General features: G+C 35.7%; 3 protein-coding genes and 1 non-coding gene across 5 annotated transcripts; 3 read left to right on the top strand and 1 right to left on the bottom strand.

The window, feature by feature from the left end:
• Positions 1-2728: 2728 nt before the first annotated feature.
• On the bottom strand, positions 2729-24761 carry LOC129226419 (uncharacterized). Its single transcript, XM_054861022.1, has 4 exons — positions 24538-24761; positions 19625-19801; positions 8090-8194; positions 2729-2951 (listed from the first exon to the last, which is right to left on the bottom strand). Exons 1-4 carry the CDS (start codon positions 24604-24606, stop codon positions 2874-2876), a joined length of 429 nt encoding a protein of 142 aa, XP_054716997.1. The 5' UTR covers positions 24607-24761; the 3' UTR covers positions 2729-2873.
• A 2514-nt stretch (positions 24762-27275) lies between these two features.
• Positions 27276-64547, top strand: LOC129226408 (uncharacterized). The gene is made up of 4 exons (XM_054861011.1): positions 27276-27432; positions 41558-41821; positions 56074-56184; positions 64357-64547. Exons 1-4 carry the CDS (start codon positions 27379-27381, stop codon positions 64429-64431), a joined length of 504 nt encoding a protein of 167 aa, XP_054716986.1. The 5' UTR covers positions 27276-27378; the 3' UTR covers positions 64432-64547.
• A 1847-nt stretch (positions 64548-66394) lies between these two features.
• On the top strand, positions 66395-101404 carry LOC129234228 (acetylcholinesterase-1-like). 2 transcript variants are annotated; one of them, XM_054868162.1, is made up of 8 exons: positions 66408-66488; positions 78352-78876; positions 78907-79200; positions 87392-87809; positions 88222-88938; positions 91830-92062; positions 95794-96227; positions 100761-101404. In XM_054868162.1, the coding sequence occupies exons 1-8, from the start codon at positions 66468-66470 to the stop codon at positions 101026-101028; spliced, it is 2910 nt and encodes a 969-aa protein (XP_054724137.1). In that variant the 5' UTR covers positions 66408-66467; the 3' UTR covers positions 101029-101404. The 2 variants fall into 2 exon arrangements, with proteins under 2 accessions (XP_054724136.1, XP_054724137.1); XM_054868161.1 differs by having other exon boundaries at positions 66395-66488; positions 78352-79200.
• LOC129234691 (5S ribosomal RNA) lies at positions 92172-92290 on the top strand. Its single transcript, XR_008581563.1, has one exon. It is a non-coding gene; the product is annotated as a 5S ribosomal RNA (ribosomal RNA).
• Positions 101405-118980: the final 17576 nt, after the last annotated feature.

Here is a 118980-nt window from a genome sequence, read left to right as displayed (position 1 = left end):
GCCTTTGGCTCCGACTCCTTTTCCTCAAAATCAGTCCGATTCCGACTCCTTTTCCTCAAAATCAGTCCGATTCCGACTCCTTTTCCTCAAAATCAGTCCGATTCCGACTCCTTTTCCTCAAAATCAGTCCGATTCCGACTCCTTTTCCTCAAAATCAGTCCGACTCCGACTCCGCAAGCACTGGCAGAGTTGCGGACTTCGAGGGAAAATGACCGACTCCGACACTTAGAATTTCAAACCGATTCCCCACTCTTTTACCCCAAAATCAGCCTGACTCCGACTCCGCAGCCCTGACTAAAAAAATCAATTGTACTGAGCCTGTGTGCCGAGGAAGGCACTGAAAAACCACCATTTATTTAAGAATATTTTACCAAATTTAATAACATCGACAATTTTTGATTATAGAAGTTTTATGATGCTTTTTACAAATGCTTCAAAGACTTGTATACCTCTTTAACATGTCTGTTATTGTTTTTTCTAGATAAATATTTGGAATTTTCTTCTTTATAATTATTTATGCATTACGACTTCTTGTTAATTGCTTCGATGCATGGTTGCTTGTGGTTTTGTATTAATTCAGCAATGTGCGCGCAATGCATTACTGCAAATGGAGTGTTTTGATCGTGCATTTTTCCGTTAAAAACAACTACTAATCTTTATCTTTATCTTTACTAATAATAAAGCTGAAAGTCTCTCTGTCCGGAGGATGTCTGTAGGATGTCTGTGACGCGCATAGCGTCTAAACCGTTCGGCCGATTTTCATGAAATTTCGCACAAAGTTAGTATGTAGCATGGGGGTGTGCACCTCGAAGCGACTTTTCGAAAATTCGATTTTGTTCTTTTTATATTCTAATTTTAAGAAACTTTTTCCGAGCAAATGATCACAACGTGGAATAGCAAATTACGAAATCATCATAACGTGGAACCGTTATAAGCCATGGGCGAGCCATTTAACATAGCCAATTGGCGAGAAATTCATCCTCCATTATTTGTTAATATTCAGGCGAACCAATGACCTTTTAATTTTCTACTACGGGCAAAGCCGTGCGGGTGCCACTAGTTCAATAATAAATTTGTAAATGAATAAATAACATACACACAGGGTTCGACAAATCGACCTCCCGTTTTTGGAGAGGACCTGTGGAAGTTGTGAGGAAACTGGGGTGGAGGAGGTTTTAGTCTACAACAGTGTACTGCTGTGGTTTATATAACAACAGTATACTGCTGTGGTTTATACTGTGTTTAGTCCACAACAGTATACTGCTGATCTGCAGATAAATGGCAGTATCTGCAGAAATGAGATATTTGAAGAAACGCGTTTTGAACTCCACACTAACAATGGGAAAATATTGAAATTAGACCTCTTTTTCGCGCTCTTTTTTTTTCAGCTGAAACCAAATAAGCAAGCTTGTACAGTGAAGCAAACCTACTGTTTGATCACGGATTGTATGTAATTTGGCAATCTGCCAAATAAAACAGGGGAGAAGGGGAAATGACGATGGGATTTTGATGCACGCGTTTTATGATGTCATTAATGCCTTATTCATTTATATATATAGCGTATATATAGATATAGTGTATATATAGATGTACCGTATATATAGGGGCCTTAATTTATTGCATTTTCAAAAATAAAATAAGGGGAAACAAAAATAGTTACCATGGAAACAACAAAAAGAAAGAAAAATATTTTCATTTCGTTCAGGAGCGTAAAAACAAAATGGTAAACTCAAAACTTTGTTGTGAATGAATAAATCAATTATTTTTTGTTGTGAGGATATAGATCGAATATACTTTAGATTTAAAAAAAAATGTTGCTGTGAGTAAATTTCCATTTTTACAAAACTAAGGCTAAATACTAGGGAGGCAAAAGTGCACATCTGAAACAAATCAACTAACATCCCTATAAACTAATAGATACGTCCATTTCCGCCTATAAACCAGATATTAGCCTTTCCATGTAATCGATGATCAGACAATACAATAGATGACAAAAATGAAAAAAAAAAAAAAAAAGAAAAGAAAAGAAAAATGAAAATTTTGCAGTTACTGCACTTTACCTGCCCACGGCAGTATAAAGGGCAATAGCTGCAAACTTTTCATTTTTTCCTTTTGTTTTGTTGCATTTTTGTTATCTTTGTACGTTATCCTTATTGTACAAGCTTGCTTATTTGGTTTCCGATCCGGGGAAAAAAAAAAAAAACGCCTTTCTACCAATATATTGAAAACCTATTTCTGTAGATACTACCGTTTACCTGCCCACTGGAAAGTATAACGCGCCGTTTGCAGTAGTCGCAATGCCGTGGCACGGTGAGGTCCGACAAAGATTTAAATGTAAAATAATAATAATAATAATAATAATAAATTTTTAATGTGTTTTGGTCTCATCATTAATGTTTTTGTATTTGGAGAGTACGCCGGCTTGAAGAGATTTAAGTTTCAAATTGGCACATGAAACAATTAAAAAGGACTTGAAACTGTCTACAGTGAAGTCCCGATACAACAATGCCAATACAAAAAAATATCCACGTCAGAGAAAAACCGAATTGCCATTGTATTGTTTGAACTCCACTACAACGAAATTCCCGTTAAAACGAATAAAATTTCCAGTCCCCTGAAGTAAGTTCGCTGTAACAGGAATTCACTGTATATACTCTATTTAAAAAAATAACTTCATTTCCTGCTCATACCTCAGTAAAACGTTTCTATGCAAGACAACAGCAATCAGTGAGATAGACTTATTTTATGACGAGTTTCTTGTTATTCGAATGTACAAGTAGTTTACGAATGTGATGGGCCTTTTCGAATTATTTTAATCAGCAAAATAAAAGATTTTACACTGTATTGTCCACTTGAAAGTTATTTCTTGATCCTCAACTGCTTCTTTTCGTTTCGTAATTAGACGCCGCGCACCAAGCAAGGGATGTAAAGGCTGAAATGACTGCAATAGCCTGGAAAATAGAAAGCACAAACACAATGAGGGTTGAAATAAATTTTTATTTCAATGAGTTTTAGAGGGCTCAAGAGGTTAAGCCCTTTGAAACTCAATAGGAACCTTGTAAAACTCAAATTCTAAAGAGCTAACTTTTAAAAGTTTGAATTTTACATTTTTTTTTTATTTCATTGAACTTTAAAGGTCCTGTTTGCTCTTTGATTAGTATGGTTCGTTCCATGTCAAATCGACAAGGCATTTATCCAGAGAATCTCACATTTCACTTTCAGAAATCTTACTCTTTAACATTTCAAATTTATATATGACTTCAAAAAAAAAAAAAGAAAAAAATCTATCATTCATAATTGCTGAGTAATTAGTTTTTGAAATTCGTTAAAAAGGAATTTTTTGAATCCTACTATTGGTTCACAATCTCTATCTCTTTCAATATATATATATATACAGGGTAATTATAATTAAAGTTACCCTGTTTAGACCCCTCTATTGACCGTTGTACTCATTGGATTTCGATGAAACTTGGAATATAGGTTATATAGACCATGGGGAGTAGGATTATGCAATAAAAAATTAGTTCAAAAATCTACCACCAGGTTAGAAAAGGGCGCATGAATCAAATAAGACGGAGACTGTGTCACAAAATCGATTTTATTTACAGAATTTGTTCAACGTGCATTCTCTCTGCGTCAATCACGTGTTCAAAACGTGTTATAGCGTGAGCCACAGTTGATGCACGAAGGGTTTCCCTATCAATAGCATGAACATGGCGCCTTATACTGTCCTTCTTTAATTCAGGCACCGTCCGTATGCTTCCACCATAGACCCGATCTTTCAGGAAGCCCCACAACCAGAAGTCACACGGATTTAGGTCCGGCGATCGCGGGGGCCAAGCTGTAGGAAAATGCCTAGAAATTGTCCTGTCATCACCGAAATGCATACGAAGCAGTGCTTTTACTGGACGAGCAATGTGAGGGAGTGCACTATCTTGCATAAAGACAGTTGAGTCCAAACACGCTCGTTGTTGCAAAGCAGGAATGACTTGCTGCTCAAGAAGTGCGCAATATCGGGGACCTGTGACGGAACAACTTTTAAAACCTTGCGGCGTGGTCTCCTCGAAGAAATAGGGACCGAGGATGAAATCACCGTTGAAACCACACCATACGGTAATGTAATCGGGATGCAGTGACTGTTCATACACAACATTGTTGTTGCCGACTGTTTTACGTGTGTAGAGCGCCCCCTATCGTACATTTTTGAACTATTTTTTTTATTGCATAATCCTGCTCCCCATGGTCCATATAATGTATATTCCAAGTTTCATCGAAATCCGATGCGTAGAACGGTCACTAGAGGGGTCTAAACAGGGTAACTTTAATTATAACCACCCTGTATCTTGTTCAAACGTTACAACTCAATTTTCAGCCACTTCCCGTCATCGGATTCTTTTGAAATTTCGCGTGCGACCTCAGACCTCATGAAAATGCAATACTCTAAAATCAAATTAATTAATTATTAACTTATTCTAATTTTAATCTATATTTTTGCATGAGTCCTCTAATATAAGGACGAAAAAATGCTCGCACAAATTAGAGTTAAATGTATCAATCTTTTCAAAATATTTTTTGTACTTAAAAAATGATGATTTTTATCTGTTGCGGGTGTGACTGTGTGGTTATACCCACAACACGTGTAAGTCATCATTTTTGACTATAAAAATAATGTTGGGAAAGTTGACACTTTACATTGTGATATATATATATATATATATAATGGTTCTTTATAAAGTGAAACCCCGTTACAACGAAATATCCGTTTCATTGAAACACTTTTTCAATCCCAATTTACTTGCCATAACTTGAATTTCATTACAATGAAATTCCCGTGACAAAATTTGCTCTCCGTTCCCGAATAAAATTGCGGTTCTTTGAAGTTCGCTGTAACGAAATTTTACTGTATTTAAATATTCTAAAATTAAGATATAAAATTTAAAATTCCTGGCAACCAATGTGACAATCAATGTGACAACATTTCATTGTTACACATCATTGTTACATATCAATAATAACAGCAATCAATGTGAGATTTTGGCAAATTCAATTAAAATAGAAATCTGTCCTCGAAATAATAGTAACACTTTACATGAAACAACACAACCAGTGTAATGCACTGCCCTAAATCACATTTACGAATGTTTCCAAGATTTTTATGGTTAGCTCAATGCAAAACAATCAATCATATTTTGGTTTCCTGAAATATACCGATAATTAAAGAAAATTCATTTAAAACTATAATGCGTTCACGGGAAAGATAGACTAGATGTAAACAAATAAATGCGCTATTTGGCATCCTGAATCACAGGTTTGGCTGGAACAAGAACGAATTAGTGCCAAGCAGACGATGAATACGAATGACGTTGGTTAACTTCTTTTTGTTCCAGAGTAAAGTCCCAAAACTGGCATAGTGGCAAACCTTGTGGCAGTTCGTTCGTTTACTTTCGGTCCATCTTTTCCATGAACAGAGTATATATGTACATCCCAAGTTTAGTATGAGACATTAATCAATCGAGGTGCTCAAAATTTCGCTGTGCTCGGGTGTAACATTTGGATAGAGCATGAAAATAATTAAAGAACTTTACGGCCACTTTTTGTGAAATTGATATTTTTGACGTTATTGTTGCTCCAAACCATAGATATTATAAAAACTTTCTAAACGAGCTAATGTGTGCATCACATGACTTCCTTTTACTCCAATTTAATGTCATTTCCTCATTACTGGCACTTTTAATGTGATTCAATAGTTTACTCTCTAAATAGCACCAAACAGTGGCCAAACTGAAACCAGATTTAAAAATAAAATCCTCCAAATTTGTCGCCAAGTTGGTGAAAAAACCAAAAAACTGACAACATATCGCCAAGTGTCCGCCAAATTATAACACCACTTGAATTTGCATCGAAATTAAGAATGATTTCCCCCCCAAAAAGGGCAAAAAACCCCTTTAGAAAAATAAACAACAACACTCTATCAATAATAAACCTTTTGCTGATAAAATATATTGACTTGCGATTTTATAATATAAAATGTTCAATGCGAATTATAATGTGAATTTACATCGAAATTAAAAATGATTTCCTTCCCAAAAAAGGGGCAAAAGACCCCTTTAGAAACAACCGAATGCAACCAAAAGGAGAGGTGTACAACTAGACCCCACTAGGAGTCTACGTACCAAATTTCAACTTTCTAGGACATACCGTTCTTGAGTTATGATACATACGCAAATCCGCACATACAGACGTCACGAGAAAACTTGTTGTAATTAACTCAGGAATCGTAAAAATAGATATTTCGCGTGTCTATACGTTCTTAGGCACTTATCCAAATGTGGTCGAGTCGAAAAAAAATTTCAACATTCATTCGGGGGTTAGTAAAATAGAAATTAAGGTCGATTTTTGAGTGAAAATTTTTTCACGAATACAATACTTCCTTTTTACTTTCTTCTATATCTAATACATAGAAGAAGGTATTGGATTCGTGCAAATTTTCGAATTTCGAATTTTGACGGATTCGAACGTTTTGAGGTGTGCTGAGTCCATTTCGACTATTTTTGGAAAATGTCTGTCTGTCTGTGTGTGTGTATGTATGTGTGTGTGTATGTGTGGGTGTCACGTCTGTGTGTGACCAGTTTTTTGTGGCCGCTCTACAGCAAAAACTACCGCATGAAATCGAACGAAATTTTGTACACATATGTGCCCCTATGTGAACTTGTGCCCATTGGTTTTTGGCGCGAATTCCTCCAAGGGGGGTGGAGCAATGGGACGTTTTTTGAGTTACGCGTGCTTGCTATTCCTCAGGAAGTAACTGGCGGAATCAGACAAAATTTGGTCCATATGTTGCCATTAACAGGAACAGGTGCTGATTCAATTTTGGTGTCAATAACTCAAACGGCGGTTGAGCTATAGAACGTTTTTTGTCGTCAATTGTGACTGCTGTATCTCAAGAAATAATGAACAGAATGAAAGAAAAATTTATCGGCAAGTAGTCCTTAGTGGGTATAAGAGCTGATTTTATTTTGGTGTCAACAGCTAAAAAGGGGGTAGCGCAATCGCCCGTTCTTTTTTTCCATTGTGAGTGCCCTATCTCAAGAAGTAATGCTACGTTCTGGTTGAAATTTGGAATATATGTGAATCCATATGTAAACAGGCTTTGGTTCAATTTTGACGCCAATCGCTCCAAGAGGTGTTGATTTTTTTTTTTGAATAAAAATAGCTTTATTAATGCAACAATAAGAAAGATAAATCGTAATAGATTGTCGTCTGCGTATTTCTCGTGATTTTAATTGAATGGAAATGATCGGAAATATTATCTCAATGATTTAAAATTTTTATTTGTAATTAATTCAAGCAAGGCTTTTAAAATAACTTTCAATTTTCGCTCTTTGCTTTGCTTTTGCAATAATTCAGACATTGGGATGGTAGTCAAGTTTTTGCATGTGTAATTTTGTTTTTGTTGGGAATATTGCTTCCTCGTCAAGCATGGGGAGGGATCAGAAAAAAAAAGAAAAATATAGAAGAAAGTTTCGTGATGGCCACAACATACTAGTTTGTTAAGGGAAGTCAAAACAGTTCTTATTCTGCCTTAAGAAAGGCAATGATAAAGTCAGGTACATAATAGGTTCAGATATACATAGAAAAACCAGAAATTAAATTTGAAAAAATAATTACTTTAGCTCTGCCTGTTTAAAATTAAAAATTTAGGTTTAAATCTGAGTGGGAAATGTTTCGAGAATACAGTACTTTCTTTAAGTATTTCGTAGAAGAAGGTAAAAAGGTAGTTGGGAATAAATAAAAAAAAAAAAAAAACATTAATTCGAAGATTATTCTTTATCGAATTAGTAATTTTTATACAGGAAAATTTGAGATATTTAGGTTCTGGTTTGCCAAAAATATTGCTCATTAATGGTCAATGCCATTCCGTAAATTCAAGGAAACAACTGATTATGAACTATTTTCTTTGTTTTTACAATGTTCAATGGCATGATCAATAACAATTAGTGGTCACTGATAAAAAAAAGGTAGGGAATAAATAAATAACTCAATTTTAAAAGTATAATGACGTTTTTTTTTCTTCATAAATTGTACTTACACCAGCTGCAGTAAGTTTCTTCTCCGTATAATCTCCACCCTTGACCAAACCGGCGACCCCAGTTGCAAATAGAAGACAGAAAAACACTGCACCATGCACATAAACCTGTGAAAAAATACGTATTTCATATACATGTCTATTTCTCGACCGTAAAAGTTGATTGCTTTTGATCAGTGCTGTAATCGTAAAAATAGCAGAAGTCATATTGTACATAAATTTAAAAAAAAAAAAAAAAATTGAATTTTGACCTCTTGAATTCAAATTATGTTTTTCGCAATCACGAGTATGTGTGTGTGTGTGTATGTAGGCATGAGTGTTTATGTGTGTGTGGGGGTATGTGTGTTTGTGTGTAGGGGGTATGTGTATGTGTGTGTAGGCATGTGTGTTTGTGTCTGTGTGCAGGTATGAGTGTGTGGGTAGTTGTGTGTATGAGTGTTTGTGTGTGGTGGGGAATGTGTATGTGTGTGTAGGCATATGTGTTTGTCTCTGTGTGCAGGCATGAATGTGATTAGTGTGTGGGTAGTTGGGTGCAGGCATGATTGTGATGAGTGTGTGGGTAGTTGTGTATGTGCAGGTGTCTGTATGTATGCGTGAGTATGTATGTGTTTGAATGTGTGTGTGTATGTGTTTGTGTATGTGGGTGTATGTATTTGTGTGTGTGTGTAATTGTGTATGTATGCGTGTAGTAAGTGTAGGATATTGATGCAACCTGGAGACGGCTTTCGCTAGAGGAGCAGCATCGTGAGGATCCGGTCGACGGTGATGCTGCAAAGGGTGCTGGCGGGAAAATAAAATGATAGCATATCGAAACAGTCAAGTGAGAACAATAAACAATCGTGATTACTCAGAAATAAATAAATAAATAAATAAGAGGGTATACGTTGAAACCTTAAAAGGAGGGCGATGGATAACATGAAAATGAAGGGAAAATGTAAAATGTGAGGAACTTACTGAAAGTATACACCCATATTTTACGCACAAACCCTCCTGTGGATTCTCCGTGAAATGCCTTAATTCTTGGATGGCTCGGTTTTCATCAACAGAAAACCAATATACCAACAGCTCGGTTATCACGTCCAGAGACTGCAGTTTCGTCCTTTTTAATAGGTTACAGTACCTCAAAAATGATGACACGATCAACAGAAAACCACCTACATGCAATATACCAACAGCTCGGTTATCACGTCCAGAGACTGCAGTTTCGTCCTTTTTAATAGGTTACAGTACCTCAAAAATGATGACACGATCAACAGAAAACCACCTACATGCAATATACCAACAGCTCGGTTATCACGTCCAGAGACTGCAGTTTCGTCCTTTTTAATAGGTTACAGTACCTCAAAAATGATGACACGATCAACAGAAAACCACCTACATGCAATATACCAACAGCTCGGTTATCACGTCCAGAGACTGCAGTTTCGTCCTTTTTAATAGGTTACAGTACCTCAAAAATGATGACACGATCAACAGAAAACCACCTACATGCAATATACCAACAGCTCGGTTATCACGTCCAGAGACTGCAGTTTCGTCCTTTTTAATAGGTTACAGTACCTCAAAAATGATGACACACGATCAAATATACAGAACGTCCACCACCTACATGCAATATACCAACAGCTCGGTTATCACGTCCAGAGACTGCAGTTTCGTCCTTTTTAATAGGTTACAGTACCTCAAAAATGATGACACGATCAACAGAAAACCACCTACATGCAATATACCAACAGCTCGGTTATCACGTCCAGAGACTGCAGTTTCGTCCTTTTTAATAGGTTACAGTACCTCAAAAATGATGACACGATCAACAGAAAACCACCTACATGCAATATACCAACAGCTCGGTTATCACGTCCAGAGACTGCAGTTTCGTCCTTTTTAATAGGTTACAGTACCTCAAAAATGATGACACGATCAACAGAAAACCACCTACATGCAATATACCAACAGCTCGGTTATCACGTCCAGAGACTGCAGTTTCGTCCTTTTTAATAGGTTACAGTACCTCAAAAATGATGACACGATCAACAGAAAACCACCTACATGCAATATACCAACAGCTCGGTTATCACGTCCAGAGACTGCAGTTTCGTCCTTTTTAATAGGTTACAGTACCTCAAAAATGATGACACGATCAACAGAAAACCACCTACATGCAATATACCAACAGCTCGGTTATCACGTCCAGAGACTGCAGTTTCGTCCTTTTTAATAGGTTACAGTACCTCAAAAATGATGACACGATCAACAGAAAACCACCTACATGCAATATACCAACAGCTCGGTTATCACGTCCAGAGACTGCAGTTTCGTCCTTTTTAATAGGTTACAGTACCTCAAAAATGATGACACGATCAACAGAAAACCACCTACATGCAATATACCAACAGCTCGGTTATCACGTCCAGAGACTGCAGTTTCGTCCTTTTTAATAGGTTACAGTACCCTCAAAAATGATGACACGATCAACAGAAAAACCACCTACATGCAATATACCAACAGCTCGGTTATCACGTCCAGAGACTGCAGTTTCGTCCTTTTTAATAGGTTACAGTACCTCAAAAATGATGACACGATCAACAGAAAACCACCTACATGCAATATACCAACAGCTCGGTTATCACGTCCAGAGACTGCAGTTTCGTCCTTTTTAATAGGTTACAGTACCTCAAAAATGATGACACGATCAACAGAAAACCACCTACATGCAATATACCAACAGCTCGGTTATCACGTCCAGAGACTGCAGTTTCGTCCTTTTTAATAGGTTACAGTACCTCAAAAATGATGACACGATCAACAGAAAACCACCTACATGCAATATACCAACAGCTCGGTTATCACGTCCAGAGACTGCAGTTTCGTCCTTTTTAATAGGTTACAGTACCTCAAAAATGATGACACGATCAACAGAAAACCACCTACATGCAATATACCAACAGCTCGGTTATCACGTCCAGAGACTGCAGTTTCGTCCTTTTTAATAGGTTACAGTACCTCAAAAATGATGACACGATCAACAGAAAACCACCTACATGCAATATACCAACAGCTCGGTTATCACGTCCAGAGACTGCAGTTTCGTCCTTTTTAATAGGTTACAGTACCTCAAAAATGATGACACGATCAACAGAAAACCACCTACATGCAATATACCAACAGCTCGGTTATCACGTCCAGAGACTGCAGTTTCGTCCTTTTTAATAGGTTACAGTACCTCAAAAATGATGACACGATCAACAGAAAACCACCTACATGCAATATACCAACAGCTCGGTTATCACGTCCAGAGACTGCAGTTTCGTCCTTTTTAATAGGTTACAGTACCTCAAAAATGATGACACGATCAACAGAAAACCACCTACATGCAATATACCAACAGCTCGGTTATCACGTCCAGAGACTGCAGTTTCGTCCTTTTTAATAGGTTACAGTACCTCAAAAATGATGACACGATCAACAGAAAACCACCTACATGCAATATACCAACAGCTCGGTTATCACGTCCAGAGACTGCAGTTTCGTCCTTTTTAATAGGTTACAGTACCTCAAAAATGATGACACGATCAACAGAAAACCACCTACATGCAATATACCAACAGCTCGGTTATCACGTCCAGAGACTGCAGTTTCGTCCTTTTTAATAGGTTACAGTACCTCAAAAATGATGACACGATCAACAGAAAACCACCTACATGCAATATACCAACAGCTCGGTTATCACGTCCAGAGACTGCAGTTTCGTCCTTTTTAATAGGTTACAGTACCTCAAAAATGATGACACGATCAACAGAAAACCACCTACATGCAATATACCAACAGCTCGGTTATCACGTCCAGAGACTGCAGTTTCGTCCTTTTTAATAGGTTACAGTACCTCAAAAATGATGACACGATCAACAGAAAACCACCTACATGCAATATACCAACAGCTCGGTTATCACGTCCAGAGACTGCAGTTTCGTCCTTTTTAATAGGTTACAGTACCTCACGTCCAAAAGTACCTCAAAAATGATGACACGATCAACAGAAAACCACCTACATGCAATATACCAACAGCTCGGTTATCACGTCCAGAGACTGCAGTTTCGTCCTTTTTAATAGGTTACAGTACCTCAAAAATGATGACACGATCAACAGAAAACCACCTACATGCAATATACCAACAGCTCGGTTATCACGTCCAGAGACTGCAGTTTCGTCCTTTTTAATAGGTTACAGTACCTCAAAAATGATGACACGATCAACAGAAAACCACCTACATGCAATATACCAACAGCTCGGTTATCACGTCCAGAGACTGCAGTTTCGTCCTTTTTAATAGGTTACAGTACCTCAAAAATGATGACACGATCAACAGAAAACCACCTACATGCAATATACCAACAGCTCGGTTATCACGTCCAGAGACTGCAGTTTCGTCCTTTTTAATAGGTTACAGTACCTCAAAAATGATGACACGATCAACAGAAAACCACCTACATGCAATATACCAACAGCTCGGTTATCACGTCCAGAGACTGCAGTTTCGTCCTTTTTAATAGGTTACAGTACCTCAAAAATGATGACACGAAAAATGATGACACGATCAACAGAAAACCACCTACATGCAATATACCAACAGCTCGGTTATCACGTCCAGAGACTGCAGTTTCGTCCTTTTTAATAGGTTACAGTACCTCAAAAATGATGACACGATCAACAGAAAACCACCTACATGCAATATACCAACAGCTCGGTTATCACGTCCAGAGACTGCAGTTTCGTCCTTTTTAATAGGTTACAGTTTTTAATAGGTTACAGTACCTCAAAAATGATGACACGATCAACAGAAAACCACCTACATGCAATATACCAACAGCTCGGTTATCACGTCCAGAGACTGCAGTTTCGTCCTTTTTAATAGGTTACAGTACCTCAAAAATGATGACACGATCAACAGAAAACCACCTACATGCAATATACCAACAGCTCGGTTATCACGTCCAGAGACTGCAGTTTCGTCCTTTTTAATAGGTTACAGTACCTCAAAAATGATGACACGATCAACAGAAAACCACCTACATGCAATATACCAACAGCTCGGTTATCACGTCCAGAGACTGCAGTTTCGTCCTTTTTAATAGGTTACAGTACCTCAAAAATGATGACACGATCAACAGAAAACCACCTACATGCAATATACCAACAGCTCGGTTATCACGTCCAGAGACTGCAGTTTCGTCCTTTTTAATAGGTTACAGTACCTCAAAAATGATGACACGATCAACAGAAAACCACCTACATGCAATATACCAACAGCTCGGTTATCACGTCCAGAGACTGCAGTTTCGTCCTTTTTAATAGGTTACAGTACCTCAAAAATGATGACACGATCAACAGAAAACCACCTACATGCAATATACCAACAGCTCGGTTATCACGTCCAGAGACTGCAGTTTCGTCCTTTTTAATAGGTTACAGTACCTCAAAAATGATGACACGATCAACAGAAAACCACCTACATGCAATATACCAACAGCTCGGTTATCACGTCCAGAGACTGCAGTTTCGTCCTTTTTAATAGGTTACAGTACCTCAAAAATGATGACACGATCAACAGAAAACCACCTACATGCAATATACCAACAGCTCGGTTATCACGTCCAGAGACTGCAGTTTCGTCCTTTTTAATAGGTTACAGTACCTCAAAAATGATGACACGATCAACAGAAAACCACCTACATGCAATATACCAACAGCTCGGTTATCACGTCCAGAGACTGCAGTTTCGTCCTTTTTAATAGGTTACAGTACCTCAAAAATGATGACACGATCAACAGAAAACCACCTACATGCAATATACCAACAGCTCGGTTATCACGTCCAGAGACTGCAGTTTCGTCCTTTTTAATAGGTTACAGTACCTCAAAAATGATGACACGATCAACAGAAAACCACCTACATGCAATATACCAACAGCTCGGTTATCACGTCCAGAGACTGCAGTTTCGTCCTTTTTAATAGGTTACAGTACCTCAAAAATGATGACACGATCAACAGAAAACCACCTACATGCAATATACCAACAGCTCGGTTATCACGTCCAGAGACTGCAGTTTCGTCCTTTTTAATAGGTTACAGTACCTCAAAAATGATGACACGATCAACAGAAAACCACCTACATGCAATATACCAACAGCTCGGTTATCACGTCCAGAGACTGCAGTTTCGTCCTTTTTAATAGGTTACAGTACCTCAAAAATGATGACACGATCAACAGAAAACCACCTACATGCAATATACCAACAGCTCGGTTATCACGTCCAGAGACTGCAGTTTCGTCCTTTTTAATAGGTTACAGTACCTCAAAAATGATGACACGATCAACAGAAAACCACCTACATGCAATATACCAACAGCTCGGTTATCACGTCCAGAGACTGCAGTTTCGTCCTTTTTAATAGGTTACAGTACCTCAAAAATGATGACACGATCAACAGAAAACCACCTACATGCAATATACCAACAGCTCGGTTATCACGTCCAGAGACTGCAGTTTCGTCCTTTTTAATAGGTTACAGTACCTCAAAAATGATGACACGATCAACAGAAAACCACCTACATGCAATATACCAACAGCTCGGTTATCACGTCCAGAGACTGCAGTTTCGTCCTTTTTAATAGGTTACAGTACCTCAAAAATGATGACACGATCAACAGAAAACCACCTACATGCAATATACCAACAGCTCGGTTATCACGTCCAGAGACTGCAGTTTCGTCCTTTTTAATAGGTTACAGTACCTCAAAAATGATGACACGATCAACAGAAAACCACCTACATGCAATATACCAACAGCTCGGTTATCACGTCCAGAGACTGCAGTTTCGTCCTTTTTAATAGGTTACAGTACCTCAAAAATGATGACACGATCAACAGAAAACCACCTACATGCAATATACCAACAGCTCGGTTATCACGTCCAGAGACTGCAGTTTCGTCCTTTTTAATAGGTTACAGTACCTCAAAAATGATGACACGATCAACAGAAAACCACCTACATGCAATATACCAACAGCTCGGTTATCACGTCCAGAGACTGCAGTTTCGTCCTTTTTAATAGGTTACAGTACCTCAAAAATGATGACACGATCAACAGAAAACCACCTACATGCAATATACCAACAGCTCGGTTATCACGTCCAGAGACTGCAGTTTCGTCCTTTTTAATAGGTTACAGTACCTCAAAAATGATGACACGATCAACAGAAAACCACCTACATGCAATATACCAACAGCTCGGTTATCACGTCCAGAGACTGCAGTTTCGTCCTTTTTAATAGGTTACAGTACCTCAAAAATGATGACACGATCAACAGAAAACCACCTACATGCAATATACCAACAGCTCGGTTATCACGTCCAGAGACTGCAGTTTCGTCCTTTTTAATAGGTTACAGTACCTCAAAAATGATGACACGATCAACAGAAAACCACCTACATGCAATATACCAACAGCTCGGTTATCACGTCCAGAGACTGCAGTTTCGTCCTTTTTAATAGGTTACAGTACCTCAAAAATGATGACACGATCAACAGAAAACCACCTACATGCAATATACCAACAGCTCGGTTATCACGTCCAGAGACTGCAGTTTCGTCCTTTTTAATAGGTTACAGTACCTCAAAAATGATGACACGATCAAAGCAATTTTTATTGCTTATTTCAAAACTAAAAATTATTCTGAACACAGGGGGAAAAATTCATTGCTTTAGTTCAAATATTTAAAACGTTATGAGTGGTTTTCGACCATGCTCGCTATGTGTTCTTATGCAAAAAAACTTTAAACTGCTTTTTCTCGATCATGGTTTTTTTGTGTTTTCATGTCATAAGAATCTCTAAGGATTTTTTTCTATTAAAGATACAGCTTTAAAGTAACACTTTTTGCAATTGGGATAACATGCTTGACAAAACTGTGCATTGGATAAGCATTTTATAAATTACTCAAATGTTTAGAGCATGTTAAACCTTTAAAAGCCATTTGAAAAAGAAAAAGAACTTTGATTTTTTACATAATTAATCACAGAAAATGTTCTAATAAACTCATAAGTAAATGAATGCACAGATTTTTAGAGATGATTATAGTGATCGTTTAGCAAAAAAATATTTTTAAATTAGTGCAAAAATAGAAAAACCTTAAGAATTTTAAAAAATTGAAATTTTCCTCAATTTTTTGAATTTTTAAAAAAATAGGCAATATTTTTAAATTTTGAAAATAAATTATTGATTACAAAATAAGTATGCATGTTATGGTTTCAAAGAAATATAACATTTACTTAAATTTAAAAAATTTTTTTTGAAGGTACTGTGACCCCTTAAGGACTCATCAGCCTGGAATAGTGAATAACCGAGCTGGAGGAAGATCTCACCTCATTGAAGCTGAGAGTGCCAACAAACCGATAGATGAAGTAAACTTTTCTCATTGGCATGGTGCGGTTTAACTCGTAAATTGAAGGTAAAGCTTGGGTATTCAGCAGTAAGTTACAGCTATTAGGCCAGCCCTAAGGCAGAACTACAGTGTCTCCCAAAAGTGTTCGTACACCTACGATTTTCAATGAAATAGGCCATTATCCATTGGTTAGAATTAATATTTCGCAATAGGTATTTTATTATAAGATTTATGATCTATATTTAACAAAACTACATGAAAATTTTTAATAAAACATCAAAACATAATTTTTAAAAAATCAAAAACCAAAAATTGTCGGAAATTTTATCTCACAAAAGTCTTCGTACACTTTGAAAAAATGTCATAAAATTAGCAAATAATCTAACTTTTTACAAAGTTATTTAGTAGAACATCATGCAGTATCAACAAGAGATTTTAAACGTCTGGGAATAGATTTCATTGTTTTTTCTTTCTTTTTTTGCGTAATTTCTGAGTAAGTGTTCAACCACAGTTTGAGTCTTACTGTTTCTAGCTCTATTTTCGTTTCAAAGCTGTATTTTCGTAATCTAGTCCCCAGATATCTCTAAATATGTTCCATTAAGTTCAAATCTGGAGATTGAGGGAGTATTTCTAAGCTTAAGGACAATTTTTGAGGCACCAAACGCAAACGTGTGCTTCTTATCGTTATCTCGATAAAAAACAAAGTTGTTTCCGATTACCAAATTTTGGGCTAATAGTTTAAAATTGCTTTTTAAAATATTTAAATGAACATCATGATTCATTATTTAATCAAAAAATTCCAAATTTCCAAGTCCTGTTGCTGTAATGCACCCTCACACTAAAACACTTTCACCGTCCTGATTAACTGATCCAACTAAGTTCTTCAGATTAAATTCCTCATTTTTTCTTCTATTTACAATTATACAACAATTTAACCCAAAATGTTGAATTTATTTTCATCTATAAGTAAGACGTTGTTCCAAAACGTTTTGAGCTTATTTATCATGGATTTTGCGACGGAAAGCGTAAGCTTACTGTTATTCGCACGAACAAGAAAATTTCTGCAGGAAGAGGTCCCATTTAATCCAGCTAAGCAGAGAACTTGGCGAACAATTTTAGGTGAAAATTAAACGTAAAATGTTTCATTAAAGTCTGCAGAAATTTTTGCAGCACTCAAATGTGTATTTTTCATAATTTTTTTAACTGTAAACCTCCGATCACGCATTGTTAACTTTGCCAGTTGACCTTTTCTTACCGTGTTTTCGATCTGATTCTTGTCTTTAAAGCATTTTATCAAGCACTTCACTATAGAATGGTATAAATTACCTAATTTAGCTACATTTCAAACCAATTTACCGCTACTGTGAGGAAACAATTCAAATTTCGAATGGTGTTTCAAATACCAGTCATTTTAAAGTAATACGCACAATATTAAGGAATAAATAAACAAAAAATTAAAGCCAAATGACTTTAAAGGGTCAACACAATGCAAAAATAATAAAAAAATGACATATGATAGTTTTAATCATGAATTTATTCGAAAAACATTGAGTGTACGATGACTTTTGTGGCGTATTATTTCTCCGTCTCTTCATTTTTTGACAAATTTCAAAAATAAAATCTGGCAATATTTTGAAAAAAACTACTGGGTTTTATTCAGATTGGCATAAGAATGGTGTGAAAAAAAATTGGACTTCATATTCAAATTCAGTTTTGCGTTATTTTGGTTTTACTACAAAATTTCAAGGTGTACGAACACTTTTGGGAGCCACTGTACATGCAATACATTGATGGTAAAAAAAAATTGCATCACCCGCGTCGCAAAGGATAGGAATATCATCCCGACTGCATTCAACACACAGTCAAGCATCCCGTATCCCAGATGATGTGGGGATGTATTTCTGATCAAGGAGTTGGTGGGCTTCACTTTGTGCAAGGAACAGTTAACGCTCAGGTGTGTATTGGCATTTTGGAGGAGAAATTGCTTCCTAATATCCGGGATCACTTTACTACAGTTCCAAACGTCATTTTCCAGGTTGATACTGCTCCGTGCCATAGGGCAAGACTGGTAAGTAACAACTCGAAAACCTTTATCCTGCCATTAGACTTAAATTGACATGGAGTTAAGTAATGTTTTTTCCCTAAACTCACACGCAGGATCAGAAATGGAAAAATGAGCATGGGATCAGCAGTTTGCCTTGGCCCGGAAACAGCCCCGATCTACGTAAACAATTATCGGATTCCTGCCGTTAAATGTTTATTTCCTAAGTTTTGCAGAATTTCACATACATTCACCGTTAATCGGTCGACCAAAACTTCTCACATAATCCCATTGTTGTGAAGATGTGAGGCTTTTGCAATTCTTTTTACCAGCACTGTATACCGACAGTCTAACTATCGAAGGAACAAAAGTCAAAAGAACCTGATGTTCTTTGGACTTTCGTTTCTCCATTACGAGCGTTATTTGACTTTATACTGCTTGAATCTAGCAAAGACCGATCCTCAAGAAGTTGAATGTCATTACTATTGGAATCGGAACAAAGTCTTGCTGTCTTTTATCCACCAATTTTTGAATGCTAGTCGTTAGTTCATAGTTGCATCCAATGAAGGTAAAAATGAAAATATAAAAAATATGTATTTTGAAACAGCTATAAAAGCTTTGTCCGAGCACCGTAACATGAACTAGCCAATTTCTCGCCAATTGGCTAGTTCATGTTACGGTTCCACGTTATGATAACTTGCCCATCTTATGATAATTTTGCTCGGGAAAATGTTTCTAAAATTGGAATAGAAAAAGAACAGAATCGAATTTTCGAAAAATCGCTTCAAGGTGCCCACCCCCATGCTACAAACTAATTCTGTGCCAAATTTCATAAAAATCGGCCGAAAGGCCTAGGCGCTTTTGCGCCTCACAGAGATCCTGACAGAGAGAGATCCAGACAGACAGAGATCCAGACTTTCAGTTTTATTGATAGTAAAGAAAAGATAAAGAAGTTGATGACAATGTTAATAAAAGCTAAACCTTTAAAAACCAGTCAATCGGCAAAAAATAATTTTCTCACAAAATAATTAGGGAGTGAAAACAAAACAGATACTTACTAGATTTGAATCGTAAATTTTATTGGTTGTGCAGGCTGTAGTTAAAATAAAGAAGCTGAGGAAGAAATGGGCGCAGCCAACCAGTAAGAGGCACAAGGTAGCTGGAATCTCGCTGTAAACCTTATTGTCAACATTCCCGAGGTGAGCTGTAATCCCAATGACGATTAAGGCACCTATCTAAAGGAATACAAGAGATATTACGGTTCCTCTTCGATGTAAGAAAGCCTGACATCATCACAGAAAGTAATACACGTTTTGGCAATGGCGGATTTACTAGGGGGGCTGTGGGGCGACCACCCCCCCCGTAACCGTCATTTTCTGAAAGCAATAACATGAAATTGAAGAAATTACTAGCAATAGCTACTATTATAATCAAGTAAATTCTATAAATTTGCTCTTAATTAGTTTAAGACTTTAGTGTAGTCGAGGGTAGACAGCTTTACCCACTTTTTAATTTTTACCCAAGCTCGCCCCCCCCCCTTTGGAATGGCTTTATTGGTAAAAAGTTGGTGCACCCACCTTAAAAATTGCCGCCCGCCCTGTCTAGTGGTCAGAAAAGTCTGGCTGTGATGGGGAGGTTCCGGGTTCGAATCCCGGCTCGGGCATGGGGATGTACTTTCTCTCTCTTTTCTTTCCATTGGGTGAATACGTTGTTGTTCTGTGAATGGTTGCCTACCCTATAAACGGGTTCTTATGGCATGTGTGTACTGTGAAAGTCGGACTTCACACCAAATTACGGTACAGTTAGAAAAGTGAAGCAGCGCACCCCAAATTGCCAGTTTAGCTGGCACACAGCAACAACCTTATACTGACATGATTTTTTATCTTTCACAATTAGTCAAAAAAAAAAAATTAATTTGAATTTTGACATCTTGAATTCAAATTATGTTTTTCGCAATCACGAGTGTGTGTATGTAGGCGTGTGTGTTTGTGTGTGGGGGTATGTGTTTGTGTGTAGGGGTTATGTGTATGTGTATGTAGGTATGTGTGTTTGTGTCTGTGTGCTGGCATAAGTGTGTGGGTAGTTGTGTGTATGAATGTGTGTGTGCGTGGGTGGGTGCGGGGTATGTGTGTGTAGGCATATGTGTTTGTGTCTGTGTGCAGGCATGAATGTGTATGTAATTGTGTGTATGTGTGTGTGTATGTGTGGGTGTCTGTATGTATGTGTGTGTGTATGTGTTTGTGTATGTGTGTGTTTGTGTGTGTGTGTGTGTGCGTGTGTGTGCGTGTGTAGTTGTGTATGTATGCGCGTGTGTGTAGGACATGGATGCAACCTGGAGTCGGCTTTCGCTATAAGAGCAGCATCTTGAGGAGCCCGTCGACGGTGATGGTGCGGAGGGTGGCGGTGGGAAAAATCAAAAGACGCCAAAAACAGTCAAGTGAGAACAATAAGCAATCGTGATTGCTCAAAAAAAATTAAAAAAAAAATGCCCTCAACAATGTGGGGCAAAATGAATTCAAAATTACAAAAAGTGCAAAACAATTTTTGTTTTTAGTCATATGTCCTCCGATATGAAATTGGAACCCAAGCTGTAGAATCGACAGAAACTATCTGTATACCAAATTATGTTTCTATGCCCTGGAGATGTGTTGAAATCGCTTGTGGTCCGCTGCTCCGGAGCCGTTAAAAAAGATTCGGAACTCCACTAAATAAAACTCAGTAGTTTTTGAGACCAGAAGTCAGTCGTTATCACTCTAGTCTTTTCAACTAATTGTTAGTTTTAATTATTTTACTTGTATCTTTGTAATTTTCCTACTTTACATTTAAAGAACTTTTTCTTAGGTGCAAGATCAGTTCAATGCCTTAAATATTAAAATTAAGATGATTAGACACATTATAAAAAATTTTAAATTCGTAAACAACATAAGATTCAAAATGCTTATATGATTCAGCAGAAACGAAGTTGATGAACAATTTTAACTGAACAATTACACAGGGTGTCCGAAAAGACCTTGACACATTTAAAAAGGTAACAGAGAAGCTACAAATTGTCGTATGAATATGCGATTTTCACGAGAATACTTCACAGGTTACATTTTTACTTCCTTTTACGAAACGAGCTGATGTGTGCATCACATGACTTCCTTTTACTCCAATTTAATGTCATTTTCTCATTATTGGCAGTTTTAATATGATTCAATAGTTTACTCTCTAAATATCACCAACAGTGGCCAAATTGAAACCAGATTAAAATTAAAAAAAAAAAAAATCGTCGCCAAGTTGGCGAAAAAACTTGGCGACCAAAAGCTTGGCGATACGTCACCAAGTGTTTACCAAATTATAACACCACTTAAGTTTGCATTGATATTAACAATGATTTCCCCCCAAAAAGGTGCAAAAGACCCCCTTAGGAACATCCGAAAGCAACCAAAAGGGGAGGTGCACAACTAGACCCCACTACGAGTCTATGTACCAAATTTCAACTTTCTAGGACATACCATTTTTGAGTTATGCGAGATACATACGCACTGTGACGTGTTATGGCACAAACCGCACATGTTTTTTTAAAATGTGCCAAGAATTTTTCGGACACACCAAGTACATTATCCTCATCTATAACGAATTAACTGATTGAGTAACTCTTCGACATCATCAATTATGAAACTCATGCCATAGCATGATAATTTGATAATATTTTTTGGTAATGTTTGACCCAGGGCTCGAAAATATCATATTTACGAAAATGCCCGATATTTTGATATATATCGGATATTTTGATATCTATCCGATATTTTCAATCAGCACAAACTCAAGTCTTCAAAATAGTAAATGAATCCTCAAATCACTCTTGATATTCTTAAACATTGTTATTACAATATGTAGACTTAAAATTAACGCTTCTTTCATTATTTATACCTAATATTTCATTTAAATTTTTTTACCAATGTCAATGTAGTTCGATTAGTATTAGCTGTTGTATTCATTTTTCTTCAGTTAACCGCTTTTACATAGTTATATGATTCAGAAATAAAAAATATGCTTTAGTCTGTGCACAGTTACAAGACAATTTCTCTTTTTTTTTTGACCAACATGTAATATTTAATGAAGCACTTTTAATATGAATTAAAATTGTTATTACTAATCATTTTATGAATATAAAATAAACGAGCTGATGTGTACATCACATGACTTCCTTTTACTCCAATTTAATGTCATTTTTTCATTACTGACAGTTTTAATATGATTCAATAGTTTACTCTCTAAATATCACCAACAGTGGCCAAATTGAAACGAGATTTGAAAAAAAAAATTAAAAAAAATAAAAAAATCGCCAAATTTTTCGCCAAGTTGGTGATCAAACTTGGCGATCAGGAGACTGGCGATATATCGCCAAGTGTCCGCCAAATTATAACACCACTTGAGTTTACATCGAAATTAACAATGATTTCCCCCAAAAAAGGGGCAAAAGACCTCCTTTGGAGCATACGAATGCAACCAAAAAAGAAGTTGCACAACTAGACCCCACTGGGAGTTAATGTACCAAATTTCAACTTTCTAGGATATACCGTTCTTGAGTTATGCGACATACATACACACATACGCACATACATACGTACATACAGACGTCACGAGAAAACTCGTTGTAATTAACTCCGGGATCGTCAAAATGGATATTTCGGGTGTCTGTACGTTCCTAGGCACATATCCACGTGTGGTCGGGTTGAAAAAATAAACTCAACATTCATTTGGGGTTGAGCAAAATGGAAATTAAGGCCGATTTTTGCGTGAAATTTTTTTCGCGAATACAATACTTCCTTTTTTGCAAAAGGAAGTAAAAAGGAATATTTTATTACTTTGCTGTATTAATGATGTATTATAAATATTAACTAACATTAATACAGTGTGTAAATAAACAGTGATTATAAATACATCATAAAAATATAATGCATAACTTCTTGGTTATGTTTAATAATAAATGAACAATATTACACTATGAACAATATGATTTTTATATTGAAAATACCGTAGTTGAGAAAATAAATATCGAAAATATCAAAATAATATGATATTTTCAAGATAAATATCGGATATATATCGACGAACCCTGGTTTGACCTGCAGGGAAATGCTTTTTTTTGACAAGGCTGAACTGGATCCGGTAACTTAACTGTTTTACTGGTAAAACTCATTTTAGAAGAATGAAGAAACGAAAAGTGGTCAACAATGAAAGTTATCTGCTGGAGTTGAGGGTTAATTTACTGGACTTCGAGTTAAAATTTCAAGTATCAAAATATCAGCAAACAGGCAATTGCTTCGTTCAAATGTAGAAGCAATTTTCACGCGTCATACAATGACGGGCGATTTTCTAGTAATATTTCTAGTAATAATTCTAGTAATATTAAAAAAGAAAAAAGCAAAAATTATATTAATTTGAAATTTTGGCATCTTGAATTCAAATTATGTTTTTCGCAATCACGAGCGTGTGTGTGTATGAATGCGCGTGTGTGTTTGCGTAGGCGCATGTGTGTGGGTGCGGTGTGTGTGTATGTATGCATCTGTGTGCGTATAGTGTATGCAGTGCTGTGCGTGTACGCGCGTGTGTGTAGGCGTTCGTGTGTGTGTGTGTGTGTGTGTGTATGTAGAGATATGTGTTTGTGTCTATGTGCAGGCATGAGTGTGTGTGTGTAGGAGTGTGTGTTTATGTCTGTGCGCAGGCATGAGTGTGTGTAGGCGTGTGTGTGTATGCGTGTGTGTGTAGGATATGGACGCAACCGTTTTCGCTAGAGGAGCAGCATCGTGAGGCCGGTCGACGCGACGGTAGTGCTGGCAGAGGGTGCTGGCGGGAAAATAAAATGATAGGAATTCAAAACAGTCAAATGAGAACAATAAGCAATCGTGATTTCTCAAAAAAAAAAAAAAAATAATAATAATAATAATAATAATGATGAGATAAAGAAGGGGGAAAAACTTACCAGTTGAAAGGTCAAAATAGATTTACTTGCGATGTGCTTTTGTGTAGCTGTCGTTTGTCCCCTGTTCATTTTTGATGAATATTAAAGTCAAAATCGTCTAAAGTTCTAAAAGTCAAAAATGTCAATTTTCTTCGGAATCAAAATACCTATTATTTAGGCTGATTGTGAAGGTAAATGTGACAAAAATATGAATTCATATTTTCATCGCATAAAGAGAGATACGGTTGAAGGAAGCACACAAATCCATAATCAGTTACCATGGCGTTTACTCCGTGATAAGGTTATCGGAATGACGCTTCCAGCGCATCGATATGGAAAACTGACAATACCTCCTCCGTTGATTTGTAATTTTAATGATTCGTATAATATTATTATTCATTTTATTGAAGGCCAAAGCTCTTGTATTTTCCGGATAGGCGGTAACGTTAACACGTGGTTTTCGAATTGCTATTGCTTGCCTAAAATGGATGAAATGTTTTTCTTTTTTGTAAAATACATTAGTTTATATATACAAGGTGTTCCATTTTAACGTACAAGACCTTTATTTTCTTAAGCGTTTTTTCCTGTGATTTAATAGCCCTTGAAAAGTAGATTGTAACACAAAAAGGCCATGATTGGCATTATTATGACTCCGATGTCCTTATTATGACACCGAAGTGTCGAGTGGAGGATGTGAACCTGTGCTGCATACGCTGCACATATGTGCATGAACTGTTCGCAGGAGAGAAAAAAAATAAAAAGATAATTAATTTGAATTCTGAAATTTTGAGTTCAAATTATGTTTTTCACAATCAGGAGTTGCGACAGGACTCTACTCATTGGGGGATTTTGTTTCTAGAAACAGATCCTGTCCCCCCAAGCCTACCCCTCCTCCTGGGCAGTTATGTGTGTATAGTTGTGTGTGCGTGCATGTGTGTATGTGTGTGTAGGCGAGCATGTGTGCATGTGTAGGCTAGGCTTGTGTGTGTGCGTAGACCTGCGTATATTCACGTAGGCGTGAGTTTATGTGTGTAAAGGTGTGTGTGTTAGCGTGTATGTGTGTCAGTGTGTATGTGTGTATAGAGAGCGCGTGTGTGTAGGATATGCACGCCACCAGATTCCGGGGGACATTGGTCAGGACCAGAGCAGCCGCGCCTGCAGAGGACGGTGGGCGTGGTGCTGCAGAGGCCCCTGGTCCAAGCTGAAAAAGGAACTGGACCTCAAAGACGGTCAAGTGAGAACAATAAGCAATCGTTATTGCTCAAAAAAAAAAAAAAAAAAAAAAAAAAAAAAAAAAAAACCCGACTTATTTGTGCCACGAATGTGATGATTGATTTGGGGCACAAATTGTTTGTTAAAAATGTTTTTAATAGAAAGTCTTATTTATGTAGTTGACGAGTTCAAAAAGAACAATGTCGCAGCGTACCGACATTTTTTCCTGTGATTTAATAACCCTTGAAAAGTAGATTGTAACACAATATAATAAGGACATGATTGGCATTATTATGACTCCACTGTCCTTATTATGACACCGACGAGTCGAGTGGAGGATACGAACCCGTGCTGCATATGCTGCACATGTGTGCATGAACTGTTCGCAGGAGTGACCAAAAAACGAAAATAACAACCTATTTGTGCCCCGAATGTGATGATTGATTTTTTTCGCTTTCCCAGTGAACTAAATACGGAATTTTTTGTAATGTTTTTGAGTTTATCAAATGTAGTTAATTATCCTCATATAAATAATAGCCGATGAACGAGTAACCCGCGTGTTTCAACAATGAAACTTGCGTTACGGCATAATTATTTGATAATGTGTGTTTGTAACGTTTAACATGCAGGGAAAGGCTTTATCGTGACAAGGCTGAACTCGATCCAGTAACTTAGCTGTTTTACTGGTAAGACTGGGTTATTTCAGGGGAATGAAGAAACGAAAAAATGGTCAACAATAAACGCTACCTACTGGAGCTAGGGTTACAATTTCAATTATCAAAATATGGCCAAACAGGCAATGGCTTCGTTCAAATGGAGAAGCAATTTTTACCCGTCATACCTTGACGGGCGACTTTCCAGTGTTTTTATATTCAAAACAAAGAATTTTCTCATGTTTTTTCCTTTTTCTTTTTTTTTTTGCTTGATAGGTTTTTTTTTTTTTTGGCGTTTTACCAGAGCTGGTCTTGTTAGGACCTCCTGTTCCTAACAAAGCAAATTCAATATTTTTTGTTAAACTGTTGACGAACATAACATAAACTTTCATACGGAATGATTTTTTTTCTCATTTTCTGAAATAATTTTTTTATGATCCCATGTACAAAAGAGGAGCCAATTGAGTTAAAAATGAGCGAGACATTAGGCCCTGAATCTTAGGTAGGCCTTATCTGGCGTACTTAATTTCAACAAATTTCCTTCTCCCCAAAAAATGTCAAAAAGAAAAAAAAAAAAAAAAAATTCACGCCTTGGAAAAAAAAAAAAAAAAAAAAAAAAAAAAAAAAAAAAAAAAAAAAAAAACCTCAATATCTCCAACTTTTGTCACGTGCAAAAAATGACACAAGAAACTGTTTTCGCCCCATTATCATTTATGGGTTCGGCTATCAGAAGGAATTTTTACATAAATGTCCTTCTATGAACGCAAATATAAAGCGAGTATTATTTCTCTCTGTGCTTATCAATCGAAGGAAATAAGTTCTACCACTACTCAATAAATTTGATAACTTTATTTATCGACCGTCATTTTTCGTCCTGTCCCACCGATTTCTTATTATCGCGAAAAGCCACTCTAACGCTTAGATAAAGAACGATAAAATTTCCGTTTGCGAAGAAAGGTTTACTCATAGTTTACTTGTCAATCGTCAAAAATCCAAAATGGGCGACCCAAATATCAAGAGACCTCCCCATGAGCTTCTTTTGGCGCAACTCGTAAGTATACTCTCTAATGTTAGGAACACAATTATTTGCCACTATTTTCCCTTTATTTGAGCATTGAAAATTTTGATTATCGTTACATTAAAACTTGAACATTGATTCCACACTTTTTTAGAAGTAATTATAAGAGGTGGGAAATAAAATTCATATTATTCGAATTGTTTTTTCAGCTGATATACACAAAAAGTAAATTTTTGAAATTTGATTTTTGCTCCTTTTTGTCAGCCTACTCCATAATAAATAAATAAATAAATAAAAGAGAAAGAAAGGAAAAGAATTAAAAAAGATAAAGGCATGAAAGGCGGCTGAATGCATCGTAAAAATATCGCTAAGAAAAAAAAATAATTAAAAAATAAATAAATAAATAAAAATTAATAATAAATAAAAATAAATAAATAAATAAAAATAATAAATGAAAAATTAAAACTTAGAAAATAGGGTTTTAAGATGAGGAAAATGCGTGTCTGTCTGTCTGTTAGCACCATCCTACTCCAATAACTTTAGAGAGAATAGTCCAATTTGAACAAAAATTTTCTCACGTTCGAAAGCTTTCGGCGAAGACACCTCATACTCATATTTTACTTTTGATTTAAGCAATTTTTTGCTCAGTTGTCATCCGTTTCATTTTCATTTATCTTATTTGATGTAAATGAATGAGTTTAAACAAACTTTAATGCGAAACATACAGCACGGCATTGTATTTAGAAAATTAATTATTTCAGTAATTACGAAAGAGTTCTGCATTCTTGATGTCTTCGAAACGTTTGTTTTGTACTAGCTGCGCCGCTCGACTTTGCACGGTCCACTTCGAAAATAAAAGTTATGTCAAGTGACGCGTGTTCAACAATCAGAAAAAAAAAATCAGATATTGCCGCAGATTGCGGAAAAATAACCGGAGAGGAAACATTTTAAATTCCCCGATTACAGGAAAAGAATCAAAACAAAAGACAGAATTTTATTTCTTCATATTCGAGAAAAACAAATGGCAACAGATCTTTCTTCTCAATGATTTTCTTCAAGCTGCAAATTTTAATAAAAGCAATGTTGCGGAAAGTTGAAATGAAGCACTGAATAATAATTTGAAAGGAGGAAAGCCTTTGCAAAATAGAGGTTTTATGTCAAAATCTAAGTATCATAATAGTTTTAAATTGATGTCTCCTCTAATTATTATCGGCGGAGAAAATTAAATAGACAAACGTAAAGATGGGAAAGTGGCAAATCTATCGATACCTGGTTCGATGGATAGTTCACTGGCGTTCGCGAAAAGTAATTCGGGCATACACACATAGATACATACGCTCAGCTTTTAATTATATAAGATTATTTTTTAAATTGCAACCAGTTAGGATAATGCAACACATGCAATACATTTTTTATCACTTTTTTCTACATCTCTTTTTAAAAATATCACCCACAGCGAAAACAGAAATGTAAAGATCCGATTCAAACCTAGAATTTCTTGGGAAAGAGAATTTTGTAAAATCTCTCTTTAAAATAAACTTTTCCCCTTATTTCTTAAATCACCGCAAAGTGACGTATTCAAGCTCTAGATTTGTGAATTTAATTATTTGACGAATCATTTTTAATTTTAATGGAACTTCAAAAGTCTCGGTTAAACGCTTGTTTTGTTTAAAAAATATTCATTTAATTTAAAAATTCAACAACCTAGTTTCGGTAGCGTTTGACAAGTAGTTTTGTTTTGATTTGTTTGGCGAAACATTTTGGAATCGCGCCGTGAAGTGCCATGCCCATAAAAAATAACATAAGCTGTTACATTAATGTAGTTTTTGTGACTTTTTGGATTTTTTCCTTATACTGTGCGCGAAATCCTTGGATGAAGACGTCCAAAGTAGTGTTACGAGTACAGCCACTTCAAGAAATTCTTTAATTGACGACACAGTTCTTGAGAAAACACAGGAGACTTATTTACAACTATGTACAAGAAATATCGTTAGCAACTGCTAAATGAACCATAGCAATTAAGCAAATATCAATTAACACCGTAAATTCAACGGTCACACACGTATTTACATCAAAATACGCAAAAACACAGCGCCAAAGACTAATACACTTTACAGAGCAACGACGAAAACGAGACCAACTTTCTATTCCGCGGAGGCTATTTATAAATCCGTGAAAAGTTTCCACAATATTCCATTGAGAAATTTCGATTACATTCTACCAATTTCTCGTATTTTCTTTTTATTCCATTCACAAAACTTATCTTTCAGAAATGGAAGGACCATATACTTCATACGAATGTAAGGGGGCTGTATATTCATTACAAGAAACTATTTACAGGTCACGTTACTAAGACAATTTTAGATGAAAGATAATGGAATAAACGCCAAATTTAGCCAGAGTACAACAAATTAATCATAAAAATAATTACTGTTTACAGAATTTGTAACAGTAGCTTGAAACGGTTCGTGTAAGTTTGACACTGGCAGATACGTCTTCCGTTTATTTCCTGATTTCCGAACTTGACTGACACACTTCCGAGTGTCTAAATAAACTTAAAAATAAGCCCTAACGGTATTTTTTAGCAACGTCACCATGTAAATTTGCAACAAAGTCAGTATAACAAAAACATTTATTTCTTGTTTTGAACAAGAAATATGTTTTGATTTCCTAGTGAAGAAAATTCAAGGAACTATAAGTATTTGGTTAGAAACAGTAAGAAAATGTATCAACATTTGAAACAATTAGTCTAAATAGATACGGGCTTCTCGAACCTTCCGTAAAGCAAGAAGTTTAGCATTATGAGCAACAGAAAGAATAACCACAGGTTTTACAGTCATTGAAGTAATTTGAGTTAACGTAACTGTTGAAGTAATACACCTTAGTTCCTTATCACTGCAATGTTTATTAATTGTCGAATAAATACTATTAAAAATCAAGTCATTTTTTTCATCAAAGATGATTTCGTTTGAAAAACAATAAATTATCATTTGGTAATAACAAGTTTAGTTAGAATACAAGTATTAGAACTTGTATGATTAAAGTGAAAACAACGTAAATAAAGCACAAATATTGGAGAAGATACAGCATATAGCTATTTCAAGGCTACAATGGAGCCTCTTCATCAGTGCAGAAAGCTCGCCAACACAACCAAAAGTTGCGAGAGAACAGTTCAGTTCTCTCGCAACTTTTGGTTGTGTTGGCGAGCTATCTGCACTGATGAAGAGGCTCCATTGTAGCCTTGAAATAGCTATATGCTGTATCTTCTCCAATATTTGTGCTTTATTTACGTTGTTTTTCACTTTAATCATATTGTAGCACAAAGCTTATATGATATTTTTTCATATTAGAACTTGTATTCTAAACGCAACGGCTGAGTATACAAAACCTGCTTTCGAAAATTCGAAATCGAAATCAACATTAGAAGCAATAAAATGTCGAAATGACTTTTTTCGTGCAAAAAAGTTAAGGAACAATAATTTAAACATTTTTTTTAGAAGAAATAACTTTAGAAAGGGATTTTTTACTCAACACAGCTACATTGTTACTGTATACCAATACTTTAATGTAATTACTATTTGATGAACATTAAAAAAGCCATGTTAAGAACGTGGCCAACTACTGGGTATATCAACCAAACAGCATAGAACCAGTGTCGGGCCTGCCATGGCCGAATATTGGAAATGCAAAGGTATTCTATAACTAGTGGTCGGTCATCCTTTTAAAAACAATTGAGTTTAAGAAGGAGTTTGGTTTTTCATTGAAACATTATGTTATATATTCCATTCCAACAAAAGTTATACAAATTTACTGTAGTGTGAAAAAAAGAAGGGTACATATCATTTAAAGAAAATTCCTACTTAACTGAAAAATAAGCAAGATGACAAACTAGGATGACGGGCACATCATTTGAAATAAAATGACTCTTCAAGAAAAAGTACCCACAACTTAACTGTTATTAAATGATATGGGAATCGGTAAATGAACGTGGGGACAGGGATGGATACAGATTAGCATTTCAGAGAAGGGGGGGGGGGTATGCAGAATATAATTAGTTTTGGATATGAAAAATTTCTGGAACTGTGTTTGAGTGAATAAAACGCACCTAATAGGCCAGGATTAAGGCGCTTAAGAGGGCATAAACTTTATTAATAGACGCACGGCTTTGCCCGTTGTAGAAAATTAAAGGGTCTTCGGTTCCACGTTATGATAATTTGGTAATTTACTAGTCCATCTTATGATAATTTTGCTCGGGAAAATGTTCTTAAAATTGAAATAGAAAAAAAAAAAAACCAAAATCGAATTTTCGAAAAATCGCTTCGAGGTGCATACCCCCATGCTTCAAACTAATTATGTGCCAAATTTCATAAAAATCGGCGGAACGGTCTAGGCGCTATGCGCGTCACAGAGATCCTGACAGACAGAGAGAGATCCGGACAGAGAGACGTTCGGATTTATTATCAGTAAAGAATTTCAAGCAATGAAAGCATTATTTCAAATATTTACTTAAACAAATGATGAATAAATTTAAAAGATTTCAACAAACACTTATTCATAAAATATTTGAACACAAAATGTAGTAATATACTTACACGATCTTCTACATCCATTCATCGCGTAACACAATTATTAAATTATGATCACATACAATAATGATGGATGGATGGATAGACCCCTGTAATGGATCGATGATGGATCATGACCCCTCTCTGCGTGAGAATGTGTCATATCCTGTTTGAGCTAAACATATACTATTTTTACGCGGTTTTATGTCGTAGTGGCCGACTTCTGGAGACTGTCCAACTACTGGTGCCCTTATTCTATGAACTAAACTAAATTCAGTGACACGATAGTTCATGGGAGCCGAGGCCTATTTACTCCATCTCAGTTTTCGTCACCAAGGGCTCTGGGGTACAAAGGCAGATTTTCGGTTTTTCGGTTAGCTGAATGCAGAGCCCTGGTGTTTGACTCTACTATGCCCAACCCGGGAACCGAATCGGATCTACCACTAAACCACTGCAAGTATAAATTATAATTATTACAAGTAAAAACTATTACTTTTTCCCCCCTAGATACTCAGTGTCATTGGCCTGGTTGCTGAAGCTACGCTCCAGAAGTCACTGCCACTCATGTTGCACTGAATGATTGTGACTTCCTGCGTCACGGTAGAGTGAAACCGACACTGAAGTCACGTTTCACTCTACCGTGCCCAACCCTAGAAACGAACCCGGATCTACCACTAAACCACTACAAGTATAAATTATAAACATTGCTAGTAAAAACTATACTTTTTCCTCCCTAAGATACTCAGTGTCATTGGCCTGGTTGCTCAGGCTACGCTCCAGAAGTCACTGCCACTCATGTTGCACTGAATGATTGTGACTTCCTACGTCACGGTAGAGTGAAACCGACACTGAAGTCACGTTTCACTCTACCGTGCCCAACCCTAGAAACGAACCCGGATCTACCACTAAACCACTACAAGTATAAATTATAAACATTGCTAGCAAAAACTATACTTTTTCCTCCCTAAGATACTCAGTGTCATTGGCCTGGTTGCTCATGCTACGCTCCAGATATCACTGCCACTCATGTTGCACTGAATGATTGTGACTTCCTACGTCACGGTAGAGTGAAACCGACACTGAAGTCACGTTTCACTCTACCGTGCCCAACCCTAGAAACGAACCCGGATCTACCACTAAACCACTACAAGTATAAATTATAAACATTGCTAGTAAAAACTATACTTTTTCCTCCCTAAGATACTCAGTGTCATTGGCCTGGTTGCTCATGCTACGCTCCAGAAGTCACTGCCACTCATGTTGCACTGAATGATTGTGACTTCCTACGTCACGGTAGAGTGAAACCGACACTGAAGTCACGTTTCACTCTACCGTGCCCAACCCTAGAAACGAACCCGGATCTACCACTAAACCACTACAAGTATAAAATATAAACATTGCTAGTAAAAACTATACTTTTTCCTCCCTAAGATACTCAGTGTCATTGGCCTGGTTGCTCATGCTACGCTCCAGATGTCACTGCCACTCATGTTGCACTGAATGATTGTGACTTCCTGCGTCACGGTAGAGTGAAACCGACACTGAAGTCACGTTTCACTCTACCGTGCCCAACCCTAGAAACGAACCCGGATCTACCACTACACCACTACAAGTATAAATTATAAACATTGCTAGTAAAAACTATACTTTTTCCTCCCTAAGATACTCAGTGTCATTGGCCTGGTTGCTCATGCTACGCTCCAGAAGTCACTGCCACTCATGTTGCACTGAATGACTGTGACTTCCTGTGTCACGGTAGAGTGAAACAGACACTGAAGTCACGTTTCACTCTACCGTGCCCAACCCTAGAAACGAACCCGGATCTACCACTTAACCACTACAAGTATAAATTATAAACATTGCTAGTAAAAACTATACTTTTTCCTCCCCAAGATACTCAGTGTCATTGGCTTGGTTGCTCATGCTACGCTCCAGAAGTCACTGCCACTCATGTTGCACTGAATGATTGTGACTTCCTACGTCACGGTAGAGTGAAACCGACACTGAAGTCACGTTTCACTCTACCATGCCCAACCCTAGAAACGAACCCGGATCTACCACTAAACCACTACAAGTATAAATTATAAACATTGCTAGTAAAAACTATACTTTTTCCTCCCTAAGATACTCAGTGTCATTGGCCTGGTTGCTCATGCTACGCTCCAGAAGTCACTGCCACTCATGTTGCACTGAATGATTGTGACTTCCTACGTCACGGTAGAGTGAAACAGACACTGAAGTCACGTTTCACTCTACCGTGCCCAACCCTAGAAACGAACCCGGATCTACCACTAAACCACTACAAGTATAAATTATAAACATTGCTAGCAAAAACTATACTTTTTCCTCCCTAAGATACTCAGTGTCATTGGCCTGGTTGCTCATGCTACGCTCCAGATATCACTGCCACTCATGTTGCACTGAATGATTGTGACTTCCTGCGTCACGGTAGAGTGAAACCGACACTGAAGTCACGTTTCACTCTACCGAGCTCAACCCTAGAAACGAACCCGGATCTACCACTAGACCACTACAAGTATAAATTATAAACATTGCTAGTAAAAACTATACTTTTTCCTCCCTAAGATACTCAGTGTCATTGGCCTGGTTGCTCATGCTACGCTCCAGAAGTCACTGCCACTCATGTTGCACTGAATGATTGTGACTTCCTACGTCACGGTAGAGTGAAACAGACACTGAAGTCACGTTTCACTCTACCGTGCCCAACCCTAGAAACGAACCCGGATCTACCACTAAACCACTACAAGTATAAATTATAAACATTGCTATTCAGTGACACGATAGTTCATGGGAGCGCCACTGATTCAAATTCAGTGACACGATAGTTCATGGGAGCCGAGGCCTATTTACTCCATCTCAGTTTTCGTCACCAAGGGCTCTGGGGTACAAAGGCAGATTTTCGGTTTTTCGGTTAGCTGAATGCAGAGCCCTGGTGTTTGACTCTACTATGCCCAACCCGGGAACCGAATCGGATCTACCACTAAACCACTGCAAGTATAAATTATAATTATTACAAGTAAAAACTATTACTTTTTCCCCCCTAGATACTCAGTGTCATTGGCCTGGTTGCTGAAGCTACGCTCCAGAAGTCACTGCCACTCATGTTGCACTGAATGATTGTGACTTCCTGCGTCACGGTAGAGTGAAACCGACACTGAAGTCACGTTTCACTCTACCGTGCCCAACCCTAGAAACGAACCCGGATCTACCACTAAACCACTACAAGTATAAATTATAAACATTGCTAGTAAAAACTATACTTTTTCCTCCCTAAGATACTCAGTGTCATTGGCCTGGTTGCTCAGGCTACGCTCCAGAAGTCACTGCCACTCATGTTGCACTGAATGATTGTGACTTCCTACGTCACGGTAGAGTGAAACCGACACTGAAGTCATCGGATCTACCACTAAACCACTGCAAGTATAAATTATAATTATTACAAGTAAAAACTATTACTTTTTCCCCCCTAGATACTCAGTGTCATTGGCCTGGTTGCTGAAGCTACGCTCCAGAAGTCACTGCCACTCATGTTGCACTGAATGATTGTGACTTCCTGCGTCACGGTAGAGTGAAACCGACACTGAAGTCACGTTTCACTCTACCGTGCCCAACCCTAGAAACGAACCCGGATCTACCACTAAACCACTACAAGTATGTTGCACTGAATGATTGTGACTTCCTACGTCACGGTAGAGTGAAACCGACACTGAAGTCATCGGATCTACCACTAAACCACTGCAAGTATAAATATGAAGTCACTGCCACTCATGTTGCACTGAATGATTGTGACTTCCTGCGTCACGGTAGAGTGAAACCGACACTGAAGTCACGTTTCACTCTACCGTGCCCAACCCTAGAAACGAACCCGGATCTACCACTAAACCACTACAAGTATGTTGCACTGAATGATTGTGACTTCCTACGTCACGGTAGAGTGAAACCGACACTGAAGTCATCGGATCTACCACTAAACCACTGCAAGTATAAATATGAAGTCACTGCCACTCATGTTGCACTGAATGATTGTGACTTCCTGCGTCACGGTAGAGTGAAACCGACACTGAAGTCACGTTTCACTCTACCGTGCCCAACCCTAGAAACGAACCCGGATCTACCACTAAACCACTACAAGTATGTTGCACTGAATGATTGTGACTTCCTACGTCACGGTAGAGTGAAACCGACACTGAAGTCATCGGATCTACCACTAAACCACTGCAAGTATAAATTATAATTATTACAAGTAAAAACTATTACTTTTTCCCCCCTAGATACTCAGTGTCATTGGCCTGGTTGCTGAAGCTACGCTCCAGAAGTCACTGCCACTCATGTTGCACTGAATGATTGTGACTTCCTGCGTCACGGTAGAGTGAAACCGACACTGAAGTCACGTTTCACTCTACCGTGCCCAACCCTAGAAACGAACCCGGATCTACCACTAAACCACTACAAGTATAAATTATAAACATTGCTAGTAAAAACTATACTTTTTCCTCCCTAAGATACTCAGTGTCATTGGCCTGGTTGCTCATGCTACGCTCCAGAAGTCACTGCCACTCATGTTGCACTGAATGATTGTGACTTCCTGCGTCACGGTAGAGTGAAACCGACACTGAAGTCACGTTTCACTCTACCGAGCTCAACCCTAGAAACGAACCCGGATCTACCACTAAACCACTACAAGTATAAATTATAAACATTGCTAGCAAAAACTATACTTTTTCCTCCCTAAGATACTCAGTGTCATTGGCCTGGTTGCTCATGCTACGCTCCAGATATCACTGCCACTCATGTTGCACTGAATGATTGTGACTTCCTGCGTCACGGTAGAGTGAAACCGACACTGAAGTCACGTTTCACTCTACCGAGCTCAACCCTAGAAACGAACCCGGATCTACCACTAGACCACTACAAGTATAAATTATAAACATTGCTAGTAAAAACTATACTTTTTCCTCCCTAAGATACTCAGTGTCATTGGCCTGGTTGCTCATGCTACGCTCCAGAAGTCACTGCCACTCATGTTGCACTGAATGATTGTGACTTCCTACGTCACGGTAGAGTGAAACCGACACTGAAGTCACGTTTCACTCTACCGTGCCCAACCCTAGAAACGAACCCGGATCTACCACTAAACCACTACAAGTATAAATTATAAACATTGCTAGTAAAAACTATACTTTTTCCTCCCTAAGATACTCAGTGTCATTGGCCTGGTTGCTCATGCTACGCTCCAGAAGTCACTGCCACTCATGTTGCACTGAATGATTGTGACTTCCTGCGTCACGGTAGAGTGAAACCGACACTGAAGTCACGTTTCACTCTACCGAGCTCAACCCTAGAAACGAACCCGGATCTACCACTAGACCACTGCAAGTATAAATTGTAAACATTTCAAGTAGAAACTATACTTTTTCCTCCCTAGATACTGAGTGTCATGAGCCTAGTTGCTCATGCTACGCTCCAGATATCACTGCCACTCATGTTGCACTGAATGATTGTGACTTCCTGCGTCACGGTAGAGTGAAACCGACACTGAAGTCACGTTTCACTCTACCGAGCTCAACCCTAGAAACGAACCCGGATCTACCACTAGACCACTACAAGTATAAATTATAAACATTGCTAGTAAAAACTATACTTTTTCCTCCCTAAGATACTCAGTGTCATTGGCCTGGTTGCTCATGCTACGCTCCAGAAGTCACTGCCACTCATGTTGCACTGAATGATTGTGACTTCCTACGTCACGGTAGAGTGAAACCGACACTGAAGTCACGTTTCACTCTACCGTGCCCAACCCTAGAAACGAACCCGGATCTACCACTAAACAACTACAAGTATAAATTATAAACATTGCTAGTAAAAACTATACTTTTTCCTCCCTAAGATACTCAGTGTCATTGGCCTGGTTGCTCATGCTACGCTCCAGAAGTCACTGCCACTCATGCTGCACTGAATGATTGTGACTTCCTACGTCACGGTAGAGTGAAACCGACACTGAAGTCACGTTTCACTCTACCGTGCCCAACCCTAGAAACGAACCCGGATCTACCACTAAACCACTACAAGTATAAAATATAAACATTGCTAGTAAAATCTATACTTTTTCCTCCCTAAGATACTCAGTGTCATTGGCCTGGTTGCTCATGCTACGCTCCAGAAGTCACTGCCACTCATGTTGCACTGAATGATTGTGACTTCCTGCGTCACGGTAGAGTGAAACCGACACTGAAGTCACGTTTCACTCTACCGTGCCCAACCCTAGAAACGAACCCGGATCTACCACTAAACCACTACAAGTATAAATTATAAACATTGCTAGTAAAAACTATACTTTTTCCTCCCTAAGATACTCAGTGTCATTGGCCTGGTTGCTCATGCTACGCTCCAGAAGTCACTGCCACTCATGTTGCACTGAATGACTGTGACTTCCTGTGTCACGGTAGAGTGAAACAGACACTGAAGTCACGTTTCACTCTACCGTACCCAACCCTAGAAACGAACCCGGATCTACCACTAAACCACTACAAGTATAAATTATAAACATTGCTAGTAAAAACTATACTTTTTCCTCCCTAAGATACTCAGTGTCATTGGCTTGGTTGCTCATGCTACGCTCCAGAAGTCACTGCCACTCATGTTGCACTGAATGATTGTGACTTCCTACGTCACGGTAGAGTGAAACCGACAATGAAGTCACGTTTCACTCTACCGTGCCTAACCCTAGAAACGAACCCGGATCTACCACTAAACCACTACAAGTATAACATTGCTAGTAAAAACTATACTTTTTCCTCCCTAAGATACTCAGTGTCATTGGCCTGGTTGCTCATGCTACGCTCCAGAAGTCACTGCCACTCATGTTGCACTGAATGACTGTGACTTCCTGTGTCACGGTAGAGTGAAACAGACACTGAAGTCACGTTTCACTCTACCGTGCCCAACCCTAGAAACGAACCCGGATCTACCACTAAACCACTACAAGTATAAATTATAAACATTGCTAGTAAAAACTATACTTTTTCCTCCCTCAGATACTCAGTGTCATTGGCTTGGTTGCTCATGCTACGCTCCAGAAGTCACTGCCACTCATGTTGCACTGAATGATTGTGACTTCCTACGTCACGGTAGAGTGAAACCGACACTGAAGTCACGTTTCACTCTACCGTGCCCAACACTAGAAACGAACCCGGATCTACCACTAAACCACTACAAGTATAAATTATAAACATTGCTAGTAAAAACTATACTTTTTCCTCCCTAAGATACTCAGTGTCATTGGCCTGGTTGCTCATGCTACGCTCCAGAAGTCACTGCCACTCATGTTGCACTGAATGATTGTGACTTCCTGCGTCACGGTAGAGTGAATCCGACACTGAAGTCACGTTTCACTCTACCGTGCCCAACCCTAGAAACGAACCCGGATCTACCACTAAACCACTACAAGTATAAATTATAAACATTGCTAGCAAAAACTATACTTTTTCCTCCCTAAGATACTCAGTGTCATTGGCCTGGTTGCTCATGCTACGCTCCAGAAGTCACTGCCACTCATGTTGCACTGAATGATTGTGACTTCCTGCGTCACGGTAGAGTGAAACCGACACTGAAGTCACGTTTCACTCTACCGAGCTCAACCCTAGAAACGAACCCGGATCTACCACTAGACCACTGCAAGTATAAATTGTAAACATTTCAAGTAGAAACTATACTTTTTCCTCCCTAGATACTGAGTGTCATGAGCCTAGTTGCTCATGCTACGCTCCAGATATCACTGCCACTCATGTTGCACTGAATGATTGTGACTTCCTGCGTCACGATAGAGTGAAACCGACACTGAAGTCACGTTTCACTCTACCGAGCTCAACCCTAGAAACGAACCCGGATCTACCACTAGACCACTACAAGTATAAATTATAAACATTGCTAGTAAAAACTATACTTTTTCCTCCCTAAGATACTCAGTGTCATTGGCCTGGTTGCTCATGCTACGCTCCAGAAGTCACTGCCACTCATGTTGCACTGAATGATTGTGACTTCCTACGTCACGGTAGAGTGAAACCGACACTGAAGTCACGTTTCACTCTACCGTGCCCAACCCTAGAAACGAACCCGGATCTACCACTAAACCACTACAAGTATAAAATATAAACATTGCTAGTAAAAACTATACTTTTTCCTCCCTAAGATACTCAGTGTCATTGGCCTGGTTGCTCATGCTACGCTCCAGAAGTCACTTCCACTCATGTTGCACTGAATGATTGTGACTTCCTGCGTCACGGTAGAGTGAAACCGACACTGAAGTCACGTTTCACTCTACCGTGCCCAACCCTAGAAACGAACCCGGATCTACCACTAAACCACTACAAGTATAAATTATAAACATTGCTAGTAAAAACTATACTTTTTCCTCCCTAAGATACTCAGTGTCATTGGCCTGGTTGCTCATGCTACGCTCCAGAAGTCACTGCCACTCATGTTGCACTGAATGACTGTGACTTCCTGTGTCACGGTAGAGTGAAACAGACACTGAAGTCACGTTTCACTCTACCGTGCCCAACCCTAGAAACGAACCCGGATCTACCACTAAACCACTACAAGTATAAATTATAAACATTGCTAGTAAAAACTATACCTTTTCCTCCCTAAGATACTCAGTGTCATTGGCCTGGTTGCTCATGCTACGCTCCAGAAGTCACTGCCACTCATGTTGCACTGAATGATTGTGACTTCCTACGTCACGGTAGAGTGAAACCGACACTGAAGTCACGTTTCACTCTACCGTGCCCAACCTTAGAAACGAACCCGGATCTACCACTAAACCACTACAAGTATAAATTATAAACATTGCTAGTAAAAACTATACTTTTTCCTCCCTAAGATACTCAAGGTCATTGGCCTGGTTGCTCATGCTACGCTCCAGAAGTCACTGCCACTCATGTTGCACTGAATGATTGTGACTTCCTACGTCACGGTAGAGTGAAACCGACACTGAAGTCACGTTTCACTCTACCGTGCCCAACCCTAGAAACGAACCCGGATCTACCACTAAACCACTACAAGTATAAATTATAAACATTGCTAGTAAAAACTATACTTTTTCCTCCCTAAGATACTCAGTGTCATTGGCCTGGTTGCTCATGCTACGCTCCAGAAGTCACTGCCACTCATGTTGCACTGAATGATTGTGACTTCCTGCGTCACGGTAGAGTGAAACCGACACTGAAGTCACGTTTCACTCTACCGAGTTCAACCCTAGAAAGGAACCCGGATCTACCACTAGACCACTGCAAGTATAAATTGTAAACATTTCAAGTAGAAACTATACTTTTTCCTCCCTAGATACTGAGTGTCATGAGTCTAGTTGCTCATGCTACGCTCCAGATATCACTGCCACTCATGTTGCACTGAATGACTGTGACTTCCTGTGTCACGGTAGAGTGAAACAGACACTGAAGTCACGTTTCACTCTACCGTGCCCAACCCTCGAAACGAACCCGGATCTACCACTAGACCACTGCAAGTATAAATTATAAACACTGCAAGTAAAAGCTTTTCTTTTTCCTCTCTAGATACTCAGTGGCGTCATCATTGGCCTGGTTGTTCATGCTACGTACCAGAAGTCCTTCACAATGAAAATTCCGAATTTCGACTTCACTAATGGACAAATCACAGTGAACGGGTACAAGGAAATCACCTTGGACATAAATGCCTTCTCAATGGCGCATACCGTTCTACTTCTTTTGAGCGTCAGTGTATCTTATTTTGTCTCAAACGCAATGCTTTACGGAGTAAATAAACTTTCCATAGAACCGATTCTCAATCACACAATACTGGTAAGTAAATACTGTCGCATTTACTGTACCCCACAGATGACTGAATTGTTTTAGTATATTTTAATTATTATTATTACCATCATCATCCTTATCATCATTCTTCTCCACCTCCACATCATTCTCATCCTCCTCCTCTTTATTATTATTATCATTATCATCATCATCTTCCTTATCATTATTGTTCTCCATCTCCTCATCTTCCTCCTCATTATCAATTATCATCATCACATCATCCTCGTTATCATCATTCTTCTCCACCTCCTCACGATCCTCATCCTCCTCCACATCAGCATTATTATTATACCCCTCTTCCTCCTCATCATTAATATAATTAATATACTTTTCTTCCCCCTCTTCATGATTTATATTATTTTCATTAGCATTATCATCATCATTCTTCTAGTCCTCCTGCTCCCCATCATCATCATCATCGTTATTATTACTGGTATATTTTCCCTTAAGGGCTCTCCTGAATGATGTTGCACTAATTTTGACCCTTCTCCACTTTAGCAAAAAGCGTCACTTTACACCTTTCTCTCCCCTTGTCACATATCACTGTGTCATAAGAATATTGATATTAAAAAATGTGTGATGTTACACTTTTTGTTATCTTCTATCTCTCTTTTGATACAAACTCATATTTTCACGAGCTCCCTCTGCCTTTTAAAGCGTGACATGATTTGTGGAAGACCCCTTATGTTTCGAATTAACATAAAGCGTGATATCCGTCTATGATTTTGAGAGCTTGATTTAGCAGAAGCCGTGAGACCTTTGATTAAAGGCTCTCCAGCCTAAGAGGTCACAGAAAATTATGGACTATGCAGAAAATTATAATAAAATATGATTGTCTTGTCTATTATGATGATTAAAATCAAAAACGCTGCCTAGAATGTATAGAATTTGGAGGTGGGCAATGTGGTTCTTTTTATTGATCCGCTCATCAGAGATTCCTTTGACCCGTTCCCTGAACTCGTTCATTTGAAGGACTTCGTTCATGTTGCGGGCCGCAAGACGTACTCACGTACATTCGAAATGCTTCATTAGATCAGTAATAATCTTTAACGAAAAAAACAACTAAAATTACCTAAAAGTAATAAAATAAGCCTATAAAAAAATCAATCACAAAATATTTTACTTAGGTTTAGCTGTCGAAAGTTCATATGTATATACACCAATAGATCATAACTACATAACGAAAATAATACAACAATAAAAATATCAGTACCTCAGCCGGGGTACCGAACAATTTAATTCCCAAAACAAGATTCAGCTGAACATTAGGAAGCTCCAGATTTTCCCATAGTACCCATGGATAACACCGAAATTTTGCTATTTGCAAAGGCGGGAACAATTCGATAATTGGGAAATTGGCGATCTTAATTCATTGCCTCTAAATGTTTGGCATCAGTGCCCGCACGAGGAGTGTGTTTCGTTTGGATACAGAAATAAAGAAATCTTTCATTTCCGCCCATTCCAAATCAACAAAAGACTCAAATTGATCGGCCACTTTAGCTTCGTTATCGTTGCTGTTTATTAAACTTCAAGCCCTTAAAGCAGTTTGTAACTAGTGTTTTTGTCCAAGTCCAATAATCTTTTTTCTTGACTTCAGTTCGCATTACTCTTAAGGGGTCTAAGGACCTTTAACCTTCAAAACTTTCAACTTTCTGGAAGAAATAAATGTTATGCATAATTTAATTCTGAACTATTTGATACCTTATTTATAACCATACGCAAAAAACTTTTCAAGTTATCGTAAAAATGCGTAACGTTTCCCCATAGAGATTTATGTTAACAGCAGCTGTTTAAGCTTCTTTTTCTCAGGTGCCAGTTTCTCCTTTTGCGTGCGTGATAGCTCAGAAAGGTTCTTATATATTTCCGTAAAACTTATCATGCATGTTTGCCTAGTATATTTTTATGATCTGAACCTGAATTTATTTTTTAATTTATTTATTTTATTTTATTTTATTTATTTATTTATTTATTTTTTTGAAAGTTTAAAAGTTAATAGCTAAATTTTCCAAAATTTTTTGGGCAAAAATATATATATTTTTTAATATTAACTTTCATTTTTGGTTAAAATTTAGATTCAGATCATAAAAATAAACCAGACAAACATACATGCAAAGTTTTACGGAAACATATAAGACACTTTCTGAGATATCACGTACGCAAAACAAGAAACCGAAACCTGAGAAAAAGAGGCTTAAACAGCTGCTGTTAACATAAATCTCTATGGAGAAAGGTTACGCATTTTTACGATAACTTGAAATTTGTTTTGCGTACGGTAATGAATAAGGTATCATACTGTTCAAAATTAATTTATGCGTAACATATATTTTTTCCAGAAATTGAAAAATTTTGAAGGTTAAAGGTCCTTAGACCCCTTAAACTGCTTCTTTTCCTAAAAGAACGATTACATGATTCAGCCAGGTAACACAGGTTACTTTTTTCAATTTTTGCCAAAATTTTAAGTCTCTAAAAGACTAGTCAAATGCTTTTCAATTAAGAGCCATTTTTTATAAGAGTCAGGCAGGTCAGATACATGCCATTTTTGATTTCGCTAAAAATTTTGCAGTGGTTTCTTCGAATGATTTTAGTCGACACATATTTTTTTTTATTCCAAAAAAAATTTTGTGACCCACAAAAATTCCGAAAGTTGGTCCCGACTTAGGATATTTCTCAAATCAACATTTTTTAATATTCAATTACGTCTGGTAATTGAGCATCAGCAAAAGTAATCTTTGTGATTACAACATATTTTGTGCCTCAAATGAAATATATCGTAAATTTAATGGCTGACCTTCAGTGGACCCTGGGAAGGGTGGCTAAACTGTGCCGAAAAACATGAAAATATGTCATGTTTGAGGCCTCCTAATTCCATGCACTGAGGTTCAACCATAGTTTTTTTCAAGCCATTTCTATAATAACCTGCACAAATTATTAAATAGGTTCATTAACTGTATGAGTAATGCTCACTGCTGCGAAAAAACTTCAGTTTTGTCATCGAAATATGATAAAAAGTGTACTTTTTAGGGGCTTGTATCTCAGTGTACTGAGAGTCAGTACAGAACTTGATGCCAGCATTTCAAACTAGAGTGTATGTCGTTTCCCAAACAAGTGACAAAACTATGAGCAATGGTTCTGCAGGCTCATAAAATGCACACGAGTACAAAATTGCATACGAGTTAACGACGCATCCAGTTAGTTGTATTCAAGTTATATGCTTTGTCTTGCATTTTGTTTTTACTGTCCTACTAGTCAGTTAGGCAACCATACCCTTGTTTTATAATGTCATAATGCTGCTTTTATCATAAGTAATTGAAATATGACTCAGTAATTGTTTGCTATCTCGGTAGTTTAGTGAAGAGAAAATAATTTTTGTCACTATAATGTACAACCTAAAATGGAAGAAAATAAGTCATTGTCAAACGAAAAACGCTATCTTAATTACAATATTTAAAACTATACCTAAAACACCTTCAAATAAGTGTTACAAATAACTTACGTTTTTACCGCAATAAAAAAATTTTTTTTTTTCACTTTGTTTCCTGTTTTAATAGTATCAAGGGCGGATACAGAAGAATCTTTTGGAGGGAGCACGGGAAATTGAATACCCCTCCCCCCCCCCGCCATCGATGTTTCATAAAGTTTTGACGACTTTATTTTTAAATGTGCGTGTTTTTTTATTTATTTATTATTATTATTATTTTTTTTAAAGGATTCCTTAAGGTCAATGAATTTACTTCTAAGTACATGAATATTTTGCACTAATATACTTTGAATGTGGACGGAATACATTTTTAACGTTTCAAGCCATTTAAATACTAAACCCAATATAATGTCACCAAGATGATAGACAATGAGCGGCTTTACCTAGGAACACTGTCATAATGATTATAACACCAAGGCAAGGTTATTAAATAAACCCATACCTCTGTTGAGTTTTTTAAAATTAATTTAATCATAACTTCATAACATATATAAGTTTCACTGAAGAATTCAGAAACTATTTCTGAGTGAATTTCAAAACAATTGTTGATTTGTTCTTAAAGCCATGATACAGTTGAGATAACATATTGATACTAAATGCCGTTTCTATTAAAAATCATGGTTTTTCTCAGAAACCATCACATGATTTCTTTTATTTTGCATCTTTTATTAGCTAAAAAAATCTATTATTTCGCAAATAGGTTCCCAGATCAAAAGGACTCTTTTAGGTGCGCCTACACATTTAAAAAAAATGTTAATCATTGATTCCATCAAAGAAGAATTAATGGACGAATCGCGATAATGCGGTCTCTTGAATTTGAAGCCAATGAGTTAAATGTATTCTGCAACTCTGGGCTCTGACTCCAGTAATACTTCTTTAGCAAACAAAAATGCTTTTATTCAAAATATGCTGTGTGTGTGTGTTTTGTGTTTAGCTACGTAAAAAAAGTGCAAAGGAAAGGTCAGTTAAAAAGATATAAATAAAATAGTGAAATTAATTAATCCTTTTTTGGGGGTGGGCACGTGCCCCCTGTGCCCCCCCTAAAATCCGCTACTGAATAGTATAAAGTATGCGAATAAGCATAATCACTCTTTTTGCAAGTCTATAACTCTTTTATGGCAAGTTTTTTACCATACTAGTTTTTTAAATGGTATCTGGAACATTTTATGTGATGATATACTACATGGAACAAAGCAATATTGTAATGATAAAATAATGGTTTAAAGGAAAATGTGTGAAAAATAAATACATTTTTTACATTTTTTTTAAAAAGAAGTTTGGAGGAACACTCTTTTTTTTTTTATGAAAAAGGTGATTGTGAGGTGAGAGCATAACCATCAAGAAAGTGTGAATTATATCAACTTAGTAATCTTGAGTTATGTGTAAATAAAATAAGGAATTGGAAAAAAAATGGATTTCATCCAAAACAGATTGTTTCTGAAGTTCAACTTAGAGAAAGTAGTCGAAGTCAAAAAAATATTTCTGCTGTTAAAGGCAAGGCCCTACTAACTAAAAGTGAGGCCCACGGCCCACAATGCTTTGGAGGTCCCCTCTAGCACTTTGAGACAACGCAAAATGATGTTAAAATAATGTTTACCATTTACTTAAAAGAGGATTTTTTATTATTTTCACAAAAACACATGACTATTTAATGCTATGCATAAGTTTTTTTAAAAAAAATTCGGAGCCCTCAGAAAGATGGGGCCCCAGGACCAAGCCTAGTTGGCCTGTGCCTTAATCAGTTCCTGGTTAAAGGTAAAATATGTTCATTCCATCGAATAAAATACAGTAAAATTATGACTGATATTCGAAACGATGAGAGATTTACAGTACGAATTGCTTAAAATAAGCCTATAATCAACTACTTGTACAACTACTTCTGAAATTAAATGCAGTGTAAAGTAAAAAATGCAAATTTGCATGAACTTTGTGTATTTTATTGTACCCCTCTCAAATTAAATCTCAATATTCACCATAGTGCCAACCCTGGGGGAAAGTTTAAATCCGGATACGTTGATTGAATTGAAAACTGAATAGTTCATTTTACTGTTTTGAAATACGCATTGTGTTCTTGAAAAGAACTGCCCAAGTTTTGTCACTTGTTTGTGAAAATACGCATACTCTACTTTGAAAAGCAGGTATCCATTTCTACACCGACCCTCAGTGCACTGAGATAAAGACATATGAGAACTGCACTTTTTAGCATTTTTCTGTACCAAAACTGCCATTTTTCTTGGTGCCATTTTTTTTTTTTTTTTTTACAAATCTGCGATGTAACTAATGAGGGTATTGAATAATTTTTACATATTTTTACACAAATTACGTATAAAAACCATGCTGGGGCCTCAGTGCATGGAACCGGGAAGCCTCAAACATGACACATTTTCACTTTCTTCGGTCCAGTTTAGCCACACCTGCCAGTGTCTACTGAAAGTCAGCCAGAAAATTTACAATGTATTTAAATTTAGGTACTAAATGTCATATTGTCAACACAAGAATTTTTTTGGCGGATGTTCAGTACACAGAAATAATCGAATTAAAAAAAACTCTGATTTGGAAAAACCTCTACGTCGGGCTCCACTTGATGAATTTTTACAGGTCACCAAAATTTTTTTGGATTAAAAGAAAAAATACGAGTTTTCTAAAATCTTTAAAAGAATCCACCATAAAAATTTGAGCAAAAAAGGTGTATATCCGAACACCCATTTCTGCCCGTTCTTATAAAAACTCACTCTTAAATTGTATCTCGTCAGCCACGGAAAAAGTAGTCCGATCGGCTATTTTTCACACAATCTTGCAACACTTTGAATTAAGGAGTATTCCTATAAAAACAAAATTGCACTCCTCATACAAGTTGATAAGGAAAGCAATGTGTTAAAGGAAAAGTAAACTTTTCTTTCTTTCTTTTTCTGCATTTTGGTGCATAAAATTCAACTCGTAAACTCACTCGAACACTCGAAACACTTGTACTCTAAACTTACTGGAAACACTCGTAAAAACTTCGACTTTAAAGCAGTACATTTGAGATATGGAGACAACTTTGCGTTCAAAACATTGGGACCGAATGAAAATTTCGAGATAAAGGAATATTCGAGTTGTAAGGGTGCAACATAATTTTAAGAACAAAGGATTTTTTTGCGAAGTCACAGCGACCTACTTCCCTTCGGGTCGCTCCTGGGCATTACTAATCATGCGTTAGCTCCAAGGCCCGACTAACTAAAAGTGAGGCCCGAGGCCCACAATAATTTGGAGGCCTCCTGAAGGCTATTATTTAAAAAATATGTGAATTTTTTGTATAGTTGTAAAGCAATGCATAATTCTTTAAGTAATTTGGGGCCCCTTAGGAGTTGTAAAGCAATGCATAATTCTTTAAGTAATTTGGGGCCCCTTAGGAAAAGGGTGCCCCAGGTCCAGGCCTAGTAGGCCTGTGAGGTAATCAGGCCCTGGTTAACTCTCCTGTATTTAAAATTTTTCATGAAGCTGACTACATTTTTTAATTTCTTCTCATTCGTATAGATGGCAGCAGCAGGAAAATATCGTTAAATTATTTTGTATTGAGATGCTTAGCATATGCAGTGGCGTAGCTAGGGAGGGGCGGAGGGGGCGGTCCGCCCCGGGCGGCACTTCTTAGGGGGCGGCAATTTAAGACTTTGGATGCGAAAAAATATAACGCGTTTTCCCAATAATTGAATCATGCTTTTGATCTACTACAGGAGGCAAAAAAAAAAGTCTTCGAATTGTAAGGTTTTTCTTGTAGACAGCTCAGCAGTATTGTTTGTTTTTTTCTCTTTCTTCGTCTGAAGCTACAGACTGAGGGAGGTGGTAGTGTGAAGTCAAGGGACCATGTTTTTTAGCCTACTTTCCCAGTAAAAGTCAGAAAAAGAAGAAAAAAGCACGAAAGAAGGCTTAATGCATCTTAAAAATGTCAAAAAAAAAAAAAAAAAAAAAAGTAAAAAAAGTTAATTTGAATTTTGACATCTTGAATTCAAATTGTTTTTCGCAATCACGAGTGTGTGTATGTAGGCATGTGTGTTTGTGTGTGTGTGTGGGGGGGGGGTGTTTGTGTGTACGGGGTATGTGTGTTTGTGTCTGTGTGCTGGCATAAGTATGGGGGGGGGGGGTATGTGTATGTGTGTGTAGGCATGTGTGTTTGTGTCTGTGTGCAGGCAGGAATGTGTGGGTAGTTGTGTGTATGTGTGTGTATGCATGCGTATGTGTATGTCGGCATATGTGTTTGTGTGTGGGGGGGGGTGTTTGTGTGTACGGGGTATGTGTGTTTATGTCTGTGTGCTGGCATAAGTGGGGGGGGGGGTATTGTGTGTGGGGGGGTATTTGTATGTGTGTGTAGGCATATGTGTTTGTGTCTGTGTGCAGGCATAAATGTGTGGGTAGTTGTGTGTATGTGTGTGTATGTATGCGTGTGTGTTTGTGTGTGTATGTGTTTGTGTGTGTAGTTGTATGTGTGTGTAGGTGTATGTGTGTATAGGTGTATGTGTGTATGTTTGTGTGTGTGTATGTGTGCGTGTGTGTGTGTAGTTGTGTATGTATGCGCGTGTGTGTAGGACATGGATGCAACCTGGAGACGGCTTTCGCTATAGGTGCAGCATCGTGAGGAGCCCGCCTGTCCACGGTGATGGTGCAGAGGGTGGCGGTGGGAAAATAAAATGATAGGACATCAAAAACAGTCAAATGAAAGCAATAAGCAATCGTGATTGCCCAAAAAAAAAAAAAAAAAAGAAAAAAAATCAAAAATAAATAAAATAATTAAATAAATACTGAAAAATTAAAATTGGAAAGTAGGGTATTGAGATGGGGAAAAATGTCTGTCTGTCTGTCGGTCCGTCGGTCTGTCTGTCTGTCCCCCCCCCCTAATAACTTTTGAATGAATTGTCCGGTTCGAACAGACTTTTTTTTGTTCGAAAGATCTCGGCGAGGACAACTCATTCCCATATTCCACTTTTTGATTTGAACTATTTTTTGTTCAATTTTGAACAGTTCAAAAAAACTTAACATTAGCGCCTACGGGGAAACTGAAAGTCAATGTAGATTCCGTAGTTGAAGGCTGATTTATTTCAAACAAATTTTGTTGGAAATAGCCCTTGACGCCAGACTCCGAGAATCTGGAGGCACCTGACTCCGACTCCGACTACTGTGCCCGACAATTAATCGGACTCCGACTTCGTAGCTTTGGCAAAAATTTATACACGGAGGACAAATTACTGACTCCGATTCTTGGATATTCGTCTCCGACTCCTTTATCCCAAAATGAGATTGACTCCGACTCCGCAGCTTTGGTTTTCACTCTGAAATAATTATTGTTGATATGATTTGTTTTTATTTTCACGCTAAAGTTTTAATTTAGGTATTCAGTTTTCGGCGAATAAACTCGAAGTCCTTTATGTTTCTACATAACGATATGCGCAGACGATTTTTTTTTTTTTGAAAATGAAAAGTATTTCTTTAAGTTGACATTTTATTGTTTTTATTTATTTTGGTAAGTGCATTAATTCATTTAAAAAATTATTTTTGGCAACAGGGGAAAAAGAAACGATTTTTTTTTTGTTGATATGATGTATTTATTTTAACAAGCTTATGAATTTTAATTATTATTCTTTCGTTTTGAAAGCTCTTAAAGAATTTTTTTTAAAGGGAAAAAAGTGTATTAGCTTCTTTGTTTAAAAAGTGCTGCTTTTTTTTTTACGCATCTAATTTTTTTTTAGATGTGTGAGGAATACTTTATTCCTAGAAATTAGCAAAGATATGTTTGAAACAATTTGCGATTTTAGCTATTTTTTGAGAATATTGATCAGGTACTAGAAAGTAGTATGGATATACGGGAAAGTAGGCTCGTATAGTTCTAGACAGAACTTCTTGCTTCTTTTCTTTTTCCTATTAAAGTAAACTATTACGGAGGAAACAATCAATTTCATAACCTTTCGTTACATGATGAAGCTACCACTTGATTTTAAGTAAGTTCCTAGGAAACCACCCTTTATTTATTTCAAAAAACAACACTTTTTTGAAAGGAAAATGCAACGAGAGTAAAAGGAGAGAGGTCTCAAATGGTGACCGATTTCTTGCTCATTTTCAGGATAGCATTATCTGTTTCAACAATTGCTTTGATTGGTCATTGACTACAAAATTTTCACTAACACAGAATGAATTTTATGTTCGTTTTATTAAAAGATTTATTCACAACTCGAATAATAATTGCTTGTACTACTGTATTATATCAACTAATTCCTTTATACAATGATTTTCACATTTAGTCATTCATTTTAAGGAAACGTTTTTAATTAGTAAAACGGTATCTAGGCAAAGCCTTTCACATCTCGACCTCTATTAGTGAAAAAAGAATCATCCAAATTTGGTAATATAGCAGTACCGGATCTAGGGAAGGGGAGGGCGTGAGTCTTGCTCGTACCCTGGGTGGCAACTTCTGAGTTTGTCAAACATTAGGTGAGTAGCTCGAGCACGGATTCAAAAGAGAATTATAACCCCCTTTGAGAAACCAAATTCTCTCCCAAACTTCCTCCCCCAACCAAACCCCCTGAACGCTCTCATAACGTTGTCCGTCAAACAACGGCTAAAGTCGCGTTTTTAGGACGTCGTTTTCAAAAAGTTACGAGGGGAGACGGAAAAACCATCTGACTTCCCAACATTTTTGAAAACATTTGGAAACTTATGCCGTCAAAGATAGCCTACAATTGCGTTTTTGAAACTTCGTCATCGAAAAATTTCCTGAGAGCTCCTGAACGTTCCCTATTTTCTGAAACGTCATCAAAAAAAAAAAAAAAAATTGATTTCAAGTTTGAAAATATTTTGGGAGGAAAATCCAGTCTTTGTTGGAGTTAGAGAAGCCCTTATACCAAAAGATACAGATTACATATGCGTGTTCAGTTTAGTTGAAAAACTTTCCAGACAGCAGCGCCGAATCTTTCCCAATCTCTTCACGTATCCATTCAATTTCGGTAAATTTCCTTAAGAAGTCCCGACCCCCTAACGTCAGCAAAAAAAGCATACAACTGATTGTTTAACTTAAAATCTAGAGGGAGCTTCAAACCTCTTTTCTATAAGCGTTACTAAAAATTCTTAAAATTCCGAATTTTGACTTAACTTTTGGAATGTTTCGGTGGGGCTCTAAATTCCTTTTTGTTTTTCTGCTGCAAGAAAAATAAGAAGCAAAAATACTTTTCACTCTTTATTGTGTCATTTATTTCCCATCATAAAGTGCGGCAAATTGAGGAGCCGCCCCGGGCGGCAGAAAGTGTAGTTACGCCACTGAGCATATGTAATTTTTTCTTCTCTCCAAATCTTAGTAAATATAATATATACTGTAAAAGTACTTACTTTCGCGAAATTGTAATTTTCGCGAGTCCGACGCAAACGCGAAAATTTAAATCTCGCGAAATATTCTAACTGCACATAATAGATAATCAAGATAATTTGGTTCTGTTCAAATAGAGTTCGCACAATTTTCAGCCTGAGAAAACGTCAATAATTTTGTTTTCGCGAAATTATGGCTCAAAAACGTGATTTTGCAGTACAAAGCTTCAAAGGAACACAGGAACAAACACAAAAGGGCAGCTACTAGCACTTGCTACCACCATACTAAGGAAACATGACCAAATTTCTGAAAAAGAAGACCTATCATAAAAGTTAAAATCAAATTCAATAAAATTAAAGAAATTGCACCATTATTAGACATTAATTTCTCCTAATTAGTTCTCAGAGGACCACGATTAGTTGATTGAGCAAATAACATAAAATACAATGGGAAAGACATAGCAATAGTGTTGCTTTCTACTTCCTTTTACAAAAAAGGAAGCATTGCATTCGCGAAAAAATTTTCACTCAAAAATCGACCTTAATTTTCATTTTACTCAACCCCGAATGAATGTTGAGCTTTTCTTTCGATTCGACCACACGTGAATAAGTGCCTAAGAACGTATAGACACGCGAAATATCCATTTTGATGATTACCGAATTAATTACAACGAGGTTTCTCGTGACATCTGTATGTGCGTATGTATGTCGCATTTACTTAAGAACGGTATGTCCTAAAAAGTTGAAACTTGGTACGTAGACTTCTAATGTGGTCTAATTGTGCACCTTCCCTTTTGGTTGCAATCTGGTGTTTCTAAAGGGGTCTTTTGCCCCCTTTAGGGGAGAAATCATTGTTGTAAACTCAAGTGGTGTTATTATTTGGCGGACACTTGGCGATATATCGCCAGTCTTTCGGTCGCCAAGTATTGTCGCAAACTTGGCGACAAATTTGTTGATTTTTTTTAAAAATCTGATTTCAATTTGGTCACTGTTGGTGATATTTAAAAAGTAAACTATTGAATCACATTAAAATTGCAAGTAATGGAGAAATGATATTACATTGGAGTAAAAGGAAGTCATGTGATGCATCAGCTCGTTTTATTTTACTTTTTAACTAATATTACTTATTTTCAACCACTTAAAATGAGACGGTTCTCATGAAATGAGACTCTTCTTACAGAATATTTGTATAATTTTAGAATTTCTTTCACTAGACTACGTATTGAGAGCCAAAAAATGCTACTAAAGTGAACTCTTAAATAATAAAGATTAAATATGCATTCAAATACCTTCCCAGTAAATGTGACCTTCCATGTACGTTAAAGGTGACTGGTGTAGGCTTAATATTTTGTGATCCCAAAGTCCTCCAAATTCGCATTGACCTCTTATCCCGCGCCGTACGGTGATCGGCGATGCTGTATGGCAGCGGTCGGCAACCTAAACTTGACTGAAGATAGACTTTCTAAGTTTGGTGAATACAAAGATCGACTGGTTGGGGGGGGGGGGGATACACCATAGACTTAAACGGCTGTGTTACACACAGAGTTGAGACTGTGCTGCCTACAAATTGCAGGTTAACTCTTATCTAAAAGGACTTTGATATTTATTAAATAGTTGCCTTAAACTGCTAAAATAATGTTATGGGAACGTTATTAACTCAGATCAAAATATTTTCAGACAACAGTGCTGCTTGTTTTAAAATTGATAAAAAATCCTGTAAGTATAAGTGATACATATTTTTTCCAAATAACTATCGATTTCAACGCTAAACCCAGAGTTGCGGAATCAGAAGAAAAATGACAGACTCCGGAAATTTTAGAACTTTCAAACTCCTGATTAAACTTAATTTTGTACCATAAAATAATGCTTAAAATAAATGGCACTCTGACTGAAAGCAAAATCCAAAGTTTGGCCACGATCGACTGGCCCCGAGATCGACCGGTCGATCGCGATCGACGGGTTGCCGACCGCTGCTGTATGGTAATTCTAAAGTGCCGTACTGATAGATAGGGAATAGTTTAGTAAAGTCTAGTGTGCTTATTAACTCTTGCAATGATAAAGAAAATTCATTAAAATAAATTAGATTGAAACATAATTATTTTTTAAATTTCGATCCTTATTCCGAAAAAACTTTTTTCACAACCTTAATGGGCAATGCCACTATCACGAGTGGGATAATCAAAGTCGATAATTTCACCGATAATTTGTTTTAGATCTAAACATTTTAATTTTACAGGAGTAAGCACATATTTTAATCGTTACATTTGATACAAAAATACTCCCGACACAGTATTATTTTTAACCCCCGACACACAAAGGAAGGGGGTTATAAGTTTGACCTGTCTGGTGGCACTCTAGCGCCTAAACGGATGGACCGATTTCGAGGAAAAACTTTTTTTATTCGAAAGGAGAGTTGACCAGGAGTGTTCTTAGCTAGGTTTGCATCTTCGGATGACATTAATTAACGAAGATATTAATTAAAAACCTCTAAAAGGTTTTTTACGACTTTTTGCAGTGAAGACGTATTTAAAAACCTAAGAAGTACCAATATAAAGAGTAATTTTTTCTGCGTCTGATAGAATGTGTTTGGATTTTCCATGCCATATAGAATTCGAATTGTAATGTTTTTTAAAAACAGATTTTAAATGCGTCGTAGCCTTTATTCAAGCGATTGGTAACCGAATTCATTGTTGGCTGACAACAAAGAGTAAAGAAATATGCAATTTTTGTAATTTCTTTACTCTATAGATGATACATAGAGTAAAGAAATAAACACTTTACACCATAGAGTACAGAAATGTAATTTCTTTATTCTATGGGCTGACAAGAACATTAAAAGCAATTATTTAAAATTTTTATCTGTTGCCAGTTTCTATTTGTTAACGAATAAAATACTTGTAAATGATTTTCAATATTATAAGGCTTTAAAAATAATTTTCATTTTTCCCTCTTGATTCTACATTTGAGACTCAGTCGGGTTTTTTTTTTTTAAATAACTTTAGTTATTTGTTATTAAATGACTTTGTTACTTAAAATTTAATTCATTTGCATGAGTTACGTGTGGGACATCTAAAGTCAACCTCTTGCAGTTTATTGATGCATGCATTATTTAATATTTTTGCTTTATTAATATAGCAATGACGAAACAAATTGTAGGCTTTGACAGCTAAGGTTCCAACATAAAGAAAACATATCTCATTTTTTAAGAAATTATTATTTAAACCATTGAAAAAAAAACTTGTCTCGGGACTCCAAAGTGAATAATATTATTAAAACACCAGGTTAACATCCCCCAGAAAAATTCCTGTCTGAGCTAGTGCTAGGGGACATTTCAGAAACCCTTGCTCGACACGTATGGTGACTACCATTGCTTTGAATCGTATATTTCTAAAATGCCTTTCGTACATGTCTAAAAGAATTCTTTGTCTTTATTCAGATTTTACTGCAAGATGTAGTCTTTTGTGTACTAATGCTTGTCGGTGGAATAGCTACGATAGCGTATCACCGAGCAGAAGGTGGAAAACAAACGGAACTCCTTATAGCAGCGGTAAGATAATGAAACATCTAGCCGAAAATGTCATTATTTATTTTATATCATTTGTCTTTTGACTAGTGCTTAATTCCGTCAACCATTTTCGCCAAAATTTCACCGATCGCGCGATGGACTGCCAATGATTTAGTCGTCAAACGTACTCTACTCATTTTGTAAAACCTTTCATATGAAGATTTTTTGTCCCACGCTCAGCAAGATTTTACTATTTTAATTTTAATTAGACGAAATTTCTGTACCTCACGGCCAGAAGGACGCAAGTCACATTATGGTAATTTTACAGGAGAGAAAAAAAACTTTTTTCTGGCGCATGCAAAGGATGGGACGCGCGCTCTTTTAACCCTGGTAAAAAATTGAAAAGGATGTTTTTTTCCCCCTTTTCTTTTTTTTCTTTTTTTTTTACGAATTACGTTCACATGGCTCGATGCAGAATAAACTTCTACATACAATGCACTAATAAACGGAATATCGAAAGTTTTGGACTTACGACCGTCTGGCTCTGAGCTAGAGTTTTGGTTTTTGACAAAATGGTGGACGGAATAATACGTATGTGCTTTTTTACTTTTAAGTTGCTCGTAACAATTATTCACTAGCCACTGTTCGCAACAGACTTGTAAAACTGGAACTCATTTTCGATTGATGCTAGTAATTTGTTTTGTTGTTTGCATATAATGCAAATACATATATATTTTAAAAATATTTTAAGTTTGGAGATGAATTAGTCATTTTTTCAAGTACAGTAGACCCTCGTTTTACGCGGGGGCTACGTTCCACGGCAATGCCGCGTAAATTGAGACCTAATACTAGTGTTAAAATAGGGATTTGGCTCCGTAGGTAACAAAATACTTCATTCTAGTGATGACTAATTGTAGAATGAGTTTAATGTGTACTTACATTGATTTTTATGCACATCATGCGCAAAGAAAACATAAATTACTTTCGTGTCCTGTTTATAAAGAGGAGCTGGCTATGATAGCCTTTGGCACACTGTTATAACCAGGGGTTCCAGACGAGTGAAAATATTCCCTCTAAGGTGAAAGCATAGTGCCTAGAGCAGAGGAGCCGAAACAGCATGCAATCGCAAAAAAGACTCAGTGCGCACGCGCTTTTGCCTTAGACATATATTCAACCACCTCAATATGGCGGACAAATGATGGTTGCGTTTGTGTGTCTTTCACATTGAATGAAGTACACTATTGGATTTAAACACAATTTTTCTTGGATTAATTATCCGAAATTAAAAGTAAGTACAGCTTTTGATCACTTTGTAGCTTTTAGGACTTTCAAACATAGTTAAGTGGTTAAAAGTGCATTTATTGCTTTTCAGTTACCGTTACTGTCTTTTAGTTTCCGTTAACCGTTACTATCGTGAAATTTCCATCATTCAAAACGCTACTAAAAATATCTGTCATTATTTTCTTGAGTACTCGATAAGCAGCTTTTAATAATCACCAAAAAAAAAAAAAAAAAAAAAAAAAAAAAGCTATAAGATATCAATAATCAACAAGTGAGAATCTTAATAAAAATGCTTCTTGTGCTAAGTAGATTATAACAGAAAGCTAGCGAAAAAAAAAATCTCTCTCAGTCTAGCGTTTTTTTTTGACTTTTTCATTCAAGCGTTAGAATCATTTCCTGTTAGCGGTTAATGTCTGGATAGCGTTATAAATTTCTTTTGTTTTTTTAACTATCGAAAAACTTCATGTGCATTTTATTTTGTTACTCTTGATTAACGTTTATGAAACGATTTTGTTTTTCCGTAACTGTAATATCCCTGAATATTTTTGGCTCTTCATGTAAATAATCCATAAGTACAGCTATGCTTCATTTTCGGAATGCGTCAAGGTTTTAGTAAATGTATAATTTCTCACATTATTTAAATAATTACTCATCTTTAAATTATAACGATTTGTGACAGATCTTTGATACCAAGTAAAGGGGTAGATATTTATTGTTTTATTAATTCTTAACATTACTTTTTGTAAAAAAAAAAAAAAACCCTCGTCAGAACTCTGAATTTTTCACATGTCTTTAATGGCCCCAGAGTTATTATTAATATTATTTATTTTATGAATTTTTAAGAAAACGATAAAGATTTCACTGGTTCGCAAAGTTTTCCATTTGCTTTTACCGCGCCCGTGAGTCAAAAGAAGCTGAGAAACACTGAGTTAGAGCAATGAGCACTTCTTAACTATGTTGAAAACTCTGAAATATGATCAAATGCTGTAATTACATGTTTTAATCATTTCCAGTATCGAGTTCAATGTGAAAAATGTCCAAAACGAAGAATATCATAAATCAAAACAAAACTTGGGGGAAAAAAAAAAAAACACACACAACTGTATTCAAAAACGCACACAATACGGGGGAGGGGGGAGGAGGATCTATAGTAAGGGTGCCATTTCTCTCTCCAAAGGTTCCTTTTTTTCACTCCGGCTGTCTATTTTTTAAAAGGTGCCTGTTTTTCACCCCATTTAGAGGTGTGATTTCGGCTCCGTATTAGGTGTCGCTGGTGAACAAGCGTTTCTCCCCTGAAAGTTGCCGAATGCATCCTGTAGTTTTAACAGTGCAGTCATTAAGAATTTTTCTCTAATTCCTTGTAGAGTATTAACGTTTCCATGATCACTAGTGTCATTTAAATGATAGAATCTTCCTTCACTAACAAACCAGAAAGATCATTTCTATTGTCAAGGAATGGCTCAAAATTTTCATTGTGAACGTTTTTGGTTGTGCAACACCGACGTCAGTATGCTCGTTGGTTTTAGCCTCCTTTGTCACTCCTAAAAGCTCTTCTGCCAGTGAGTTCTGAACTGTGTGCCTTTAATAACTTTACTTCTGGAAAGAGCTCTGGAACCAATCGCATAAAATATCTCCAGTGGCCCAAGCTCGATTATTAGCACGCTAAAATGCAGTTGATTACACGTAATCTGCAGTCTTTAGGAGAATGGATTTTGAAACAGAGGAAAATTTTATGTGTTTGCATTGCCGCATCCGCGGAAAATAAAAAAATGGTGTAAAATCTTAAACCGCGTATAATCGAAACCGCGTAAAATAAACCCGCGTAAAACGAGGGTCTACTGTACATTTTTTTTTAAACTCATTTTCGTAAAGTAAATTGTTTATCAACTATTTTAATTAAAAGCGTTCGCTCTGTAACCTTATGGCATACTCAAAGTTTGCTAAAACCATGTGCTAAAAACTATTAAACTTATTCTAAATAAGAACCATTGTACCCACTACAAAAACAGGAATAGGTAAAGAATGGTAAAATTTTTGGTTTATTCTAAGCCAGACCCGTCATTTAACTGGGTCAGCTGGGAAGGGGGTCAGTTGCTCCCCCCCCTCTATGGATTTGAAAAATTCATATTTTTACATTTAAATGAGAATGGGTTTTGTTGTATTACCGATCAAATTTGCATTATATACACACCGTTTGCATCCCCCTGGAAAAATTCGAAATGATGGGCCTACTCTGAGCAAATTCATTCCTTGCTATCAAAAACGAAAAAGGTTATCGAATATACTGAATAATTAATTGATCATTATGATCTTTTTCTACGATTAAGCTGTTGTTTTTTAAATTAAAGCTGACAGATTTTTAAGGAAGGCATAAGAAGTTGATTTCAACCTCTGTACACTGTTAAAACTACAGGTTGCGTTTGGCACCTGTCAGGGGTGAAACGCTTGTTCACCAGCGGCACCCGATAGAGAGCCGAAATTGCACCCTTAGCAAGGGTGAAAAACTGGCTCCCTTTACTGAACGTGCACCGTAGGTGAAAGATGGTACCCTAGGTGAGAAAAATGGCACCTTTATTGCTTCCTATAGAGATTCCCCCTCCCCCCCGTGTTGTGTGCGTTTTTGAATACAATTGTATTTCATTTATTTTGATTTATATATATGAAGGCATTTGATCGCATTTCAACTTTCGAACATAGTTTAGAAGTGTTCATGACTTTAATTTGTCTGTTCGTGCACTAACTTTCTTATATTCACACTTGGATTGCTCAGTAATTAATATGTTGTTGACAACTTTTACTGCATGATCCGTATCGAAAATGAACAGGGAAGGTATTTATCAATTATTTGCCGGAACAACCAGAAATATTAGGTAACATTAGATTAGAATCATGGGAAAATAAAAGCGTTTCATAAACGTTTAAAATTTTAATCGAGCGTAACATATCAATACTTATTATAAGATTCTATATTTGAGTATCCTTATGCGTACAATATAAATACTAATTTAAAAACCCTTCTTTCCAATGTCAAGTTTTCCGTCAGATTAAAAATACAAGAAGTTCTGTCTAGAACTAGACGAGCCTACTTTCCCGTATACCCATACTACTTTCTAGTACCTGATCAATAATCTCAAAAATAGCTAAAATCGCAAATTTTTTCAAACATATTTTTAAAATACTTTAAGCTGATTTCTAGGAATAAAATATTCCTTACTCATCTAAAAAATTAGATGTGTAAAAAAAAAAACGAACAAATAAAATCGCAGCAACTTTTAAACAAAGCAGCTAATACACTTTTTTCCATTAAAAAAAATCTTCAACAGCTTTCAAAACGAAAGAATAATAATTAAAATTAATAAGTTCATTAAAATGAATACATATTTAAAAAAAAATCGTTTCTTTTTCCCCTGTTGCCAAAAACATTATTTTAAATGAATTAATGCACTTACCAAAAAAAAAAAAAAAAAAAAAAACAATAAAATGTAAACTTATAGAAATAATTTTGTTTGTCAAAAAAAAAAAAAATCGTCTACGCATATCTTAATGTAGAAACATAAATGACTTCGAGTTTATTCGCCAAAAACTGAGTACCTAAATTGTAACTTTAGCGTAAAAATAAAAACAAGTCATATCACCAATAATTATTTCACAGTTAAAACCATAGCTGCGGAGTCGGAGTCAATTTCATTTTGAGATAAAGGAGTCGGAGTCGAATATTTAAGAATCGGAGTCAGTCATTTGTCCTCCGTGTATAAATTTTTGCCAAAACTACGAAGTCAGAGTCGAAGTCGGGGAGTCGGAGTCCGATTAATTGTCGGGCACAAGAGTCGGAGTTGGAGTCAAGTGCCCCTAAATTCTCGGAGTCGAAGTCTGGAGTTTGGCGTCAAGATTTATTTAGAACAAAATTTGTTTGAAGTAAATCCGCCTTCAAGTACGGAGTCTACATTGACTTTCAGTTTCTCCGTAGGCGCTATTGTTAAGGGATTTGAACTGTTCAAAATTGAACGGAAAATTGTTCAAATCAAAAAGATATTTTATATATAAGTTTTTCAACAAAATCTTTTTGCTACAAAGCTTGTTTGAAGCAAATTCGCCTCACAGTTCGGAATTGTCTTGAATTTCCCCGTAGGCGCTAATGTTAAGTTTTTTTGAACTGTTCAAAATTGAACAAAAAATAGTTCAAATCAAAAAGTGAAATATGGGAATGAGGTGTCTTCGCCGAGATTTTTCGAACAAAAACAAAGTTTTTTCGAATCGGACTATTCATTCAAAAGTTATTAGGGGGGGACAGACAGACAGACCGATAGACCGACAGACAGACAGACCGACAGACATTTTTCCCCATCTCAATACCCTACTTTTCAATTTTTAATTTTTCAATATTTATCTAATTATTTTATTTATTTTTGACTTTTTTTTTGTTTTTCGGTATATTTTTAAGATGCGTTAAGCCTTCTTTCATGCTTTTTTCTTCTTTCTCTGACTTTTACTGGGAAAGTAGGCTAAAAAACGAGTAGATAACTACATTCTCTTCATGCAATAACGCCTAATAAGAAAGATACGTTAACCAAAACACGATGTGAAACTCATGAGTCAAACATTGATTGAGAGAGATTTCTTTTCACGCGGTCCCCCCCCCCCCCCCCGCACCTTTGCTGCTCTGGTCGTTTCCACTAGTGATGTGCCGGATCGTTAAAAAAGTAGATCTACGGATACGGATCTGGATCATTAGTGTCAAGATCCGCGGATACGGATCTCAAAATGTTTTTGCCCAATTCAACTATCCAAGTGTATAATTTATTACGGAAGGTATTCCCGTCACTATAATAACACTGTTTCTTCAAAAAATATCATCTATGGCGAAAATATAATAAAGACTATGATTTACTCTTTGAAGAAATCTCCGTTAAAATTGAGGGAGAGTTGGAAGGAACGGGTCCGCGCAGCATTAATGCTTAGATAGAATGTGAAAAATTATTTCTATCTTGCTCGGTAGATGTAGGATACAGGAGCAAGAATGCAAAGCTGCTACTGGATAGGCTAGAAATAATTTTTCGCATTTTATTTCAGAATAAATGCAGCGCTGACCCATTCCACCCAAATTTCTCCGACCTACGAAATAACAGAGCCAGGAACACCTTTACAAACAGTAAATAGAGACTTTTGTCTCACTTTTTTTGAAGGACGCCGGGACAAACCAGAATGAAGAAAAACAGAAACCCCATATCAATAGCAAAACTAATATTAAACTAAAAATTAAAAAAAAAAATCTCTCAGAGGGCCATTGGTTTCTGAAATGATACCTTATAATTTAAATAGGCAATAAAACATAATTTAAATGGAATTTATGTCTTTTATTCAAATATTTAAAAAAATTTAGAATAGAAAAGATCCGTTTAATATCTGTCAAAAAAGTAACGGATACGGATACAGATCTTTATTTTTCCTCGGATATCCGCGGATACGGATACGGATATCCGGAACATCACTAGTTTCCACTACGTAGTTATTTCATTGAGAAGAAATACACATTGGCATATAGGCTGCTCACGTCGATGCAGTTTTATTCCTGAATTAGCTATTCAATTACCAGCTGATTTAAACGTTTTTATTTTTAATGTTGTTGTTGTTCAAGATAGTACTGATAGATAGTCTTGGTAACAGTTTTGCAGGATATAAGTAGCAAGATATTAAATGTTTAATAAGCTAAACGGAACAATAAGCAGTTGTCAACATACTTTAATCACTTTAAATATGTTCGAAAGCTCTAAGAGCTACAAAATGATCAAATGCCTTCACTTACGCGAGATTTCGAATATTAATCCACGAAATTTTCAGTTTTTTACTTCATTCAATATGAACGTAAATTTCGTTGCAACTTCCTTCGTTCGCCATTCAAACTGAAGTTGTAGTTGAACGATAAGTTGAGCGCATGCGCAAGGAGTTTATCTCCTATTGAATGGTTTTTTAGCACTTTTTTTAACGTCGTTCACCCACTGAGGAACCAAAAGCACCTTAATGACACTTCCTAGCCTATGTTGCACCTTGAGGCACCGTTTTTTCACCCTAGGGTGAAATTCTTTACCCTTCTGGCACTCCTGGTTTTAACAGTGTAATACTATCATCGTTTTAGAAGTACTTCTTAGAACAAGAAAAAGTTGGTTATTCATAAAATTTGTGTTTGTGCGAAGATTGACACATTTGTGTATATCTTTTGGATGATTCGATAAATTTATTGAACTGTAATATTGTGTTATAGCTCGCTGGGTTAGTTTTACGAGCTATAATAATCATTCCTTAGATGGCGAGAATTTCCATCATTTACACATTTTACAGAGGCATACTTGACCTCAAAAATGTTAACGAGCTTAATACGCCAGCTGTACTCTGTTTAGCGAAAATACAGAGAAGTCCTGCTGTATTAAATAGCAGTACAACCAAATATCCGTTTTAATGAAATACATTTTCAGTCCTAATTTTAAAAAAATCCATTTTATTATTTTTATTCCATTATAACAAACAAAACTTGCGGTCCCTTGCAATTCGTTGCAACAGGATTTCACTGTACAGACCGAAGGTAAACAAATAGGTTGTCTAAGGATTTGTCAGTTTTATTAGAGATTTCCCCTGCAATAAAAAGTTTACTTCGTCTGCTTGGTGCTGATTTGTTATTGTCCACGCCAAAAAAAACACGTGACTGTCTCCTCCAAATAAAAAATTTTCTTTATTTGCACCTATTTTAACTTTTCCGTCAACGCAATATAAAACCTGACAGCCCACCCCATTTTTTCCAGATCTGTATTTCATTGAAGAACTAAGAATTCTCTACACATATTAAATAAAAAATAAATAACTTTGCATGCTTGAATGTGAATGAGTTCTTGAGTTTGGAGCAGTGTTTTATTTTAATACATGTTTTTAAATTTTTTCCAGGGGATTTCTTTATTCTGCAGCGTTTCTTCCGGTGTAGGAGTCTATTACTCATACAAAGTGTATCAAGGTCAATAAATCATCTAAAAGAACTTATTATTTAATGTTCCTCTTTTCACTATGTACATATGCATAATGATACATCCTAGTGAACAATAATTATGTGGTCAAATAAAAAGTATTACGAATAAAAAACATTTTGTACATGTTTTGATATGTACTACTTCTTTTTACAATAACATATTGCACATGGTTTGGTGTGAATTTACATTTTTACGATCCCACAAGCAAGGTGTTAATGACTGAAACAGTTGACTGAAATCAGTGACTGTAATCGCGGTTTAAATCAATTTCTTTTTTTCAATGGGGTTGTTTCCTTCAGTCAAAAGTACTACTTTTAGTAACTGAAATTGATAGAATAAGCAAAGAAAATAACATGGACCCAGAAAATTCTTTCATTTTCCCAACATATTTTTATTTTTTTAAAATTTCGCAAACAAGGCGTGGTCTCAATGACGTCACAAATGATGCTCTTTGGCGCATTTTGTACCGCGTTTCCACGCTATAATAATCAAGAAGCGAATTAAAATTGCGCTCTACGCTTGCTATCAACCCTATCGTTGCCAGTACACGTGAGTAAACATGCGAATTAAATATTTTGCTCTGTGAATGGCAACACAGAATGGCATTTCATCATTTGTGATGTCATCGGCAGAAGCGTAAACAATGAAAGCGCACCAATTTAAGTATTTTTTTAAAAATATTAAACTTAGTTAAATTACTTAAAAAATGGTTAGATCACATGTTTTCTAAGCATGTTCTTTCAGAAAAAAATACTTTTAAAATTTCGGAAACGACCCCATTGACTGACTTAGGTTTTGATGATCTGTTCTTCTTCAATCTCCATTTTCGCATTATGGGGGAAGGTGAAAAAATTCCAATCAAAGACTTCTTAAGAATTTTTACAACATAAGCACAAGTATATAAAGATTCTAGAACTTGAGCAATAAAATACTTTTTAAATTTCTTAACAATGTATTTAAATAGCACGCAATCACTTGAGATATTGTTTTTGAACATAAGCTGCGTGGAATGGAAGTTTGATCAGACTGGTTTTCAATTTATTTAGTCAGCTCTGGCGTTGTCTAGTGATTGCATGGAATGACTTGTATTAGGCAGTTAGCAAATGATAATTTCATTATCGATAGCATGCTTTACAGTTTCATAGGTCAGCTTGCTTGCCTGCCTTTTCAGATTCCTTGCAAAAAGTTTGAACTATTCCTTAAAGATTGTGTCTTCCATCCAATCGGATTTAGTGCAACCATAAGGAACTCCATAACATAAGGATTTCAGAATATAAAACTTTTGATAAAATGAACAACTTACTTCAGAGAATAACTTTTAATGAGAAAAAAATGTTAATTCCACAGCCTATTTCATTAAGCCTAATATTATACCCATTCCACCCCACTTAAAAATGTCAACATATTTCTTAAAATCTATGGAATTTTTCTTTTCTGATTTTTTCAGTTGACAAAATAGAATTTCTTTAATGAAAATAACAGCAAAAGAATGTTGTCTAAATTCAAACAAAATCCTGAAAACAAAGTTTCAACGATATCAGTTAGTTTTGATTTTTTGCAATATAACTTACAAGGAGGCTGCCACTAAACTGACTGTTTCCATTCAGTTTTTTCTTGAACCAAAATAAAGTCAAACTATTGTAAATAACATAAATATTTTTATTATTTTTCCAAAAATATTTTTCTTTTCTGGAACTTGAAAGATTAATAAACTACCCATTCCACCCCACATACCCATTACACTGCATCTGACCCTATTAATAAATTGAAAATTGAATTCTGAAAAAAAACGTTTGTAAAAGCAGCATAATATTTGAGTTGGTGCAAGCTTTTCCAAGTTTAGCAAAATATGTTTTGAACAGTGTGACTGTTGTAGTTCTAACTACAGGTGGAATCCCTAAAGCAAATATCATCACAGTTAGAAAGTGATTTAAAGCTATTAGTTTCGACTAGATACCCTTCCTATAAAATGCAAACAAAAAAGCTTCTTTTTGGACTGACAGAGTTGCAGTTTCTAGTCTACAAGCACCCATGATGGCCGAATCGAAATGGGTAAGTATTTCAGTACCCCATTAAGAGTTGCGCTATGATCTACGTGCGAAGGTTAAATTCATTGAAATTTAGTATTTAGGATATTAATTGCGAAAGTTAAAAAATAATTATTTTTGCTCTTTTCATGCAAATGTAATTTCTATGTTTTGAAATTGTTTAAAATTTTATTTTATTTATTACAATTTAAAAACAGACAACAGTACTTTTAAAATGGCATTTACAAAACGTAAATTTAATTTAAAAAAAATAAAACAGGAATCTGATAATAGTTTTAGTAGCGTAATGAGAATTTTTTTTATTAAAGGGGATTTCATCCATTTTCTAAATTCACGCAGATGGATAGGTAGATATAGAGAGATATAAATCGAAAGATGGAAAATAAATAGAGATAAACAGAAAAATAAAGTCATTTATTTTATTTGCTAGGGTGTGACATTTTTCCGAATAAATTTGTACTATATTCCGGGAATTTTAAATCTTGTTGCTTAATTTTCATATGCAGGGTGTCCGAAAATTCCTCAACACATTTTAAAAAATCATACAGAAGCAACAAATTGTCGTATAAATATGCGGTTTGCGCAGGGTGACCAGATTTTTTTTTCCACAAAAGGCAAGAGATTTTAGGCAACAGAATACTTAAAAATATATATTAATAAAAAATAGAAAAAAAAACCATTTTGTTAACGGTTTGTGCTTATTACAAAGAACAGAAATAAACAGAAAAAAAAATTAAATAAAATCAAAAACCCGACTGCGTAGAACCAAAAAAAAAAAAAAAAACTAAAAGGAAAAAAATATAAGCCCAGAAGTTTAGAATGTTATTAAGTATTACTGAATTACTACACCAATGAAATAGTTTTATAATCGATACACACATAAGACAAATCATAAATTGAAAAGCAGAATAGAAGGGTCAACAGTCGAGGCCCATTCAAATTTTACGGGGTTTCTTGATTAGTCAAAAAAGAATTAGCCCCGACTGCTGATTCTTCTACTCGGCTTTTCAATTTATGATTTGTCTTATGTGTGGATCGATTATAAAACTATTTCAATGGTGTAGTTATTCAGTAGTACTTAATAACATTCTAAACTACTGGGTATATATATTTTTTTCTTTTTAGTTTTCTTGGTTTTTACGCAGTCGGGTTTTTTGTTTTTACTTAATAATATTTTTTTACTTTACACATTTTAGTTAATTTTCATCGACTAAGTTACTATGATTATAAGGCGGTAAATTTCGCAATCTTGTCATTTTATTGAGAGAGCTCCTATCGTGAGGATTATTAAGTAACTTGCGGTGGTCTAAACTACTGATTATTAGTCCCTCTAGGGACCTAACTCGGCTTAAAGCTACATGTGCTTGACCTTCAGCAAAAATGCGCGAACTTAAGTCAACCACAGCTATATAAACAGCCTTTATAACTAACTCATGATGACGCGAGCTCAGAAGCGTCGTCAATCAAATCTTTATCGCAAAACTAAAAAGTCCATCAAGAAAGTACACATCGCAAAGTGCAGTCCCCTGAATCACGACAGAAACAAATACAACATGAAAATCGAATAAGTTGATTTAGTAAACAAAAAATTCAGGCAGTGAAAACGCTGCCTGCATTTGTCGCAAAACGGGACATTTCTGCGTCCCGACACAATGTGCGGGGACAACGGGATAGGCTGCCTGAAAATGGGACTGTCCTCTTCAAAACGGGACGTATGGTCACCTTTGATTACACTTCACTGGTTCACAAATTTTTTTGCCTTCATTCGTGTGAAATTGTGGTACATTGCTAGCACTGAAGATCTGAAAAGGCGAGTTACCCAAGTAGGTTTAACTGTGTCTGCAGTCCATGCTGGGTAGAACAAGGGATTAACTTGAGTAGGGAGACTATTGTACCTTGGCCCACTTCTAAAACTTTTTGGTTTTCAAAAACAGAATGTGTGATTTTTATGGTTTCTAGTTATTAAAATTTAACTTCAAGCCTTTTTGCCTAAGTAAAAAATATTTCGGATTATAAAAAAATATTTTTCTATTTTTGTATATTTTTCACAAATTTTATGTAATTGGTCCATGGTACATGATGCTCGTGTACCTCGAGACAGACCTCTTGTACTTGCTTAATTGCATAACTTACGCTGTATTCAAGTTTATTGGACCCACTTTCATTCAACTTTCTTAAATGCCTAGTAACAGTTGACCTGCTTACTTTGAATACTTTTACGGCCTCACTAAAAGTCATTTTTTGTCAGGATCATTACTTCTTACTGCTTCAATAGCATTTTGTAATGCCTCAACATTTACTGGATCACTCTTGGTTCCAGTTTTACTTCGAGGCACGATAAAATAAATTTTACCTAAAAAAAAACAAAACAAAACAAAAAAAAATCATTACAACCTATTGTACCTTGATCCAGTGGTTCAAGGTACAAGATGGAGCTTGGTTTCAAGGTACACGAGGGTGCAGGTTTATACAATACAAAGTGGCTACCCTAACCTAACAGCTACGTAAAAAGTAAAGACTAAATGTTGAATACACTTACCGAGAGATAGGCAATAATGGTAAATCAGTTGGATAACACTAGTCTTTAAAAATCCAATTTCATTTAAGTAACACTGGAATTATTTACTTTTGTTTGCACAAATCTCACAAAACAATCACTCTCCACAGAAAAGCTGGAGTTTCAACCTACGACTCACTCTGGCAGGTGGAGAGACTGTCATGGCTGACATAATACCGTGATTCCTCTCTAGGTAAAAGCGCTAGCTGATTAGAGTGCATGGCGCAAAGTACACCATGGTCAAGATACAACAGCCCCCTCCTACCATGAGGTTTGAGCAACGAACGCTGCAAATATTCAAATACAATTTAGAAATTTTTATTCCCTTATTTTATTTATTATCTTTCTTTTTACGATGTCATAAAAAACCCATACACCCGTGAAGCATTCTAGTGATAACCGCAAATTCCGACGACAATTTGTTGCTTTTCTATGATTTTTTTTGAATGTGTCAAGGGCTTTCATTGACACCCTGTATTTGGGGCATAAGGAATCATTATGCATCATATTATAAAGTATCAACTGTCTAAAAAAAACTTTTTTTCTTGAAAAATAATGATTTGTACTTGCTGCGGGTGTGATTATACGATCGCGAACGCAACATGTACCAATCATTATTTTTTGCACACAAAACGTATTATCAGACAGTTGATACTTGATATATTGATACATAATGGTTTCTTGTGCTCAAATATATAGTAACTAGCATTCCCGTAGCCGGCATTGCTCGGGTAAAGGAATTAGCAGGGGTTAACAGTGCTTGGTGCACCTAGTTTCGAAAATTCCCTATAATAATTACTTATTACCTATAATTTTTTTCTACTTTTGGGAGGATCCTAGGGCCCCTGGACTCCTTATATATATGCCCTTGTCCTTAACCGATCTTTAACTGTTATTAACGATCCTTTTAAAGTATCGATTGTCTTTGCAAACACAGGCCATCCACATTTTATTGTTATACCTATGTTTAAGCAAGAACTTCTTTGTATACAACATTTTTAGTTTTTTTTTTCTGGTGCTAAAATTATTAAGCTGCTTGATGAACTGACTTTGGAGTAAGCTACATAAAATTGGCAGTGTTGAAAAAAAAGTCTTCTCTTAAATCGATCACTGCTAATTTTAATGTCTATCCTTGTAACTTATTAACGGTTATTGCAAAGCAAACTTTTATAGGAAACTGCACGCTTCTAAATTCAAAAGGATAGTCCGCCTGTGATGATGTTCTTAAAAACTTCGTTTCTAGTTTTGAAAAAATGAAAGTAAACGACAGAAACATTATTATTTGACTTGAGAAAAGCCTCGAATAATCACGCGAGAAACAAAAACAATATCAAAATTAAAATTCGCTATCGACCAAAAGTTGAGATGAAGTACTGAATAATGATTTGAATGGAGCAAAGCCTCCGAAAATAAGGAATTTAAATTTTAATTACGGTTTTAATTTCACAGAAATTAAGGGGTTTTAATTAATTTCTCCTAAACTAATTGATATTTTGAAAAATCCTTTCTTAGTAGATACTTTCGTAATCATGTGAACATGCCTGCCAAATTTCAGGTCTGAGGCTTCAGCGGTATTGGCTGTACGTTTATATATATATGTTATCTCAGGACATTGGTTTTTATACATTAAGATTAGCAACCAAATTTTTAAACTTCCGGAATAAAATGCAAATATATGCGTAAAAATATTCCGCGCGTACAAATGGATTGAGTAATACATAAATGGATAAATCGATAGGTAGATAGATAAACTACATATATGAAAACCGGTAGATACAGGTAGTTATCAAAATAATGGAAACACCTGTGAATAAAAGTGACTTTTTTGAATGTGCTTCGTAAGTAATGAAGAATAAAACTAGATATCTGGTTTTTTTTATGAATAGCAATGTACATATTCTGGTAGTACAGAGTGGCTCAATTGAAGTTTTAGAAGTCTTGGATTTTTTTCAAGAGCGTGAAACCTCTCAAATTTTAAAAGAGGACAAACTGTTGGATCGCGTCTAGCTGGAGCAGGGGCAACTGAAACATCTCAACTTTTTAGCGTTTCTAGCAGTGTTGCCAGATTGGGGGAATTTTCCCCATTTTGGGGAAATCTGGTGCTCTCTGGGGAAATTTTGGGGAAATGGGTTTTGAGGGGAATTTTTCGGGGAAATTTTTTTTTCTTGGGGAAAACCTGGGGGAATTTTTTTTTTTTTTTTTGTATTTAAATTCGCGTCTTGACATCTGGTTGTATCAAACAGCGTTGGTTTAGCTTTGCTCAACTTTATGGAATTCGCATTTCGCATTATGTGGAATATTATGCTATGGAATTCGCATTAATCTGCGTGAGTAACTAGTTGATACGTGAAACAGGCAAAAATAAGTCTGATAAAGAATGTTCTTGGATAAATGTATACAAAAAATCATAGTTTAAATGTACATACAGAAGCAGAGTAGTAAATGCGAGTAGAAAAAAAAATATTTGGCTATTTCTTATCTGTCGGTCAGGCGCTTGTATTTATGACTAGTGGCACCCGCACGGCTTTGCCCATAGTAGAAAATTAAAAGGTATTTTGGTTCCCCTGTACAAATAATGCATGATGAATTTCTCGCCAATTGGCTTGCCCACGTTACGATTCCACATTATGATAACTTGGTAATTTAGTCGTCCATCTTATGATAATTTTGCTCAAGAAAATGTTCTTAAAATTGGAATAGAAAAAGAACAAAATCGAATTTTCGAAAAATCGCTTCGAGGTGCACACCCCAAAGCTACAAACAAACTTTGTGCCAAATTTTATGAAAATTGTCCAAATGGTCTAGGCGCTATGCGCGTCACAGACATCCAGACAGACAGAGATCCAGATATCCAGAGACTTTCAGCTTTATTATTAGTAAAGATTTAAAAAAAAGGTAAAGATAAAGAAAACAAAAAAAGAAAAAAAGCGAAAATGGGAAGCAAAAATAAGTTGGGGAATTTTATAAGAAAATTTGGTTATTTGGGGAAAAAATTTTTTTCAAGAGACATAAATATCAGAGGAAGTCGATTCATTTTATGAAAATACTAGTGGTACCCGCACGGCTTCGCCCGTAATAGCAAATTAAAAGGTCTTTTGGTTCGCCTGTATATTTACAAATGATGTGTAGTGAATTTTCTCGCCAATTGGCTTGTGCCCACGTTACGGTTCCACGTTATGATAATTTCGTATCTCGCCAATTGGCTTGTGCCCATGTTACGGTTCCACGTTATGATAATTTCGTAATTTATTCGTTCATCTTATGATATTTTTTTTCTTAAAATTGGAATAGAAAAAGAACAAAATCGAATTTTCGAAAAATCGCTTCGAGGTGCACACCCCCATGCTACATACTAACTTTGTGCCAAATTTCATGAAAATCGGCCGAACGGTCTAGGCGCTATGCGCGTCACAGACATCCTACAGATATCCTACAGACATCCAGATATCCAGACATCCTCCGGACAGAGAGACTTTCAGCTTTATTATTAGTAAAGAATAAAGAAAGATTAGTGGAAAAATAATTTTTGAATTTGGGGAATTTTGATAGAAAACATCGCTTTTTGGGGAAAAATTGGAAGGGATTGGGGAAATCTGGATTTGACCATCTGGCAACACTGGTTTCTAGAGGTACAGTGTCTTAAGCCATGGCAGCATAGACACATTGCGGTAAGACAAGCTCGGTAAAACAAAATAGAGAGAGCGGAAAGAGGAGCTCAGTGAAAGAACCCGACGGGTATTGAAGCGGATTGTAATATCTCAAAATCGAACAATAGCAGCAAAAGTGACCACAGAACTCAATCACCATTTGGATTCACCAGTGTGAGCGATTAGAGTCAAAAGGCACCTTTATTAACAAAATATTTACGGCAGAGTAGAGATTCCCAACTCACTTGTTACGGAGTGTTTCCATTATTTTGATAACTACCTGTAGATAGGTAGAAATAGATAAATATTAGAGACGTACCGAGTACTCGGTCACTACTCGGTACTCGGCCAATACCGAGTAGTTGTAAAAAGTGGAATATTGTTAAGCAGATTTTAGAATTAATAGAAGAGTGCAACCATATAATATACTGCAATCATTTACAATTCAAATTTACAAGTCAAATTTAAATTTTGAGAATAATGAAGTTTGTTTTGCTTTAATGGAGTAAATCTTTTCAATGTCCGCGAAGTTAATAAAACCTATTTGTTAAAAATGGAGCAGTGTAAAAAATATGAAATTTTTATATTATTATGTTTGGCGAGCTAGAACCAGGGGTGTACACGGGGGGGGGGGACACCTGTTGATCTGAGTATGAAGGGGGCCCAATATTTTTTAAACTAGGCATGAAATATAGAGATAAACAATAAACAATATGGAAGGGGACTCGGAAAAGTTGTGACGGGCCCCAAAACTTCTGTGCACAACCCCGACTAGAACTAAAATAGATTGATTTCATTTGTTTTAATTCCAACTTGATAAATCATACTTATTACTTATTTGTTTATGTTTAATTTTGAAAATTACCTTTTTATAAAATTTTTGACACAAACAAATTTTTTTACATAATGCGTAATTAAATTTCAGCAGGAATTTTGTTTTAAAAACTATTATATGAACATGGAGGTCTATACTATTATTCCAATAAGCTCCAAATCCATCATGTGTGTGTCGTTGGTTCTTCTTAAAACATAATTGGAACTCGGTACTCGGCCGAGTAGTGAAAGGCCGAGTACGTCTCTAATAAATATAAAGATATAGAAGGATAAACAGATAAGGAGATATATTGGTAGAGTGGTAAACTCACGTAGAATTTGTAGTTTTCTCTTTTTTTTTCAATTTCTACTATTACTTTACTCTCCCTACATATATTTACTAATTTATGTATCTTCTTGAAATATTAGAACTCAATTTTTACCCACTTCCTGTCAGAATTATAAATTGTATATATGAGACTTCAGTTCCGATGACAATGATATATTCTTTATCAAATTAGTTACTTAACCATTAATTATTAGTTTATTCCAATTTTAATCTTTTCTATCAGTCGTCAGCTGTGACGAATAGAAATAACAATATATAAACTTCAAATATACTTATATTGTTACATTCAAAAGAGAAATACGTTTTTAAAAGAAAAAAATTCGTAGACTTAAGAAGGTTCTCGCAATCAAGCACAGCAGCCAGGTTTTTAAAACATGGTTTTTGACATGTGCATCAAGAAACAAAACTGTCGGACTACCTCGTGATAGGCAAGGAAAAGGCGAAGTAATTCAAATGCTCTTGTGGTTTACAGTCACAAAATTTAAATTATGTAGAATTCTTTTGAATAGAGATGCTTAAAAATTCAGTTTTTGATTGTCCACAGAACTTACTCCTCGGGTACAGAATTAAAGATGAGAATTAGTTTTTTTTTTTTTAACACGCTTTTATTAGCTTCACCTGTATGTATGTACGTATCTTATAACGGAATCTTGCAACTCAAATTTCGCCCACTTTCTGCGATCGGAATCTTTTGAAATTTGGCACGCGACCTCAGACCCGATGACAATGCAATATTCTATAACCAAATTAATTAATTAACTCTTTTAATTGTTAGTTTCCTCCAATTTTAATCAATATTTTGGCATAAATCCAACAATGTGAAAAAGGAAAAAATTTTAAAAATACATTAAAAAATGCTCGCAAAAATTATTTAAAAATATCTACAAAAACTTTTAATTTTTCTGCATCACACAAAATTTGTTCCAATGTTCGAAGGTAATTAGAACATGAAATATAATTGTTTTTAACTAATTTCATGCCAAAATTTAGGTGAGCCTTCAATTGGAAGCTCATTGCTGATCAGACCATTGTTGAACAAAACTTTTATTCAAATACATCTCAAATTTTCAAAGTAATGTAGATATGATTTCCGCACACATACATCGATATTTTTTCGTAAAACAGATTAAACTAAAAAGAAGAAAATAAAATAATAGTTTAAAAAACTAAAAAAACACGCTTTCGTAGCAAAATGAACTAAAAAGTGATAAATAATCTTTGGATGATAGTAGTTGACCAATCACTTAATTTTAATGTAATACAAAAAAGCGTGGGGGGCTTCTGATCAGTTGTCTTGAATTTCTTCCATTTGTTGTCCATGCAAAAATGTAAATGGACAGCACCCCACGGTTTTTTGTATTACATTAAAATTAAGTGATTGGTCAACTACTATCATCCAAAGATAATTTATCACTTTTTAGTTCATTTTGCTACGAAAGCGTGTTTTTTTAGTTTTTTAAACTATTATTTTTTCATTGATGTTCATTATCTGCACATAAGTGCTAAACGTAGCACACTAAAGTAGAGGCTTCAAGTAGTCTTGCAGCAGCTATTATATTACATTCTAGCGGTACACGCACGGCTTTGCCCGTACTGGAAAATTAAAAGGTCATTTGGTTCTCGCCAATTTGCTATGTTCATTTGCTCGCCCATGGTCGCATGTGGTAGTTTGCTCGTCCACGTTATAGTAATTTGCTCGTCCACGTTACGATAGCTTGTTCGGCGGTGCAGTTAAATTCAAAATAAAATCATAGAAAAAGAACAAAATCGAATTTTCAAAGAATATCGCTTCCAGGTGCACACCCTCATGCTACAAACTAATTTTGTGCCAAATTTCATAAAAATCTGCTGAACGGTCTAGGCGCTATGCGCGTACAGACATCCGGACATCTAGACATCCAGACATCTTGACATTCAGACAGAGATTCAGCATGATTATTATTAGTAAAGCTATATTATTAGTATAGTTAATAGCAGGTTTGACATCACTTACACTTTAACATCTCAGCATGCACTTTCTAGACTAGCTTGTACAGATGGGCGATAAAATAGTATGTACACCTATGAAAAAAACCGTGATTCTTTTCAAAGAAGCAGAACGCTCAAGTTTTCCACCTAGTGATTATGGGACAGTGAGTTATCAACGCCTCATCACCAGTCATAGTTGTTGCGTGCGCTTACCAAATGTTTAGACAGAGTTTGAAAAAAAGCACGATTGTTCGAATGTGGTACGCTGATTGCTCGACGGGTCCGAAAGCGCTAAATAATCGTTGTCCCAGATAAGTCAAAGAGAACCTCCCTCCAGAATGTCATTTCAGTAAAAGTGGTATACAAGGGGAACTTCATGCTTCAAACATTTATGGTAGACTTGCGTTTTGTAAATCACTGGTGACATCATGCGTCGTAGTTTTCAGCTACGTCAATGGTGTAAAACGCACAAAACTGTTGCTCCTTAACAGTGCTAACGAGTCATCAGAACTGACAACTCAATTTGAAATTATTTCAGGCGGCAGGGCGGTCATTCCAAGCTCGTCAGCTTGCGAGATCGAGATTTTCGCTTCCGTGATCGGTTGTGACGTAGACATGTCGCAAAGTAGCATTTTAATCTACTCGAACTTAGCCTGCGTCTAGGTTCGAGGTTCGAGTAGATTAGAATGCTACTTTGCGACATGTCTACGTCACAACCGATCACGGGAGCGAAAATCTCGATCTCGCAAGCTGACGAGCTTGGAATGACCGCCCTGGAAACGTTCATGTGAGGAGAAAGTCCGCAGAAGTATTTTCTTCTGATTTTTTTTCTAATTTTTATAGTGCAACAACTTTAAATTATCAGTATATAGCGTAGTTTGAACCTAAAAAAAATATTTTATAGCTTTTACATAAGGTCTTTAGTCCGCGCATACGCCTTGAATGGGGTCGTTTCCAAAATTTTAAAAATATTTTTTTCTCAAAGAGCATGCTTAAAAACATAGTATTTGATCATTTTTTAAATAATTTGTTTAAGTTTAATATTGAAAAAAAAAATACTTGAATCGGTGAGCTTTCATTGTTTACGCTTTCTGCCGATGCCATCACAAAGGATGAAATGCCATTCAGTGTTGCCATTCACAGAGCAAAATATTTAATTCGCATCTTTACTCACGTGTATTGGCAACGATAGGGTTGATAGCAAGCGTAAAGCGCAATTTTAATTCGCTTCTTGATTATCATTACGTGGAAAGATGCGGCAAAGAGCATCATTTGTGACGTCATCAAGACCACGCCTTGTTTGAAACCTCGGACATTTAAAAAAATTAATTGAAAAATAACAGTTAGGAAAATGAAAGTATTTTCTGGGTCCATGTAATTTTTTTTTTGCTTATTCTACCAATTTCAGTGACTAAAAGTAGTACTTTTGAGTGAAGGAAACAACCTCATTGAACTAAAATCGCTTAAAATTTGAAATCTACTTGTTCAATATACAATAATACGTACATGACATACTGACGTTTCAAAAGTACTTGAAAAATTCTAAGTTAGTTGAATATGATATTTTATTGCTACGTACAAGTATAGTTACACACACATTTATATGCATATAAAAACATTACATGTCATAGCTAATTGCTGAATGATTGCCATGGCATGTAATGTTTTTTTATGCGCATATAAATGTGTGCGTAACTATATTTGTACGTATAATACTGCAACGAAAGATTATATTCAACAAATTTAGAACACTTAAAATACTTTTGAAACGCGTAAATATGTCGTCGTGTGTGTATTATTGTATATTAAATCCTTAAATTTCAAGCTTTAGGCGATTTTAGCCCAATTTAAGGCGTACATATGAACGATATAAAGATCTTATGTAAAAGCTATAAAATATTTTTTTAGGTTCAAACTACGCTATAGGTTGAAAATTTACGGCTGTTGCATTATAAAAAATTACGAAAAAAACAATTTTATACTTGTTTGAAAAATTCAGTTTTTAACATATTTTTTCAAACTTTCAGCCTTATTCGCGAGCAATTTTCTTTTTTTTTCCCCCAATTGAGGATACCAAATTACAACTTTTAAGAGGTAACGTGATTCCGAAGTTTAAAAAAAAAATCGATTTTTTCAAACCACCCTAATGAAAAAGGACATCTTGCTTGGCCCCCTCTGTCTCCTGACTTAAACACAATTAGACATTTGTGAGGATATTTGGAGACAAAGCTTCGTGCTAGGTTTCGTCCACATTCTACGCTTTTGGAATTAGAAGCTGCTCTCCCACAGAAGGATTTCATATTCCATTAAATGTTGTTTATGACCTCTATGACTTCTCCCGCATCGCGTATAATCTATAATTAAGTCAAAGGTTGGTGCAACGCCTACTAATAAAGTTTTTCTCTTATTTCACAGGTGTTTGTATTATTTGGTCACCCATCTGTATGTAATTTTTTGTGTTTCACTGCATCCTTATTTCAGCGAATTATGGTTAAAATGAACTAACATTATTATAAACTTATTTTTTTTATAGAAAAAGCACTGGGCTCTTTGGTTATCGTTATTAATGATCGTCTTGATAACGCCATCTTTGGGTGCAGATTATAACTATGACTATGATAGTGAAGGTAATTACGAAGCCTATGCAAGTGCCAATTATGAAGCAGAAGCTAGTGCGAGCATCGAAGCAGAGGCTGACGCAAGCATCGCAGCAGGGGCTGACGCAAGCATCGCAGCAGAGGCTGACGCCAGCATCGCAGCAGAGGCTGACGCAAGCATCGCAGCAGAGGCTGACGCAAGCATCGCTGCAGAGGCTGACGCAAGCATCGCTGCAGAGGCTGACGCAAGCATCGCAGCAGAAGCTAGTGCAAGTATCGAAGCAGAAGCAGAAGCAAGCATTGGAGCAGAAGCTAGCGCTGGCATTGGAGCTGGAATCGAGGCTAGTGCCAGTATTGAAGCTGGCATAGGGGCTAGCGCCGGTGTTGAAGCTGGAATCAAGGCTAGTGCCAGTATTGAAGCTGGAATAGAAGCTGGTGCCGATATTGAAGCTGGAATAGAGGCTACCGCCAGTGTTGAAGCTGGAATAGAGGCTACCGCCAGTGTTGAAGCTGGAATAGAAGCTAATGCCAATATTGAAGCTGAAATAAGCGCTAGCGCTAATGCTGAAATTGAAGCCAGCATTAGAGGCGATGTTAGTATAAATGGTGAAGTTAGCATCAACGGTGAAATCAGCGCCAGCGGTGATGTAAGCATCAGTGGAAGTGCTGACATCAGTGCAAGTGGTGAGGCTGATATAGAAGTTGATGGACTTGCAACGGTTCATCGAAAAATCGGTACCTTGGGTTCTATCAGAGGAGTTGTATACAACGTTGGAGGCGAAGAGGTAAGTATTATACTCTTAATTAAAATTAGTACTTATTTTCTAACTTCATCATTTACATTTTTCAGTTCGAAAGCATTTTCAGATTAAATGGGTGAAAATTATAGGTAACACGGAATAATTCATTTCGCTTTCGTGTACCGTTTTTGAAACTTTACAATATGGACATTCAGCAGTAAAATTATAAGTTAGTTCCAAATTATTTTGGTTTGTAAAAACACGCTTTTTTTTTCAAGTATGCATTATTCGAAAGCAGTTAAACGTATCTCTTTTGTTATCAAGCACTTTTATTATATTTGGCCTGTTTGTCACGGAGTAATCTGACGCCTGGTTTTGCTTATATTTCATTCATTATTTAGATCACTTAGATACTTTTGGATTTCACTAAATGATTTACTTAATATTAAGTACAACTTAACGCTAAAAAATTAAAATTCTGAAATAAAATAATTATTTCGGTAAGGATGGAAAATAGCAAATTTCATGTAATTTCCCCATTAAATGTTTAAACATAAAACCCATTGTTACAAATTTCGTTGCGTTGCTACAGTAACGTTAAAAACCAATCACAATGAAAATTTTGAATCAAGGCTTCTCTGAAGCAAGCATGAAATTAGCGAGCATAAGTTCTAGAGAGGAGCAAGGATCAAATTTTAGTGCCAACTGCTTAAAGTTTTAGATACGTACTAGCAAAAATACCCGGCGTTGCCTGGGTCAGTAACAATTATGAGAAACAATCGTTACTTGCATTTGTTTTCTGTTTTAAGTGAAAGAATTTAAAACACACCTTTTTGACGTGATTAAAAATCGAGCTTCTTCCTTACTCGTAAAACTAAAATAGCAGTAAGTATAAAGAACAAAATAGTATTCATTTAGAAACGAAAGCACGACATTTAAGTATATACAAATTTGAAAAATTTCCAAAATATGAAATTAATCTTCACATGTTTAAAAAGATTTAACTGTTAGTACCCTTTTTTTTTAAACATAGAGTCTAAAATCTTCTCTATAAGGCAATTGAAGTACGAACTGTTTCAAAAATTGTAGCCGCCCCCTCATACTTGCCCTAGTTACTTTGGGAAATTTCGATCATTGTGGGCTCTTGGTGCGATATTACCAAATTTTCTGGAATCGTTTTGGGATACCTTCGATAATGTTCCCCCTCCTTACTTCGTAAAACGATATGTTACTAATTTTCGTTGCAAAGATTTTGTCGCCAGATGCTGAGATACGTTTGGTAACCATAAAATGACGCTAAACAATTTCATCCGAAACGTTTCCAAAATAAGTTGTAAAATTTGCGATTGTTTGAAATTGTGAAAAAAGACAAATTAATGTAAGTTTTTGTGCTGTTTATGGATTTGCCTACTTTAGTTGGTGGATTATTTTATGGATCAAAAAAAGTTTTTTAAAGATGATTTGATTGGCGATATTTTGTGTACATGGAGAAAGCTGAGAAACATTATTACATAGTCTTTGGCTTCAAAAACAGCGACAGTTGAAAAAACTGACAAATGCATCAGCTACTGAAATATTTCTGCAAAAAATTTTGTCGAGATTTCTGCTGGTTAATTGAATAATAAGTGTCCAATCAGTACAAATAGTAATAAAAAAACAATAATTACACTAAAGTTCCGTTTAAATGGAAAATAATCAACCAAATCTATAGTTATTATTAGCCAATCTTGGAGGAAAAACGTTATTTTAAGATTTGACTTGAGAAAAGCCTCAAACAGTCAGACGAAACACAAAAACATTCAACAATTCTAACTATGAACCGGGAGTTGAGATGATACACTAAATAATGAATTGGGTTGAGGAAAGCCTTCGAACATGGAACAAAAAAAGCCCATAACTCGTTTTTCATACAACTTAGAACTTTCTAACAGATGCCATCTTCAGCAGAAAAATAAGCGCTTTCGATGGACTAATTTTAATATGTGCACGTATTTTTTAACCGTCATATTGGGGCATTTATGCGAAAATTTGGACCAATTAGAATAAAAAAGGAACTATCGATCGGATTTTTATCGAACTGGTCTACAAACCTCCCCAGTACCAAAAAGAACAAACGGTGAAAGTTTCAGCCAAATCTGCCGGGTAGTTTCTGAGATCTTAGGGAACAAATTTACCAAAGTCCATTTATATATATATATATAATATAGGTTTTTTCCCCTTTTAGTACCGAGCATTTATATGAAAAAATAAAGTGAAGTTTCGTGATGGTAAAATTATTCTATTTCTGAAATATATTTGCGATAAAAAGATTAAAATAACAGAATTTGTTAAAAAATATTAAGCACTTTTCAAAATGCACTCAAAAGGACATAATAACTTTTCAGGATCAAAAAGGACGATTTAAGTATTCCTTTAGTTTTCGAATATTCTAAGAAAATTACACCACAAACGAAGAAAAGTGCGGTTCTAGTCATTTTAAACCAAACGTTCCCAGTAAGAAAAAAATGCATGTTTCAACAATCAAAGTTATGATTGGAAGCAAAATAATGATAAGAAATTCTCTTCATGACTTGAGCCGCACTTTTATTCGTTTGTGGTGTCATTTCCTTTGAATTTTCGAAAACTAAAGGAATACTTAAATTGTCCTTTTTGATCCTGAAAAGTTATTAATGAAATTAATCCGGGTGATTAGCAAAGAGTATTTTAATTTCAGTTTAATATTTTTGAAAAGACAAAATGCGAACTACATGAAGAATAAAAGAAAAAATCTGTGCTTCAGTTCATGAAGTTCAAAGTGGCCTTGCACATTTTGTTTTTTACGATGTTTCATTTGGGGGGGGGGGGGGAGGGGAAACAAAACACATTCAAGTCAAAAAAAAAAAAAAAAAAAGTAATTTGTCTTTTGAGACGTCTGGCCATAACGAGCGTGAACTTTGCAGAAAACATCCTGTAAATCCACTGAACACTATGACATCAATTCACTGAACTCCATTATCTCAGAGCAACTGTAGGATATCGCAGTGTTATTCCCGGTATTAGGAGGCCTTAGGTGTCTTTGCTTACGTTCGATGAGCGCAACCGGTTGGTTAATCACGTGACAGCAATGACGTCAGCGGTTAATAACCGGTTGTTCACGAACCAATGCTTCATCGAACGCTTTCGGTTGCTCACCGGTTACTTGCGCAGAAATGGCGCAGACGAATAACACGCGGGTGAAAATTACTTATAATTGGTCAAAATTGTCACGTGGTTCCCTCAACCAATCAACCAGCTTAAGTTGCGGTTGACCGGTAGATCAACCGGTGAGGCTCACAGAACGACATCGGAAGCAACCAGTTAAACCGGTAGCTCTCAAGTACGCTGCGGTTGGTAACCGGTTACTCACCGGTCGACCGGTGAGGTTCGTCGAACGTTTAGTGTTGCTTTGAGGTGAAGCCACTGAGCAATATTTTCAGGTGATTCATCCATTTGAGACATAAAGGTGAAACCAATCGTATTTCAAGGAATATTGCAAGACTGACAGATTTTTTACTGCCATTCTATGAACAATGAGATTTTTACTGTCATAAGTCCACACGACCTTAGAAATCTCATTTCTTCGGCTTTAACAGTTGGTACAGGCAATTTTCAATGATTAAATGCTTCCTCAAACACTTTGGATTTATCGATAGGCTCAGTTTTCTTCGAAAACTAGTTTGTCCTTTGTTGACACAACTGTTCACTTCCCAATGAAGCAGGAAGTTTCTCATCTCTCTGGAACCTTCTACCAATATTTGATTTTGCTTGAATAAAGCATAAACACAACTTTTGTCGATGAGTTACTGCAAGCTGAAGTTCACTTTCGTTGATTTATGAAAAGCGTTTGGGTTACACACGTATGTTTGAAGTTTAACACTTATCTTTTATTTTCTTTCTTTTTCTACCAAAAAGTTTAAGATTCTCGTTTTCTTTTAAGTATTTTTTCGGGATAAAATAATTTTTGAGCTGTTTAGAATTTACTTAATTCAAGCGTAAGCTTAAATTTAAAATACCTTAATTTTTCAGACTACAATACTTCTTTGTCATTTTTGTTTACATTTGAATATTTACTGCTCAAACATAACTTCGTCAGTTAGCTTCATCTTCAAATTTGAAGGGTTTTTTTTTTTTTTTCAATTTTTACTTTCTTTTACAAAAAAGAAAGTATTGTATTCGCAAAAAAAAAAAAAAAAAAAAAAAAATCAAAAATCGACCTTAATTTCCATTTTGCTCACCCCGGAATGAATGTTGAGTTTTGTTTTCGACTCGACCACACGTGGATAAGTGCCTAAGAATGTATAGACACGCGAAATATCCATTTTGACGATTCCCAAGTTAATTACAACGAGCTTTCTAGTGACGTCTGTATGTATGTAGGTGCGGATGTGCGTTTGTATGTCGCATAACTCAAGAACGGGCATGTCCTAGAAAGTTGAAATTTGGTACGTAATAGACTCCTAGTGGGGTCTAGTTGTGCACCACCCCTTTTGGTTGCATTCGGGTGTTTCTAAAGGACTTTTTTGCCCCTTTTTGGGGGGAAATCATAGTTAATTTCGATGTAAACTCTCAAGTGGTGTAATAATTTGGCGGACACTTGGCGATATATCACCAGTCTCTTAGTCGCCACGTTTTGTCGCCAACTTGGCGACAAATTGGGCGATTTTTATTTATTTATTTATTTATTTTTAAAACCTGGTTTCAATTTAGTCACTGATGGTGATATTTAGAGAGTAAACTATTGAATCACATTAAAATTGCCAATAATGGGAAAACGACATTAAAGTGGAGTAAAAGGAAATCATGTGATGCACACATCAGCTCGTTTTTAAAATAAGAAATCAAGACTTGACAGAAAATTGTATTATGCCAAATGCTGGTTTGAAAATCGAGAGATGTGTATTGACGAGGGACTTAAATTAAAATTCAACACTCACTATAAAACGTTAAGATATTTTTAAATAAGTGACTAATCATCTTAGTGAGTATTTTCGTCTTCCGCATTCTGGAAGAATCGTATATGGGTCATTTCATGTCAAGTGATCCAAAATTTGGGAATTTTTTTCCCTCACCCTTTTGTATTTCTTTGAAATTTCGCTCATCGATTGTATCCTTCGAGGTAGTCAAAAGTTCAAATTTTTAGATTTTTATCTCTTTTATTTTTTTATTTATGACACTTTGATTTTTCGAAAAACCCTCTTTTTTTCATGGAAGCTTGAACATAAAATGGACAATAACTCAGCACCAAATATAGATAGAAAATTTATTTGGTAAAAAGCATTTTAAAGTACATTAGTTGCTGTTTAATGGGATATAAAACATGACTAATTTCAAAAAAATTTTAATTTTTAAAAATTGAAATTTAAATTTTTAGTTTAAATTTCTCAGAAAAGGTATAATGAATTTTTTTTAAAAAAATTCTCAAAAATTTGTGAGTATTTTATCTTCATTTTTGCAAAGTTTCAAGTTGGGATCTCAATGGGATCATATTTTTAAGAATTTTTAAATAAAATTTGACTTATGAAATAATGGACATTTTTCAGATTCTAACTAGTTAAATATGGGGTTCTCTTACTGGGGATGGTCTAGTAAGTAGTAATTGATAATGACTATGCTTGAAATGAGCTGACATGAATTTGTAGATTGGTAAGCTCCCCCCCCCCCACCACCACTTTTAATCTTTTTTTTTTTCAAAACTTTTCGAAATGTAAAAAAAAAAAATAATAAATAAATAAACAAAAAACCAAAATGAATAGTAAACTTATTAAAAGTTGGTAAATATTCTTCTTTAATGCAAGAAAAAGCCCCATCCCCCGCACCAAAACTTTTATTATTTTTTTTTTCAAAACTATTTTCAAAATGTAAAAAATAAATAAATGAATAAAATAAAACAAAATGAATAGAAAACATATTAAAAGCTGGTAAATGTTCTTCTTTAACACAAGACGAAGTACATCCCCCCCCCCACCCATACGATTAACACTATACTAGTATCACGCCTCACCTGATGCTTTTTTTTCAGACCAAGTGTTTCTTTTTCAATCCGAACTTCACAAAGTGTACTTGATTAATTCATCTGATAAGGAAAGTTATGATTCATTTCATCCCGTACCCCTGCACCAGCTTTCAATTTTGAAGGGAGGAGAGAAATAGTTTGCCCCAAGATCATAGCAAAAAAGAAGTGTTTCCCTCCATGTTGTTCCATTCTTTTCACACTAAACTAAAAATAAATCTAAGCATCAGATCATATGTCTGTCCGCATAAAACTATCTTTCTACAACATTTGGAGTGCAGCTGTTTTTTTCTTTTCTTTAACGCTAGTTTTCTTTGTAATTTCAGTTGTAAAGGAGAGCAATGCAGCGAGATCTATTTACAGATTTATTAAAAGTAGTTATAGATCAAACAAATTTTACTATTTTGAGCATAACTTTCCATGTTGTTAAGCTTCATTCCAGATTGCCCCTCCCCCCTCCCCATTACCGTCCCACTTTCCGAAAGAAAAAAAAAGCTGCAAATGAGTGGTTCTATTTGTCTGTTAAAGTTTTTCTGACTTATAATTTTTATGACCCCCCCCCCCTTCCCATTTATAAGGCTTAGTCACTACGGATGTTTAGCAGTGTGCCTCCCAGTTTATTATGATTATAACTCTTACGTGCCAGCTTTTTTTTTTTTTTTACATTTTGAAAAGTTTTGAAAAAAAAAAAAAAAAAGATTAAAAGTGGTGGTGGCGGGGGGGGGGGGGGGGTTACCAATCTACAAATTCATGTCAGCTCATTTCAAGCATAGTCATGATCAATTACTACTTACTAGACCATCCCCAGTAAGAGAACCCCATATTTAAATAGTTAGAATCTGAAAAAATGTCATTATTTCATAAGTCAAATTTTATTTAAAAATTCATAAAATTATGATCCCATTGAGATCCCAACTTGAAACTTTGCACAAATAAAGATAAAATACACAGAATTTTTTGAGAATTTTTTAAAAAAATTCATTATACCTTTTCTGAGAAATTTAAATTTAAAATATAAATTTTATTTTTTAAAAATTAAAATTTTTCTGAAATTAATCATGTTGCATATCCCATTAAACAGCAACTAATGTACTTTGAAATGCTTTTTACCAAATCTTTCTATCTATATTTGGTGCTGAGTTATCGTTCATTTTATGTTCAAGCATCCATGAAAAAAAAGAGGGTTTTTTGAAAAATCAAAGTGTCATTAATAAAAAAATAATAGAGATAAAAATCTAAAAATTTGGACTTTTGATTACCTTGAAGGGTACAATCGATGAGCCAAATTTCAAAGAAATACAAAAAGGTGAGGGAAAAAACTTTGGATCACTTGACATGGAATGACTCATATGATAAAATCATTAAAACTTCAACGTATGGTTTTCAAGCATGATATTTAACTTAATGAATACTAGACGCATTAAGGAATGAAAATGATGTTTGCTGACAAAATAAATGATAAAACCCATGTTCATTAAGCATAAAATTAGCGTACACTTGTTTCGGGTTTGCAAATTATCACTTTTCAATGCGTATAGTATAGTTTCAAGCTTCCAACATTAACAGGAATCATTAAAGCATTTCCAATGAATTTAATGACTCAGCGTTTTTTTTTTGTTTTTTTTCTTAAATTTTTTTTATTATACATTTTTAATTTTCAATAATTGTAGATTCTCGTTTCATATTTCCTTTGATGCAAAAAGTTTTTTAAATTAGGCGATGTTTAGAGAGAAAAAAAAGTCTTACTCCATTGCACTCACGGGTAGTCTTTGTGAAGTCCAAAACTTTTGGAAGCATAGAATACAATAGTTCTTGCTGAAGTGATGCCTGGATGTTATTACGGTCCCGAAACACAAATATGTCTTCAATTAAGAAATAAAAAAAAAATGAGCAAAAAAAATTCATTTGTAGTTCTATAGAATGAAGAAAATATCATTACTAGGCGCCAAAAAAGGCTTTGTAAGCAAAAAAGTTTACTAGAAATTTTAAAAGGCGTATGAAGCAGAGAAAACATCGTTTAAAAGATTTGCTTTTTACCACTTCGAGTAAGTCCTGGCGCCCTCCTTTATTTTCGTTGGTGTTTTACTTTATTCATATTGTAGCACAAAGCTTTTTTGATAATTTTTTCATGTTGGTTCATGTTTCATAAACTTGCTAGTCCTTTCTCTTAGCTCAAAACAAGACTAATATGCTTTTTTTTCGTTTTAGGTGGAAGGATATTTAGGTGTAAGATATGCAGAAGCTCCTATTGGCAGCCTCAGGTTTCAATTACCTATTCCTGTTAGCTCCTATGGTGGTGTTTTTGATGCTACCAAACTTCGACCAGCCTGCTACCAATATTCAGAATTTCAATATCCCTGGGCCAATGACGATGACGTCTACAGCGAGGACTGCTTACATCTCAATATCTACGTCCCTAGAGTAGTCGAGGCCACTGATCCATTACCGGTTCTGTTTTACATCCATGGCGGATTTTTCCATTTGGGATCGAATAGGAAGGACATCTACGATGGCAGATCACTGGCCGCTATTGGAGACGTGATTGTAGTAACCGTCAACTATCGACTTGGAGCATTAGGTTATTTGTATTCTGATATCGAGGACCACAAAGCTCCTGGAAACGCAGGTACTTTTATCCATCCTCTACAGAAATTTTAGCATGTGTTTAGATTTACGTGTATTTTTTCCAAAATATTTACCCTTTTGCGAGGAACTAATTTGCACTTTCTTCTGTCTGATGACAATCAGCTCCTTTTCCTAGAAAAGACATTAGTCTTTATAACTGAAATAACACATACATGGGATATTCTAAATGATGTACAATACTTCAACTTGGTTTGTTAATATAAAATTCTATGAAGTTGTGGGTGAAGTACTAGTTGTTCATTTTTTGAATATTGTCAAGAAGTATTGTTCACTAGTATAAAGTGTTGTTCGATATAGTAATGGATTTATTTTAAATCTACAGAGCTAACTTCATGTTTATAAATGCATATAAACATAGTGAAACTGATAAGCAAATTCTTTGACTTTTCTAGGATTGCATGATGTTTTGACGGCTCTTAAATGGGTAAACGAAAACATTGGCTACTTCAACGGAGATAGAGAGTCTATCACTATCTTTGGAAATGATGCTGGATCCGTTATCACTGGATTATTCCTGACATCTCCTCTTACGGAAGGTCTTTTCAGAAGAGCCATCATGTTGAGTCAATCACCAGCCCACCTTGTTTTCAAAGAGAAGGAAACTAGCCACACATTAAGCAAGAAGCTATCCCAAAAGCTTCACTGCCACAACAAAGGTTTCACTTCTGGAGATGTCAACGGTGAAATTGGAGTTGGTGCAGGGGTTGGTGCCGGAGCTGGTGCAGGAGTTGGTGGAGGGGTTGGCGCCGGAGCTGATGTTGGAGCTGGTGCAGGGGTTGGTGCCGGAGTTGGTGCAGGAGCTGGTGCAGGGGTTGGTGCCGGAGCTGGTGCAGGGGTTGGTGCCGGAGCTGGTGCAGGGGTTGGTGCAAGAGCCGGTGTTGGATATCCAAGGCAAAAGAGAGATGCAGCTAGATATGGATTCCAACGCGAGGAGGATTTTGACGACAGCAATAGAGTGGATTCAATTTTCGACGGATCTGTCAGCGACAAGATAAAGGACTCAGTCTCTTTGAGCGAAACTGAATCTGCAAGTTTTGTTGATCTAGAAGGACCCGTCATTGACGGAGGAGATGTTACTATCACATATAACTGGGTCGACTGCTTGAGAGGTATTGTGTTTTTTTGTGTATAGTATTTCTTATTTAATTAGTTAAGGGAAAAAAAACTTGTGCTTTTGCTCACCTATCCCTTCTATTTTGCTCCGAATAAACGATACTCTGTATAGATAGGGCATTTAAACGAAAGTTGCTGAGATTTTCATTCGTCGACAGATAAAAAACATCGTTCAAGCAAAGGCGAGACTTCAGTTATTATAACATATGCCAGTATTATTATAACACAGGCCAGATATTGACGGTACAGTGCTATATCCTCAGGAGGAAGGTACACCTGGTGCAACAAAGCATGCGGTTTCACGTTGCACGATTACGTTTTTAGAAATATTTCCTTCAAACAAAATTATTTGCATGCGTTTCATACATTAAAAATAAAGCTAGAAAATGCCTCACATTAGTTTTAATCGTTGGCTGCTGTCCATGAAATTTAGATAAAAGTGATAAGAACAAAAGGTAAAAATTTTTACTTTTTTAAATTTGCAAACTTTTGAAATGTACGAATTTTACAGATTAAAAGTTTTAAATTTTGTATCAAAATGAGACTTTGCTCAGTAATAAGTTTGAATGTTTAATTTTCGAAAAAAAGGGGGGGGGGAGCTGTAAGTTGATTTTAAAATGAACTCATTAATCTATAAATTTACACACTTTAGAGACATACTTTTCGTAATTTTTATTAGTTCATTTCTGCATCAGGAATCGTGCGGCTACGTTTTAACAAATAATATAAAAATAATAATAATAATGAGTAAATAAATTAATAAATAAAAATAAAGCTAATTCTTACTTAGGTCAACAAAAAAGGTGTGACTGCTTCATATATCATAGCTGCCCCCATTGAGAAGAGATAAAATGGAGGGAGTAAAGACTTTCATTCATGAAGGGAAAACCTCAAGTCACGTGATAGATTTTAAGGAAAGGCATTGGAAGAAATCGGATTTCTTCCGCTGACTTCGCGCAAAACGTGTCAATCATTCGTCGTTGTTGAGTCACGTGACTTGAGCTCTTTTCCCAAGCTTTTGCTAAGCCAATGATTGGACTTGCTTTCTCCATTTACTAATTTCTGCTCAAAGGCTGCCGCTGATCCAGATAATGGGGTCGTTTCCAAAATTTTAATTAATTTTTTTTGAAAGAGCATGCTTAAAAACATAGGATCTGACCATTTTTTAAATAATTTATTTAAGTTTAATATTTTAAAAAAATTACTGAAATCGGTGCGCTTTAATTGTTTACACTTCTGTCGTGTGACATCACAAATGATGAAATGCCATTCAATGTTGTCGTTCACAGAACAAAGTATTTTATTCGCATGTTTACTCACGTGCATTGGCAACGATAGGGTTGAAAGCAAGCGTAGAGCGCAATTTCAATTCGCTGCTTGATTATCATAACGTGGAAACGTAGTAGAAAGATGCGGCAAAGTGCATCATTTGTGACGTCATCAAGACCACGCCTTGTTTGAAAAATCGGACACTTTAAAAAATTAATTAAAAAAAACTGTTGGGAAAATGAAAGTATTTTCTGGGTACATGTTATTATTATTATTTTTTTTGCTCATTCTATCGATTTCAATGACTATAAGTAGTACTTTTGACTGAAGGAAACCACCCCATTACTATTGCAGTCATTTCCTGCAATATGTGCCTTACCATTCCGAAGATGAATGGTTAGATGGCTTCAATGGTGCACGGAAAACTTTCCAGGCACGAGTCAGGAAGAGTTGTTAAGAGCAGTGCGAAATGATGGGAAATCAGTAGTACCTCCTTTGAAGGACATTTTTTCCTGGTTCCAATCCCTTTGAATTGGGACCTTCACGTATTTCCGTCTAACTAAGGTACTCTCTTCGAAAAGTCAGTAATCCAACGTTATAAAGCACAAAAATTGCAAAATATTGCAGACACGTGTTTTGGTGTTACAAGAAACACCTTTTTCAATGCAAAGAAGTGTGAGCTTCTGGATGAAAAGTCATCCGAGAAAAGCAACAAGGTGGAACAAGAGATAGTATAAATATCAAAAAATAGAAATTAAATAAAACAAAAAAGATAAAATGACACCTGGAGGCAAAATTTATTATATATTTCCATCAGGGAAAAACCGTTAAGTAATAAATTTTCCAAGAAAACTCATAAATACCCCATATGTACCCCATTATACGTACCCCATTGTTTATGCAACCTAGTATATTTAATAAAGCCTAAACGAAGCTAAGCACACAAATACTGGATTTTATCGAAGTTAAAATGGATTTAAAAAGCAGTTATGTGTACGTATTTATCATGGTACTCTCGTACCGAGGCAAAAGGCATAAGGGAGCATAGAAATATGTCAATTTCTTTCAAAGATTGATGATTTCTTAAATCAATGTAAAAGTGTATAAGGATTTATTTACGGAGCTAAAATAAATTTAAAAAGCCAAGTTTTATGCATGTTTGTTTGCGTCTGCGCAGTTTAGGTAGAAAATATCAATAAGGAGGAAACTTTCAGGATCTATCTTTGCCGGGTTCATGATTTGTTTTAATAAATACTAAATTCTTAATGGCTCATAAAGCTATTAAAAGTATAGACATTTGTTAAAAGAATAAAGAGTGAAATCATGGATACGTTCATGAAAGTTTATTTAAAACTAAAATTTCAGAAAAGTGATGTCGGATCAGTTAAAAACACATAAGATATAACAGGAAGTATCCAACGTTGTTTAGCACAAATAAACAAATTTCAGAATACACGTGTTTCGATCCTCGAAACACGTGTATTCTAAAATCTGTTTGGATATTTCCTGTTATTTCTCGGCACAAAGGTATTTATTTATTGCTTAACAAAAGATATATTTTTCAGTATTAAACTGAAATTGTTATGAAATATACTATCAAAACTTTTTATATTTACAGATACAGACCCATTAGAAATTGTTAAAGCCCAAGCGGAATTTACTCACGTGGATTTACAAAACTTCAGTCCCCATTTCGGAGACGAAATTGTCCCAGAGTTGCCTCGAGATTCTTTTGTCAATTTGAATTTCCATGAAGGGATTGATCTGCTGGTTGGCAACACGAATGATGAAGGTTCTAATATCGTAACTGCTTACTCTGAAGGGCTCCAGGATTATGGATTCTACGGAGAAGTATGCTATAAAAAATAATAAATTAAAAAACTAAAGAAACACGCTTTAGTAGCAAAATGAACTAAAAAGTTAAAAATAAACTTTGGATGACAAGTATATCAAGTATAGTGTCAACGGCCATACCATGTTGAAAATACCGGTTCTCGTCCGATCACCGAAGTTAAACAACATCGGGCGTGGTCAGTACTTGGGAGGGTGACCACCTGGGAACACCACGTGCTGCTGGCATACTTTTATTATGATTCCAGGATTAGAAGGCTAAAAATGTACAGTCTTCAGCAAAGAAGAGACCGCGGGGACATGATTCAGTTGTTTAAATTTATTAAAATGGAAGATGTTACGGGGCTGAAGTTTAGCACTGAAAACAGGACAAGGGGTCATTGTTTTAAGCTATTTAAATCTCAGGCTAACATAGATATTAGGAAAAATTATTATTTTAGCAGGGTAGTGGAACCTTGGAACAGCTTAGAGAGGTGGTAATGATCAAGGTGGTAATGATCAAGGGAGTAGATAGTTTTAAGAAGGCCATTGATCTTCACTGGGGATTGTAAATGGACTAGGACCAGTCTAGCTGGACCCAGAGCCTGTTGCTGGTCGTCACTTTTGTATTTGTATATAAAGTAATTGACCAAACACTTAATTTTACTGTAATAAACAAAAGCGTGGGGGGGGGGGTGGCCTATTTACATTTTTGCATGAATAACAAGTGGAAGAAATTTAAGACAACTGATAAGAAGCCCCCTACGCTTTTTTTCTATTACAGTAAAATTAAGTGTTTGGTCAATTATTTTATATACTTGTCATCCAAAGATTATTTTTAACTTTTTAGTTCATTTTGTACTAAAGCGTGTGTTTTTTTTTAAACAATTATTTTATATTTTACTTTTTAGTTCATTTTGCTACAAACAGTGTGTGTTTTTTTAGTTTTTTAAACTATTATTTTTAAAAAAATAAGATTTAGATTCTAAATATTGCTAACACTTGTAACTCTTAAATGAAATCTTCGTGCGTGTGTCCGATTTTTGTAATGGAATGTATCTTAGTATTCTATTGCATTATTTGCATCAGACATTTTGAACGCTTTCTGATAAATTCATGTGCAAACGTTGTTACACTTCGCAGCTCTGATTTGTACGTTGTAAGTAATTCTAATAAGCCACTGGCTATTTGTCCAAGGGAAAGTTGGACCCACAAACATACAAGTTACGCTAATGAAATCGTGTTAATTAGAATAAAGTAATAACTTATAGTTAGTAAATTAATTTGATTATAGAATATTGCATTATCATCGGGTCTGAGGTTGCATTCCGAATTTTAAAAGAATCCGATCACAAAAAGTGGGCGAATATTGAGTTGCAAGATTATAAATTTAATTTTGGTGTAGACGGGATTAGAACGCACGTTCGATTATTCCCGGAGGTTGACGTCAGCGAAGACCCGCGCCTTAGACCGCTCGGCTACGACCGCTCATAGAGTGGTGGAATGTACTAACTAATAAGCCACTAGCTCTTAGTCCAAAGGAGAGTTACAAACATACAAGTGAAGCTAATAAAACCGTGTTGATAAAATGTAATAATTTGTAGATAATATAACCATTGAACGTGTAAAATAACAGTTTTGCTGTTTTATAAGAGGACTAGACATACTTTTCCGTTATATGTACGTCACTTGGCGCATTTTCAATCTTCACGATTAGTTTTCATTTTATTTATTGCTACCGCGTTTGGTCAAAGTGACATACAGAAACTACTTGTTTTGCAACACCATACGTTATTTTGTCTTTTTAATGACCTTTCAAACGAAACAAGCCATTAAAAAAAACTATTATCTATTAAATTAATTTATTTAAATAAAAAAACATTAAAATTGATCACAAAATGATAAAAAATCTGCTAAATAAATACATTGAGCCATTAATAAAACAAAAAGGGTCATTAGCATGCAAAAGCAAATAAGAGAAGCAAATATGTCGGTGTTATTTATTTATTATTTTTTTTTCGCATGGAAGAAAGTAAACAGGTTGCTAAGGAAAGTGACGTACCTGTAGTGAAAAGTACAGATTATATTTTTTTAAAAGACACTTAATTGATCTTTTTTGTTTACCACACGAAAGAAATCACATTAATATTCTAAACAGCTGTGAAAATCTGACTCTTTAGCTCATTCCATTTTAAAATAACTTTCAAATGAGCTCAGAACTTATAGTTTCAACTAGCTGCGTCGTCCGGTTTTGCACGGCCCTCCCCGCAAATAAAAGTTATGTCACGTGACGCGTGTTCAAAAATCAAGCTCGAACGAAAGGAAAAAATAATAATCAGTAAAATTGTGCGGCAGATTGAGCACAATTTTACCGTGAGGAGGAAAAATAAAAAAAAGGAAGCATTTTAAATCCCGCGATTACAGAAAAAGCCTCAAAACAAAACCCAGAATTTTATTTGTTCAGAAAATATGGCAGTATCATAATTAATAGTTTTTAATTGATAACTCCGCTAATTATTATCGGAGGATTATGTTAAATAGCCGAAAAAAAGGGCGGAAAATTACGAAACAATCGATACCTGGTTCGATGGTCAGTTCACTGGCGTTTGAGAGGAGTAACTTCGACATACATTCATACATACATACATACGCAGATACATACGTTCAGCGTTTAGTTATATAAGATTGAAATTTTTTCATTAATTTGAGAATAATTTATTGGAATTGAAGTACGAAACACTCGTCCTCTACGTTTCACTTTGATTTCGGGTTCTCTATGATTTCGTTGAGATAAGCAGCGGTGAAATTTTCTTTTGCTAAGTGTGCCATAGAAAATTTCTTTTCACATTTTATAGCGGAAATTTACAGCATAGTACTTTTTGCTACATAAAGCTTGGAAAGTGATGTTTTTAAGTTTATGAAAATAAACTTACACTGATTTGGACAGATAAAGGGCTGTAACTGAATTTTTTTTTTAATTTTTTGCATTTAGCGCTTCTTTGCAAAAAAAGCGGTAAAAAAACTTCTTACTCTTACACTTCCCCATTGTTAGTATTGAATCCAAAACGCGTTTCTTCAAATATCTAGAAAACTCATTTCTGCAGATACTGCCATTTACCTGCCCGCGGCAGTACACCATTAGTGATATACTACAGCTATTTTTACGTAGAATTTTAAAAATTGTCGATGCAAAGATTATTTTCAATAATTTTTTCATAAGTGTAAGTGCAACTAGGCGCTAAGTCACCGTTTCAATAAAAAATACTCTGGAGGTAACTTTGAATGTCATGTTATTCCCGATATATTATGATTATAATGATACATTACAATGCGCTAAACAAATATAAGGTTGAAATAAATCTTTTTAAGCACTAATGGATAAATATTTCTAGGCAATATTGATTCTATTAAAAGAAGTCATTGCAAAAATTTATTATTATTATTTTCAGTATTATTATTATTATCATTATTATTTTTAACTGTTATTATTATTGTTATTGTCAGTATTATTATTATTACTATTATTATTATTATTATTGTCGGTCTTCTTCGTCTTTTTATTATTATTATTATTATAATCAGGCTTCTTATTATTATTATTATCATTATAATCAGGCTTGTTATTATTATTATTGTTATTATTATTTTATTATGATTATTATTACTATAATGACTATTATTGCTATTATTATTATTATTTTAGATGAGCTTTACGCAACTTAAACAATTAACATGCTTTGTTTTTCTTGTAGGTGTCAGAAGTACCCATTGGAGACCTATCTAAACTAATTAGTAGACACTTCAAAATCAACTTTGACGACGGAAAGTCGGTCCGCGAGTTCTACAGTGGAAAAGGCGACTCGCTTGTTGATGATGGAGATCGTGCATTCACCCCTGTCGGAGACTACCTCTTCACGTGTCCCAACGTTTTCACAGCTCAGCAATTCGCAGCGAAGACTTCCAACAACGTGTACTACTACGTTTTCAATCACTACACCCAGGGCCATGCCTTCCACATGTCCGATCCGCTGGCCAGGTCATACGCTCCGTGGCAAGGATCTGCGCACGGCGAAGACGTGCAGTATATTTTTGGTCTCCCTCACAGATATCCAAATAATTATACTTTAGACGAGCTCAGCTTCAGTACCAATGTCGTTGATATGTTTGCGACTTTTGCGAAAACAGGGTAAGTAAGATGCAACCATAAAGTAACTCCGTAATCAAAGCACGAGTATTGCAAGAAGTTGCAAGCACATACAAACACAAATACAAAAGTGACGACCAGCAACAGGCTCTGGGCCCAGCTAGACTGGTCCTAGTCAATTTACAATCCCCAGTGAAGATCAATGGCCCTCTTAAAACTATCTACTCCTTTGCTCATCTTCCGGTAAGCTGTTCCAAGGTTCCACTACCCTGCTAAAATAATAATTTTTCCTAACATCCATGTTAGCCTGAGATTTAAATAGCTTAAAACAATGACCCCTAGTCCTGTTTTCAGTGCTAAACTTCAGCCCCGTAACATCTTTCATTCTAATAAATTTAAACAACTGAATCATGTCCCCTCGGTCTCTTCTTTGCTCAAGAGCGTACATTTTTAGCCTTCTAAGCCTGGAATCATAGTCTAAATGAGAAAGTCCATTTATTAGCCTTGTAGTCCGCCTTTGAACCCTTTCCAATACATTAATATCTTTCTTAAGATAAGGAGGGACATGCTTTGGAATTTCAGAGAACTTCCTTTTCAATGCAGAAAAGTTTTTGGAAGTAAAGACATTCGTGTCAAAAGCAACGAGATCGAACAGTAGAAGAGTTAAATAGAGAAAAGGATTTGGGACGACTTTATATCTAACAAGGAGAGGTTACGGTCTCGGAAATTCAGATCGGGATGAGATTTGGTAGATTAGTAGTATCCTTTAAGGGTACTCTCAGGGTAAAGTAATAAAGCGCACTATCCATAAAATTCCGAGAAAACAGCCTTTAAAGATTTGCGCGCAACTTATAAACTAGTAGAGATTGTTCGTAAACAAGCGCCTGGTGGTCATGTGGGCAGCGCTCTGGGGTTCCATGCGTCCGATCCGAGTTCAAATCCACTGCAAGTTTCTTTTTTGTTCATTTATAAAGTGACTGTTACAGCTTTGTGCAATTTGAATTGAAGATAATGCGAAATTTTTGAACACGTAAAGCACTTTAATAGAGAAAATGGAGATAAATTAAATCGATACAAGTTAAAATTTGAATTACAACGGCTACAAAATCACTATAGAGCTCAATTTATAGATGATTTTTAACAATATAGTTGTTATTTATATACATACACCAGAATTATATTTATCATAAAAACCTGGAAAACAAAAACTGTTTTGACATCTCGCACAATTTATAAAGGAAGATTGCTTACAGGAACAACTTATTTGTAAAAGAGTCATTGGAACATACTTCATTTACATTCAGGAAAATTTCTCTTTTGTCAGAAAGTTTAGAAGTATACCAGGCATCGAATCATTTTATCAAAAATTGGTGATGACAGTTGATGATGGACAATTGATTGTATTTTATGCAGTCTTCACGGGTATTCATTTCTCTATTATTTTCAACGAGATACGCGCAATTTTGTATACGTTTTATTAAATTCTTTACCTGTCTATAAAAATGGAAGCGAGAAATTGAACTTGATATGATTCTGATGCAATCAAATGATTTTCAGTAAGCAAGCTCTCGTAATAAACGACAGCATCTTTTAATCTCTGCTTCAACATTTCACTGTGCAATGAATTTTTATCCATTTTGTTAACAGATTTTATTCGTTTCAGGGTTACTTCAATAACCGACCATTTCGATTCACAATATTTAAAAAACTCAAATCCTTTTTCACGGTATAGAATTTTCCAGTCTAATATACAGCAAAGACGATAAATAAATTTAATGATGAAAACAAACATGAACATTGCAGACGATAATTAGATGGAAAATAAAGAGTTCAATATTCAATGTAAAATACAGCAGACGACAAATTTACAAATAACAGAATCAAGGAGCAAAACCATTGCTCGATAAGTGTGGTTAGGGTTTTTAAAATTTGACTACCTGCTTATATGCAATAAAACAACATTCTTCTTACTCATCCACAAAGAAACTGATTATGCATTTATTGCAAAAATCATTTACTTCGTCAAAGTTTATAATATCTAAAAATGTGTAATCACTTGTTTGTGAGAATAGTAAATAGAAATTTAATGTACTATCACACATTAAAAATACATCATATTTTTTAAATTAAGTATTACCTTTAATTCAAACTGCAAAAAGCGGTAATAGTCACTTCATAAAATGAACAAAAAAGAAACTTGCAGTGGATTTGAACTCGGAACGGCCGCATGGAACCCCAGAGCGCTGCCCACATGACCACCGGGCGCTTGTTTACGAACAATCTCTACTAGTTTATAAGTTGCGCGTAAATCTTTAAAGGCTGTTTTCTCGGAATTTTATGGATAGTGCGCTTTATTACTTTACCCTGAGAGTACCCTTAAAGGATACTACTAATCTACCAAATCTCATCCCGATCTGAATTTCCGAGACCGTAACCTCTCCTTGTAAGAACTCACTTCCTTGAAAGGCCGAAACACGTGTCTGCAACTTCTTGCAATATTTGTGCTTTGATTTCGCTGTTGTTTATTGGTTACTTTGTTGCACAAATGAATTTATTCATTTCCTAAGTTGAATGTGCGTCACATTCGAAACAGGGTGAGGATTTTTCAGAAATCTTACCCACCAAAGATTTTTTAACTAGCCAATATTGCACGATATGCAATCGGTAAAAAAGACCTAATTGCTGGAGGAATAATAAGTTGATACTGCCAGATTTGTCAAAAAATAGTTTGGAATGTGTATTGCTGTGAATGTCCGGAATTTAGTAAAAGGATTTTGTCTAGTTATGGGGGTCGCGTTTGGGGGGGGGGGGGTGTTTAGTAAAACTGCAAGGGAGGAAAGAAGCATGGCCATGACTGAGATTGGTGGGTACCTCTTGCTAAAGTTTTTGCATTCTACTCGATAAATAAATATTCCAGAAATTTATTCAAATAATATTAGATAAAGCAGGGGTGCCGTCGGGGGAAAAGAAAGTGGGGAGAGGGCTCATGACGGAGACTACACACGCGAAAAAGGGAAGGTATTTTAAAATAATTTTAGTCCCAATTTTAAAGTGCACATTTTCGGAGGGCCGAGGGCTCTGTAAAATTGTGAGAGGGGGTGCCATCACTTTTGGGATGAGCATTCCTAGAAAAAGTATCTGCGTAGAACAGTCATAGGTAATTTTGTTAATTAAATATTTCAGTATTTTTTCCTAAAAATGATCGCTAAAGCAATGGTGCCGACCCATCACCCTTGGAAAACATCCATAGATTAACTATCTGCATATTAGTTTCTGTAATGGAGAAAAGCAGTTGTCTATCTTGATAATTAAATATTTTAGCAATTTAATTCTAATAATTATTACTAAAGCGAGGGGCGGGAGGGGGCGGTATGGCTATGTTTATGCCATTCTTATTTTTACAAAGGGAGTTTTAAAAAGATAAAAGTTTCATTTTGGGGGAATAACATTTCTGGGGGCTGGAGTACTTCTTAAAATTTGGGGACAGGTACGTGTTGCGCTTTCGCTCTTTCGGGGGGGGGGGGGAGGCACCTATAGTCAAACCATCTGCATAAACATCTGCAACTTTCAAAATCTATCGGCAGCCTTGGAAAGTAAATTTTCCAGCAAATAATTTTAATAACTACAACTAAAGCTAAAGCAGAGATGTCGAGGTGAGGGGGGGGGGGGGGGCGTGATCAGGGTGCCAACCAAACCATCAAATTTTTTAGAGGTATTTAAATAATATTTCAGTCTCATTGGGGAATTTTTTTTTTGGGTGCGGTGGGGCTTCGTAAAATTTGGGGGGAGGGGGATGGCTCTGCCGCTCTTGGTGGGGGAGGGGGGATCACTCATAACTAAATCTGCATTTTAAGATCTGCTATAATAAAAAGGCTATCGGTCATCTCGATAAATCAGCCATTCGAGCAATTTAGTCTGAGCTGCGCAGGGGTGCCGAGGAGGGGGCGGGGGTTATGACGCAGACTACACCATTGAAATTTTTAGAAGGAATCAAAAGGTTCCATTTCTTAAGTTTTTTCTCATCTTTGGGAACTCTTTGAAAAGCAAAACGTTTTCTTTGCCTGATCTGTAACCAATTTTGCACCTAGTTTTTAACAAGATGTAGTTTTTTTTCTATTAATGTTCGACTTTGTTGTGTCCATTAAAATATTTTAAAACTTTTTCTTAAAATTTTCACGAAATGCGGAAAAACAACGTTAACGCATAACCGAATTATAACTTAATCCCGCATCAACTAATGTAAATTCCATCAAAAGGAGCGTGCTCCCTAACCACACTGCCCTCTTTCGGATTGTCGCAAATTTGTCTTCAAGAATAGCGGGGGTATAAGCGGCGGTCGGCACTCTACTTCAGATCTTACCAGGCCGATCATCCCTACTACCAGGTCGGCACTATACCAGAAGTAAACAAATGGGCTAAAAATAGTAAACCAATCTTCGCCGTATTCTTGGAACCAATATGTTATTATCCACGCCAAATGGCGTTTTTTTTTTTTTTTTTTTTTCTTACACGTGAACGCAATAGAACTATTTTTGCAAAATATATTTGAATTTTATCGAATTTTATGTCTTTCAGGGTGCCAAGAAGTGATTTCCCCAAGTACAGCAGACGAGAACCACTCTTCGAATATCTGGTATCGGACATCATCGGATCAATCGAACGTGGTCCTCACAATCACAACTGCGAGTTTTTGAGGCCTCATCTAGGATTCGACGTTCCAGAGCAAATCGTCCAGCAGACGGTCAAACAGTCTGTGCATGTCATACAGTCAGCTCCTAGAATGCTTCAATTTAACGACGGATTCACGCGCGAGTTCCAGCGCCATTTTGAAATAGGTTTTTAAGAAGAAAAATCACAAATTGGCGGCAAGTTGCCAAACAAATACTCTATTACCATCTAGTCCACATCCTCAAGAAGCTAAAACTATTATGAAGACGTTAATAATTTGAGTTTCTAGAACAAATCACACCATTTTTGATGATGTTGAATTCGGAGAACATATCCAAATGAAGTGAAATGTTCTTATCTGAAATTTTGTTATCTGTTAAAATGTTGTTAAAAATTCATAATCGAAATCATTCAAGTTTCAACCAATTCGATTTTAACCACTTTTTACTTCACTAGCGTATATTACGTTTTACCAAACATTAACCAATAAAGTATATTTGATCACGGATATAATCAAAAAAATAAATAAATAAAAATTCTGCATATGTAAATGTGTCATTTTGTTTTTCAAAATTTTCTTGTGAATATATATATATATATATATATATATATATATATATATATATAGTATCATTTATGTGTTTTACATTTCTGTATTCACGAAAAATTTCTCGCTCAAATTTTAATCTAAATTTCAATTTAAAATACCAATATACCACCAGATTTTCACTGGGCTATTTAAACAGCAAAAAGAAACTATGTTTTCGTGAACCATAAAACCTATTTTTCTTCCTAAAAAACTGTTCCCTTTGTTTTGAAAAAAAAATCACAAAAAATGCAAACTTTTAGGAATGAAATGAAAAAGATTTTTTTTTTTTTTGACACGAAAAAAATATCACGTTATTAAACCGCAAATGACGGTAGCCAACACAAACCTCATAAATCTTCCTCTCAGTTTTAACTGTTTTCTTTCACTTGTTATAGCATTTATCTGTTTTCATGCTTCTGCCGTTACATCGACCATTAACTTCAGGATCATGTTTATGTCGTTAAAATAGCCATTTTCAAGCGGAAGGCTCATAAAACCCATTTTATTCTCGATGGTTTGAAGACTTTAACTGTTCATCGCACCACGAAAAGTGAAACACTTTCAATTCTTAGGTTTGAATAGAACAGGAAGATCTTTTCGCTTTCATTTTGATAGAGATAATCAGTTATACAGTCGACTCCCGCTACAACGCGATTCAACTTACGCGAAACGGCTATAACGCGAATTTTTTTACGAGAAACGAATTTTAGAGTTGCTGCGAATTCCTCGTCCACAAAACACATTTTTTTTGGGAAGGAAGTATTTATTGGCTTTGTTACTGACTACTCAATATTGATTTCGTGAATGTTATTACATCCCTTTAGCACAACTGACAGCGAAAGTTCCCGCATCAAAGTAGTCTACACATCGCATTGTTAGTGCATCAAATAACCACACATCAATAAGTTTGAGTGAATCTTCCATACGTACAATTAAAAGTCAAAACAAAAAGATATCCATAAAAGTTCAGAACTTAGTTCGAATATTGAAACTTGCAGAATCTAAGCAAAGTAAGCATTATGAAAATGGAAGCTAATGTTGTATTTTGGATTAAGAGATCAGTGAGAGAGGCTGTTGCCATAAATGGTAACGTTATAACAGAAAAGGCGAATCAACCGTATTTTAAAATGTGTATTAGTTGTATTTTGTATTAAGAGATCAGTGAGAGAGGCTGTTGCCATAAATGGAAACGTTATAACAGAAAAGGCGAATCAACCGTATTTTAAAATGTGTATTAGTTCTATTTTGGATTAAGAGATCAGTGAGAGAGGCTGTTGCCATAAATGGTAACGTTATAACAGAAAAGGCGAATCAACCGTATTTTAAAATGTGTATTAGTTGTATTTTGGATTAAGAGATCAGTGAGAGAGGCTGTTGCCATAAATGGAAACGTTATAACAGAAAAGGCGAATCAACCGTATTTTAAAATGTGTATTAGTTGTATTTTGTATTAAGAGATCAGTGAGAGAGGCTGTTGCCATAAATGGAAACGTTATAACAGAAAAGGCGAATCAACCGTATTTTAAAATGTGTATTAGTTGTATTTTGGATTAAGAGATCAGTGAGAGAGGCTGTTGCCATAAATGGTAACGTTATAACAGAAAAGGCGAATCAACCGTATTTTAAAATGTGTATTAGTTGTATTTTGGATTAAGAGATCAGTGAGAGAGGCTGTTGCCATAAATGGAAACGTTATAACAGAAAAGGCGAAGCAACCGTATTTTAAAATGTGTATTAGTTGTATTTTGGATTAAGAGATCAGTGAGAGAGGCTGTTGCCATAAATGGAAACGTTATAACAGAAAAGGCGAATCAACCGTATTTTAAAATGTGTATTAGATAAGATTAATGATCTGGTCATGGAGCGTAAATCATCATCTTATCTTCATTTTTTAACTCATAAATATTATTACTGTATCCACAGTACAGTACTATTATAGTGCAGCATTTTATTATTACTACACACTGTGCGTACCGTGTTGTTTTATTTTATGTCTTTCCCTCCCATCGATCATTCATTTTGTGCATCTTAAAGTACTTTATGTTGAACTAGTGGCACCCGCACGGCTTCGCCCGTAATAGAAAAATTAAAGGTCTTTTGGTTCGCTTGTGTATTTACAAATAATGTATGGTGAATTTTCTCGCCAATTGGCTTGTACCGACGTTACAGTTCCACGTTATGATAATTTCGTATCTCGCCAATTGGCTTGTGCCCATGTTACGGTTCCACGCTATGATAATTTCGTAATTTATGATAGTTTTTTTCTTAAAATTGGAATAAAAAAAGAACCACATCGAATTTTCGAAAAATCGCTTCGAGGTGCACACCCCCATGCTACATACTAACTTTGTGCCAAATTTCATGAAAATCGGCCGAACGGTGTAGGCGCTATGCGCGTCACAGACATCCTACAAACATCCTACAGACATCCAGACATCCTCCGGACAGAGAGACTTTCTGCTTTATTATTAGTAAAGATAAAACAGCTTTTTTATTTTTTTTAATACAGTAAAAGTTCAGTTCTTTAAGCAAGAAACTATAATATATAGTTGAGGAATGCTTTAAAGCAGTTTGAGGGGTGTTTACAAATGTGTAAAAGAAATTGTATGTTTCTAAAAAAATTGTATTCATACATTTTTCTACAACGCGAAATTTCGATTTACGCGAGGGGTCTTGGAACGTATCCCTCGCGTAAGTCGGGATTCGACTGTAATACATAAACATTAACTTCCGAGGCACTTCAATAATAATAGAGGCAGAAATCTGACAGTAACTAATTGAATCGACAAAAAGAACAGCGAGAAAGGAGTTTTGTAGGCAAGGAAGCTCCAAGTTTTTGGGAGGAAATTCTCAATTTGCCGAATATCCAAATTTCACCGAATGTAACTTCAATTTTGCCGCAGGATGATGACTTTGCCAAATAGAACTCCAAATTTTTTAAAAAAAGTTTGCCGAATCGTCAGACAAAATTTGACGAATGAGGATTTTTTTGGTAATTAACAGTGACCTCCCATAGGAATGCTTCTATTTGCAGGTTGAACCCTCAAGAACTCTTGTTTCTAAGCCATATTGCAAATCCTAGTTTAGTAATATGGTAGTTATACATAGTGATGCATGGGACTTAATTTGCATGGGAGCTCACGGGAGCTCAAGCTTCTTCTCTTCCATTTTATGCGAATGTCAAACAGCCGACAGAAGTCAGGATATTTATCGTTCAAAATATGTTCGAATGACTACATGAATTTCCACACTTTATTCAGAAATTGACCCTGTTGGATACATGTAGGGGAGGGTGGGGCAAGATGAGGTACTTAATCAAGAAACAGTTGAGGTGGGAAACCAAACTCATAAATAAATTCGAAAACTATGTCATTATTATCTTTCAAGTTTCGTAAAAGTTTAGAACATGACGCACTATCCTATTTCCAACATGTAAATTTAGACGCAAGTTTTAATTTAATGAAAAATAAGAACACGGCGAAACTCCCGAAAATTGAGAGAAAAACTTTATACACTGCAAATGTAATAGCAAAACCTGGTTGATTCGACCAACGTGGTTTCTCTTTCTCCCAACGCAACTACTTTACTGTCTAACCACGGATTGTATGGAATTTTCAAACGTCCAGATAAGACGAATCTATCTGAATGAGGGGGGAAAATAAAAATTTGATGCGCGTATTCCGCTCATTTGATTGAGACTCTGCTTCTGCAAAAGCTGGCATCGCTAAAAAAATAATAGATTCGTCCATTTCTGGGTGTAAAACGGATGTTTGTCTTTCCATACAATCCGTGGTCAGACAGTACTACTTTTCCAGTGGGTATCAGCACCTACCTAGCGCGCGTTGAGCTTCAGTATTTCCTCTTGCCCCGCTATCTTATCTTTCCCCACCTTCCCCTAATGACGCGTGTTTGTGTGTGTGTGTGTGTGTGTGTGTGTGTGTGTGTGTGTGTGTTTGCATATGTGTTTAAGTTAAGTAACTATGAATTCACTTTAATCCACTACTTTAAACCCTTGGTCGCCACAACAATAAATAATGTACTAAATTTTAATGGACATTCGTTTAAATATTGCAATAAATTTGCACTACTATTGATACAACTTTGTAACAACTTTTAAAATAATCTGAGTACAAAAAGGTCTATTTCTAAAACTTTTTGGATTTTAATGTAAGAAATTCATTGAATAGACATGTGAAAATAGCACAATACATCTATAGCATACGTTGGGAAAACGTTACATTATTTTAATTACAAGGATTCACTTTTTAAAATAAAAGTGAGTTTGATGAGTGAATGAATATCCGACGCGCAAAAAGAGTGCGTCAAGTTACTTGAAATTTTTGGGCTTTTTAACTCCACTCTTTTTATTTTACTTCCTTTTACAAAAAAGGAAGTATTATATTCGCGAAAAAATTTTCACTCAAAAATCAGCCTTAATTTCCATTTTGCTGTGTTGAGTTTGCTGTGTTGAATGTTGAGGTTTTTTTTTTTTTTTTCCGACTCGACCACACGTGTAACCTAAGAACGTATAGACACGCGAAATATCCATTTTGACAATTCCCGAGTAAGTTACAACGAACTTCCTCGTGACGTCCGTATGTATGTGCGTATGTATCTCGCATAACTCAAAAACGGTATGTCCTAGAAAGTTGAAATTTGGTACGTAGACTCCTAGTGGGGCCTTGTTGTGTACCTTCCCTTTTGGTTGCATTCGGATGTTCCTAAGGGGGTCTTTTGCCCCTTTTTGGGGGGGGGGGGAAATCATCGTTAATTTCGATGTAAACTCAAGTGGTGTTATAATTTGTCGGACACTTGGCGATATATCGTCAGTCTTTTGGTCGCCAAGTTTTTTTCGCCAACTTGGCAACAAATTTGGCTATTTTTTTCAAATTTGGTTTCATTTTGGCCACTGTTGATTATATTTAGAGAGTAAACAATTGAATCACATTAAAATTGCCAATAATGGGGAAATGACACTAAATTGGAGTAAAAGGAAGTCATGTGATGCACACATCAGCTCGTTTTCTTTTCAATTTATTCGGAACAAAGGTAATGCTTTCTTTACCTATACTTAAATTTCTTTCATTTAGTATTCTTTTAAAAAGAAGCAAAAGAAAAAAAAAATCACGAATTTTGTTAATCATAATGACATTGCTAACAAAATCATCATCGATTAATAAATCAGTTTTACACAACCAAACGGCATGGAACCAGGTTAATATGAGGCTATGTAGTGATTGTTACTGTAGAAACACCTCAAATAAAATCCAAATCGCTGACAAATAAAAAAAAAATCAGTTTCAATTGGTTTATAATTATAATAAATCAATTATAGCATCTTTTAAGAGTTTTAAAAAATACAAAGTGATAGGGCAAGACCTTGGAGCAGAAACTAAAATGGAGGGAGCCAGTGCAATCATTGGCTTAGCAAAAGCTAACCCACAGACCCAAAGTCACGTGACTCGACAACGACAAATAGTTGGCACGTTTTGCGCGAAACAAGCGAAAGAAACCCGATTTCTTCCAATGCTTTGCTTTAAAATCTATCACGTGACTTGGGGTCTTGGTTCCATGAATGAAAGTCTTCCCTCCCTCCATTTTATCTCTTCTCAGTGGACGAGGCGACATATTTCGTCCCTCCTAAGCTTTTTGGTCTTTGAGTACCATATGTTACGATCAATTAATGTGGAAAAAGAAACATGAACTAAACCTACACATGGTATCTAAGATTAAGTACAATTTCTTTGTCCTTCCTCCAACGCACTTACTAAAAAAAATAATAATGGGTTAAAAATCAGATAATAATAATAAATATGAATGAGAATTGTATAAAAGAAAAACATCTCAAATTGTGCTTTTTTTTTTTTTTACAAAATTCCAAAATAACAAATGTAACATTGATTTTTCACGCCTTCACAAGTGTCACAAATGATGTTTTGCTTTTGGCCCTTATCAGATTAAGTGTTTGCCAAGACACTAAGTGTTGATTGAGGGCAAAGCAGCCATATTTCCCCCTGTTTTTCTTCATAAAAACGCTATTGGCACATACGACCGTCTGGATATTGTCTTGATGGCGAACGAAAATAGGAATATCATATTTGCCAAAATGGTGTTATACTGCTGAACGTTACGCAGCAAAACACTTAAGAAGAGCACCGTACGCAGCAAAACACTTAGATCTTTCAGTTTACATCTTACTTTAAACAAATATGTCAAGTACAACAAATAAACACATTCCAATAAAAATTCTAACAAAGAGAGCATTTACAAATGGTACTACGATGATTCAAGTTTTCAAATATCAGATTAAGTGCTCCCGACCAGCAACGCACAGCAGACTAGACTTATATAACTTCCACTAATAAATAGTGTTCTTGACTTCCACCAGAAAAAATATCACTGGTGGTGACACCTAGTGTTAGACAAGAGAAAATGACGGGGGGCGAAATATCGCTACTTTACCCTATCAAATTGTAAACAATCCAGGTTCAGAAGATGATGTTATAACTGAGTCGATTTGCCATCTGTAACTAAAAATGTTAGAGTAAAGAATCTTTAACTGAAGTTTCATCCTACCCAATTCCCCTTATGAGAGTTTGCGTCCAATTAAACGACAGAAAATATCCAAGAGAATATTTAAAAAATACCTAATTTAATGGCCGCATTCTCAAAAGTTATCAAACTATCGTTATTTACAAAAATAAACTGCTTAAAAAGACACAACAATCAACTGGTAAGAATTTGACAAAATGGATGTTATTTCGATACAATGTGACTACGCAAAGCAGCAGTTCTAAACCTGGGGGACGCGCTTCTCTTGAAGGGAGTAGAAAAGTTTCAAAGACATGGGGGCATGAATGTTTAAAAAAAGTAAACAAGCAAACTTATCTAAAACTTGCACAAGTTTGGTTACATCAAATATTTTCGACATTCTGTTTTTTTTTTCCTTTTTTTTTTTCGGGCAGTTTTAACTTATGTATCCGTTTTAATACGAATTTTCAGCATTAGCACACATTACGTGAAAATATAGAGCAAGGCATTGAAAATAACCTGAGGTGAGCTTTGTTACTTTCAATCTAATATTCAAAAACTTGTTTAGGACAGAGTGTGACAGCCCTCCCAATATTATAAGCTTGACTGGTAAAGAAAAGGCAACCTCACCCGATCCTAGCTTACTTCAAATTAATTCGAATTAAGTTTTGATTATTTGATGTCTATGCTAATAATCCATATGTCCTTTTAATAATCAGCTTTAGTTTCAAATTTCGACTTTTCCATTGTAGTAGTACTTTGACAACTTATGGTAGGGAGGGGGTGAACTTGCATCAGTGTCCAAAGGGGAGCACAAAACCTGAAAGATTGAAAACCCCTGATGCAAAGAACTGGGGAGAAAAATACAACCAATTACTCTGTCATCATAATAGAGGATTTATGCATTGGAAAAAAAAACGAGCTGATGTGTGCATCACATGACTTCCTTTTACTCCAATTTAATGTCATTTCCCCATTACTGGCATTTGTAATGGGATTCAATAGTTAACTCTCTAAATATCACCAACAGTGGCCAAATTAAAACAGATTTTTAAAAAAAATTGCCAAATTTGTCGCCAAGTTGGCAACAAGACTTGGCAACAAGACTTGGCAACCAAAAGACTGGCGATATATCGCCTAGAGTTCGACAAATTATAACACCACTTGAGTTTACATCGAAATTAACAATGTTTTCCTCCAAAAAATGGGCAAAAGACCCCTTTAGAAACACCCGAATGCAACCAAAAGAGGAGGTGCACAACTAGACCTCCCTAGAAGTCTACGTACCAAATTTCAACTTTCTAGGACATGCCGTTCTTGAGTTATGCGACGCACATACGCACATACTTACATACGTCACGAGAAAACTCGTTGTAATTAACTCGGGAATCGTCATTACGGATATTTCGCCTATCCATGTGTTCTTAGGCACTTATCCACGTGTGGTCGAGTCGAAAAAAAAAAAAACTCAACATTCATTCAGGGGTGAGTAAAATGGAAATTAAGGTCGATTTTTGAGTGAAAATTTTTTCGCGAATACAATACCTTTTTTGTAAAAGGAAGTAAAAAGCTCCACACCCATAGGGCCAGTGAAATTATTTTTCTGCTCAAACCTTTAGTTCTAATTGCAAATTTTCATTTCAATTTGTGATTTTGCTGCTTAAACTGTTGCGAAATCAGCTAGAATATTCCTCCTTTAATTTAAATATAAGTGAAGTAAATCTAATACAGTGTAAAAGACATTTCACGTTTTGGCAGCAAAAATATAGGAACAATATCACTGAAAGTAATTCATCGGAAGCAAAAATCACTTAGAAAACAACTGCTTCCTAGATAGAACATCTTGATATCTCTCTTTTTTAATAGCCCTGGTTGAGATGACATGTACTTAATGTTTCCTGATCTTCTGCTACCACATGAAAACATATTGTTCAACTGATGATATTGTGTCTTTCAAGACTCTTTTGTTATAATGTTATCTTGTAAGAGGGTAATGGCAGGAAGTCTTATTAAGAGAAGGAAAGTTCGCCCTCGTTTAGAATTATGCATCAGAGAGCCAAATGGTTTTATCATGATTTGCTGCACATATATATATATATAAGGGACACACGCAGTCCATCAGAATAAGTTCCCAACTTTTGCTTCATTGGAGTCCTGCACCGGGCTTTTAAAAGAATCACCATGCAAAAATTCGCTGTAAGTATTAGCATTTTTTAAGAACTTTAAATTGCACTTTTTAAACAAAATTATGAAATGTGGCAACGAAACGATGTTTTTGTTCATTTTTTGAGAAATTCCTAATACCGGTACTGATAACGGTATTCCGGTATCACATTTTAAAAAAACGTATTGCAATTTTGGTCCGGTATTGCAATTCCTGTGTGTGCGTGTGTGTGTTTTGCTTTGGAATGCTTTTAAAAATTGCTCTTAAATGCTTCCATTGTAACCACTTATTTTTCAAAAACAATTGCACAAATTTTGTCATCAAATTTTTGAAAACTAACTTCATAATTTATGTCATTTCTATTATACAAAATACTTATCAGGAAGAACATGACACAGAGAACTGATACTCTAACCAACTTTTTTAGTCTCGTGTTGCCAAATTAGGTATTTTAATTCGGTATTTTTTATCCACTTTAACCATACAATGTAACAAGAAATAACTTAGACACACATAATACACCATATTTTTAATGCTAATGAAAATATTACGACCAAAGTTCAAAATAAATATGAATGCATTATTTCGTCTAATACATATTTACAAATTTTCAAAGTGATTAATACAGGACCTTTAGGATTAATACAGAGCTTTAAACGTGTCACAAAATTTTCGGCTATGGGCCGAAACTCACTTACTGATATTTAATCCCATCCCTTGCGTAAAGATTTCTTTAGGGATGCCAAAGTTTTAGAAAGTTTAGCACACTCCCTTGTCTCCAGGACCTTCTTGCACTGTTGAACTGCGTCAATGGGATATGTGCTAGTGAAAAAATATCACTTGTTTTTGTTGATCAGGGGATAAAATTAGTCAAGAAAAATAGCGCAGACGCATTTTGAAAGATGTTGTCTGACCTTGGTCGCAAAAGTTCTTTGGAAACAAAAGGTTGACCTTCCAGCAGGATTCTACACCTGCACACAGAACTAAAGGCACTCAAGTGGGGTGCAAGACACATTTTCCGGACTTCATTGGAGCTCAAGAATGGCCACCGTATTCCCCTGATTTGAACCCAATGGATTATTCTGTTTGATCCATCGTGGAGACAAGGGTGTGTGCCAACCCTCCTAAAACTTTTGCATCCCAAAAGAAATCCTTATGTAAGGCATAGGATATAAAAAATTTTGAAAAAAAAAATAGAACCGACTTCAAAATTGCTCTAAAAAGTGAAAAATAATTTTATTCTTTAAACACCATCGATAATACTTTTTAACATAATTTTTGAAGTTGGCGAAAAAACAAAAAGTAAAATCCAGTGTAACCATGCTTTGTTCATATTTTTTTCAGAAAATCATCCAAAGTTAGGAACGAATCATTTATATCGTTTTCAAATATGCTGTTATCAATGCATAATGTATGTGGTAGTGAAGAAACTAGGCTTGGTTAAATTTATAGTTGTAGTTGAGTTATGGCTGTGAATGATCTTATCTATCGTTTTTGCGCCAACTTCAAACATTATGTTTAAAAGTATTATCGTTGGTGTTTAAAGGATAAAATTATTTTTCACTTTTTAGAGCAATTTTGAAGTCGGTTCTATTTTTTTTTCAAAAATTTCATTCTTTTTAGTGTAAATGTAGATATTTTAGTAAAGGTAAGAAGTTACCTAGTAAGAAGTTCGGTTCTATATCACTGTATTGCTTCAGAGAAGCCTTTATTCAAAATTATCATTACAATTACTATTAATGTTACTGTTATATGGCACCAAACTTTTATAGCAATAGGTTTCGTATCATTTTAATCATTTAATAGGGAAATTGCATAAAAATTACTGTTTTTTGCCCATAACTTTTTTTTCCAAAGAACAAATATGGTCAAGCAAAGTAATGGGACCTAAGTTGAGCCATCCCCTATCTATTAAAAAAAGAATCATCAAAATCGGTTCACTAGGTGAGACGCTGTGAGTGGACAAAAAAAAAAAAAAAAAAAAAAAAAAAAACATACATACGGTATGAACTGATAACCGCCTCCTTTTTGAAGTCGGTTAAAAATATCAGTAAGTGAGTTGCGGCCCAGAGCTGAAAATTTTGTGACATGTTTAAAGCTGTGTATTACTCCTAAACGTAGTAACTTTGAAAATTTGTGAATATTCAGTGAAACCTGTGTAAGTTGACAACCTGCGGTGCACTACTTTAGTGGTAATTTACAAAGGTTGATTTATATGATAAGGGCTAATTCCGTGCCCGAAAAAAGCGGTCGATTTAGACAGGTGGTCAACTTACAAGGATGGTCAACTTTACAGGTTTTACTGTATTAGACGAAATAATGCATTCATACTTACTTTGAAGTTTGGTTGAAATATGTTCCTTAGCTTTAAAGTTATGGTGTATTACGTGTGTCGAAGTTATTTCTTGTCACCCTGTAGTTGTGGCCCGGAAAGATGGCGGGTGAGCTGGAAGTGGATATGGAGCACTTCATTTTGTAAAGGCATGATTGGCGCTGATGATATCTATTACAAAATGAAGTGTTCTGTTTCCACTTACAGTTCATCCGCCATCTGTCCGTGCATGCCTTAACACGCATTGGCAGCGGACCTGGAATCTTGAAACGCAAAATAAATTGCATTCGATCCAGCTCTTGACAACAGGTTCCAATTCACTACAACTTACCAGGAGAGAGCAAATTTTATTAACTCGACTTCGCATTGAGCATACCAGGTTCACCCATAAATACCTTTTATGCCGCGAACCAGCTCCGACATGCATTACATGTAATGCAAATCTAACGGTGTTGCATAGTTTTAGTAACTGTCCAAATTTTAATCAGATACGTTTCAAATATTTTAATGATTTTAATCCATCTTTGAAGGAGTTTCTCGGAAACCCACCCCATCGCAATTTTGATCCTTCCGCCAGGAGATTGGATTCTCCTTTTTAATGTAGTGTTTGTGTCGTCAAAATGTGATTTTGTCCTTTTCTTGTTATTCAAGGTCTTTTGTCAACATATTGTTTCATACGTTGTTTAAATGTTTTTAATGTCTACATGTTTTTTATTACTTATTTTAAATTACTCATGTTTATACCTTTCTCCTGAAAACACGCTTTCTTTTATCATATCCTGATTTTATATTTATGTATATAATTTATTCTAAAACATCGTTTGACGCAGTACAGCCATCAAGGGCTCTTGCGCCATAAGAAATAAATAAACCAACCAACCAACCGTAGCATAGTAGTTTTACGCCTCCACGCATTTGGTTCAAACGCCACTTTTCAGAGTTTTTTAAAAATCATTTCCCTTTTGCAAATGACAGTAAAACATTGTACGATTTAGATAAAATATGTCTCGAAGTACCACCTGGTGACACTAACTCAATTTTGATAAAACTGGCAGATACGACATCTGTGCTTTGCACGACAGCCTTCTCTTTGTTGAGATAAAATCGCTGCTATCTCGAGATTCATGTAAGGGAGGGAAAACTCTTTAATCAATCATTCACTATGTTAATCAATCAACATTCATCCAAACTACTATTTTATCCGAGCAATTAAAGGGGCGTCATTTTAATGTCCCGATTATTTTTCTAAGACAATCACATAATTTATTCTGATAAGGACGTGACTTCAGTCATTATAATTCGTTCAAAGACGCAGATAGGAATGGTAGGTAAAAAAATTATTTGAATTTGGAAGACATCTCAAGGAATATATCGGTAACGTGGGAGGGAGATAATGGTTAAGTGAAATTTTTTTTGAAATATTTCTTAAGAAAACACTAAACAATTATCCAGATCAAAGTTTGTGAAAGCAACTGACGACCATTAAGAATTCAATCTTTTTTCCACTCATCGGATAAAATTACATTTTATTCAGAAAACGTGCATTTTGCTTGAGAAAAGCATCAAATCAATATGTAAAGGACTTAAAAAACCTTCTAAACGGACTAAAAGATTTAAACACAGGTTAAAAAAAAATTTTCACGAAGAAAAAGCATCCTGGTGATATCCTTTTAAACTTGGTGAAGATTCCTTATAAATAATCTATTTATTAACATTATAATATCTTTTCCCAGTCATGACAATTTCAACTTGCGTGTTGAGGTCATCACGAAACTTTCATCTTAGATACAACGTGTAATCGCCACTACAAAATTCTGCTATTCGCAAAAGCTTCGATAAGATATTTCGATAATTGGGAAATTGGTGATCTTAGTTCATTAACGTTAAATTTTTGGCACCAAATGCCATCGCTAGGAATGTTATTCCTTTGCATGCATAAAGAAAAGGAAAGAAAAGATCTGTATGCATAAGGGTTACCATAAAACAACAGGCTTACCTAAATAAAATCACGCATGCAAAAGTTTGACGACCGTGCTAATATCAGAATTATCAAAATTAGCAAAATCAGAAAAAAAGAGCGAAAATTGAAAATCTTTTTAATAGCCTTGCTTAAATTAATTACAGGTATTTCATTTGTTAACAGGTAAAAGATTGTTATTTATCTCTTTCATTTGTTACAAATAAAAGAGGGTAACAGATAAAAGTTTTGATTCATTGCGATTTTTCCGAACATTTTGAGTGAAAGGCTTTCTAGAACAGACGATATTTTGACATGATTTTTCTTTCACATTTTTGTATTAATTTAGCCATTTTAATTCGCAAAATAAATAAATAAATAAGTAATAAAATCCCAAAATGAAAAAAAAAAAAAAAAGCGAAAGCAAGAGCTGCAGTTAGATCACTTGGCCCTGACGTCATCGTAAATTGAAATTCGCAAAACTTCGGATATGCTAGAAAGTCGTGTCGAGCTCTGCATTAAAAAAATGTAAAAAACTATTGCATATTATTGAAAACTTTTTTTTTTCAGAAGAGAGTGAAATGTTTTTACTATTACATAGTTAAATTCTGAAAAAGAGGCTTTTGTACTTTTTGCGAGATGAGTTAAGCAAAAAATGAAACCCATGAAAAACTGCAAAATAAAGGTTTTTCCAAAATTCATAAAAAATACAAAAATCGCTCGTATTGCAAAATTTTTTCTTCATTATTCTTAAAATTAAATTTCCTACATTTTAGTACACGAAATATTTTTTCTGGCGCAATTGGTTCGGGGTTTGTGGAGTAAAAAGTGATAAAAACTGTTAAACATCACACAAAACATTAAATAACTTTTATAGACTAAGTTTTTTAGAAATGAATTATAGCCAATGTTACTTCCTGATAATGTATCTTTCTGTTAGTGAAAAAATGGTTAAAATCGGTCCAGTAGTTTCGGAGCCTATTCAGTACAAACAAACAAAAAGTCTTTCCTCTTTATAATAGTAGTATAGATTAACCCATTGGGGGCAGGAATTCTAAAATGCAGTTGTGTTGTCGCATTGATATCAGAGAACAAATAAATAAATAAATAAATAAGCGTAGAGAGGGGGGAGAATATATGTATTAACATGGTACATTACAGCACCAGATATAGAATTTCTCAAAGGTGATTTTGTGGGTACGCCATTACTACGTTAATACTTCGTCAAACTTCAAGAGTTAAGATGAGCGAAAAATAAATAAACAAGTACCATTTTTATTATTAAAAAAATATCTTTAAAAAATCTACTTCTTGAATTCCTTCTGTCGACAGCGAATGCTTCGCACGGGTCAGCTAGTAAAACTATGGCCCCTTATACGAGCCGACGCATCAGCTTAAGATCAGCCATTTTGGATCGGAGCGCGTGTTTGAGTGGTTGTCTTTTCTGGTGGGTTATCGCGTTTGGCGATTTCTCACTGCGAGCAATTATTAGCGGCACGTGAATTGTTTAATAAATAAAGTATTATTTTTGGGTAATTTGGCAAAACCCGAAACGTTGCTCTGGTAACCCTAGCTCCGCAACAATGAAAAATCCGATCCAAAATGGCTAAACTTAAGCTGGTGCGTCGGCCTGTATATATAGCGGCTCAAAGTAAAACTAAATACTTACCCTGATTGACTGTAATATTTTTACCTTCGCTACTCAACGAATAATTTGTTTTTTTTTCCCAGCTTATGCTCGTAGCTTTCGTCTTCCTGTCATCCACTTCTACTGCAACCCACAGCAGCCGCAACGTGTTCATCAATCACAACGCCCCACCACCATTCCCAAACCCGTTTGCATTTCCACCACCACCACCTCCTGCGACCAGCTTCAGGTACGACATCAAGTACAACCCTCTGAAATTCGGGTTTGCCCCACCTGCACCCGTACCAGCTATTCCGGGATACACAGTGCCGATATCTGTAGCAGCAGCGTACCCCGTCGCTGCGTATCCAGTTCCTCATCCTCTAGCAGCATATCAACCCGTCCCGGCGTATTTGCCTCCCGAGTATGCAGCGGCTCATGCACACCAGTTCATTGCTCGCCATTTTGCTCATGGTCACCATCATTAAATAGACCTGGTAAGTACTCTAATTTATGCACGCGTTTATTATACTCGCTCGTCATGTTTACACCAGACCTTCGTACCTCGAATATCCCCGTTCCTGCTCTGAAAAAAAAAAACTGGTTAGAAAATTCACCGTTCAAATGTGAAAAGAGGTTGTGCCCGAAAAAACTGTTTTACCCATCATCCTTAGCGGTTTTACCCTTAGAGCAGGAATTAAAATTGTCGGAGCAAGTCCAATCATTGACTTAGCAAAACTGATCCAAGGACCCCAAGTGACTCAACAACGACGAATGATTGGCACGCTTTACGTGAAACGAGCGAAAGAAACTTGATTTCTTCCAATGCTTTGCTTTAAAATCAATCACGTGACTTTGGGTCTTGGTTCCATGAATGAAAGTCTTCCCTCCCTCCATTGTATCTCTTCTCAATGGGCAAGGCGACATATTTCGTCCCTCCTAAGCTTTTTTGCCTTTGAACACCATATGTTACGATCAATTTAACTAGGTATTCTATAAATAAACTAATGATAGACAATTAAAATGAAGAAGCAATTTATCTAATTTAGGCAGCGTATAAATGCTATTTATGAAAACGTACCATAAAATCATTTGTTACAACAAGGATTACTAAAATGACACTTGGAATTACAAAGAACATTATTTCCAAACAAAAACTGGTGCCAACACGCTAAACAAGTTCTCTCCCTATGGCCTAGAATAGTTCATAAATGCAGTAGGGATGGAAGGTAAATGTATTTGTCGTGCAAGATATATGATATAGAATATTTTACACTTTAACGGGCTGAAGATCGTTATTCTATGAAATAACTAGTTAAACCATGTTAAAATTTGCAAATGAGGCAGTAAGAAGCAAAGGGGTGTAAGTGGACATTCTCAAGTTTTGACGACTTTAAAGAAACGTCCTAGGTAGGCTTTCATTGAAAAGTTTTTCTAAATCATGCTGTACAGCAGCACCTACCAGGGCTACTCGTACCATCTCTTGCCCCAAGACAGAAGAAGGGTTCACCTACCCTTTGTACTGGTTATCTCCAAATTTTTAATTTTGCCACACACATTCTTTTGCTTCTCACTGCCTCAAATGATATCAGTAAGTGATAATGCTTATATTAGGCTAATAATAAATGTTTGTTATTATTTTCTTAGGTATTTGTAGGAAGCTGAAGTGGTGGTTCTTCAAAACAGAAGATAAAGCAAAATGTTAAGTTTTATTACAATTTTAGCATTATTTTAAAGTGATGTAGTAAAGGGGTTTGACTGGTGTTAAATAAATTTGTTATGTAGTTTACATTTTTTTGCGTTTTACTCATTCTCTTATTTCACAAATACAAATTGTGTACTACAACTTCAGAAAATTCTAATTTTTGTCAGAAAATCATTTTCGGATCTTGGCTAAAAAAAGCGTGTAAATAAACATAGAAACTTGTAAAAAATTGCAGCCTCAGAATATTAACTGTAGGTAGAAAATCAGCGATTTTAGTAATTTGAAAAAAAAAAAAAAAAAAAAACGGTTGCTCCGAAACTGAAAAATTAATTTCGTTCAGAAGAAAAAAAGTATTACTGTTTAACAGTAGGTGTCTCAACTAACACAGAATATGCACGTTACTGTTCTCCAATGTGCAAACATTTGTCTAAAGTGGAGTTTACATTTTGTACCCATTTTAAAATCAGTAAAATAAGTACATTACTGTAGAGTGTAATTCATGTTGCGTTGACGACTCATCCGCTACAACAACAACATTAATATTAACTTTTTTAGTAGTTCATATAATTATATAAGTATTTTCTTTTTCCTTTTTTCTTTGTCCTCAGAAATTTTCAACATCTTAACTTTATAGCACCTTTTTCAAGTTTAAGAGGAATAAATTTAAAAAGAAAAAATCAGTTATTTGACAGAAATTGTGCATTATAAGTTTTTGCATCGGAAAGCTGAAATACTGAGAGAAAATTCAAAACAACAAGAAGTATTAAAGTAAAAGTCGTTTCAGCATCAGTATTAGTAGAAGAATAGACTACAAGCATTTTGCTCAGAACAAAACGAGCCTATTTTTCTGTAAGTGTACATTTTTTTTTACAGCAACCTTGTTTTCCAATTTCGATTGTGTTACATTGCAATGCTAGATTTGCTCAAATTTAATTTTTAAAGAATTAAAGCACTTTTTTTCGAAACAAAAAATGACTAATGTAAAAAAAAAAAAAACAAGTAAACATGAAATCACATTTCTTTCAACGTTACAATACTGGAAGAAAAAAAAAGGACCCCGTTTTATTCCTTACAGAACATAATCCTGACAAATAAGAAGTGCATAGAAATATGTTTAGAAGTTTAAACGGAATACAAGCAAGTTGTTGGCTGATCTGTTACAAAACCCAACGACAGTAAAACTGATTATATCATCGCATTAACGGATTTGTACAAACTGATC

This window comes from Uloborus diversus, chromosome 1 (genome assembly GCF_026930045.1).
Source record: "Uloborus diversus isolate 005 chromosome 1, Udiv.v.3.1, whole genome shotgun sequence".
Lineage (NCBI taxonomy): Eukaryota > Metazoa > Arthropoda > Arachnida > Araneae > Uloboridae > Uloborus > Uloborus diversus.
The sequence above is the reverse complement of the archived record's forward strand: the minus strand, read 5'-3'. Positions and strand labels throughout refer to the sequence as shown.

What these genes read in the sequence shown, in the direction of transcription:
- LOC129234228 (XM_054868161.1), top strand. Translation starts at nt 66,468, where the DNA reads ATGATGGCCGAATCGAAATGG. An exon ending in ACAACGTTGGAGGCGAAGAG is followed by an intron (nt 79,201 to 87,391) that starts GTAAGTATTATA and finishes TTTTCGTTTTAG; the next exon opens with GTGGAAGGATATTTAGGTGT. An exon ending in CAAAGCTCCTGGAAACGCAG is followed by an intron (nt 87,810 to 88,221) that starts GTACTTTTATCC and finishes TGACTTTTCTAG; the next exon opens with GATTGCATGATGTTTTGACG.
- LOC129226419 (XM_054861022.1), bottom strand. Translation starts at nt 24,606, where the DNA reads ATGAACAGGGGACAAACGACAGCTACACAAAAGCACATCGCAAGTAAA. An exon ending in CTATTTTGACCTTTCAACTG is followed by an intron (nt 19,802 to 24,537) that starts GTAAGTTTTTCC and finishes GTATTCCTTTAG; the next exon opens with ATAGGTGCCTTAATCGTCAT. An exon ending in AGAAACTTACTGCAGCTGGT is followed by an intron (nt 2,952 to 8,089) that starts GTAAGTACAATT and finishes TCTATTTTCCAG; the next exon opens with GCTATTGCAGTCATTTCAGC.
- LOC129226408 (XM_054861011.1), top strand. Translation starts at nt 27,379, where the DNA reads ATGGGCGACCCAAATATCAAGAGACCTCCCCATGAGCTTCTTTTGGCG. An exon ending in AGCTTCTTTTGGCGCAACTC is followed by an intron (nt 27,433 to 41,557) that starts GTAAGTATACTC and finishes TTTCCTCTCTAG; the next exon opens with ATACTCAGTGGCGTCATCAT. An exon ending in CGGAACTCCTTATAGCAGCG is followed by an intron (nt 56,185 to 64,356) that starts GTAAGATAATGA and finishes AATTTTTTCCAG; the next exon opens with GGGATTTCTTTATTCTGCAG.